The 144,179-nt window shown below is 32.1% G+C and overlaps 10 protein-coding genes and 1 pseudogene across 15 annotated transcripts; 7 read left to right on the top strand and 4 right to left on the bottom strand.

Annotated features, from left to right (window-relative positions):
• The first annotated feature begins 23,118 nt into the window (after positions 1 to 23,118).
• LOC114415897 lies at positions 23,119 to 25,005 on the top strand (annotated as a pseudogene).
• Positions 25,006 to 32,977: 7,972 nt separating this feature from the next.
• Positions 32,978 to 41,705, top strand: LOC114416571 (putative phospholipid-transporting ATPase 9). Of its 3 annotated transcripts, none has more exons than XM_028381481.1 (11): positions 32,978 to 34,016; positions 34,818 to 36,181; positions 37,259 to 37,372; positions 37,467 to 37,743; positions 37,835 to 37,923; positions 38,011 to 38,119; positions 39,235 to 39,444; positions 39,566 to 39,691; positions 39,791 to 39,889; positions 40,113 to 40,188; positions 40,994 to 41,130. In XM_028381481.1, the coding sequence occupies exons 1-10, from the start codon at positions 33,618 to 33,620 to the stop codon at positions 40,155 to 40,157; spliced, it is 2,832 nt and encodes a 943-aa protein (XP_028237282.1). In that variant the 5' UTR covers positions 32,978 to 33,617; the 3' UTR covers positions 40,158 to 40,188; positions 40,994 to 41,130. The 3 variants fall into 3 exon arrangements, with proteins under 3 accessions (XP_028237282.1, XP_028237280.1, XP_028237281.1); XM_028381479.1 differs by having other exon boundaries at positions 32,983 to 34,016; positions 39,997 to 40,188; positions 40,994 to 41,705; XM_028381480.1 differs by having other exon boundaries at positions 32,984 to 34,016; positions 37,262 to 37,372; positions 39,997 to 40,188; positions 40,994 to 41,705.
• A 3,406-nt stretch (positions 41,706 to 45,111) lies between these two features.
• On the top strand, positions 45,112 to 47,870 carry LOC114416570 (vesicle transport v-SNARE 13-like). 3 transcript variants are annotated; one of them, XM_028381475.1, is made up of 6 exons: positions 45,112 to 45,241; positions 45,494 to 45,606; positions 46,361 to 46,419; positions 46,494 to 46,682; positions 47,140 to 47,310; positions 47,525 to 47,870. In XM_028381475.1, the coding sequence occupies exons 2-6, from the start codon at positions 45,513 to 45,515 to the stop codon at positions 47,675 to 47,677; spliced, it is 666 nt and encodes a 221-aa protein (XP_028237276.1). In that variant the 5' UTR covers positions 45,112 to 45,241; positions 45,494 to 45,512; the 3' UTR covers positions 47,678 to 47,870. The 3 variants fall into 3 exon arrangements, with proteins under 3 accessions (XP_028237276.1, XP_028237277.1, XP_028237278.1); XM_028381476.1 differs by having other exon boundaries at positions 45,135 to 45,241; positions 45,488 to 45,606; XM_028381477.1 differs by lacking the exons at positions 45,112 to 45,241; positions 46,361 to 46,419 and having other exon boundaries at positions 45,488 to 45,606.
• A 5,400-nt stretch (positions 47,871 to 53,270) lies between these two features.
• On the bottom strand, positions 53,271 to 59,436 carry LOC114416569 (two-component response regulator-like APRR1). The gene is made up of 6 exons (XM_028381474.1): positions 58,724 to 59,436; positions 57,326 to 57,487; positions 57,087 to 57,220; positions 56,059 to 56,226; positions 55,042 to 55,138; positions 53,271 to 54,620 (listed from the first exon to the last, which is right to left on the bottom strand). Exons 1-6 carry the CDS (start codon positions 58,881 to 58,883, stop codon positions 53,665 to 53,667), a joined length of 1,677 nt encoding a protein of 558 aa, XP_028237275.1. The 5' UTR covers positions 58,884 to 59,436; the 3' UTR covers positions 53,271 to 53,664.
• Positions 59,437 to 64,358: 4,922 nt separating this feature from the next.
• On the top strand, positions 64,359 to 65,237 carry LOC114415894 (pentatricopeptide repeat-containing protein At5g61400-like). Its single transcript, XM_028380753.1, has one exon. The coding sequence runs from the start codon at positions 64,359 to 64,361 to the stop codon at positions 65,235 to 65,237; it is 879 nt and encodes a 292-aa protein (XP_028236554.1).
• Positions 65,238 to 71,181: 5,944 nt separating this feature from the next.
• LOC114415893 (putative pentatricopeptide repeat-containing protein At1g74400) lies at positions 71,182 to 72,528 on the top strand. Its single transcript, XM_028380752.1, has one exon. It carries the CDS (start codon positions 71,182 to 71,184, stop codon positions 72,526 to 72,528), a length of 1,347 nt encoding a protein of 448 aa, XP_028236553.1.
• A 1,831-nt stretch (positions 72,529 to 74,359) lies between these two features.
• Positions 74,360 to 77,421, top strand: LOC114416567 (galactoside 2-alpha-L-fucosyltransferase-like). The gene is made up of 2 exons (XM_028381473.1): positions 74,360 to 74,736; positions 75,796 to 77,421. The coding sequence occupies exons 1-2, from the start codon at positions 74,520 to 74,522 to the stop codon at positions 77,238 to 77,240; spliced, it is 1,662 nt and encodes a 553-aa protein (XP_028237274.1). The 5' UTR covers positions 74,360 to 74,519; the 3' UTR covers positions 77,241 to 77,421.
• Positions 77,422 to 79,421: 2,000 nt separating this feature from the next.
• On the bottom strand, positions 79,422 to 82,003 carry LOC114416566 (peptidyl-prolyl cis-trans isomerase NIMA-interacting 4-like). 2 transcript variants are annotated; one of them, XM_028381471.1, is made up of 5 exons: positions 81,902 to 82,003; positions 80,602 to 80,771; positions 80,384 to 80,493; positions 79,825 to 79,967; positions 79,422 to 79,716 (listed from the first exon to the last, which is right to left on the bottom strand). In XM_028381471.1, exons 2-5 carry the CDS (start codon positions 80,744 to 80,746, stop codon positions 79,674 to 79,676), a joined length of 441 nt encoding a protein of 146 aa, XP_028237272.1. In that variant the 5' UTR covers positions 80,747 to 80,771; positions 81,902 to 82,003; the 3' UTR covers positions 79,422 to 79,673. The 2 variants fall into 2 exon arrangements, with proteins under 2 accessions (XP_028237272.1, XP_028237273.1); XM_028381472.1 differs by having other exon boundaries at positions 81,906 to 82,003.
• Positions 82,004 to 84,837: 2,834 nt separating this feature from the next.
• Positions 84,838 to 110,161, bottom strand: LOC114416565. The gene is made up of 20 exons (XM_028381470.1): positions 109,725 to 110,161; positions 109,361 to 109,430; positions 108,335 to 108,377; positions 107,093 to 107,170; positions 106,880 to 106,961; positions 106,685 to 106,767; positions 104,679 to 104,736; positions 104,073 to 104,183; positions 102,409 to 102,466; positions 102,110 to 102,206; positions 100,724 to 100,759; positions 100,419 to 100,555; positions 100,178 to 100,248; positions 100,032 to 100,085; positions 98,873 to 99,015; positions 87,019 to 87,159; positions 86,232 to 86,471; positions 85,956 to 86,015; positions 85,415 to 85,702; positions 84,838 to 85,325 (listed from the first exon to the last, which is right to left on the bottom strand). Exons 1-20 carry the CDS (start codon positions 109,876 to 109,878, stop codon positions 85,197 to 85,199), a joined length of 2,133 nt encoding a protein of 710 aa, XP_028237271.1. The 5' UTR covers positions 109,879 to 110,161; the 3' UTR covers positions 84,838 to 85,196.
• A 14,948-nt stretch (positions 110,162 to 125,109) lies between these two features.
• On the top strand, positions 125,110 to 131,802 carry LOC114416564. Its single transcript, XM_028381469.1, has 3 exons — positions 125,110 to 125,772; positions 129,634 to 131,151; positions 131,230 to 131,802. Exons 2-3 carry the CDS (start codon positions 130,269 to 130,271, stop codon positions 131,694 to 131,696), a joined length of 1,350 nt encoding a protein of 449 aa, XP_028237270.1. The 5' UTR covers positions 125,110 to 125,772; positions 129,634 to 130,268; the 3' UTR covers positions 131,697 to 131,802.
• Positions 131,803 to 132,662: 860 nt separating this feature from the next.
• Positions 132,663 to 133,845, bottom strand: LOC114414048. Its single transcript, XM_028378416.1, has 2 exons — positions 133,461 to 133,845; positions 132,663 to 133,201 (listed from the first exon to the last, which is right to left on the bottom strand). Exons 1-2 carry the CDS (start codon positions 133,730 to 133,732, stop codon positions 133,069 to 133,071), a joined length of 405 nt encoding a protein of 134 aa, XP_028234217.1. The 5' UTR covers positions 133,733 to 133,845; the 3' UTR covers positions 132,663 to 133,068.
• Between the last annotated feature and the right edge of the window lie 10,334 nt (positions 133,846 to 144,179).

Here is a 144,179-nt window from a genome sequence, read left to right as displayed (position 1 = left end):
TAAGTTTGATTCCTTTCCATAGAAAAAAAATTAAGGTATACCATGGTGGTTATAATCTAATCACGTATAAAACTTTGTTAACAAAAGAAAGTTAAAAGAAGGATAAATAGTCACTTTTTTCTTCTAGATGTGTAATTCGGCTGATAAATGCATTTCTAAAAGATGAAAATATAAAATTTAATCTCCCAAAGTGTAAAAAGTGTGACAAATATATCTGGCCGTTAACTTCCGTCCATCACCGTTAATAAAATAGCCTACGTGACACTGAGAAACAAATTTGGTATTGAAATGATTGTCAACGTGATAATCTCTAATTATCTGCATATAGACATATTTGTCATATAATATTTTTTTGACTTTTCGTCTTTCCACTCCACTGACAAATATGATTGCGACAAAATTTTAGGAGAGTTGCATCACGCTAGTAAATGTATGTTTCCGTTATATATTTTTTAAGCAATCAACCCAAGAAAAAAGAAAAATAAATTTGACTGTAAAACGATAAAAAATCATTGTTTTTGTTTAATCAAATAATATTTATTTAATTGTTTTTTTTATAAATTTTTCATAATAAAATATGAATGTCTATTAGTACATGTAATGACATCAAATTACAAATTATAATAAAAGCTTGTTGATTTTTAAATTAATTTTTTTAAATCATACATAATTATTTTTTATTGACTAATCATTTAAAAAATCATAAACTTAAAAAAATCATTCCAAAGGAGGTGAGTGTTTTTTACAAATTAAAAGTGTCATTACAATTTTCCCTAAAAATTATTCATAGATCTAATTTATCTATAATGTTTTACACTAAGTATTTTTTTTTACTTAAACCTTTCATCAAACATGAGAGTATAAAAAAATTATTTACGAATTTATAAAATGAGTATTCTTTTTTCTCTTAAACTCAATTTAATTTATGAGTTTTTATCATTAATTTAAAGTTAATAAAGCAAATACAAAAATAATTATTTATTATATTTTTTCTCATTTTTTTTAATTTCACCTCTTTAAACTTAATTCTATGATATGAACGTTAACAACCAAATCAAAATTTTAAATATACATTGACTTTTGTTTATTATTTGAGATGAGTTAAGTTTAAAAAATATTAAATTACTAATTCAATCATTTTGTCACAATCATTATAAATTTTTTCAAATTATAATAATTACTCACATTCTATTATTAACATCCGGATATATTTATGGAAAGATAAAAAGTAAAAAAGAAAATTATATGACAAACATGTTCCTATGCTGACAATTAGATATGGTCATGTTGGTCATCATTTCCGTGACAAATTCGTCCTTCTGTGTCATGTAGGCTATTTGATTAACGGTGACCGAGGAAAGTTAATGGTTGGATATATTTGTCGCACTTTTTATATTTTTGGAGACTAAATTTTATATTTTTATCTTTCAAAAATGTATTTATCAACGAATTACACATTCAAAGACAAAAATGAATATTTATCCTTAAAAGAAAAATAAGTGTATAGCTTACAAAAACTTAGCACACATTTTTATATACATTTAATTTAATTTAATTTAATTTGGTGTCACACATGGGCAAATTTATGAGGTGGGACAATTTTTTTTGTTTACCAATTAGGAGTCCATTTTGAATTACTATCCATTTTGGATAAGTCATATCAAATGTTAGGACTCTCGAGTCAAAAATCATAACATCGATTACAATTTCTATTTTTATATTTTTTTAATCTAAGTTGTAAATTTTTTTACAACTTTAGTTACTTTTTAAGAAAAAATTTATGACTTCAAGGTCATAGATCTTTTTTTGTTTTTATGACTTTTCGTATAAGATTTATTTTACGACTTCAAGATCATACAAGTGTTTTTTTTACATCTCTTTTTTTTTTGTTTTTCGTATAATTACTAAATTTTTCATTTAATTATTTAATAAACATTTTTTTTAATTTTTTTGTTTTATTTAATATATTGTATATATTTTTATATGTTTTATATAATATTTTATATATTTTTATGAATATTATTTTATTTAATATATTTTTCATATTTAATATTTCATATATTTTTTAAGTAATGTTAAAGAATTTTATTTGCTTTATAAATTAAAAAAATAATACAAAAAATATAAATTTAAAAAGACTAAAATTCCTTAAGAAAGGAAGTAATGATGCACTAGATTTATATTTGTATTGTTGTCCTATTATTCTAGGACTTCTTTCTCGTCGTAGTGTGATTATGTGTAATTGTTTGTTTGTTAGAAACATGATCACGTGTAAGTTTTTTTTATAGATTTTTTTAATTATTTTTTATAATTATCATTAAATAAATTAATAATTTCGTATAAAATGTTAAATAAAATTATATAAAAAATATATACAAAATATTAAATAAAACTAAAAAAAGTATAAAAAAACATTTATTTATTAAATAATTAAATTAAAAAATTTATTTATAATTTTTAAAAAATTATATGAAAAACAGAAAAAAAAACTTTGAAGTCGTAAAAAAAAATTATACGACTTTTGAAGTAAAAAAAGTCTTATACGACTTTGAAGGCGAAAAAAAAACCTACCACTTAAAAATTGTCAATTAAAAAAAACTAAAGTCGAAAAAATTTTTATGACTTACGCTAAAAAAATTAAAAAAATCATAACCAAATGTTATAACTTTTAAAAAAATCCACCTCAAATTGATAATTTCGAAAGAAAAAAAAAATACCTCACCTGCTAAATTGGCCTCGGACATGTTCCAGCAAGGCAGGTCAGTCTTGACCCTGTATTATATTCGGCTAGAGGCTTCTCCCTGGCAGCCATTCGAACATTCCAAACACATATAATGCTATAAGATGAGGCAGATGCCACTAGCTAAGGTGCGCTTCTTCCATGCAATGTGCTACTTCTCCACTCTTTATGTCCCATGCTCTCATGTTTCTGTCCTCAGTACCTGTATAAATAAGTCCATTCTGCAACATACAATTTGTAAATGTCAAGAAAACTAAAGCGAGTGTTCATTTAGTTGTTGAATTATAAATGTTCCCGCTCTTAGCCCTAACTTTCATGAATAATTTTTTCCAGGGAAAGTTATATACTTGCAGAAAAATCATGCTCAAACCATTACCAGTCTCATTCACCAATATCATATATTTCCCAACCAGACATCACTGATCATCTCATTATTGTGACAAGAATAGAAAATATTATGTCCCATTAGTTTCTATATTATAAATATTCAGGCCATTAATTCATGACTAAACCATATGACAAAGCATTTGATTACAGTGTATCACATACCAGCCATTCTTACGTAACACACATACCTCTAAATTCAACTGAAAAACTGGTGACATAACTTTGCTCACAATAAATCACATGACATTTGAGCACCAATCCTTTCCTTTCTCCTTTTTTTGGAAATTAGTTTTTTTGGTATTCTTTTCTCAGCTATTTCGATGTTGTTCACTTAATTTGTGTTAATATTTAATTTTATTTATTTAATTTTGTGATTCAATTTAACTGTGATTTTCAAGGAGCAATACAAAGACAGAAAGGGACAACAGACAAATCATGTTCATTTTTTTTTTTATCCAAATCAATGGCTATCAATTCCTTATTCAAGATTGTGTGAAATTAATAAGACAAAACTCTTATTTTTAGTCTTCAAAAATCAAACCTAATACATACATTATTAAACAGTCTAAGACAATAAGCCCCCTTCCGAATCAAAAAATATTGTTGGGAGAGAAAATCCAACAAAGGTGATGACCAGCGGCAAAAATTAATCAACTGGTGAATACTCCACATTATGATGACAAAAAAAAAAGTTACGACAAATAAGTAGCACATACCTGAGAAACAATAATAATAATAATAATAAAGTAAAGAAAACATGATGTTCCACACAAACACAGGGACGAACCCTGGTAGGTGCGGCGCAGAGAACGCGCTCCGAGCATTCAAATTCTAATTTTTTGAAGTAAAAAAAAGTTTTAAAGATATAACAGTTATAAATATAAAATATTGACATCTTAAAAGTTATTTTTGAGAGGTACATCATAATAATTTTTTTTTTTTAAAGGAACATCTTAAAAGTTAAAACACGTTATTCAGGAACAGAATTAGAAATCACATGCAATTGTAACACTCTCATTTTCCTTGGTAAATTTTCTATTTTACTATTATTATTTAGGTTAATTTGTAACTGTGGTTATCCTATAATTCTTAATTCACAATTTTAGTCTCTATTTTTAGAAATTAAATCATTTTTTTAATTCTTTAATTTATTTTTTAATTCAATATTTTTAATCTTATAATTTTTAAAATCGATTCAATTTTATTTCAATTTAACTACACTAATTACCTATCAATTGATCACATATATATTTTTTCAATTTACAAAAAATTATAACCTACCATAATTAATTTACTTGAACATAATTATAACCTACTGAAATTAAGGATTAAATATATTTCGTCAAACTATCTACTTCAATATATATGTAAATTAGGTAATACATAATATTTTTTAAAAACTATAATTATTATATTTAATTCATTGATTTTATTTTTATTTATGATAATTATAATTACTATATTTAATTCATTGATTTTCTTTTAGTGTGCAAGAAAAAAAAAATTAATTATACTAATCATCTATCCTTCACATATATATTGTTCTAATTTATAGAAAATCATAACCTACCAAAATTATAATCTACCGAAATTAAGAGTTAAATATATCACGTCAAACTTTCTACCGTAGGATATATTCTAATACGTAATATTTTTAATATTTTTTAATTAGGTGTTTTAATTACATCTATTATTTTTTTTTTAATTTGTGATCTAAAGGTTGAATGTAATATAGTTCCCATATCTTCTTATAGAAAAGTATTCTCATTTGAAATATTTCTTAAAATTTTGTGATCGTGATTATATATATATATATATAATCTGCCAATTGGACTCACGTTGAAGAGCGTGCGTGTGTGCATATTGGGGACTCTGTTTTACAGGACTACCTTAAACACATTTTTCTAGCGGCTAAAATATAGAAATAGTTTTTTTTTTCTTCTTCTAAAATGATCCTCTATATTTATTTATATAAGTTCTAAAATCATTCTTTTATTTCATGATAAATTAGTTCTTTTAAAAATTGATTATTTTTTTAATTTTTGACACGATTTTGAATTTTTATTTATTTATTTAAGATGTAAAATTTATCTAATTAAATTTACTTGCATGAAAATTATAGAAATTAACTAATATTTGGAAAAAAAAGGTAATAAAAGTAGTGAAAATGATATGAAAAATAAGTCTCATAGATAATAAGAAAAGAATGTGATATTAAATTTTTAGATTTTCGATTGTTTATGAGATTCACATGTATTTTTCACCTTGTTTATATTTTATTTTTGCTTGAACATTAGTTGATTTTCATAGTTTTTACATAGATAAATCTAATAAAACAAATTTTATGTCTTAAATAAAAAAAAAAAAGATTCAAAATTATGTCAACAATTGAAAATAAATAACTTTTTGATAGGACTAATTTGTTATAAATTAAATGAGTAAGAAGATGATTTTAAAACTTTTAAAAGTTATGAGACTAAATTAGAATAAAAAATAAGTTTAAGGATGACTTATATATTTTAACCTTTTCTAGCCGGTCCATTTTTATTTTATTTTTTTTCCTTTGAGAATGGTCTAGCTAGCTTTAGACATTGTCCTCCTCTCAAATGTATAATTTCCCGTACATAAATTTCATCTAGAGTGTGTTTGGATGAGGAAATTTAAAATTCTAAAGAATTTTAAATTCTGAGAATTTCAAATACTTCAATTTAAATTCCTTCATTTCTAAAATTTTGTGTTTGGATAAAAAATTAGATTTCTTCATTTTTACAATTACAAAAGAAAAAGACATTACTCACTCTTTCTCTTTATCTGTTTCATCGCTGCAAATAGAGATGGCGAAATCGAGCAAAGATCCGATGACGTCGTATCTGGCGATAAAGGCAAAGCAATACTTACACAACCCCATTCACTACGCGATGGCGATTCGCGACCACACAAAGCTTTCCAAAATTATTTCTTCGCTTCCTTAGTCAGGAGCGAGTCAGGGAGAAAATCTCCGTTGTCCTGGACCGCCGCGACGTCTCGTTCCGGGAGACGCCCCTCCACCTCGCTGTCCGCCTCAACGACGTCGCCACAACGCGCGCCAAAGCCTCTGCTAGCGTCGATATCTCCCTCCACAACGCCGTTGGTTGGAACCCGCTTCAGGAGGCGCTCTGCCTGCGCGCCTCTGACATCATGCAGGTCCTCGTCCGGCTCCACCACTGTGCCGCCTGGGCCAAGTGGTGCCGCCGCCTGCCACGCCTAGTGGTGGCTCTCCGTCGCATGCGTGATTTCTACATGGAGATCTCGTTCCACTTCGAGAGCTCCGTGATTCCCTTCGTCGGAAAGATCGCTCCCTCCGTGATTCAATTTTTTAAAGGGTGTTCATTGGTTTCTTCTGTGGTTTTCGGGAGAAGCTGTTGCAAGAGAGAGAATAGTGAGAGAATGAAGGAGGTTTTCAGGAGAAGTTGTCGTGGAGGTATCCTACAGCACAAAAGAATTTCAAATTCTTTCATAAAATGAAAGAATTTGAAATTCTAATATTTAAGTTAACTAAAATCCCTGATCAAAATACTCAAATTTCAATTTCTTTTCAAATTTTTATCCAAACATCTTATTTAATTGAAAAGTAATTAAAATCCTTTAAAAAATTGAATTACCCTATTAAATTTCTCCATCCAAACATACTCCTAAGTATATTTTGCCACGGAAAAATTTCCTGATATTATATTTATTGAGCTACTACTATTTCATTATGCAAATTATATTCAAAGAAATTATTCAGTTATTTATTCTAATTATTTGTCCTAAATTTTCTTATTCTTTGTTCATTATTCACTTAGCTATATCTAAATTACTATAATAAAAAATCAAAATATAAATATAAATTAATTAAATTTCACATTAATATTTTTATTATAAAATAATTTCATAATTATCTTTATAAAAGTGTTTCACCATTGTGTTGTGTCACAAAGTAGACCACACCTCATGTTATATATAATACAAAAAAGAAAGCAGTATTGATTACAAGATCAATCAATTACTGATTAATAGAAAATGAAATATTCTAATATTAAATACAATACTAGGAATAATATCAAGACATACAGTAAACTCAATAAAAACTAAAGGCGATTGGAGTCGTGTGGTTGCATCGTATAAACATGGCTCGACGGCGGCCAAAGAAGGCGCGTAGTGACACAATGGAGATCAGTGTGACGCTCATCGAAGATGTGTCACGTGTTGTGTGTGTGAACTTCACATGCTAGAGCCCTGCATGGGGTGACATGTGACAATGTTTTGAGTTGGTTGCGCACGTGGAAGGCATCATAGTCTTTTGGGGATGAAGATGTGCATTATTCACCCATGAAAAAAGCAAAAAGGTTCAACGTTGATGCCTTAACCAACTAGCGGTGGTGGTGGCGACAACAACGATAACGACAACAACGACTTCCACTAATAGAGAATTAGGTAAAAACATTATGCACATGCAATTCACTATATTATACTATTATCTTGAACCCTACAAGAGAAAGAACAAGAGTTGAAACCCTATCAATTCACAAAACTCTTGGTAACCTTAACCAAGATCAGAAAACAAGAAAGTACTTTAGAAAAAGAATGCCTACACCTTGATGTGTAGATCACAACATCTTCAAGCTCTTCTTTTAAGAAGGATCAAATCTTGGTGAACAATGAATGAATCTTGATCAACTTGAATCTCCATAAGAAATGTAATGAAATTCCCTTAGTTGACTCTCTTGAAGTATTTTCTCAAAGTTAAAAACATATCAAGAGTCACTAATGTAAAAACATGAAAGGGTATTTATAATTTTGATAGGTATAACTAATTTAATCGATTGTCAAGAATGCTAATCGATTAATTTGTCAAAATTCTTTTTGTTCGGCATTTCTAGAAACTTGGTAATCAATTACAAAAAATGGTAATTGATTATCTCATTTCAAACAAAGAGCTTCACATGATTTTGTGCTTTCTAAAATAGTTGATTATCAATTGTGATAATCGATTCATCACAAAAAGAGCTCCTTAATTTTTAGAAGCAATCTAATCAATTATAATAAATGGTAATCAATTATCTCAAGCTACAAAGCCTTCCTTATTCTAAAACTGGCTTCTGTAATTGATTACTGAAAGTGGTAATTGATTAATTCGTCAAAACTTGTCAAATTTCAAGTAGAAGAGAGTTATGTTGCTTGTTCTAAAACTTTGTAATTGATTATAAAACCTTGCAATCGATTACACTGTGTAAACTCATTGTTCTTAAAAAGCTTAGAGATCTATCTATTTTTCTAACATCTTTGATCCATACTAAGCATGTATATAAGAAAACTTAAACTATATCAAACATCATGCCTAGTCTAAAACAATCAATACAAATGTCATATCTATTAAACTTGTTTGACATTATAAAATTATCAAACCAAAACTAAGACCTAAAGACAAATCTTCAAGGCTTCAAGCTTTGATCCAACAAGGTATACATTTAAGCTCGAATACAAATAGATATCTTTACTAAGCAAAAAATAAACTTTCTAAGTTCTAGTGTTTGAGCGTCGAGACTTTTAGCACTTATGGTTTTTTATTGTTGTATGTTTTATTTTTGTGTTGATAAACTTTTATAGGCTTCATAAATATATCTATTGTGGGATTTGGGCCTTCCTTAAATCATCCAGTTATCACCAACTTGTCTTTTCTGTTACACTGCGTTTGTAACTCTTTGCTCCTCTACTTGTGTCATTGTGATATCCTTCTAATTTGTCTTTGTCATTGTACACTTGAAAGTGAAATGTTAGAGGAATTTATCAACATACATTAAGAGAAAAAAATTCAAATTAGTTATGTCTGTTTGGATGTGTAACAACACAGAATACATAAGGACTGGTTTTCACTATATCATTGAATGTTTGTTTTATAACAACGCATTGGATGTTGAATATAGTTGTTAATAAAAATAAAAGTTCCAATAACCTTTAGACAATTACTTGTAAAAGCATAAAGATAAAAGTTTTTAACAATTGAACTTATATCAAGTATGTATTGTTTCACTTAATGTAAATCATTAGTTCATCAATAATTTATGTCTTTATTATCATCAAAACATGATTATTTTTAGATAGTCCATATTGAACACACACACATGTTAAAAATATGACAGGTTTCATTTTAATTTATATATTTTATTTATTTTTAATTGTTATATTTGATAAATAATACAATTTATGTTGCTTATTACTACCTTCGTCTCTAAATATAAAACTTTTTTTTAACTATTTTACATCCTTTAAAATGTTGGTTAATTTAGTTGATAACATTAGATTTGTTAACAATTTCTATTACTTTTTTTAAAGTTACTCTTCTTTTTTAATCCTTATAATAGAGGATAAATTTATTTTAAAATGATTAAGAGTATATTAGTAAAAAAATTAATTAATACAAAAATAATTTAAAAGTAATCTTATAAAAAATGACAAACAAAATTTAAATAGTGTTATATTTAGGACAAAGGTAGTAGAAATTAAAAGTATAAATAAAGAAATCATAAAAATATAATAAAGACAAAATAAAATTACATCATTTCATTAAATATAATATAAAAATTAAATAAATAAAATTTTTATAAAAAAATAAAAAAATATATGATACTATTCATTCTTCACTTTTCAGTATTCAAAATCATATTTAAACAAAAAACGTTTTTGATTATAACAAAATACAAATCAAATTTGTTACTCTCTCCGTGCTCACTTTGCTTCTAAGTCGACAACACAACAGGGTGGCAACACACACAACCTGGGTCTTTTTTCTTAATTTATCAGTAAAATTTAAATTAATATCCCCAAAGGAATAATTTATAAGGTAATTTATGATTTTTGAATTGAAAGTTATAAACTATTTTATGATTTATTTTAGTGAAGATGAAAAAAATTTATGACTTTAATTTTTTTTAACACAACTTTAAAGTTGTAAGAATTTTTTTTCTTTTGTATTTTTTTCGTATGACTTTAAAGTCATAATAGTTTTTTTCATACAACTTCAAAGTCATAATAGTTTTTTTTTTTTATTGAAGTTGTAAATTATTTTACGACTTCAATTTATTTTACATATTTGTTTTTTTAATCATAAATAGTTTTTTATTTTAATTATTTAATGAAATAATTTATTTTTTTGTTTTATTTAATATTTTTTATATTGTTTTATTTAATATTTTCTATATTTTTTGTACTATTTTATTTAATATTTCTATATTTTTTGTACTAATGTTAAGAATTATTATTATTTTTGTAAATTAAAATAATAATGCAAAAGGCTTAAATTAAAAAAAATATTAAAATTTACTATATATTTGTGCAAGTATGAATATCATTTATTTTTTTTATCTCCCACCTCTTACATATTCTGCGGAAGGATGCTTTCACCTTCCAATGACATTCATTATCATATTGTATATACTTAGCAACATACTTGTCATGCTTGTTTACTTTAATATTTTTATTTAAATTTAATTATTTTATATATTTTTTTACTTTACAAAACAAATAATAATCCTCAACATTAGTAAAAAAAATAAAGAATATATGTTAAATAAAAAAATAAACAAAAATATAAAAATATTTAATAAAATAACATGAAAATATAAAAAATATTAAATAAAACTAAAAAATGAAAACATACATTAATTCATTAAATAATTAAAATAAAAAGTTATTTATGATTTTAAAAAATTACATCACTACTTTAAAGTTGTGGAAAAAAGAAATCGAAATAGTAAAATAATTTACGAATTCAATGAAAAAATAAAAAAAAAAAATTTTATAACTTTGTGAAAAAATACCAAACATAATTATTTTTACAACTTTAAAGTCGTATTTAAAAAAATTGAAGTTGTAAATTTTTTTTACAATTTCAATGGAAGAAAAAAACATAATATAATTTATAGTTTTCAATTTAGTTGTTGATTACCTTGCTATTCATCCATTTTTTGAAATATTAATTTAAATTTTATTGTCAAACGATACATCTATAATACTAGCATTTGAGGATCTAGAAGTTGCTTCAATTGGTAAAAAAGGACACGTGTCAAAATGTTATGCATCATCTATCATGATACAAACAAGGCCCTGACAATGCCTACGTGGCATTGCCAGTGCCTACGTGTCGACATACCCGCGCTTCTCATTCTCGCCCAAAAATGTCTTCTCAATTGCCATTAATTGTTTTTGTCGTTTTCTAGGTAACCCTTCAGTTACCGATGCGCCTTTTCTAATTTTTCACTATTTTCGATGTCTCACGCTTTCCATTGCTACACGCCTTTCCATTTTCCATTTCCGTTGTGGCTTTTGATTTTTGGGTTTTGAATGCTCTCCCGTTTCGATTAGCTCTCCTTTGCATTTATCGTTGGACTCACCGTAGGTGCTCTTTTTTTCTCATTTTTGTTTTTGCTATTCAGCTTGGTTTGCCATGTATCACAAGGTTTGAATATCGGTGTATATCGGTGATTATCGGTGTATATTACATGTTTTTGTTATGCTATATGAGCTTTCGTGGGCCAACAAGACAAAAGGTTCGACCTTTGTTCATTTTGTCATTCTTTTATGTTTTCCTATACCAAGGTTTTCCATTTTTAGTCAGTTATTTGTGTCTGTGAACGATTTTTGGTTGTGAACCCTTTTTTATGATGCATGTGCATTCTTTATAAGGTTTTCTTCCTCATTTTTGTTTTTCCTATTCAGCTTGGGTTGGAATGTATGATGAGGTTTGAATATCGGTGATTATCGGTGTATATTACGTGTTTTTGTTATGCTATGTTAGTTTTCGCAGGCCAACAAGACAAAAGGTTCGACCTTTGTTCATTTTGTCATTTGTTTATGTTTTCCTATACCAAGGTTTTCCATTTTTAGTCGGTTATTTGTGTCTGTTAATGATTTTTGGCTGTGAACCCTTTTTTATGATGCATGTGCATTCTTCATAAGGTTTTCTTCCTCTTTTTTGTTTTTCCTATTCAGCTTGGGTTGGAATGTATGATGAGGTTTGAATATCAGTGTATATCGGTTTAGGTGTTTTTGATGATGCATGTCTTAAGTTTTTGCAGGACAACGATACAAAAGGTTAGACCTTTGGGCATTTTATCATTATGTTATCGTTTCCTAAACCTAGATTTGTTGTGTTTTGGTCTTCATTTTTGTTTGGGTTGGTTTGGTATGTTTAGTTTTTTCACTTCTTTATCGTTTCCTAAATCCAGATTTGTTGTGTTTTGGTATTCGTTTTTGTTTGGTTTGGCTTGGGTTGGACCTTTGTTGATGCTGCATGTGAATGTTTCAGTACTTTTTGTTGTTGTTTTCATTTATTTTGTCTACCCTCATTTTTGTTCAATACTCTTTAATTTGGTTGTCTGTTGGCGGAGAATAACCAAGTAGCCGAAGACAAAACCTGCAGGTTTGTTCTTTCCTCATTTATTTTTTTGAATCCTTTTTTATTTGTTCAATGCTTGACATAAATTTCTTTGTAGTCATGTCTCGCAAAGAAAACCTCCTATGTGAACTGCATACAAAGAAAGGTACTTGGAAGATAGTCGTGCGAATAACTGATATGTGGCGTCTTAACAAACATAATGGTCGACAATCCATTGAGATGGTGTTGATGAACCATACGGTAATTTAAATGTTGTTCAGTTCAACAAGTTTTTCATCTTTAGTTAACTGACAAGTGTCATTTGTATTTGTTGCAGGGTACAAAGATTGTGGCAACTCTATGGCAAGAATTGTTCCCTGAATTTGAGCCTAAGTTGCGTTGTGGTGGTGCATATGTTATTCAGAACGTGAAGGTTGTTGATACTCATTCTGACTACAAAGTGAGTGCAATTAAATATTTGGTTTATTTTGTGAAGACAAAGTCTGTCAAAGAGGTGGACAGACCTGAGATTCCTCCTAATGTTCATGCCATTACTTCATTTGCTGATATAATTTCAGGCGTTGCAAAACCTGATACTTTAGTTGGTATGCAATTTATTTTTTTGGTAGGCATCATTGTTGTACGCATCATTAGTTGGTATGAATATATTTAACATAATTAGCATTACTGTGTCTGCAATGTAAATAGATATTGTGGGTGTTATTGCTGAAGTGATTGAACGCAAAATAGTTAATCCAGCATACAGAGTGACTGTCAAGTTGAGAGACAACAAGTCTTTTTAATTTTAATCCACCTCTGTAGTATTCTGTGATCTATAATCAAATTTAACTTTGTCATTCTACCCCAATTGAGACACAACATGTATGTATATGTTTTGTTATGTTATAGTCATGCTGAGATCATCACGACTGTGTGGGAGGAATATGCTCTTTAGCTGGATGATGCTATTGAGAAAAACCATTTTGTGCAAAAGCCATTGGTTGTTATGCTAACCCTTGCTAAGATCAAAGAACCCAAGGGTCAGTATTAATTCGTTCTCCATTTATTAAATGTTTCATTGTTGACTTCAATTTATGAATGCATTATATGCGTTATATTTTTTGCAGACAAGTATTCCCTCAGTGTACAGAATATAAAGCATGGTTCGAAGTTGTATGTGAATGGTGACATTGTAGAAATCCAACAGTTCCATGATAGGTACAATGAATGATTTGAATTTGTTTGTTGGGTTATTAAGCAGTTTGGTACAGGTATACATTTAAATTGTTCATTGATGCAGTTTACGTGTGCCATTTTATATTGGCGGTCTAGATGATGAGGGTGGTGTTTCTCAGTCACAGTCTACCTAGTATTGCTAAGATAAGTTTTTGCATAATGCTCAAATAGTGAGCTTTGGTGAAATAAAGACTCTACGACAGGTAAGTCTATTAACTGTTGTTAATTTAAAATGATGAGAGTCATTATCATTTTCAAGTATTCTTATTTATTATTAAAGGCACTGTTTTTAGATTATTATTATATTCATTTTATGAACTTAATCTGTTATGATATTATCAATTTGTGATGAACTTAATGTATAGTTAGACGAGGACTTTGTTATGATATTTCTAATTTCTTATAAATTTTCAAAATGAATTAAACTTATTTATGACTGTTACTGTTTGACTGTGGGCACTGTCGATGAGGTAATGATTGATACACCATGGAGTTATGATAGTTGTCCATACTGTACTACCACTTTTGATCCATTAAAAATAGGTGCAGCCTGCCGTTCGTGTCAGAATCATGTTACTCACACTATTCCAAGGTAACATTTATTTTTCGCCGAATACGAATTGAATAGTTATTCGAATTTCTGTTCTTTAAGTCATCCAGATTCACTGTTTTATGTAACAATGCTTTGTTGGTCTAGGTATAAGTTAGTTGTCAAGATGGAACAGAATGGGGAGAAGGCGAACTTCCATTTTTGGGATGCAGTATGTATCAAAATATTTGGTAAAACTGTAGATGAATGTCGTCAAGAGTTGATTGCGGTAAGTTATTTATATTACAATTATATTACAAAATGATCAATAAACACAAATGTGTATTTAAAATGGTTTTTTTATTTGTAGAGTGGTGATGAGATCAAGGTGTTCCCTGCGTGTGTTGATCAATTGTTGGGTAAAACTTGGGTTGTCAGATTCAAACACCGTATACAGATGCACCAATCATCCGTGTTGGATTTTAGTGAACAAGAACATCATATACAGTCACTGATATCCACGCTAGGTCTACAGGTAATAATAACTTGTCCATGTCAATGTAATTCGTAGATGTTAAAAAAAAATTCTTATGAATCTATTCTTACTTGCAGGATGAACAATGTATAAGCAACAAGTCAGCCGCTGTTGGTGCTGCATCTTCATCACAACAAGATTACCATCCTACAGTAGACATTTTATTTATTTGTTTACATTATTTGTTTTTACCGGGAATCACTTTAATTATTATTGTATTGTTATTTACTAATAATTTTTATTTACTAATAATATATGTATTGTTACACAACCTTCATTGTCACAGTCATCTGAATATGATCCTGGAAATGTTGCCTTTGTAACTCCTGCAAAAAGAACGTCCGATCAACAAGGAAGTAGTCAGTTTGATAGTGACGACTTCACAACATATGAACTATCGACCAACAAGCATATAAAAGCTGAGTAATTAGTTGTTATTTTGATTTAAAAAATTGTAACTTTTTAAGTGATGTATGTATGTTATGTTTGACATGTCATACCTTTTGGTTTGAACAATGTATGTATGTTATGTTTGAGATGTCATACCTTTTGGTTTGAACAATTAGGTCTTCATTATAATGTATTTTGTGATGTGAAACAAGTTTAATTACCGATGTATGAAGAATGAATTGTATGCATGTTACAACTTATGCCAGCATCAACCTTGAGTTAATTTATAAAATAGTTAATGTAGAATATGATAATAACAAAATAATAACTTTAAAATTGTTCATAATGAAATGCGGATATAAGATTCATATTAAAATACCAAACATTAATGTATTTTAATTGTTCTTGAAATTTTACTGAAATCATTTAACGTTTTGTGTTGTGTTTGAATAGTTTTATGCATTGTATTAAAATGAAATTAACATTGTTGTCAAATTCAAATTTGTGTTATCAATTTGTTCAGTAAATTTTATGTCTTTCATTTTCGTAAGCAAAACTTGAGTTTTATTATTTTAGTATATAATTTTAATATGGAATGTCATACTTTTATTTACATGCAGGTGTTTGAAGGGTTTTATGCATTGTAATACAATTTTAAGTTAAAATTGTCCTATGATTTGAATTCATTTATTCAGAACATTTTATGTTATGTCTTTTATTTTCGTAACCAAAAGTTGAGTATTATTATTTTAATATATAATTTTAATATGGAATACAGAATGTGATACTTTTATTTACTTGTAGGTTTTCAAGTACAAACGTAGGATTTAAAGCTTCACATATCATGCTGACGTACTTATGAAGGTAATGTATACTCATTTACAAAATCCGGCCAAAGGATCTTCTTGGAAATAATACATATACACAGGTATGCTTGATGCCATCAAAAGGATCATGGACTTATAGCTATAATAAGTCTTATGGGTACAATTTAGATATAGATCAATACATAGTAATTAATTGACCAGTTATAAAGTACAAATGTGAGTAGGTGCAAATTCCCAATGCACAATATATGTGTCGAAAGTTGTAGTGGTCTAATCATTATTGGGGGGTGAGAAAGGTAATCATTATTATTACGGGGAAGTGTAAAAGCCTCCCAACTAATACACATCACCAGTATTAAATATATTAATTTAGTTTATATAATTAAGAAAACATTTATTATTATGAACTGTTAATTAATTGTTGATAGTCGCGCTATTAAATAGTATTAAAATAGTAGTATATTTGAAGAGACGTCACTTAAAAACCGGTGAGAATAAGCAATAACTGCTACGCCAAGTAGGTTATGTATTTATTAAACTCCGTTCATTTTCATTCAATAATAATAATTACAAAACGTGAAGTATATCAAACCACTACCAACAATTATCCACATTTCTTATGTCATTTCTTAAAGAACGTCATACAACCCTTAATAGTATGAGTACACAATCATCAACCACCTCCAATGTCGTAAGTTCTTTAATTTTTCCATCCTTCGTCTTTACTTTGTATATGTTTTTCCATCGTTCCTCTTTTCCTTCTCATTTGTATATGTTCAACATTCGTTCATCACTAATCCTTGCAATGTTGTTAGTGTATTTTACTTTTCCCTCCTTTTTGTATAGTTATTATATGTTATATGTATGTTATATGCCCTTTATAGACTACATGATGTTGATGTTTGTAACACTGTTGACTACGATATTCATCATGTTCAGTCTGCAGATTTGCAAAATATGACTGTAAGATTTATGTCTTTTCCTATTATTTGTGTGATACTTCTTATATGTTTTTGGTCCATCTTTGGTTACATGTTTTTAAAAAATGTCTTCCAAACACAAACCCAAGTACATATATTTTGTTGTGCCTTCGTATAGCGTATTTTTCTATTCTGATTTGCAGGTTTGTTGTAATGAACCATTATTTTTGTTTGTATTGCCTTATAATCCCGCCTGTGCATGATTCACTACATTTTTTTGCAACCGCTATTGAATATTAAGGATTGTATTCGGAACATTAACGGTATTTATTGATCATTTTCGTCAGTACCTTCGTATACCTGTTGTTATGTTTCATTATTTGTTTATATTAAATTATTTTATTTGCTTGCATTTTGGTTATGTCATTCAGGACCCACCTATGTCATTCCTATCTGGTATGACATACCAATTTAAGGCCGTATTTCATGTTGACAGGGTTAGTATTTGCAATCCTTTATGATATTTATCCATTTCTTTTAATCCCACAAAAAAATAATATATGTTTAAATATTTACATGATCCCATATAAATCTGTAACACGTTTAGGTCTTTACTTCCAGAATATCATTGAGGTACCCTCTGTTTATCATAAACAATGGGCTCCAGATTACCCGAATTATGTGGTGTTCGACTACAATGGAAAGAAGCACCATATAAGAGTTAGAAAATTTAGTAATCGAGTCTACATTGTTGATGGTCTCAAACACTTCAGGAGGGATATGAGAATATATGAAGGTGTGATGATCACATTTGTTGCGCCGGACAAGAATTGGAAGTTTGATATCCACTTCTCACTACCACTGCATGCACAGACATGTGGCAGGCCTGTCCATTCTGCCAGAGAATATGTGTTTATTGTGGATGTCGACAATCGCATGATTGCTAGACTTTATCCATTGGTAACAGTTTGGTCATATGAAGTTTGTTTTTGTTTTTCTAATATCATACCTTTTAAATATTTACTGACTAGCTTCGTTCCAATGTAGGTACTGCCACTCGATGCTGTGGGTTATGTTAATGTAGGAGACGAGTATGTTACAGTCCTTGGTGTTCGTAGGCGTCGTCACTTTTGGAAGTTGAGTATGTATAATGGGCTTCAATGTTTTGTTGAGCCATGATTCCAATTCTTAACAGAAAATGATTAGATGGTCGGTGACGAAGTTGTCTTTTATTTCAGGCCGAATCAATTTCTTTGGGAGGTCATTGCCAGAAAGCAAACTGTGTGGGACGAGAACGAGGACGACTCCCCATGATTATTTATGTTCAGAATGCACTAGCTTTTAATATTTTGGTTTAAAATATTTGTAACTTTGTTTGATATTTTATTTAGTAATCATGTAATATTTATAACCATTTTAATATTCCCTTGGGAACCAGACAATTTATTATTTGTAATGTAAGTTTTATGAACAACACACTCGCTTAAGATTGGATGCTATTGATTATGAATTTAGTTAGTTGCTATATTTATGCCTTTACATGTTTGAATAAAGTATTTGATGTTAGTTGATTAATATGATATTTATTCCTGATTGCTTAATATTACCAATGTTTGTTAATTAAGTGAATTTTTAGTCCTGAAACAATGTAATGGGTACGATGAATTTAGTTTTTAGTTTTATTAATCATTCTATTTGAACACCAACAGATTTTTAATTTTACCTACTTACATTAAATACGATGACTAATATATACCACTTTAACTACTGTGGATATTTATAAAATATATTTTATAAAAAAAAAATCTACTCTGAATTTTTTTAAGAAATATCGATGCATATTAATAAATTAAATATTTAAAAAGATATCACAAATGCAGCAACTTTTCCCGTTTGTCAAATCAAAAGTACAAATTCCCAAGATTAATTAGACATTTGCGTGCATATCAATAAAGGCTACAACCACATTTAATGGAATAATTAATAACCAGTACTGTTGTGTACTGTGGGTCTGATTGACACAAGCGTGAGGGCCACACAATCTTTGATGACAGGCTTGGAGGAAAACAAAACTCCACAAATTAGTGCCAATGGACCGAAATCACTTCTTCTTTTTTGTTTAACAACTTTAGTGCAGAATACTAATGGAGAATAATTCATAACCTTAGTCTCCCATCTTCAACAACATTCACTCACATTCACCACCATCTAAAACGCATCTATTCATAAATGAGGAACCAAAAGTAAAGCTGCTAAACAACAACACCACATCACTTACTTCTACTGCAAACTGCCAAGTAAGTTTTTTATGTTAATGCAATAAATTATACTTTACGTTAATTATTGTCCACTAATGGATGTACATGTATGGCATGCATATTAAGTAATGGTATTTGAGTATGTTTATCTGACATTTGTATTATGAAGCTCTGACATAATATTGTAGAACTTATTCATTACGAAAAGGTTAAATGGAAAATTTTGCTCAACGGAGGAAACATAGAAAACACATTTTGCAACAAAGAAGACAAAGCTTTGCCACTCCAAATCCAGATTTACATAGTGGTAACAATACATTCAAATATTCTTTTAATTTGTACTTATTTTATAAATATTTATGCATTTATCACAATTATTGGTGCAGAAAAGCGTAGACGTACCTCATCATGTAAAACACACCCTTTTGTAGACAGTGCATTACCACATACACAGTCTACACCATTATCAGAAAGCACTTTGGCTGTGAATCAGAAACAACAAGATTTTACAGGGCAATTTGAAACTCGACCAAAATTTTTTGTGAATTCACATACCATCAATGCATCTTCGATACAGAGGAGTTTGTTGTCCAAGTTTGGGAAAGAGAATATAACTATGTCAATCCTTAATTCATCACCATGTATTGAACCACATACAACTACAGGTTGTCGACCTACTCAAATTGGCATGACTTCTCAACATATAAATTCAGGTAGATACACAATATTCAATTCGAAACTAATAGAGCACATCTCGCATGACACTGATGACGAACTCGATATAACACAGGGAGACATTGTTACAGGTAATATATTGTTATGTTAATTACAACCTTTTTAAATATTCAACTATTTGTATTTAATTGCTGCCTATGTATGTGCTATATAGATTATTCATTTGATGACATAGCAACTGAGGATTTTGCTCATACCGAATATGATGGCAATCTTGAAGCACCATATGACAATGAAAATACCGGTTTTTACATTCACTGTGCAAATTATGTTGTATTGTCCTTCATTACCTTTGACAATGTAATACCATGTCTAAATTTCTGCATTTACATGTAGGTGCAGGTTACAAAGATATTGGAAATCCTATTTGGCAATGCAAGCAATGTAAAGCAAAGATGTGGTATGATGAGAGGATTAACAAAGATAAACAGACAAAAAATCCAAAGTTTTCATTATGTTGTGGTGATGGTAAAATACAACTGCCAATACTACATGATGCTCCGCAACCCTTGTGGCAGCTACTCTTTGACAGCAGAGACTCACAAGTAAAGAAATTCCAACAAAACATACGTTTATACAACCTAATGTTTGCATTCACATCTCTCGGTGTCAAAGTAGACACATCCTATAATACTGGAAGAGGTCCTCCTACATTGCGCATACATGGTCAATCGCATCACCTTATTGGAAGCCTCCTACCTATACCGGATAACTCACCAAAGTTTGCACAACTATATATTTATGACACGGAGAACGAAGTCAACAATAGGCTTTCACAATACCCGTAAGTGTAAACATTTAATTAATCTAATGCCACCTTTATAGTTATTTAAATTTAAATTTATATATTTTTTTAAGAATGATTACCGTTAACAATATCTATGTCTAGTATAAAAAATAATGTTGATGAAGACATTATAATTGGTATCAAGAATATGCTAGATACCCACAATCCATATGCACAAAAATTCAGAATGGCAAGGGATAAACTAGACTCTTCTGCAGTGTGTGACCTGAAACTAAAACTCATTAGTGACAGACAAACTGATGGCAGATTATATAATTTGCCAAATGCTTCTGAAGTGGCTGCTTTAATTGTTGGTGATGAGCATACAACAAATAACAAAGATATCATCATTGAGAAGCAAACAGGCATGCTACAAAGAATAAATGAACTTCATCCTACATATTTACCTTTGCAATATCCTCTTTTGTACCCACACGGTGAAGATGGCTACAGACCAAACATTCTTCATAACATCATCCGCATAGCCATGCTGCAAAGAGGAACAAAGTTACCATGCGTGAGTATTTTTGTTACAGGATGCAATCAAGGGATAATGAAGCACAAACAATACTTCATTCAAGAAGATTGTTTCACCAATGGGTTGTTGATGGGTATTGTATGATTGAGTCTCAAAAACTAAACTATGTTAGACAACATCAACAAGAACTCCGAGTTGCCAAGTACATCAATTTAAATTACTGTAATAATCAGCCCTTAACCCAAGGTAATGAAAAAGGTAAGAGAATTATACTACCAAGTTCGTTCGTTGTTAGTCAGAGATATATGGAACAATTGTATTTTGATAGGATGGCAATTTGTGCCCATGTTGGATTTCCTGATCTATTTTTGACATTAACGTGTAATCCAGTATGGCCAGAAATACAACGACAAGTTGAAAAGTCAAATCTTACAGCTCATGATTGCCCTGATGTTATGTCACGGGTATTCAAAATAAAACTAAACCAGTTGATGCATGATCTTAAGAGTGGACATGTATTTGGTCCCATTCTTGCATGTAATTAACTACCCCTTACATCAATTTTTGCTTACATTCCAATTTTACAATTATACTTAGAATTATACATTATTAATCATGCTACTGATATTTTATTTGTAATACAGTTGTTTACACCATTGAGTGGCAAAAAAGAGGATTGTCTCATGCTCATATCTTAATCTTTTTGCATCCTTCAAATAAGTATCCAAATCCATAAGACATTGACAACATAATTTTTGCTGAAATACCAAACAAGGACACATATCCAGAATTGTATCAAATTGTCTCCAACCACATGATGCATGGTCCATGTGGACTAGCTAATAAAAGGGCACCATATATGGCCAATGGCAAGTGTTTCAGGTTTTTCCCAAAAAAGTTTCAGCCAGCCACAATTGTTGACCAAGATGGTTTTCCTGTTTATAGAAGAAGAGACACCAGACGGATTGTGCAAAAGCAGGGTGTTCATCTCGATAATCAATTTGTTGTCCCATATAGTCCACATTTGCTACTCAAATATAGAACACACCTAAATTTGGAATGGTGCAATCAAAGTACCTCAATAAAATATTTGTTTAAGTACATCAACAAAGGATCTGATCGGATTACAGCTGCTATTGTCAATGACCAAAACCAGGATGGCACACACAATCAGGTTCATGATGAAATTAAACATTATCTTGACTGTCGGTATGTGTCCATCATCTTCTCATTAAATGCATTTCTTCTATAGACAAAAAACCCTTTGTTATGAACTAATTAATAAAATTAATAATTACTACAAATAATGTGTTCATATTTTATTTTTCATTCTCCAGGTATGTGTCGACTCCTGAAGCATGTTGGAAGATTTTTCCATTCCCAATGCATGGGCATGCATCGGCAGTTGAACGTCTTTATTTCCACCTAGAAAATCAACAGCCTGTTTACTGGAAAGATAGTCAAGAAATTGGCACAGTACTGGCTAAGAGTACAATCAAAGAATCAATGTTCACAGCTTGGATGGATTCTAATAAAATATACCATCATGGACGATATCTTACTTATGCTGAATATGTGTCCAAATTTGTTTATGATGCACGAAAAAGATGCTGGAAACCAAGGAAACAAGGAAATACTATTGGCAGGCTGATTTGGGTGCCCCCTTCCAGTGGAGAGTTATTCTACATGAGGATGATGCTTTGCTCTGCTAAAGGATCACAATGTTACGAAGATATTAGAACAGTAGAAAATGTTGTCTATCATACATTCAGAGAAGCATGCTTTGCAAAAGGTTTTCTAGGAAGTGATCAAGAATTTGTTGGTGCCTTATGAGAAGCAAACACTTGGGGAACTCCACACTATCTTAAGAAGTTATTTGTGAAGCTGCTATTTATGAATACCATGGATAGGCCAGAATATGTGTGGAAACAAACTTGGCAATGGATGACAGATGATATTGTATTTAATCATAGAAGACAAGGTAATTTCATAAATCCTAAATAAATACGTATCAATCATACTATTCATAACTGACAATGTCATTTTTTACTATTCATAGGCATCCAACTAACAGACAAAGAAAAAATGCATCTTTGTTTGACGGAAATTGAAAACCTCTTGCAAGCCAACAGGAAAAGCCTATGAGATTTTCCTTCAATGCCATACCCACTAGGATATGCCGCCAACACGCACCAAAATAATCTCATCTACAATGAATTGACTTACGACAGAGACATATTGGTCGCCGAATTTGACAAATGCTACCAGTCGCTAACAGGTATTTACAATTTTTTTTACGTTTTACTAACACAATATGAATTCCTAACAATCCACACTAATAATAAATCATTCATACATTACTAAGTGCAGATGAGCAGGCTTCTATTTTTAATAAGATTATGCATGTGGTTGCAACTCAATCAGGTGGAGTTTATTTTCTATATGGATATGGTGGCACATGCAAGACATTTGTGTGAAAAACTTTATCATCTGCTATACGCTCAACTGGAGGAATTGTTTTAACAGTAGCTTCAAGTGGGATTGCCTGGCGGTAGAACAACACATTCTAAGTTTGCTATTTCTGTCCCTGCAACAAAAAATTCTACATGCAATATTCATCAAGGGAGTGATTTGGCTTAATTGTTGCATATCACAAAACTCATCATATGGGATGAAGCTCCAATGTGTCACAGATACAGTATTGAGGCCCTTGACAAAAGTTTACAAGACATCATGCACAACAGCAATCCTTTTGGAGGAAAGGTCATTGTTTTTGGTGGTGATTTCCGTCAAATTCTACCTGTTGTGCCAAGAGGTAATCGTTCTGACATTGTCTATGCAACTTTAAATTCATCTTACATTTGGAACCATTGTCAAATTCTAAAGCTGACTAAAAAAATGCGATTTCAATCAAATCCTACTGACCATTCCAACTTGGATAAACTAAAACAATTTTTTGAGTGGTTGCTAGACATAGGTGATGGTAAACTTGCATAACCAAATGATGGTTATGGTGAAATCACCATCCCAGATGAGTTTCTTATCAAGGACTTTCAAGATCCTATCTAGGCAATTGTTGAAGCAACATATCCAGACTTATTACACAACTACAGCAATGGCGATTTCTTGCAAAAAAGAGTTGTCCTTGCCTCTACAAAAGATGTTGTTGATAAAATAAATGACTATGTCCTGTCTTTGATTCCTGGTGAGGAGAAAGAGTATTGTAGTGCTGATTCTATTGACAAATCAGATGAACTACTCAATCCTGCATTTGGAGTACTAACAGCTGAATTTCTAAACTCATTGAAGACATCAGGCATACCAAATCACAAGCTCATAATCAAGGTTGGTATGCCTACCATCCTACTACGAAATCTGGACCAAGCTGATGGGTTATGCAACAGAACTAGGCTTATTGTTACAAGACTTGGTTCAAGTGTTGTTGAAGTGGAGATTATTACTGGACCCAACATAGGCCATAGAACATACATTCCAAGAATGAATCTTTCTCCCTCTGATTCACCATGGCCATTCAAGCTAATTAGAAGACAATTTCCATTCATGGTTTCATTTGCAATGACAATTAACAAATCTCAGGGACAATCGTTGGCACATGTTGGATTGTATTTGCCAACCCCAGTTTTTTCTCACGGCCAGTTATATGTTGCACTTTCACGAGTTCAAAGCAAAAAAGGGCTCCACATTCTTATTCATGATAATCAAGGCACTCCCAAAAATACTACCATTAATGTAGTATACAAAGAAGTTTTTTCAAACTTATAATCATGGTATGCTTCCCAAATCCTTTTTTTCATGTACATTTTCATTATTAAAATTCATTTTCTATCAAACACTAATTGTTCGTTTCATTTTCACTTTGTCAATTTCTGATTATATGATTACAATATACTATGCTTATTAGTATACCATTTCTTATATTGCAGTATACATCAACACTATGTTGTATAGTCTCCCACTCCGTAGAAGATGTTACCATCATAATCTTTCCAGCACCATCAAAAACATTCTATCATACAATCAGGTTAGTTTCAAATATATTCCTAAATTAATGTTTTCCTTTCCCTACATATATTTTGACATACTTCACATTTATCAATATTCAAATAGAAGTATGAGCCCGTGCATCGGCACGGGCGTCTTTCTAGTTTGGAGAAAAAAGAATGCAACTATTTTGCTTCTTCAAACATTAACTCCATGATTACAAACTAACCACCTCATCTATTGGGCTTTCTCACAACAGAACTACAACACAATGCATTCTTTGTCCATTTGAACAACACAACAAACGAGATGCAATAAAATAAAAAAAGCAATACCCATAGATAAACTCCAACACGGAAGCATTGTTTTTTTGCCAAAAGCATGAAACTTGTCTATTGGTGTGTGTAACAATTTGAAATTTGAAATTCAAATTACAAGAGATGCACTTAGGTTCCTCCCTCTTTTTCAAATATCCCCCTTCTTTTTCCCAAAAAGCTCTCAATGTAGAAACTTTTCAGTTATCGGCTTCAATTTTGTTTCCGACCTCCTTGGCCAGAGGTTTGAGAAAATAAACCAATCAACATGCTTCTCATCCTCTCCTCTTCATTTCCCTTATTTTTTAATTTTTTTTAGAGAAATCCCTAGCTTGGTTAAACCTTAAACCACTGTGTTCTTCTCTATAGGTCTCAACGAAGACCGCACCAGTCAAAAAGCTATTAACCTAGCAAGAACATGGACGCGCATGAAAAAAGCTTCATGGGTCATTTTTCATCTAAAACTATAAAGCCTTTTTCAAGATGAGTGGGCTTTTCTTTGTTTCTCTTATTTTCAATATGCATTTTTATTTTGTGAAATTGATGTTAATGTTTTGTTTTGATTTTGCAAGATATGCGCTTGATATATGATTTAGCTTTGTTTTGTTGAGTCTACCTGAGAAGAAAGTAAGGTAAAAAAACTAATTTATAAATATTTTTTTCTTTTCCATTTTAGAGTTCTAAAACTGTCAACCAGTGGAACAGTTTACGGGTATGTTGTTCTTCACTCATAGCCCTCCTCCTATACCATTCTTCTCTGCTGCAGAACCTCCTCTCTCTAATATGATAGTCTACCTTTTATCTGTTAATAAATACTTGACAATTGAATTTTCTATTCATTTGTCATTTTTTTTGCAATGATGATAATTTAGTGAAAGACATGTTTTTAAGGTCTAAAATTGTCTAATTTAGTGACAGCAGACTTTCCTCGAGTAAGTTATTTGTGCTTGGTCAAGCAATACTTCCTGCATATTTTATGTAGAGCCTTTTAATGTTATACTTATTGGTTCTATGTTTTAGTAAATCTTTGACTTGCAGTAGTAATTATCTAGCATTTTTTTGTTGCTTTTTTAAGATTGTTTTTGTTGAAGATTTTTCGTTACACAACTTATTTGACATCTATGATTTGGTACACTTTTGCATGCTAATGACTACTTTGCTATGTCTCTTATGTCTAGATTAGCTAAATAGATTTTTCCTTTGAATTTTTGTTTCATAAAGATAATAGCTTGTTTTTTTAAAAAAACTTATTTATAAATTTCTTTTTTAAAAAAATACATTCGAGAACCCATAAATTGCATTTTATGGCAAAAAAAAATACATGTGTCAATACATGGTGCATCAACCTAAAAATTGCTTTTAAAAAAATTGGTTATTTGAGAAAAATAAATGCTACATACGAACCACCCCATCATTCCAAGCCTTCTGATTGTGTAATACATAGACAACAATGGCATTCTCATTCATTTTCAATAGCCACGAGCAAACAAAATTGCATTCCAATTTTGTATTCCTTTGCAGACACACAACACACAACAAATATAAATTTTTGGGAGAAGGACCCAAAAGTATTATCTTCATACACCTAAAAGGACTATTTGCATACACCTACAGTTTTGCACCTACAAGATATTTTTGGAGGTCAACATAGATTAATCTTATTTTTTATTAGATTATATGTGTGATTGAAGAAGAAAATTTTGAATAATGTAAATCTGCTCCATTTTAAATTTAAATTTAAATTTGAATTTCGTTTGTCTTCCCTCCAAAGGCTTAGACTTTCCTTCTCTGTTATGTTCATTTATAAATGAATTATGTTGCATTTGCTGAAAAACAATTTCATTAGAAATACACTATGTTGTTGTTTTTTATTTTGAAAAAAATGGCTAGCAAATACAACTTTGTTGCTGAAATTATTGCTGAAAAGGATTACTGAAATTACTGTCAAAGTTCAGAGTTTTCAAGGTATTACAAAGAGGTACTATATTTGTTTGGTGTTGCTTGAACATGTATATGTTTTTTTATTCTAAAAACTATTTGTAAGATTAGTAGACTCTAAGATTGGAATATTAAAATGCATTTTTTTATTGATTGTGATGTGATTTGTATTAACTAACCTTATGTTGTAGGATGCTTCAAAATATGGATTCACCATGTGTAAGTTTGAGTCAACTTAGTGATGGTGCAATTAGTGCGGAGGTTGATTTTCTTGAAGTTACACCAAAGAAAAAGATAGAACGGACTAAAGATTACAAGGAGGTAATAATATGATATAATGTGCAGTATATGCATAATATAAGATGCATAAACATTTGAAAGTTATTATTACATTAGATCAAATTTTCTTAATAGTTTGTTTTTGTATTGTTGTTGTAGAGTTGTTCTATTGCGATTTTATGTATTGTCAAACATATTATGAATGATGAAGAATGGTGGTACACAACCTATGCCTGTAGTAAGGCTATGTAGTGGCTGATGGATATTGATACCAGTTTTCCATATTTCATATTTCTTTTTTATTTCTTTATTTTATTTGTTTTAAAGTTTTGGGACTGATAAATGACTTTCGAATTAGTGCTCAAATTGAGTGTACTCTTTTAGGTTCATTTGTGGATGAATTAAATGTTTTTTTGTTGGCATATGGAGAAGTTGACAATGTTGTGGTCATTGTTCAATTTGCCAAAGTCCAGAGTTTTCAAGGTATTACAAATATTTATAATTGTAGTTATTTATTCTATTATTGCGGTGTGATTTAATGTATAAAGATATTAAACTGAAGTGATGATGTATTTGTGTAGACAAAATACATCTTTAGAATTGTATCTATGGTACAAAAATGGTGTACAATGCAGATTTTGAGGTTGCCAAGATTCTAGGAAGAGGTACTATATTTGTTTGGTGTTGCTTGAACATGTATATGTTTTTTTTATATTCTAAAAACTATTTGTAAGATTAGTAGATTCTAAGATTGGAATATTAAAATACAGTTTTGTATTGACAATGATGTGATTTGTATTAACCAGCCTAATGTTGCAACATGCTTCAGAATATGGATTCACCATGTGTAAGTTTGAGTCAACTTAGTGATGGTGTAGTCAATGCGGATGTTGATTTTCTTGAAATTACACCAAAGAAAAAGACTGAACGGATTAAAGATTGCAAGAAGGTAATAATATGATATAATGTGGAGTATATGCATAATATAATATGCATAAACATTTGAAAGTTATTATTATATTAGATAAACTTTTCTTAATAGTTTGTTTTTGTATTGTTGGTGTTGTAGGACTGTTCTGCTGTGATTTTATGTACTATCAAACATATTATGGGTGATGAAGAATGGTGGTATACAACCTATACCTAAGGTCGTGTATCTAGATTCCAACATGTTCTTTTGTCCTAAATGTAATAAACATGTTGTCAATGTGGTCTTAAGGTGAACTGTTATGGATTGTGTAACATATACTTGTATTTTGAGCTAACTTTTAGAACTTATCCTCTGAGTATTGTGTTTTTTTTTTGTTGGAACACTAAAAAGTTGAGCATTCTAATTGTTTTCCATACAAGAATTGCTAGAGTACATAATTACTAAACTTGAACTCCTTATTTGTTTTTATGATCATTGGGTCTGCTTATATAGTAAATACCAATCTTATATAATGTAGAGAGACTAAGGCTTCCCCCATCAGAGGAGCCTAATCAAGAAATATCCAACAACAAAATTTTGTAGAAGACAATTGAATCAAACCACGAGAAGACTAATTTTCATGCAGAAGTTAGGAAAGGAGTTGCCACAGGACCTAGAGTCATGTTCAGATGTCATGAAGGCCAAATTTTGGCTACAACTACTCATTTCCTTCCACATTCTTACAATATCCATGTTAAGGCCCTAGCATTGAGATGAAGTATTGAGATGATTGCTACTTTGGAAAGAAATTGCTTATATTTATGTATCTCATATCCATGTATCTCTTATTTATATTAGTCACTTATAAATAAGCAAGTTGAATGTCACATCCATTCAATTTTCTCTTGTAGCAATATCCATGTATCTCATATTTGTATTAGTCACATGATAGTATCCCCATAAACAAGTTAAGGAAGTAAATAGAAATTACTGTTCAGATTATTTGTGACCACTAATAGTCATGCATGGCATGTTGGGAAAGAAATTTGAGTGTGCTATTGTTAAAATATGATTCTTTATAATGACAATCAAGGATCATAAAAAGGGTAACATTTGGTGACTATTGAATGAGTTGGAATTTGGCATATTTTCATTATATAAAATCCTTAGAATCAAGGTTACAAATCATGAATTAATGAAATTATGATAATATAAATGTTTTTTCTTGATTATATATAGAAAAATACAAAAGACAAAAATTATTTTTTAAAGAAAATAAAAAACTATTTAATCTGTGAGGAGAAAATTTTTTCTTAATTAATATATATATTTAATTACAAAACTAAGAAATTTGAATTAATGAAATTATGATAATATAAATGTTTTTTTTTTAGCTTAACTAATTTTTCAAATACTTTGTGTTATTTGTTATAGAGAACATGAATAAAATTTAATGAATGAGGACTGTGTAAATATTTTTTTTCTTTCTTGCTTATTATCTTATCACTTAACCAATTTATCTTATTTTATTTAACATAGAAAGTATAAATAAAATTAATATATAAAATCAAATTATAGGAAAATAATGTATTTCTTATTTATTATCTTTTACTCATATAGGTAAATTCTTCAAAAAATACTTAGACAAATTTTAAATTTTTTTTATATTATGTATATGTAAATTTATTAAATATAAAATATATGTAAAATATAAAACACAAAGGATGAACAATTTGTGTAATAAGAGTAAGTAGAAAAAACTTATACTTAATTTACGGGCATGAATAATTTAATTGAAATCAAATGAACAAATAAATTGTTATGATAAAAGAATATATTTTAATTCATTTTTATAATGTTTGTAATGTATTTTTTTTCTCTTTTTTTTACTTAATTTATTTTTTGAATACTTTGTTTTACTTAATATGGAGAATACGAATAACCTATTTCTTTTACGGAAGAATATGAATAAAATATAACTAATGAGATTAATGAAAATTTTTTTTGGTTTATTTCTGACTTATTATCTTTTCACTTAAATAATTCATGAAATATTTTATTTTGTTTAAAATACCAAGTATAAGTAAAATTAATGTCTAAAATTTATATTTAAAATGATGAGATGAGGTTTTTCTTTTCTCTTCTTCTCCCAGCAAATTATGTAAAAAATATGAAAATAATATTTTTAAGAAGACAAGTAACAAAATCTATACTTAATTTGTAGGGATGAACATTTTTCTTAAAGATAGAAATAACATAAAATAAAAAATATGAAATTTATTTTTAAAACAAGTAAGAAAATCTATACTTAATTTACGGGGAGAGATATTTCAACTAAAAATAGAAATTATATATTCAAGTATAAAATATTAAGGTAATTTTTTTTCTAGTCTTAATCCTCCAATTCATCATAGGAAAGAGACCTTGACTAATACGGAGTTCATCTCGGATAAATAAAGTCTGATAAAAATTATTTGCATCGAACTTAAATACTATCTTGAAGATGTTTGTTTTTTAAGCAAGTAACAAAATTTATACTTAATTTAAGAGGAGTAACTTTTTTTACTAAAGATAAAAAAATAAATATAAAATATAAAGACGATTTTTAAAAGCAGGTAAGAATATCATTACTTAATATACGAGAATAAACTTTTTTTTGTCAAAGATAGAAATTATATATAAAATACAAAAGATGAAAATGATTTTTTAAAGAAAATAAAAAAAAACTATATCTAATTTGTGATGAGTAAATTTTTTCCTAATTAATATATATTTAATTACAAAACTAAGAGAAATTTGAATCCATGAAATTATGATTATTGACTTCTCTATGAAAAATTAGAGTAAAAAAGTTTAGGGAAATAATAAATTTAAATCACTTTAAACAAATATTATTAACTTCTCTATTATGTAATTTTTTTATGTCGTCTTAAAATTTAATTTTCTAGAAAGAAAATATATTATCTTATAATTTATATATGATATTAAATTGTTGGGATCTTTGATCATTTTTTAAATTATTATAATATAAATTTGTTTTTCTCTTTTTGGCTAAACTAATTTTTCGAATACGTTGTGCTATTTAATATAAAGAATATGAATAAAATATAATGAATGAGAATTGTGTAAATAACTTGTTTCTTTCTTGTTTATTATCTTATCACTTAACTAATTGAATATATTATTTTATTTAACATAGAAAGTATAAATAAAATTAATATCTAAAACTAAATTATAGACAAATGATGTATTTCTTATTTATTATCTTCTTACTCATATAAGTTCTTTTTTTTTAATTATGTATTTTTTTGATACTTTGTTTTACTTAATATTGAGAATAAGGATAAACTATTTTTTTTACGGAAGAATATGAATAAAATACAACTAATGAGATTAATGTAAATGTTTTTTTTTATTTCTTGCTTATTTTCTTTTCACTTAACTAATACATTGAATATTTTATTTTATTTAAAATACCAAGTATAAGTAAAATTAATGTCTAAAATTTATATGTAAAATTATGAGGTGAAGTTTTTCTTTCCTTTTCTTCTTCCCGTGACTTATGTAAAAAATATGAAAATGATATTTTTAAGAAAAATAACAAAATATGTACTTAATTTGTGGAGATAAACATTTTTCTTTAAGATAGAAATAACATATACAATATAAAATATAAAATTTATTTTTAAAGCAAATAAGAAAATCTATACTTAATTTATAGGGAAAAATATTTTAACTATAGATACAATTTTGATAGTGTAGAATATGAATACACTTTACTTTGGTCTTCACTTGTAAATTATATGACTCATGTATTAGTACTTTAATTATTCAAAATAGTTTTACTAAAATTGAATTATTATTTTGTATTTTTGGAGTATAAGCACAAATTTTGTTAAACAAGTTAATACGAATTTGTAGGTAATTTGTACAATGAAACTTAAATTCAAGGTAATACATCAAATATTAGATGAAATAACAACAAGATTATGGTTCCTATAGTCCATGTAAGATATTTCGCATTGGAAGTTCAAGAAATATGCAAAATCAACATACACAACCTCTCGAGTCCTCTTAGCAATCCCCTTTGTAAACAATTAAAGTTTAGAAGAAGAAATGTTGTTCTATATAGCAGTAACAGGATAATATCGAAGAAGCATATTTATGAAACACTATTAGTAGTACCAACTGCAACATAACAATAAAATATAAAATTATTTTTTCTTAAAATTAAATCATATAATAATTATAATCGGTGATAATTTATAGATTATGCTAGTTTGAAAAAAAAGTGCCACTCCTGTGCCCCACAACATCCTTACATCAAAATTTGTTTGTTCTTGAGAGAGCGAGTAATTTACTCTTGGCTGTCTGACAAGTGAGAAAGGTACCAACAAAAAAGTAGCATGATCTGGAAAGAAATCGTGCACCTTCTCAACACCCAATCATGTTCCTTTCACTTTCACCCTCATTCCCAAAAACTGCCAAATTTCGAGCCTTTTTCTTCTGCTCGTGACTCCTTCTTTACACACACATGATGTTTTCATCTTCTGGGTAGTTCCACTTCTCCAAGGACTCTTCACATTGCTTGTCCCCAACAGTGTACTATAGTTTGATTCTCTTCCGTTTTCCACTTTTTTATTCCTTCAACATGAAGATTGCGTAATTTTGTGACAAAGGCCAAAAGTGGTTCTGAATTTTTGTGTGGTTTTGGTGGTTTTGGTTGTTGACTAGTTAAAGTCAGTTCCTTTATAATCATAGTGGTAAGTGAAGTTGCTTTTTTTTTTTAGACTACTTGGGAAGGTTACCAATTTGTCTGCTAGTGTTGGACTTTGCTTCAGGGTTTGGGAAGACTAATTAGTAATTAGTCCACCTTATTGGCTCTTTGTGCCTTTATTATTTATTGCTATTATTTTGGAATTTGGATCAGTCACTTATACTTATTTGAATAGAAGAAGATGAGGGGTGGGAGGAGGGGTATGATAAAGCTTCAGTTTAGCAAGATCTACTCTTTTGCTTGTGGTAAAACAATCTTCAAGAGGGAACATTCAAGGATTGGGGGACATGGTCATTCCAGGGTGGTTTTCTGCAATGAACCAGATAGATTTGAGGGAGGGTTTTTTAATTATGCTGATAATTCTGTTAGGTCCACAAAGTATACTGTTGCCACTTTCTTGCCTAAGTCACTGTTTGAGCAGTTTAGGAGGGTGGCTAATTTCTATTTCTTGGTGGCTGGAATCTTGGCCTTCACAAAGCTTACTCCTTATACTGCTGTCAGTGCTATCCTTCCTCTGTCTATCATCATTGGGGCAACTATGGTGAAAGAGGGTATCGAAGATTGGCGCAGGAAAAAGCAGGTACTATTGTGAATTTCGTTTTATAAAATCGATTTCTTCAACCCTGCAGCACAAGTGTGTGGATTCAAAGTGAATTAGACTGGTCTTCTCGTCTTAACATTGATTTGTGGCTTCCTGTTTTGTTTGTATTTACTTACATAGTTACATTTGCTGTTCAACTCAGTGTCTATGAGATCTTTGGGACATATAGTATCCAATAGCTTGAAGAATGCCAATAATTTTTACCAAGTGTTTTATGAAGATTCTATTTGACAGTAGCTTTATTGAAATTGTGGAAAGAAATTGAATGTCATTTTTCAAGACTCATGACAGATAGTTCATTAAAGATTCTAGTTTTTGTGTTTAGATCATTAGTATGAGTTGTTTGAAAAAGGATGAAGTGCCATTAATAAGCTGTTTGCTCACGAATTCCAGAATTTGCTGAAAGAATCTCTCGGATTCCTTGATAGATTACTTTCTTGCTGGAGTTGAAGAGTATTAATAGTTTGCTATATTGACAGTATGGTCAGACGTAAAATTCCAAAATAGTGTCTATTTATCTTAATTCTACTACAAGATTTCCTATATTTTAAGTTCTGTGTGCTTTTGGTTAGATTTTCATTTTTTCCCGTGTAATGAAATGCCTTTATGGAATTGGAATAATGAATCAACAGTTCTATCATCTATGTTTATTGAGAAAGAAATAAAAGCTAATGAAAAGGAGGGGGGGGGGGGGGGGGGAGGGGGAGCAAGAAAAGGATAAGTGTCTATGGAAAGCTGTCATTTCAGGGTATATTTTTAGCTAACAAAATACTTCTACAGGATACTGAGGTGAACAATAGAAGAGTTATATTGCTTAAAGGTGATGGCAATTTCGAATATACTGAATGGAAGAATCTGAGAGTAGGGAATATAGTGAAGATAATGAAGGATGAATTCTTCCCTGCTGACCTCCTACTGCTTTCCTCCAGTTATGAGGATGCAGTCTGCTATGTTGAGACCATGAACTTGGATGGTGAGACAAATTTGAAGTTAAAACAAGGGCTGGATGTAACTTCTTCCTTACAGGAGGACTTTAAATTCCGTGATTTTAGAGCTGTCATCAAATGTGAAGACCCAAATGCAAATTTGTATTCATTTGTTGGGAGCATGGATTTTGGAGAGCAAAAATATCCTCTTTCTGCTCAGCAACTTCTTCTGAGAGACTCTAAACTTCGTAATACAGACTATGTGTTTGGAGCAGTCATCTTTACTGGTCATGACACAAAGGTTATCCAAAACTCCACTGATCCCCCTTCAAAAAGAAGCAAAATTGAGAAGAAGATGGATAAGGTTATATACTTCTTGTTTTGTGTTTTATTTCTAATTGCATTTCTTGGATCTATTCTCTTTGGCTTTGCAACCAAAGGTGACCTTGACAATGGGTTAATGAAAAGATGGTATCTCAGACCAGATAGTTCCACAATTTTCTTTGATCCAAAAAGAGCAGCTGCAGCTGCTATATTTCATTTTTTAACAGCCTTAATGTTGTACAACTTCTTCATTCCTATCTCCTTGTATTTCTCAATAGAGATGGTCAAAGTTCTTCAGAGCATCTTCATCAATCAAGATATCCACATGTATTATGAAGAAACTGACAAACCAGCTCTAGCCCGTACTTCAAACTTGAATGAGGAACTTGGCCAAGTTGACACAATACTTTCTGATAAAACTGGAACTCTGACCTGCAACTCAATGGAGTTCATCAAATGTTCTGTTGCTGGGGTAGCATATGGCCGCGGTGTGACAGAAGTTGAGCAAGCCATGGGTAAAAGTAATGGTTTACCTATTTTTCATGAGCATATTAATGGATTAGAATCAAAATTAAATGAAATCAGGGACTCTCCTGATAGAAAAGAACCTATCAAAGGTTTTAACTTTACAGATGAAAGGATAATGAATGGAAACTGGGTTAATGAGCCTTATGCAGATGTTATACAGAATTTTTTTCGCTTATTGGCAATTTGTCATACTGCCATACCTGAAGTGGATGAAGAAACAGGAAAAGTCTCATATGAAGCTGAATCTCCAGATGAAGCAGCATTTGTAATTGCTGCAAGAGAAGTTGGTTTTAAATTCTACAAAAGGACTCAGACTTGTTTGTCAATATATGAGTTGGATCCAGCTTCTGGCAATGAAGTTGAAAGGTCAGCTATTTTTAATTGCTTTGTCTGTTTATTATCTTGAATCTTGATATTTTGACTGCTGCATTTTTCCTTGGTAATAAAAAAACTTCGTACCCCATTGCCCAGAGGCTCTTCGCTATGCGAAGGTATGGGGGAGGGATATTCTCATTGAGAAAGGGACATGCAATTACCCAGTAACTTGTCATGTGATGCTAGTAGTTAATTTTCAATACAAAAAATTTGGAAGTAGCAATGCTACATTCTGTTTCTGGTCTAATCAATAGCTTTACAGGGATGTGGAGTCTGATGTTGATTTGATACTTTTCAGTTCCTGGATTGGCCAATCTACTATGAGAAATGCTAGTAACACAGTCTCTAATATTCTTTTTCTGACACAATCTTTCTTATTAGCTGAAATTCCTGTGGATCTCACTAAATGTGGGTGTTGTCTCCCACTGCGATGCCATCTGTCATGACAAAAATCGTGGTGGGAGATGACAGTGGGCTTCATTCCCCATTTTGTGGGTCCCATTCCCAAACTAGCCGGTTCTGTGGGGTTGAGTTAGACCCTAAGCCCAAATCCTAACATTGTTAATAAATTTTCTTAAATGATTCTTACCTTTAAATTAACAAAAAAGGGCACTAGTTAATCAATAATATAAAGTTTTTATTAGAAATCATGTTGGGGATACATTGAAGCCATGGTGGGAGTGCATCTATAACAATTCTTAGTAAAAACTTTCCACTTTTCTTAAGAGCAAGATGAGAAGCTAAACTAAGGATAAACCAAATTCAAACCAAAACATGGGATACTTCAAATCATAATTAGTAAAATTTGTAACTTACCTGTTACTCAGCTACAACTAGAAAATACGTATCTAATTACCTTAGGATTTTTTAATAGTTTTTAATTACTTTCACAATTACTAAAAATTAGTCTTTATAGGCTACAGCAGGGAGGATGTGACAACTAACACTTACATGATTACTTAAAAATACATTATTCCTAATTCAATTATTTTTTATAGCTATTTGTGTTTTTGAAATTACTTTCTTCATGTGAAGTAATGTTGACCGCATCAGATTAATTTTATTTAGCAGGACGTACAAGCTTCTTAATGTTTTAGAATTCAATAGCTCGAGGAAGCGAATGTCGGTGATAGTGAAAGATGAAGAGGGGAGAATTTTTCTACTCTGTAAAGGTGCTGACAGGTCTGTGATTAAATAATTTATAGCCTTCAATATCTTGGACTTCTTACCTGTGCATTTAACATATTGACTTACCTTAAGTTATATTTTCATGCAGTGTCATGTTTGAAAGGCTTGCCAAGAATGGGAGGAAGTTTGAAGAGAAAACTCTGGAACATGTGCGTGAATATGCTGATGCAGGTCTAAGGACCCTAGTACTTGCCTTTTGCGAACTTGATGAAGAAGAATACAAGGAGTTTGATGATAAATTTTCTGAAGTAAAAAATTCAGTTGCCGCAGATCAGGAAACCCTGATTGAAGAAGTATCGGATAAGATAGAGAGGAATCTAATCCTTCTGGGTGCCACTGCTGTCGAGGACAAGCTCCAAAATGGGGTAGTTTAGAAAGAAAAAAAATGTTCACATATGAAGATATATCCATTAGAACAGGACTTCGTTATTAAGCCTAACAATATTATTTTGCTAGGTTCCTGATTGTATCGACAAGCTTGCCCAAGCTAAGATTAAGATTTGGGTTTTGACTGGGGATAAAATGGAGACTGCCATCAATATTGGGTACAATAATGCGATTATACCTTTTTTATATTGGCTTCTGTGTAATAATTACTTATCAAGTTGTTTGACATGAATATACGAATGCAGTTTCTCTTGTCACTTGCTAAGACAAGGAATGAAACAGATTATAATTCATTTGGAGATTCCAGAAATTCAAGCATTAGAAAAGGCTGGAGACAAGATGGCTATTGCCAAGGTAAACTAAATTTCAGCCTTAACAAATTGGTTCTCTTAAAATATTTCAAAATCCTCATAAGATCTTACATTGAGTGGATATTGGGTTGAATGTGCTTTAATATTTCCTGGATTACTCCATTCAGGTTTTGTGAATAAAGCAGCTTTGTAGTGTGATATTGAAATTTCAATAACTGCATTTATCCAGCATTTTTTCGTTTTCGTTTCAAAAGGTGGAAAAAAGACAATGTATGCTTCTATGCTGTTGCTTAGTTTGTTTAATCTCTAAGCCAAAATATAACTTTTGTTACTCTGTTTCTTTCTTTCCTTTTTTCCCCTGTTTCCCTCTAAAACTTATCTGTTTCTCTGTTGGAAGGAGTTGCTTGGTGTCTAAGTTTCAGTTAGGTGCCAGTTACAGATTAGAGAAGAATGAACACAGGTGTTTTCTTATAGGATATTGAGTGCCTGTCTGATTCTTTCACTAAACTAAATATTCCTAGTATTCTATCCCCATCTCTGTATAGCCAGACTATACTCGGTTTGAAACTGCTCTAGCACTCCCCTTTAGAAAATTTCCCATGCTTCCTAAGGATTACTACCTTCCTTTAGAAAATTGCTCTTTTCCATTTGCTTTGTGTTTAAGTGCTGCTCATGGTGAATCAGTCACTCATACATGTTATCTTCATCAAATATTGGAATACCTATATGTTCCTCCTTGAATTTTTTCCTTAACCTTGCAATTCACAAGCTCTCTCTTTAATTTTTCAGTGACTTGCTTCTACATTCTTGACTAGAGCATGAACAGCTTGTAGGATCTCAGAGCTCTGTTATTAGTTGTTAAGTACTGGTTTAGAGATTATAGAAAGAATGAATATAACTGTACTTCTCAGGATTTATAGAGCATGAGATCTGGTCCTCAAAATCAATTTTTCAAACTTGCACTAAACAGAATACTTAGTCTTGTCTCTATATCTCTATGGTCTGTCTCTGCCAGATTCTGTTAGAATTTTAACAGTCATTAGCTCTAACTCCCTCAACTAGTAGAAATCAACCCATTGGGCTTACCTTAAAAGTATCTTAGTGAGAACTTGTATAGTTGAGAGAGTGCTGATATTTTTAGACTGATTCATGTTTTAGGCATCAAGGGAAAGTGTGCATCATCAGATATCTGAAGCTGCTCAACTGCTTTCTGCATCCAGAGGGACCTGCCAGACATTTGCTCTGATCATTGATGGAAAATCACTTACTTATGCTTTAGAGGATAATATGAAGAACATGTTTCTAGAGCTTACGAGTCATTGTGCGTCTGTTATCTGCTGTCGCTCATCGCCAAAGCAGAAGGCTCTGGTATTTTTAAGCCTATTCTGCATCCCTCTATTTGACATGTCATAATTTTTTTTGGTTAATTCTGGTGATGATTCTACTTAACTCTTAAAAATATTTTATTTTTATTGGTTCCTCTCTCAAGGTTACTAGACTGGTCAAATCTGGAACTGGTAAAACAACATTAGCTATTGGTGATGGAGCTAATGATGTTGGAATGCTTCAAGAAGCAGATGTAGGGATTGGAATCAGTGGTGTCGAAGGAATGCAGGTACACAAAATTGACAAAATATTCAATTTTTTAAAATTGATTTTTCACTTCCCTATCCTGTTTTATTACAAGTTTTATTTCGTATCCTTTCTCCCTTAGGCTGTTATGTCTAGTGATATTGCAATTGCACAGTTCCGGTATTTGGAAAGATTACTTCTTGTACATGGACATTGGTGTTACCGGAGGATGTCATCGATGGTATTGCCACTCAAACTAGATCCCAACATTCTATAGATTTAGGTTCCGAAGGATGACTTGATCTGAAAACTTTAGTAGTTATATTAACTTGTTTATTCTTCTGGCAGATATGCTATTTTTTCTACAAGAATATCACATTTGGCTTTACTCTATTCTTGTATGAGGTGTATGCATCATTCTCTGGACAGCCTGCATATAATGACTGGTTTTTGTCTCTCTATAGTGTCTTCTTTTCATCACTTCCTGTGATTGCCCTTGGGGTCCTTGACCAGGATGTATCTGCCAGGTACTGCCTGAAGGTAAGTTACTGTTTATCGGCTAAGAATATGTTTATTCAATTTTCAAATTCTCAAGCCCTTCAAATGGCCATTTTCAAGCAGGAAAAAATTTCTCCTTCCTTTTTTCTTGTCTTAAACAATGTGATTGGCACTGTTATGGTTTCAAAAATATAATCCAAACAGGCACTAATATGTTGTCATGTTTGTGTTAATAATTGAGAAATGGAAATTTTCATTGTTGTCCTGGTATAAGAAGCAAGAGAATCCACCAAAAAAGGAAAGAAAAGATATAAAAAATCTTGCACTAATCTATACAATTATATCATACCTTGCTTTCCCCTAGACCTAATTGGTTTTTCACCTTCATGGTGCCATTTTGTCTTGACATTAACTGTTAGATTTTAGCTTAAAACCAATTGGCACTAAGTGAAGTTGACCAACAGATATATAAGCTATACCCTGAGAATTGAGGCAAATAATGTGGAACTTCCTAACACCCGCCTACTAGAATTGGCAAGAAACAAGAAAGGCTATAGGCTTTGATATCATGTTAGATTTCAACTTAAAACCAATTGACACTAAGTGAAGTTGTCCAACAGATATATAAGTTGCACCTTGAGAATTGAGGTAGGTTATGTGGGACTTCCTTCCTAACATTAACGTCACCTAGGAAGCCCATTTTAAAGGGTGGGTACTAATACTTTTTAAACACAATAGTCACTTGTATGTTGCATAATAGATAAATCCCCCTTGGTTATATCTGAAGTAAAATACAATAAACATCAACTTGTTTTCTCTGGTGAGTTATTTCTGTTTAATGTGGCAGTTTCCAATCTTATACCAAGAAGGTGTGCAAAATATCCTCTTCAGCTGGCGTCTAATACTTAGCTGGATGCTTAATGGATTTATTAGTGCCACAATGATATTCTTCTTCTGCACAAAAGCAATTTTGCCACAGGCCTTTGATGAGGAGGGAAGAACTGCTGGAAGGGATATGTTGGCAGTGACGATGTATACTTGCGTGGTTTGGGTTGTGAACTTGCAGATGGCGCTTGCTATACGTTACTTCACCTTGATACAACATATTTTCATCTGGGGTTCCATTGCTTACTGGTATCTTTTCCTCATGGTATATGGAGCAATGCCTCCAAACATTTCCACAAATGTTTACAAAGTCTTCATCGAAACACTCGCCCCATCTCCTTCCTTTTGGGTTGTGACATTCTTTGTGGCGATCTCAACACTCATACCATACATTTCGTGCTCGGTAATTCAGATGTGGTTCTTCCCCATGTATCACCAAATGGTGCAGTGGATAAGGTATGAGAGGAAGACAAATGTTCCTGAGTAAAATACTGTGATGTGATAAGGCAAACAAATATCATTGTGGCCAAGAACTGAATTCAACAGCACATTTTGCAGCTGAGGCTAACCATAGTAGAGATAGAATTACCAACCATTGATAATATATGTATATTGACATAAAAAAGTGTAATATACCGAGATTTTAGTTGAAAAATGTGATATGTGCTATATCATCCGGTGTGTGTTTCAATTAATTTATTTTAGGAAAATGCTCTCTTAACTTTTTAAGAATTTTATTTTTGAAAAGAGAAACAGTTACTTTCATCAGAGAATCTTTTTCCAAACATGGTCATGTAGCATTACCCATTTGAATTTTGATTTACAACTAACTATACTATTATTGGAATGTCATGAATTCTAGAAATGTAGAATCACCCATTAGAATTTTGATTTACAACCAACTAAACTATTATTGGAATATCATGATTTCTAGAAAGCTATTGGGCAGGTTGCAAATTAGGACGGAATGATCTATTTTAATAGCGAGGGAGAGTGTTACTAGTGACAATGTGCAAATGAGGAAGGCATAAAATGAAGGGAAGAATGGATTTCGAGCATTCAACCAGAAACCGTTTGTTTTAAATATTTTGATTTCCAGTTTGCTTGGCTATGATGCAATTCATAGTTTGGTTATGAGCAGCTTGTATTTGTATTGAACCACTGAATTAGTTGTTTCAAGCAAATTCCTTGCCAAAATGGTATCCACAAAAATAATTGGGTTAGAGCATTTTCAACCAAATTCTCCACCAAAGTTATCTTTTACTTTTTTTTTTAATAATAGTTCACCCTTTCGTATGATATAGATTACATTTCTTACTTTAAATAATTGAATCAAATTTTTAATTAAACCAAAAAATTCACTAAAATTTCTCAAGTGACCCCATAATGTTACTTTAAACAACTCAATAAAATATTATAATGTTACTTTTGTACTTTGGACCCCACAAAAACTGAAGAGCAACAAGTGCTCTATGGCCTGCGCAACAACCCAAGCCAAGACGTGGCTCCCGCACAGTTTCTTTCCAACAGTCATAATTTCTTTGTTGTGTTGCTTTTAATGTACAAGCCAGATAGATTGACTGCTCACGGTGCCTCTAACTTTTCTTTTTGTTGGTGGGAATTTATCCCTCACTTCATAGCTTCCTTTTCTTTTTTTTGTACATGATAGAAAAGTTTCACCCAACTACAAGTTTAAGTAGTTGTTATCTCTTGCTTGGATTTGGTCTATGTTCCCCCAAGATGCTTGTTAGTTTTTGTTTTCTTTTATTAATGATGTTTTAGAGGTGGTTGTGTTTCTTTTATACCTAGTTAAAATTATTTCAACCTTATTACAATAGTCATCCATCCTTCTTTAAAAAAAAAATGTACACGTCAGAAGAGAAACCCACCAGGTGGCACCATTGGATTTGGAGGTGCTCTTATTCATTCCATGGTTAGGTCTCCAACCACCAAAGTGCTAACGTCACAATACAGTACAAGCAATAGCAAACTTGTCATTAATGTCAGTCTGGAAATAACAAAATCCAAGTGTGCACTGTGCATACCTACATGTAAAAGTTCACAAGAACAACTGCAGATAAAAAATGACCAATTCCACAAACATCTTTCAACATAAAAAAACAATAATAATGATAATAATAATAATAATAAGCCCAGCAAAACTAGAATAAAATTGATGTAAAAAAAATAATATCACATTTTTTTAAAAAGCCCAGCAAAACTAGAATTGACAAATGAGAGATCACAAAAGGAAAAAGTGTAAGAAAGATTAACAACAAGAACAATAAAATTGCATCAACATAGCTTGCAATAACCCATGTTTTAAATAGTTGTATGCTTATAAGAAGAGTGTATAACCATAAAATTAAATGACCTATCACTTAAAAGTCCTTTTGTGAGCAGATACTAGCGTGAGATTTATTCTACTATCAGACTACTGTAGTTGTCTGCCTTGTCAAATCATTCTCTAATGATGTTCAGCCACACTAGTGCAAGCTTAAACAAAAACAACCACTTCTCATCATCTTCAACCATAGTCTTGATGTAAATCTTTATCACAGTTTCTGAAGAATCAATCAGACTAAAAGGTTACACAGATAAAATGAACTGCCTTATCATGATCATATACAAAATCAAAATTACACTAGATGTTCTTCTCACCAAGAATTTCTTTTGCCTTAGCAGACCCTTCCTGAAAAAAGGAGGGCAATGTCAACTGTGGTGTTAGTGAAACAAAGGCTTCAAACTAAAGAACAAACATTTAAAATCTGAGAGAAGACACATTTCATCATCTGCTATCATTTAGCAACAAATTCCGTACAACTGAAAAAGGAAACCACCCTTTTGTGGTCTTTAAAACTGAACGCCTTCTCAACTTAGGCCCTGAAATTAACAAAACTAAAAAAAATGGACTCTAATTTATTAATTTAATTTTCTCAATTCAATGTAACTTTTAAAATGAATTCCATTTGGTCCTTCCGTCTAAATTTAATTAAAAATATTAAAAAATATATATTTTGTATTAATTTAAAATTATTTAGGGGGGTAATTTTAAACTATTACAAAATATTTTTTTTTAATAAAGTTGACTCAATTTAGATGTAAATTGAATTGATTTAACAAATTAGAGAACTAAATTGAATATAAAAAAAATTAAAAAATTAAAAAATTAAATTGAATCTACAACATAAATTAGAATATAAAAACTAATTACACCAAAAAAATCTCTAAAATTGGCTTCCACTAGTTAGCTTAGTGCCAGCAAATTTAACATTCCGTAGGTTCGGCTCGAATTCTAATCTTAGAAGTCATTCACCATGGAACAAACAAGTGTTTACAAAACATAAATAAGAAAATGACAGTTGGAATTGTACAACAAAACGATAGCTGTGGACAAGTATAAACATATCACATGTCAAATTGTGAGCTCGACGAGTGCTTACAACAAAAATTAGAATGGTTTGTTAGTACAAGTCAAAAAGGTGTTGCTAAATTGTTTCATGGAATTAGCATTCCATGTTAGAAAAATATTAGGAAAAAAATCACTTCTTAAAAGTTTATTGAGATCTTGAATTAGTTTTGTTAATGAAAAAAATTTAAAATTCTTATCTTCATCTTACAGTTCTAGATTGAACTGTATTAATTTATTTTAAAAAATTAACATTTTATGCTAGAAAACACTAGAAATGTTAACATACATCTTCTAATTTTTTAGTATTTGAATATATTTCTATTTTATGTACTTATAGAATTATAGAATTTTGTCTCATTTTAAAAGTTGAGAAAGTCACATCATAATTAATAATAAATATTTTTTTAAAAAACAAGCTAAATAGTTAATACACTAACAATATATCTAAAAAATATTAAGAATAAAAAGCACTTCTCACTGCTTACCTATTTTTAATTTTACTGTAAGAAAAAAAAAATTAAGTATCGTGAATTAAAAAAAAAAGAGACTTAAATATGTTTTTTTTAATTGTAAATTCGCACCTTTTTTAACTCTGTGAAGGTACTTCTGTGATTAACTCTTCATGTCCAGGTTAGAAATGTCAACCCAATAATTCCATGGCACATTCGTAAATAGTCTCAAGTTCGGTGTAAACTAACGCAACGAATTCTCGTTGTTCTTTCTTCTTCCATTGATTCGTTGCAATATTTGTGCAAGCTCCGTTGCTTTCTCCGCCACCACTCCTCCGATCATTCTCCGGTACGCTTTTTCTTCAATCCCTCTCGCCACTTCATCTCCATCCACAAATTTTATTCGCCAAATTGCTCGTTGTTTTCTGAGATTCAGTTTATCTGCAAAATTTAAAATTCGTAACTAATATTTATAGGAATTGTGGACGTAAATATGTGCGTGTGTGTGTGAAATTAGCGTGTAAGTAATTGTGGTTGTTGTTGTTGTTGTTGTTTAGAATTGTTGTATTGGATTTGATTGATTGGAATTGGGAAGGTGTAGGGTAGAGAAATTGGGAACAATGAGTGAGGTGTTTGAAGGGTACGAGCGTCAATACTGTGAGCAATCGGCGAATCTTTCGCGGCAATGCACTGCGGCTTCTGCTCTTGATGGAGGTAATGCAATCAAATCACTTTCTTCACACACACTCTTCAATTCAACACTTGTTCTGTTATTGTTGAGGTTGATGATTTTTAGGCCCTTGTGGAAATGGAAAACTATGGGAACGGGAAGAATGTTGTGAAATGTAATGATCAGGTTCGGTTGACAGGAAGACGATAGAGTTTTTTGCCTTTTGTGATCACTACTTTAAGATTGTTAAATGCTTCTCTTTTGGTGTTGATTTCATGGATGTTGGAACTGGTGGATGTAATGTTTTATATGATTTTAAAATTGGACAATACTTATATCCAGTTCTTTTGATGCTTAATGTTGTTTTTCAATTAAAATTAGATAACTTTTCACAATAAAGCTTAACATTTTGGCATTGAATAGCGAGAGGTGAACTCCAATTTTAGTTGGAGAATAGCACTGAAAATACCTAAAGAATTGTGCCCAAGTTTTGACTTATAAAAATTCCATTTTGCAAGTTTAAGCCGAAGCAATTAAAAGCATATTGTATGAAACTTAAACATGTGTCAAAGGCTGGCTACTAGGAAATGTGTGTTGAAGAGCCCTTCCTTGTGATAATTTATTTATATTGAACCATTGATGTAATTTTCATCAAAGAGGCTTAAGCTCATTTGTTAAGGATGCAATTTTTTATCAACTCCCCCCTCTCCCAACGCACATACACACAAAATCAGGAAAAGAAGGGAAAAAACTGTAGCTTTTCTGTCTAATGTTTGCTGGTTACCATTTGTGCTGCAGAACAAAAGAAGCAAAAACTTTCTGATATAAAAGCTGGATTAGATGATGCTGACACATTGGTATAATGGAACTTTTCCTCTGTTCATCCTCCAGATGTTTGACTCTATTATAATTCCTGCTTGAATATTTTCAGATTCAAAAAATGGACCTTGAGGCTAGGAGTTTGCAGCCAAGCGTGAAGGCAGCTCTTCTTGCCAAGTTAAGGGAATATAAAACTGATTTGAGCAATTTGAAAAGTGAAGTTAAAAGAGTCACGTCAGCTAGCGTCAATCTCACTGCTCGAGATGACTTGTTGGAGTCAGGAAGGGCTGATACACTGGCGGTATCTCTCTTATATATCCTTCCTCAGATATTAATAGGTGTCAATGTTATTATTTTTGAACTGTGGCTTAGATTACTAATACATATTTAAGAAGATTCAGATACACTAGTTGGGAGACCTGAGACTGGGATTGCCTGGTAAATTTTATTGTCCTAAAGGCTTTTTGGAAGTAAAAGTTGTTAATTGTCTTCAAGCCAAAGTTAGCCAGTATGTGGGCTTCCAAAATTGTAATGCATGGTACATTTATAAAACATATTAAATGACTGAAGTCTTATATGTATGTTAGGGTTGGAGAGAGTGGGAACAATTGCATGATGTAGATTCTTTGACATTTGCAATTTCCCTTGCATCTCAGTACTATGCTTCGTATGTACTACAGTATGTTACAATAATTTCATTTGCATCTCATCCCCACTTTATTGTGCATTATAATAACTGCTTATGGATGCTGGGACAGGCATCAAATGATCAAAAAGGAAGACTTCTGATGTCTACTGAAAGACTTAATCAGTCCTCTGACAGAATAAAGGAGAGCAGAAAAACAATGCTGGAGACAGAGGATCTTGGTGAATTTATCCTCAGAGATTTGCATCAACAACGTGAATCCCTACTCCACGCCCATAAGACGGTCAGTTTAACCACTTAAAATTTCTTAATTTCACTTGCTAATTTGTTGGCCCCTTTCATCAAGATGATATAGCATTTGATGCTCATGTTCAACCAGCGGATGCACTTCACTATTTAAAATGGTTTTCTCTGTGTGGATTCAATTTGACTTCATGTCAGATCTGGTTTTCCCAATACCTTTTGTCAAGGCTAAATTTTTTTCGTTCCCCATTCAGATCCATGGAGTGGATGATAACATTAGCAAGAGCAAGAAGATTTTGTCGGCTATGTCAAGAAGGATGAGCAGGAACAAATGGATTGTTAGCTCCTTAATGACAGCTCTGGTCCTTGCAATATTAATCATTTTATATTTCAAGCTGACTCATTAGTTGGCTATCTTTGCTTCTTATATGGCTAGCTATGTCTCATATTGGAGTGTATGTTGCCCAACAATGTGACGATGTTTGAAGAGTTGTGTGAACAATAGTTCTCACTAATTTCTATTATTACATGTAAAATTCTTTCGTTTGAGCAAATGAGAATATTTTACCATTACAATGCATCATTGTTCAATTCATTCTATTATACTTTGTACTGGCGTGTACAAAGAAAATCAGAAATATCGTCGTGCCTAAAGAAGAACGGAGAAAGTGGACAGTGGAACAGTTAATTATTGTTGTTAATCAATATTTACACGCATTACAAGAAGATTCATTGTAATTGTTTTTAAGTTCCTAACATGTACTAATTTTTCTTTTATCACATCGTATGTATTACATTTCAATTTCATCATACTAACCTCCCGTTCATCGCATCATAGTAATTTAAACATATAAATTATATTACAGTTACAATTTATAATAAATTAAATTTTTAATATAAATTATATTTCAGATTTATAATAATCAATTCTAATTAATTGTGATATAAGAACATTTTTAACAATTGATATTAAAAAAAATGAAATTCAATTTGAGGAGAAATCAAATTTTTCCAAAAGTAACAGGAGTTACACATTAAATCTAATGATGTATATTAGTTACACGTTAAAACTATTGAAAGTAAATTTAACCCTCCTCATTCCGTTTAGATATAAATATAAATAAGAAAGAGATAAACAATTAAAGAGTTTGAGTATAAAGGTAAATGTAAAATAAATATAGTTTAAAATGGTTTAGAGAGGAATTTTTTATTAATAATGGGACAATGTGTGAAATACATATTCAAAAGACACTAAACTAATTATAGTGTCAACTTGAGAGAGTAGAAAGAGTGAGACTAAAAATAAATTTGTAGGGAGAAAATTCATATTATGAATTAATTTTTACCATAATTTTTATTAGAAAAGTAATTGTATTATATATATATATATATATATATATATATATATATAAATCAAATTTCACCAAGAGTAATTTTTAAAAAAATATTATTTTTTATTTTTGTCATTTATTTTCTAAAAATTTAATAGTTAAGATTCATTGTTAATTATAACCATTAGATTTTAATAAGTAACTTAAAATCTAATTGGTTCAATTAAATGATCAGGAGTAATTTTCTTAGATTAATTACTCATTACGGGATTGGCTTCAATCAGTTTTAACATGTAGGGATTGACTTCGATTGAACCAATTAGAAGAGCAATTGAACAATTACGGATTTACGGTTAGCTTCAATCAACTACAAACTGTGAATTAATCAATTGAAATTGTGATAAGTTACAAACCTGAGAGGCAAAACGTGATTAGCTTAGAAAATAATCGAATTACCTAACTGTTGAAGACGATAGGGTTCTACTGGCCGGAAAATTTCGTTAGTGTGGAGAAATTAGCCTCAAGATCTTTAACAAGTCACTTGACATGTTTCTAATTTTTCTAGTGACTTTTTAGCTGATATATTTAGCACCATTAGATTTAATGATATTAACGAATGAGACTGGGGCGGAACTATGCATTAGGCAAGGGGGCCATGGCTCCCTCATTTTTTTTTAAAAAAAAAATTCATAATTAATATAAATATTTTAATTATAAACTTTTTTATTTTGTTAATTTTTAGTTATTAGATAAAATTTTACTCTACTTTAAAAGGCTTTGTTACGTGGTCTGTTTGGCTTTTCTTTGCAGTTCCAGTCCATGAATGTTAAATAAACATCCTAAAAAAAATATAGGATAAATTTTGAAAATCAATTTAATTTTAATGTATTTGAAATTTTAAAATTCTTTTATTAGTAAAAGTGGAGAACATATCCAATGATATAAGTAATCTCACTTCAATCTTAATCAACTCAATTAATTTTCTTTTCAATGAGTATTTTTATTAATATATTACTTAACTTATAAATATTTTATTTCTCTTTCTTAAAAAAAATTTATTCATAAGAATCAAAATTATAACACTCATACTTTGTGCACAAGTAAATTAGACTCTAGCAATAATTAAACAACTCATTAGTAATAGTACTTATATAAGTAAGTTTAATGGCTAAGCATTGATAATATAAAACAATTTTACATTATCATTTAATCATAAATTATCATTTATATGATTTTTAAGTTAGTTATTATGAAGAGTTTAATACCTATTCACAAATTATCATCCAATCATATATCATCGTTTGAATTATTTTAAAAGTTAACAAACTTAGATACATGATGAGTTATGATTTGATGATTATGTACTTATACATTGCTAGTGTCCAACTCTTTTTCTCTATTATAAAAAATAAACTTATTACAAATTGATTTGTTAATTAGATAATTGTGTAAAACTATTTTACATTATTAATGCATATTCATTTTTCTTACATTGTAATATCAACAAGCATGTTTTTGATAGTTTAATTTGTTTGTTATTTCATAAAATAAAGTTTTTATTTATTTATTTATTTTCATGTATGTTAATTTGTAATGTGTGCATAAAAAAGGAATTAATTTAATTATTTTTTACATAATTTAATTATTTTAATTTCTATTATATATATATATATATATATATATATATATATATATATATATATATATACACATGTCCGCGCCTAAGGCAATTGCCCCCCCCCCTCGAAAGATGATAATAAAAAATTTAATCCTCCTAAGTGTAAAAAGTGCAACAAATTTGTCGGTGAAATGATTGTTGGTTATCTCTAATTGTTAACATAGGGGCATATTTGTCCTATAATATTTTCTTGACTTGTTGTCTTCCCACTCCGTTGACCAATGCGTCTTTGAGAGATGAAAATATAAAATTTAGTCCCCGAAAATGTAAAAAATACAACAAATATATCCAGACGTTAATAGTAAATTGTGACTAATTATTATAATTTGGAAAAAATTATAATGATTGATACACTATTACAATGTTTATTTTGATAAATTGATACAATGTTTATTTTGAATAATTTTTATTGTGACAGACAAATTATAGTTGATAATCAATATTATCGTTATTATTATGTTTTTTTAAAATTATGTTTGTCAATATATTTTTTTAAGTGATTATTGTAATATTATGTTCGTAACGATAAAAAATGGTGAAAATTTACCCTAAAATTATATTTTACCCTTAAATAAAATGAAATTTCGGGTCTAATAAATTAGTCCAATAGAAACATATTAATATTTAGGTCTAATAAAAAATTACTGACATTTTCTTCCAATAAAAATATTGACATTTACGTTCAACAAAAAATTAGTGACATTTATGTCTAAAAATGATATCTGATTGATGTTTTCATCCAATTTGGTCAGCATAGTATGGTCCTGACAATCATCTCAGTGACAAATTTATCTCTTTGTGTTACGTCGACTATTTTATTAACAGTGACGAACGAAAGTTAATGATCGGATATATTTATCGTACTTTTTTATATTTTCGAGGACTATTTATCCTATTTTTTTCTTCATCCTTATCTTTTAAAAAGTTAATTTAAATTATAATATTTTTTAGTATTTATTATTTATAATAGAAATTAACTTAAATACTACAAAATATAAAAATTAACATTAAGTTATAATTAGAGTTTAGTATCTTTTTATTCCCTACACTTTACACTTTTCATAATTATGGTTTTAGTCTCTATTTTAAATTTTTATCGGTCTAAGTATTTGAAGTTTTTTTTTTCCAATAACACTTTTGGTTCTTGCTGTAAATTTATGTCGTTAAATGTTGCCACGTGTTTATTATTATTATTATTATTTATTATTATTATTATTATTATCATTATTATTATTATTATTTCACGTAGCATCAATATGAAGTAAAAAAAAGAAAATATGGTCAAACATTTCTTTTTTATTTTTGTCCATGATAAAAGTATATTCATAACAAATAAATAATAGTTTAAAATTTATAATCACAAAATATTTACCTACTTTAAAAGTAAAGTTATGCTACATTGATTATACAACATAGATAAATTCAGTTCTTTTTATATACAATTGAGAAGAAACAATATTGAACAATTTTTTTCATAAATACTTTATTAAACTTATAAGTTATTAAAAGTAAAAATATGTATTATAAAATATCTCTCTTGAACATAACATTTAGTTCCAAATAGTTATGTACTAAAAATTCAATGTCAAAGATCTCTACCGTGGAGACCATTTATTATTTATTGTTATTTCTAACTCTAATAAAAGAATGGAATGAAGTAAATAATTTATAATGATTTAAATTTAAATTTACATGGGCATGATAAATAAAATATTATTATATCACTAATATAAAATGTATTATTATATAATTTTCAAGAGTTTATTTTCATGCATTGTTAATGTAAGAGTTTAAACAAAAATTGTTGGTATTAAACTAAAAAATAAAAATAGAATTAAACTAAAAAATAGGTAGAGTAATAATAATTAAATAAATTTAAATAGATAATAAAAATAACATAATGCATATATATAAAATTGGAAGTGAATTACCTTATAATAAGTGTCATATAACATCCTCTTCTAAATGAATAACAAAATATATCCATAATTAAATTACATTAAATTAATACAAATAACAAAAAGAATTATTGCACAAAAGATATTGCTATTTACAATAGCACGAAGATTAATTCCTACTAGAATTAAAGATCAACATATTAAATATAAATGTTTTACATAATAATAATTAAAATTACATTTAATTAAATACATTAAATTAACACTAATAACATAAAAAAGGTTTTACATAATAATAAATATAAATTTTTGCAATAGCGTATTGATTTGTTTAAAAAAATTATACATTATTACAATTTATTAAATAATCAATCAAATTACAATGAAATTGTACAAAAGATTAATATAAAAACTTCATAAATTATATATTACACCTATCTTGCACCAAAATTAATAAATATTGTGTCTTTTTTTACTTCATAAAATTAATAAATATCGTGTGCCCAATAATCAAACAATAAATATAATTTTTTAATATTTCTTTAAAACAACTTCAATATATAAATAAGCGACCCATAATTAAATAAAAAATAATATATTCTATGAATAGTAAAAGTGTCTCATCAATACATCTTGCTTTTACATAGTAATAGATTACCAAATTTCAAAGCTTTCCTCTCCTAAGTCCTAAGTAATTAAAATTTTCCAAAAGCAATCATGATATGCATAATATTACTTTATTATTATTTGTGTCTAAGATACTTATAATTTTTACTTAAAAATGGCGTAAACTATTTTTCTTATTTAGGCCAAATTTTATTCACTTGACATAAAACTTTAAATATAATTATTTTAGTAATTTTGTAAGATCATTCAGTTTTAGATGCTTCGTTCATTATCGATTTCTTACATAATATATAAATTAATAGGTTTTACTCTGGAAACATTTACGTTAGGTTTTGGGTAGTTCTGAAATTTCACTGTGCCGAAAAATTGAACTAACATCAACCGGGTAAACAAAAAGAAAAAAAAAGTACAAAGAAAATTGGGGAGGCGAAATGCCTTGGATGGTGGTCAAATTTTGAAAGAAATATTTTAGACAAATAACTCATTTCTCAGTTCAATTTTTTAAAGATGTCTTGACATTTCTCCAGAAAATAAGCAGGAACAACCTGCTTGTAACGGATTCAATATAAAACGCAGGGGTGATACTTTCAACTGAATTGGACATAACCACCATACCTTACGCAATAGCTCAATAGTACGGATCATTTGATGAACTGCTATTAAAAAATGTCCAGAATGAGCTCGTTTCAACCATAAATGTGCATATTGGATCAACACCCCAAATACATGAGCACAAGCTCATAAATTGATGCTTTGGTGAGAACTTTCCAAAGCAAGGAGTTCTTTTGACAGCCAATATTAGTTGCAAGAAGGAATTGATTGGCCCTTCATCCTTAAGTCAAAATAGCAATTTGACATGCTCAAGCATCCTCAGGAGAAGAATCTCTTGCTCCCTGGTCATCTTCATCCTCTTCGTCATCTTCGTCATAGTCAATTGATGCAGGCTCCCCGTTAAGATCCACATTAGCACCGTTCAACTTTCTGACAAACTGTCCCCTTACACGAGGCCGCCTTTCAGCAAGTCGTTTCCTGTTAATGTACCTAATTTTCTTATCAAAGCAGCGCTCTTTCCTTTTCTGTCTGAATTTCATCAATGCTGCTTCTCTCCTATCAACTTTACTTAATTTGGCTTCTGATGGACTTGAGTTTCCAAATGATTGCCATGAATGAGGATTAGGAATCTGACCAGGTTGTAAGCATATGCTCATTGGGTAGTATGGGAAGGATGTCATCCCCGTTCCATGAGGACCGCCTTGGGGAAGATGATTGTATTGTGAAATCATAGCTGTGCTAGTATGATTCTGTAGGTCCTGGATATTCTTTTGATGATACATTTGTGCTGATGAAGGCATCATAACATGATTAACAACCCCTGAAATATAATATGGATAAGCATGTTGGGAAGCCATGCCAGATACTTCATGCTCGGAACAATGGGTCCCATTTCTGGGATGCATCACACCCTGTTGTGAATTTTCTTCCCTGTAGTGCTTTTGCTGTGAAACTTCCATTGATGCAGGTGGAGTACAAGACCTCTCAATAGACAAAGAATCAGGAATACTAGTGCTGCTGGGTAAGTCATCTTGCGATTGACTTTCACATGCCTCTCCATTTTCCAGTATTTGAAGGCTATTCACCCCTTGTTGAGCACATGCTTGATGCATAACTTCCATCCCAACATGCGTAGCACCATTGTTGTCTACATTAACAACCCCTTCGAAGTTGCTCTTAAGTATTGATGCTTTAACATACGTGAAGAAGGCTGATGACTCCCCTATCCTTAGTTCACTCTTCTTCGGACCAGATGAAAAATGTGCTACAAAATTACAGCTAATCAGAGAGAAAACAATAGAACTGAAATGGGTATTTGCATAAGTCGAATTTTGTTCAAACTCAGGAACTCAAATTCCCATTCAGATTGAAGCCATTTTCAGAAATTAAAAATTATGGAGCTATAAAAAGCAAGTCATAAACAAGTGATTCTGTTACATAAACAGATATACTTCTACAGACCAAGACGGGCTAAAAGGTGAGAATGACGGCAAAACCAAAAATTTGTAACCATTTTTTTTTTTTGGTCAGCAAATTTGTAACCATTTAAGTCATTATATGGTATTCAAAACAAGTTCTTACTACAGAACTAGTTGGTGCTACATTGTATAACTTCATTTTTATTGCAAAAATCAACATCAATTTGTGGGTTTTAAGAAAAGGTCAAATGAAGAAAAGAAGCATACCTGTTTGGTGATCATTAACTCCATCCACATCAGGCCCACATTCTGATGCATGAGCATCTGGAGGTCCCTCAACAGCAGCAGCATTTGCAATAGTAGACTGAAAAGATAAATTATATGCATAAATGACCACATACTACAACACTTCTAATTTGAAGTTATTAGTAGCTATATAATAATGTCTGCCCATAGCTTAAACACCCATATAACGATGTCTGCTCATTGCTAGCTGATAAAAGGTATTAGAGAAATGCTACATCTAAACCCATTTACACTTACACCCCTTTGGATCTGTGAGGAGGAGACACACCACCACTTTTCTTCATACTCCACATGTAACCCAATGACACTATACATAATTGTGCATGGGGCACATCAGCATTTTTCAGCATGCTGTATCATGCATAACTACCCAAGAAGCTTAAGCTGTTAGGTAAAGACTGGTTTTTACACTACATCTATAATCTCTAACATGCCCCCTCATGCAAGATGGCAACAGTCCTTTATAAACTAACTAACCCAAAAGGTTAAAGTTAAATGATAAGAAACTTGGGAGAACCCCACCACAAAAGCTAGCTCTAGTTGGAGAGCACAAGGCCTTATAAAACCCGCACTAGAATCCCATATTCCAATGTGGGACTCAAAGTCCCATACCTTGCAATTGGGTCCTAAATAATATTTTTCAAAGTATCACTTAGGTTTTGTTTACAATTTCCACGCCCATGCCCACACCCATGCTACTTAAAATTGGTTTTAGGGAATTGATTTATTTATTAGCCAGACTTGATGTCACCTTAACATTGAAAGGCAATATGGAACTTACATGTCGATGTCAAAGTTTATACTCTGAAAGGTAGAATTATTTGCAAAGTACGCCCCAAGTTGAATAAAAAAACCCACCTTTCATAGATTAATTTAAAAGTTTAGCATGATGCACACATTTATTGATCTGTGATCGTGAGTTGATCCCATTGCTTATTAAATTCTTGCATTATTTAAATACTTTATTTTAACATTCACCTCTTGTTCTTGTTGGACTGATATTCCTGCCTCTGGATTAGTGCTTCTCTTGGACTTGTCATCTGTGTCATCAGAGAACAAGGTGGTACTGTTTGTGTTGGCATCACTAGGGTCAGATACTACCAGATCAAAATCGTAATTCAAGATGTTCTTCTCTACAAGTCCAAGCTGCCAGAATAGATATGAAACAATTTCAAATTGGGAAGGCCTAAGAATGAATTGGTAAATCCAGAGAAAAGTTTCATGAATGTTTATATGCAAAGAGCAGAATGAGCTGGGGCAAAGGGGAGAGGCCACCCTAACATTTTATATCCTATGTACATTGTATGGTAGATTCATCATCCATGTAAAGTGTTTCCATATGAAACCTCCAGTTAACTCAAGGTCCCCTAGTTCTTTCCAAAATCCATATTCTTAACATCTGAAAAAACTTAATGAACATAATTTCATGCAATGCAAAAATGAAACCACTAACTATAAATAATGTCTCTGTGACAGTAGCAGACATAAACTGTGGGTAACTAACAGTGTTCGGCATTGCCACTAAACTGTTGCACAGATGAGGTAGCCTGATAAATGGTATGCAATGTGGTTCTTGCAAAATCTTAAGCATCTCCTATAGTAGCTCCATACAAAATTAGACAAATGGTTTTGTTATATAAAAAAGATAAAAATAAAAAATAAAAAAATGACTGGCCAAATCATAAACCTAGAAACTTTTAGTAGAAAGTAGATTGGCCAGATCAACCTCAAAACTTAACATAAAAAACTTTCAAAATGATATATATTTTACTCATCTAGTATATCAAAAAATTATGTATAGTATCTTATACATATAACTAAGGAGCATTCATGTGTCATTCTTGAATCTTGACAACATAATTTTCCAAGAATAAATGGCTGTGATGGTAACTCGGCATCAATTTCATATTGCCCAAAGTTTACAAACAATGGGTTAAAAACTAATAATAGGATGAAAGAACACAAAATGGGGAACATCCATAAATATGAAGTTGACCAATACAAACCATGCGCCTCCGTCTCCACATGTGCGTCCACAAATTTAATAGTTCATTAGTGCGTAAAGGCTTTACTAGATAGTCTGCTGCTCCAAGTCTCAAGCACTTAACAACAATGGATACCTCATCTTGTGCGGACATCACTTATCAAAACAAGATATTCAAAACATTGATGAGGAGCAGAACATAATTTGCTTAAATTCAAGAGTCTCACTGGTTTCTTAGCAAAATAAAGAACACAAGCTTACTTATAACAGGGATTCTGCGAAACTCTTTATCACGTGCTATGTACTTCAACATCTTCATACCCTTCTTCATCGGAAGGTCAAGTTCAGCCAGTATGATATCTATATGTTGCCCTTCTGCATTCAGTGCATCAATTACCTGTCTTGCCGACTTTACCGAGGTAACTGTGAAGCAGAGAAAATCAAGAGGTTTATAAATATATAAAATCTCAGGAAGCATGTCATAAATTAATTGCAAGGCCTTTAAACCAAACAAGCTAAACTACATCATCACACAGTAGGTTATCATAAAGCATTCAACAAAATCACCACTTGAAGGCATTTTCAGTGACAGATAAAACTTCTCCACAAGTTCATACTACCAACTTTTAAAGGGGAAATCAAAACAAAAAATGAACCTGAAACTAAACCACAATAGAAGAATCAAGAATCTAGAATTTATAATGATTATACATGTAAAAGTTGCAACAAGCAACTACCCTGCAAGGTCTTAAACAAACCCATCTTATCTTATTCGCAACCAAACATCCCTCTTGCCGTTATGTTCATCAACCAATCATTGAAACTCAACAGTCAACATTAGCACAAAGAACACAAACTGAGTTTCAAAAGGTACGATGATAGTCAAACTTGGCTTAATGAAATTCAAGCATGACTAAATCATTCTTCCTTTCTGATAGGCAAAAGGAGGTGATACCTCAGCAAGAGCATGGTGACAGACCCAAAAGGAAAACCAAACCACCTCAGCACTTAAAGGATTATGTTTAGGGGATTTTGGCACAATTTCTTATTTGGTAGTACTCCATTATGTTAGTAGTAGTAGTGCTCAATTCTGTTATGAGCACTAGTGCATCCTATGCGTGCCCAGAGGATTCTGTTAGTAGCTTTTGTCCTGTAGTGATCACATATAACTATATATATGTAGTGTATTGACAGAATGGGATATGAAAAATATAAGCAATTTCCTCCTTCTCTGTCTTAAGCTTCTCTGTTCTCTGCCCCCTCTCTGTGCTTCTGCATTCTGCATTTCTGTTTCCTTCCTTTTCACAGTGTTGCCAACTCACATACAAAATCCGAATCCACAGTACCCGTTTTAGCAACAAATTCAAATTAAATAATTAAATCATTTTTCACAACATAATGCCCCGAAAAACAAAACTCTTTTTTTTCTTTCGGAGTTTGAAAGATGACATAACATAACCATAGCAAGTAAAGATTATTACGCACAAACAAAGTCAACGACGTCTAGCTCAATTAGTGTGTCAGTTATTGTAAATCTCCTGAAACTGTCTTCGATTCCAATGGATAAAAAATTACCCACAAACAAAAATCAATAGGTAGTCAAAGAAAATAATAATAATAATAATCCGTGCATACATACATACATACATACATACATACCCTGATAAGAACACCTCAAAAGAAGCGTGAAAACCTCTTGAGAACTCTTGGAATCGTTATCGCACAACAAAATCCGCACCTTACTCCTATCAATGAACCCATCACCACCACTCTTCCCACCACTCTCTATGTTCAAATTAATCTCCTCACCAGACTCCATACCCAACCCCCAAAAAAAAATTAAAAAAAAAAGAACAAAATCACTCACTCACTCACTCACTCACTCACTCACTCACTCATCACCCACTACCCCTATTATCAAAGTTAAAGGACTTTCATAAAAACTCTCATCAAATTCTTCTCACAACGAACCCTGGACTTGCTCAATCCGATAAAACTGCAACATCGTTGAGGGAGATCAAAGGGCACCGTTAGGCGGCGCACGTTAGCAGATATTAAAGGAAAGGGGGAAGAAAACGGTGGTGGCTGATTATTATTGAGTCAATAGGAGTCGGCGAAGGGAAGAGTGCGAAAAACAGTGTCTAAATTGGAATTATTAAGTAAGGAAGGGGGGTGAGCTAACGTGCGCGGGGATTTAGGGGGGTGCGCAGTGCGCACGGGGCGTGGCGTAGGGGAGAGGGAGACGTGGAAAGGGAAGGGAGAAAAGTGCAATAGAAAAGGGGAGAGGGAATGGGTGGTCTGGATAGTTGGGTAGAGAAAGGGAGCCGGCCACGTCACCTGCAGATCTTTCTCACTCCGCCCAAATGAAGAGCAGAACCAATGTGTTTAATGTATGTCCAAAATATCCTATCACTTTCCTTTTTATCAATAAAATCTAAATCTATTCCACAATAAATTTCTGTAATAATAATAATAATAAAAGTCAACACATATTTGTATAATAATAATAATTTTGGGTTTATTATCTTTTTTCCCTAAACATTTTTTTACTTTTTGTTTTAGCCTTATCTTAAATTTTGATCTATCATTGTCTTTAAATTTTATCTATATTATCACTTTTAGTTCCATTATCGAGTAATAATGTTAATAAGGTAATATTGATGTTAAGGAATATGACAAAATAGTGACATATTCTTCCACTTCTCAAATATAAGAAAAAAATACATGATACATTAATTAAGATTAATGTATTATATTTAATTATATCAATTTTAATTAAAAAGTAATTTTTTCTAACTTATCTTTTTAAGTGGAACTTGACATCAGAGATAAAAAAAATAGTCATTGAAATTAATATCTAAATTAAATGAATGATATTTTAGATATAATAACATTAAATAAGATGAAATTAGTTGAAATTTTCTTATATTTTACATCAAGAAAAAGATATTTTTTTTCTTATACTAGTATTTGGTAACAAAGGAAATATATTTTTTATAGACTCTTTTTTTAATTTCTGATTAACTAGTTTGACATTGTCAACTATTTTTAAGTATATGAAAAAATAAAAACACACTTTACCTAAAACAAATATTATATGTGGTCATCTCATTAGACTTTTTAATGATGTAAGTTATTAGTATTGTTGTCTGATCATTAGTGAACATTGTTGCTTGACTGCAATGACCAAAAGTAATAACCAAGATAAAGTTAAGAGACTTTGGTTGATCAAAATAGGGACTAAAAGTAGAAAATGCAAAAGTTTATAATAAAAAGATAATAAACCTTAATAAATTACATTTTTTTACAAAAATAATGTACCTTATTTATTGAAATGTATTTTTTTATGTTTTTCAATATAATATTATAAATTTGAGAATATATAATTTATATTTGGTAAAGATAATTGATAAGTTGACTAAAAGTTAAAAATTTAGTTGACAGTAAAAAAATATTGGATAAGGTAGTGTTGAAACCTTTCATCAAATAATAATGTGAGATGAAGTTGTTTAAAATGATGCTTTATAAACACTGTGTACAGACATTTTGGGGTCTAAGGCGAAAATGTTAAAAGGGTCTTTTTTTTACAAGAATTTTAAAGAGACTTAGTATATTATATAAAATATTAATTTTTATATTAATCTTCTAGCTTTTTTAGCTGCAAAATCATTTATCAGAGTTTTATAGTCAAACAATTCTAACATTTCACTTTCAATAGATAAAATAACTAACTTATTCAATCTATCTTGTAATATTGTTGATTTTAGATATGATTTAAGCAATTTTAATTTTGAAAAACTTCTTTCAGCAATAGCAACTGTTACAAGGATTGTCAATAAAATTTTATATGCAATGTAAACATTTGGAAAAAGAATCTAAAGTTTTAATATAACTCAAGGGTGCTACGCGATACGTGTTGCATTGCTGCGTACTGAGAGTCATGCCCGTGAAATGAATCGTTCCACCAATCCACCGAGATGGAGATGAAAGGTTCCGTACGCGGGACGCCGGGATGTATGCGGTTTATAGGCGTTCAGAATCTAGACGATGTCAAATCTAGAGAGGTTGAGCCGTGGATACAAAGTTTGATCAAAAGACAATAGGTTTCATTCAAGGGAAGGAGAATAATAGATTTTTTTTATGAACAGAAGATGAGGAGATGAAAAAAACGTGAAGAATGAAGTCTAGAGAGTGAGATACGTTACTTAGGGAATTGGGATGGGTTAAAGGAAAGTTAATAGGAATTTACTTTTTTGGGATAAATAAAATATTTTAAATGACATTATTTGTGATATTGGTTAATTTTTAAAAAGATAATATTGATTGACTAATTTTTAGGAAAGAGAGAGATTCTAAATTATTTTATTTTGATCAGAAAATTTGTTAATAATTAATAAAAAAAATTAGGGGCCTAAATTTTATTTTTTTTTTGCCTTAGGTTGATACCTAATTTGCTTTGCATCTTGTACGGTCCGGTAAATATCATACCTGAGCCTAGGTTGTTCTCGGCAACTACGGTCTCATTAAGGGTGTTCGTTGTATGGTCTACTATAAATGAAAATGGAGGTTAGGTGTTTAAGGTTTGTGAGAGCTTAGGTTTCTTTTTATAAAAGGAAAAGAGAGATGAGAGCTCAAAAGTTGATAGTGTTTAGCTTGTGAGGATGAAAATAATTGAAGTGAAGGGAAATGAATCAATTCTGAAAGGCGAAGGGTTTTTAGGAGAGAGAAATTTTTTTTGTTCCACTAACAAAACATGTTATTGCTATGCGAAACTTGCAAATCGTGCAACATTAATTGTAACGTGAACTTAGCAAACCATTAACTAAACACTAAATATAAATCATTGAAAGGTTACATTTTGCACTAAATATGCTCCACATAAAAGCACAAACATTGGACGCATGCAATGGATACAAATCTAGATCCTACATGCCTTGGATCGAAGACTTATGCATTGGACGTTGACACTTGCTTCGATGTTTTTAAATAAAGCTTGAAACATTCAATCCTTTATAAACTTCATACCAAGATTTTCTCGAATATGCGTAAGTTTATCTTAAGGAATGGATTTTGTAAAGATATTTGCAAGTTGTTTTTCAATACTAATAAACTAAACATAAATTTAAACGTGATATCTTATAAAGTGATGTTTAATCTCTATACATTCAACTCTAGAATGAAGCACATGATTCTTAAATAAATTAATGGCAATAGTATTATCACATAGTACACGTATTTTACTTTCATATTTATTGTAATTTTCTAGTTGATGCTTGATTCACAATAGTTGAGAATAACAAGTTGTTGCTGGATGCATGTTAGTGTTATCTATGTTGGATGCATGTTAGTGCTAGCTCTTTGTTTTGCAATTGTTCAGCTTGAATTTGTTGAACAATTACTTTGTATACTTTCTAATGTAAGTAACCTTGGGTAACTAATCTTGTCTTGTTTCTCACAATTTTACATGATTTGTCTAGCTTGTATATGTAGACCCATCCTTTTCCTATAACAAGCTTGTCTATGGACAAAGAAACTGGTTTCTAGACATCATTCCTTTGAAATCATTCTAGTTATTATTGCATAGCCTTGATATAGACTTCATCCCTCAAAGCTTCATCTATCATCTTTGGTTCCATTTATGAATGCAAAGCAATGTGAGCTTGTTTTTTGAATGTTGATTTGATTCTAACTTTATCACAAGGACTTCGTATAATTTGGTAATATAGATAATAGCTTTCAATTGCCAATTACTTTTGGTATCTAACTTCCATATCATATTTTAAGTGAAGAGGTTCATGAAGCATGTAAAATTATATACCAATTAAAAATAGATTAAATTACATGGATTCCTCCCTAAGATCTATTCTTATTACACTTTCTCAGGAGGTCAACTCAACTTACTCATAAAAATAATATGACGCTTGCCATATTTGTTTTCTTTGGTGATATACATTGCTATGAATTGAATTTATTAACTCCCACTGCATGTTATGTGTTATTAAAAAAATTGTTTAGTCTCTAAAAGTGTAATTTACTATTACTTTAGTTTCTAGAATTAACAAAAGAAAAAAACCCTAAAAAATTATAATTTATTTTTCATTTTAGTGTAAGCTTATACACAATGGAGATGATGTGAATTAATTAGTGTGAGATTGTTATAAATTAATTAATAACCTCAAGATCGAGCTTGGATTTATAGTTACGTTAAATACTTATTTTTTTTTTATCATTTATTATTTTTATCCGACTCGAGATTGTTTTTTGCAAAGAATACTTGGAATCCAGAAGAAGAAAAAAGGTGCAAACTTATACATGTTCAAATACCAAAATCACATTAAGTAGTTAAATCTAAGAGCTTAGATAGAACAAATTATAATTTCAGTTACACTAAAACACAACTTCAGAAATTATCATTTACTCCACGTTTTTATCATACAGATCCTCGGACCTCTTCTTCTGAAGCAACAAGAAAGTTGTCACATAACGAGTTGATGTGTGCCAAGATACTTGATGAGTATTATGCATTTGTGTTTGAGTTCTTCACTTCAGCTCCAGCGATTCATGCGTGCAATGTTGAAACTTGTTCGTCGAAAAGGCATCCCCATAATCAACATCGCTCTCAAGCAACCTTCCTCACCATTCTCCACATCAACTTCTGATGCAAACGCCATAATCCACATCCTCACGTCTTCCGACACCTTCGCCGAAGCCACGTTCCTCACCAAACAGCACCTCCAAAACTCGCGCAAACACCGCACACTCTGTTCTTCCATTTTCCAATCTCTCAACCGCGCCAAGCTCACGCCCCAAGCGTTCGACGTTCTCGTACTCGCTTTCTGCCAACTGGGTCTCGTCGAAGAAGCCCTCTGGGTTTTCAAAAACCATTCTTTTTTGCCCACGTTACAACCTAGCAACGCGCTTCTTCATGGCATCGTCAAGACCCAGATTTCGATTCCCTGTGGGAGGTGTATGGAGACATGATGTCGCGCGGGTTTTGTCCCACTGTCATCACCTACGGCATTTTGATGAACTGTTGCTGCGCCCAGGGTGATTTTAGCAATGCACGCAGGGTGTCCAATGAAATTCTTGAGAGAGGGATTGAACCCAATGTTGTGATTTACACTATTTTGATTCGTGTGTTTTGCAACGAGGGTCAAATGGGAGAAGCAGAGGACGTGTTTGGACGGATGAGGGAATCTGGGGTGGTGACACCTAATTTGTACACTTATAAGACCCTCATTATGGGTATAGCACGATGGGTGATGTGAAACGAGTTTTTTATTTGTATTGTGATATGCTAAAGCGTGGCTTGCACCCTGATGTTGTCACTTTTGCTACTTTGATAGATGTTCTACGCAAAATGGGGGATTTGAAGGCTGCGCGAAACTGTTTTGGTTATATGGCAGAGTTTGATGTTGTTCCTAATGCCCATGCTTATAATTCTTTGATTGATGGGTATTGTAAGGCAGGGAACTTGCCCGAAGCAATGCAATTGCGGGTGGAAATGGAAAGGTGTGGAATCTTCCCTGATGTTGTCACATACAATATACTCATCAAGGGTCTGTGTGGCTCGGGTAGATTGGAAGAAGCTACGAGTTTGATAGAGAAAATGGATGAAGTTGCGGTTCTTGCCAATTCTGCGACGTACAATGTGGTGATTGATGGATTCTATAAAACAGGTGACATGGAGAAGGCTATTGAGGCATGCTCCCAAACGACTGAAAGGAAAATTGAACCTAATGTTATCACGTTTTCGACATTGATTGATGGGTTTTGCCAGAAAGGTAACGTAAAAGCTGCAATGGGCTTGTACACAGAAATGGTAATCAAGGGTATTGTGCCTGATGTGGTAACTTACACGGCTTTGATTGATGGACACTGCAAGGTTGGGAAAACCAAAGAGGCTTTCAGGTTGCACAAGGAGATGCTGGATGCAGGACTAACGCCCAATGTGTTCACAGTTAGTTGTGTAATTGATGGCCTTTTGAAAGATGGAAAGACGAATGATGCAATCAAACTGTTCTTGGAGAAAACTGGAGCTGGTTGCCCTGGTGGTAAAATCGATAGCAGGTTTTGTTCTCTAAACAGTGTGATGTATGCCATTTTAATTCAAGGATTATGTAAAGATGGATGGATCTTTAAGGCCACTAAGTTTTTTGCGGAAATGAGATAGAATGGTTTCAAACCGGACATGGTTGTTTATGTTACCATGTTGTAGGCACATTTTCAGTCCAAGCATATGATTGATGTAATGATGCTGCATGCGGACATGGTGAAGATGGGTGTTATGCAAAATACTTGTATATATCATGTATTGTCTAGAGGTTATCGAGAGAATGGATATTTGAAATCAGCTCTTATGTGCTCTGAGCATTTAGAGGAATAAGGCATTCATTTTCCTGAATCTGGAGGGTGATGCAGGTTTCAGACTCCTTGACTGCAAGATATATTCCCAAAGGATTTTAGCAACTGATCTTCAGTTACTGAAATCATGAATGCCACTGGTCTGTAGTACATTACAGACGATGGCTTAAGTGATGTTCACTAAGTTATTCATTTCCACAAGTTGTGCTTATTTGGTATTTGAGCATTTGGTGGGGCATGAATGGATCTGTTTTGATCATGGCCTTAGCATTACTCCAAAACCATTGAGAAAGGCATTGTGACAAGAAGGAGACTTGCTTTCCACCTTTGATGGCTTGTGAAACGAGAAAGGCGAGTTAACATTGGATTTTATGGTTTTCTTCTCGTCAAAAGAGTAGCCATGGCAGAGGAGAACTGACATCTTTTTCACTAGAGTTATTGACACTGATTTTACTGCAAATTCTTTCTGATTTATTTTATAAAAATTACCTAGTGACTTTATTTTATAGTGAGCAGTTTATGAATAACAGAGTTCCAATTCAAGGACAACACTAGTTTTCTGCATGCATTCTTACAGCTACAAAAGTAATGATTTATTTTATGGATTTTTCTCTCTCAAATTAATGATACTCACGGTTACAGTTACAAAATATGCCACATTGTACAATGAATGCTAAAATATCTCAGAAAGTAAATTCATGAATCCTCCCAGAGACTTTGTTTTGCCAAGTTAAAGTGCTAAATAGTTACTAAATATTTGTTTTATAAGTAAAAATTTATAAAAATATGTTACTCATATTAATTCTGTTTTTATAAAATAAACTATTTATTTTAGAATCTATTATGTAAAATTAGATTTTCTATTTTTTTAAGATTTTGCTTCAATGGGTCAATGTAATTTGTTATGTTTGTCTTGATACCTGTAAGTTGGTTTCCAACTGTCAAATTTTTTAAACAATTTACTTTCTTTCTCTCTAAATTTTGTCTTTTCCTTCCTTATAAAAAAAATTATTTGAGAGCATAGGTGTTCAGAAGGTTCAAGGATCCTTTCGCTGCACACGATCGGAACCAATACGTTGTCGTATCTTTGGGAGAAGAGTGCAATCAGATTTTCCTACCAATACAATGTGGACATTTTTTCTCTAAGATAGCGTTTGCGCGCTTCAACCCAAGTTAATTAAAAATTTCTCCCTTAAATTATTCTCCTTTGTGCTTATTGTATGTTATATTACATTATTGATTCATGTTCTGTCATTTTGAAGTTACTTTGCTACTGTTGTTTTGTTATTTAGTTTAAGACTTTGCATTTTCTTCTCATTTATTTCTTTTATTTTATTTTAATTTTCTAACCGCCTTAGAGAGAAAAACTATTTTCTTCTTGTATAATCTTTTGTGCAGTAACATTCTATTTTATCAAAATGTCTGTAATGGATATGATTGAGTCCATTTATAGTAAGCATGGAAAATTAATGGATGAAAACACAATGTATTATGCTCCATTAAAAATATTTTTACTATATTATTTCATTTCCTTAAAATTTAAATTAGTGGGAGATTGTTGGAAAATATTTTCTTATAATTTAAAATTTAATAATATTTTCTTTATCAATTATGTTTTGTAAAGATAAAATGTTTTTAGAATTAGACTATCTGAAAAACTAAAAGCATCTCATTACTTCTATTTATATATTAATTTTAGGAAGTTATCTTTTACTTGGTCAAATTCCTTAGTGAGCTTACAAGTCTTTAAAATTAGAAAGTTTGTTGTTTGGTTTTTATTTTCTGTTGTTTAACGTTATTGCTGCAAGTATTTTGTTGTTACACGTTGGTGACTGATTACCTCTATATATCTAGCTCCTTGCTTAAAAAAAATAAACATGTGAAAATACAACACACAAAGCAATAAAATGAACAATTGAATGAAGCTTTATATTCTACATGTCATATTTTTTATTATGGTACCTTATAAAATTTTTGAAAAAACCCCTTATGAGTTATGGAGAAAAAGAGAACCAAATCTGAAATATCTTAAAGTGTAGGAGTGTCTAGCAAAGGTTAACATCCCTATTAATAAGAAAAGGAAAATTGGACCAAAAACTGTTGATTATGTTTTTGTTGGATATTCTTTGCATAGTACTGCTTATAGATTTTTGGTTGTTAATTCAAAAGTGTTCGAAATTTCTAATAATACTAATATAGAATCTAAAGATGCCATTTTTTTGAAAATGCTTTTCCTTTAGAAAAGTAAATTGTCTAAATCTGTTTGTGATACTTTTTGTTCTAATTTATCATCTTGTAGTAATGCTAATAAGGACATTGTGTTTGAACCTAGGAGGAGTAAAAGATCTAAAAAAGTTAAGGATTTTGGTTCTGAATTTTGCTTTTTTCTACTTGAAGATGATCCTAAAACTTATTGTGAGGCCATGAGGTCTATTGATGCACCTTTTTGGAAAGAAGCTATTAATGATGAATGAGTTCTCTAAAAATTAATAAAACTTGGTTTCTTACTGATCTTCCCCCTGATTGTAAAAGTATAGGTTGTAAGTGCGTTTTCCAAAAGAAATTAAGAACTGATGAACCTATAGAAAAATTTAAGGCAAGACTTGTTGTGATTGGTTGTAAACAAATAGAAGGTGTAGATTTCTTTGATACATATTCTCCTGTTTCTAAAGTTACTACCATCAGGGTTTTAATTGCACTTGCTTGTGTTTTTAATTTAGAAATTCATCAAATGGATGTAAAAACTGCCTTTTTAAATGGTGAATTAGAAGAATAAATTTATATGAACCAACCTGAAGGCTTTGTAGAACTGGGGAAGGAAAAGAAAGTTTGCAAACTTGTTAAATCTTTACATGGTTTGAAACAAGCTCTAAAGCAATGACACAAAATGTTTGATCAAGTTGTTCTTTTGTATGGCATTCACATCAATAATAGTGATAAATGTGTATATGTGAAACAATTTGATGATAGTGGATGTGTCATTTTATGTTTGTATGTGGATGACATATTGATATTTGATAGTAATATGCATTTTATAAATGATGTGAAATCTTTCTTGTCAAGCAATTTTGATATGAAGGACCTTGGTCCTCTAGATGTGATTTTGGGTATTACGCTTATAAAGAAAAATGATGACATGGTTTTAACCCAATCACACTATGTTGAAAAGCTATTGAAGAAGTTTAATTATTTTGATGTGAAACATCTACTCCTTATGTCTCATCCATTAAGTTAAAGAAAAATTTGAGTAAAGGAATTTCTTCACATAAATATTCTCAAATTATTGATTCTTTGTTGCATTTAACAAACTTCTCTAGGCCTGACATTGCATATGCAGTTGGTAGATTAGGAAGGTATACTAATAATATTGATCATTCTCATTGAATTGCATTAGAAAGAGTTTTTAGATACTTAAAAGGAACCATTAATTATGACATTTATTATACATGTTTTCCTATCGGAATTGAGGGGTTTAGTGATGCAAATTGGATTTCTGATTCTGATGAAACAAGATCGACAGGTGGTTATGTTTTTACTTTAGCTGATGGTGCAGTATCATGGAAATCTGCTAAACAAACTATTATTTCACGTTCTACCATAGAAGCAGAAATTATTGCTTTAGATAATACTACTAGTGAGGCTGAGTTTCTTAAAAATTTGTTATGTGATTTGCCATTGTTGAATAAGCCTATACATCCAATTCCAATGCATTGTGATAGTCAAGTTGTTATATCTAAAGTTACTAGCAAAAATTTTAATGAAAAAAAGACACTTAAGAGCGAGAGATGAGTCTATCAGAAATTTGATTTCTCATGGTGTCATTTCTCTTGACTTTGTCAGGTCAGAAAATAATATTGCGGATCCGCTTACAAAAGGGTTGACGCGCCAACAAGTACTTGAGTCGTCGCGGAGAATGAGACTAGAGCCCATTATTTAGTTACAATAATGGACACCCGTCTTTGTGTGTTTGGTGATCCCATGAACGAAGTTTAACGGGTAATATCGAAATTATTTGTTGACTAAAGTAAACCAAAATAAAATTTTATGGAGTTGTTCTGTTTCTCATTCCTATGACAAGGTGTATTATAAATTGTGTTAATATTAAGGTTGAGATATTTATATATGTGTATTTTTTGGTAAAAAAAACTCTTAATGAATCCGATGACAATTATTGTAGGGGTGGGGTCACAAACCACTCTTTGAGGATTCACCCAGTGAGTGTGGTGATGGGGCCGCCACTTTGAGATATGGACTGATTTCTAAGTGACACTCACGACACAAGATACATGCGCAAGGCCGTGTAACGTGCTACCACTGATTAGAACCTAAATGAACGCTAATATTATAAGGGTTATGTACTAAAGTCTGGTTAAAGAAGGTGTAGTTCAAGACAATTAAGTCACTACATTTTTCTTGGGTGAAAGTTCATAAACACTAGGTATAAGACTCAAACTTGGAAAATTCTTTATACTGAAATACAATAGCACTTGCTCTTTTTTTTTTTTTTACATTTCTATACAAATTATATTTTTAAAAAAATATTTTAAAATTTTAAATTATGTGGCGGAATGTTAGTAAATATTTGTTTTATAATTTAAAATTTATAAAAATATGTTACTCATATTAATTTTGTTTTTAAAAATAAACTATTTGTTTTAGAATATGTTACGTAAAATTAGATTTCCTATATTTTCTATGATTTTGCTTTAATGGGTCAATGCAATTTGTTACGTTGTTTTGATATATGTAAGTTGGTTTTCAACCGTGTGATTTTTTGTTGTTGCATAAGGGGTCTATGTCTATTTATATCTCTTTCCTCCTTTCTAGAAAACACACACAATAGAATAAACAATTTACTTTCTTTCTCTCTAGATTTTGTCTTTTCCTTTCTTATAAAAAAGATATTTTTGAGAGCAGAACATAGGTGTTCAAAAGGTTTGGGTATTCTTTCACTACACACGATCAGAACCAACACATTGTCGTATCTTGAGAGAGAAACACAATCAAATTTTTCTACCCGTGCAGTGGGAATGTTTTCTCTCTAAAAATACGTTTGCGCGCGCTTCAGTCCAGTCTAATTAAAAATTTCTCCCTTAAATTATTCTCCTTTGTAGTTTGTAGTTATTATATGTTACATTGCATTATTGATTCTGTCATTCTGAAGTTACTTTGCTATGTTATTTTGTTATTTAGTTTAAGACTTTACATTTTATTCTCTTTTATTTATTTTATTTTATTTTATTTTTCTAACAAATATTACTTTCTACAAAACTTTGAATCCCTTTCTATTTTTAGTAAAACATGGTGAGTCTTGTTGAAAGTGGTACTTGAGTGCTTAAAAAAAAAGTCATAAATGAGTCCTTAATTAATGTACAGTCTTTCTTATAATAGTTTTATTTGAAAGTTAAAAATCATTATTTGTGCATACGAAACGTAAAAAAGTAAATTCAATTATTTTTATGAGTTGATTTAATTTTAATAATTTGTTTTTCTTACTTTTAAGTCTTCAACAACATTCAAATAAGAAAGACGTGAATAAAGATGATTTGATTCGGTTGATTGAACAAAATATATGAATATTATAAATCTCTTGATATTATGTTAAATTCTTATAAATAAATAAATAAGAAACACATAAAAATAAGAGATTGCGGTTTGATTTTTCAATAACCTTACCCGAAGAGAAGTTCTAAAGGTTGTTGTGTTAATTATACACATAACATGGCAGAACAAAACTGTGACATTCATGAGTCATGACGCACTTGAAATTGAAATGGTTCAGCATTTTGCTTCGAAGGAGTGTGAACAAGTTGGTTCATCGCCCCATGTCCACGTGGCATCACAAAGCTGAGACCCCCATTAGCCTGAAACCACCAAAACCCAACCAAACCCTTAAGAACCACCTTGAATGTAACAGGCACGCCAAGGTGCTTCTACTCTTCAGATCCTTCTTAAGAAAAAAACCCACTCTCAACCTCATTGACAGTTTTTCTCTGCTGTATGCCCTCAAAGCCTGCAACCACAAACACCCCTCCACCCAAGGAAAACAACTTCATACCCTCATTATAAAACTTGGGTACCAGCCCATAGTTCAACTCCAGACAACCCTTTTGAAAACGTACGCGCAACGCAGCAACCTGCGTGATGCACACCAAGTGTTCGACGAAATACCTGCTAAGAATATTATATGCTGGACATCCTTGATTTCTGCCTATGTAGACAACCACAAGCCTGGGAGAGCTTTGCAACTTTTCAGAGAGATGCAGATGAACAATGTGGAACCTGATCAGGTCACTGTGACTGTTGCTCTCTCTGCCTGTGCTGAGACCGGGGCACTCAAAATGGGTGAATGGATCCATGGTTTTGTGCGGCGGAAACAAGTGATGAACAGAGATTTGTGTTTGGATAATGCTCTTATAAACATGTATGCTAAATGTGGGGATGTTGTGAGAGCCAGGAAGGTGTTTGATGGCATGAGAAACAAGGATGTCACAACTTGGACTTCCATGATTGTGGGGCATGCGGTACATGGGCAAGCACGCGAGGCTCTTCAACTTTTCTTGGAAATGAGCGCAAGGAGGGACAAGGATGATTGTGTCATGACCCCAAATGATGTAACGTTCATCGGAGTTTTAATGGCTTGCAGCCATGCAGGGTTGGTTGAGGAAGGGAAGTTGCATTTTAGAAGTATGAGTGAAGTTTATGGTATTCAGCCCAGAGAGGCTCACTTTGGCTGCATGGTGGATCTCTTATGCAGAGGAGGGCATCTGAGAGATGCCTATGACTTCATTATCGAGATGCTGGTGCCACCAAATGCGGTTGTCTGGCGAACCTTGTTGGGGGCTTGCAGTGTTCATGGTGAATTAGAACTAGCTGCAGAAGTGAGGCAAAAGCTACTCAAGCTGGACCCTGGCTATGTGGGTGACAGTGTTGCTATGTCTAATATTTATGCAAATAAAGGCATGTGGAATAACAAGATAGTTGTTAGGAATCAGATAAAACATTCAAGGGCTCCTGGCTGTAGCTCAATTGAAGTGGGAAGTGGGGCTGGTGAATTTGTTACCTCAGATGATGATCATCCTTTAATGACAGATGTGTGATGTTCTAGAGCATTTGAGCTGAAGCAACAAAACTTATGGTTACTTATTAAGCACCCATGAAAGGTAGCTTAAATATGCAAGCAAATTCAGCAAAGCTGTTTGTTTAGTTTGTTTTCTTTTCGGCTCCCAGCTCAATCCATCCTTAGTTGTAGGTGAAAACTGAAAAAAAAGCAACTCAGAGACATTCCAACAACAAAATGTTACTAACTTGTATCTCACAAACGTATCCAATTCAACTGTGAAGTTAGGTTTAGTATATGGGTAAAAATGAGAGTTAAGAATTCAAGGATGAGTTTTGTCGGTGAAATTTTAATTGACCACCGATCCATGAGTGTTTTGACCATTTTATGTTTGTGGCAATATAGCGTTGTTGTTAGAGGTTAGACCAAAGTGTGTGGGTGCACTATAGAAAATTCTTGATGTTGAAGCAAGGAAATTTTCTTATTTTGTACTGTTGAATGTGTATACTTCAATTATAATATTAAAAATAAGACAATACTGTATGCATAGTTATAAAGAGTAAACACATAAAAAAAAGTTATAAAGAGTAAGATTTCTCTTACTTTGAAAGCATTTCATAATGTTTAGTAGGCGTGACCAACTTTCACAAAAAAAAAAGGCTTGAACAAAACAAGTTCTTGTATGAAGTATTTATTTGCACATGGTTATCTTTATTTCTTTGTGGATTATTAAATAGGTAACTTCTATGATGAAATTAGCAAGACAACGTGGGTGTTTGATTAGCTTATTTTGCATTATCATAACCAAAGTTTTACTATTAATGTGTGTCCATTCAAGTAGAGTTGTCCGATAAAATGTATTAGTTTAAGTGTTCAAACCAATAAAAAAATATTTTTTAACAGATAAAAGTGTTGGATATGAGTTGAAGAGTATTGATGTTAGAAATGTGTTCGATACTACTACACTTCAAATAAAAGAGATATTCATACTTTATATTTAACTTAATCAAAAGATCTTTATTAATTTATACGCTTAGCCAACACGTTAAATTATTAATTTGTACAATATTTGTGAATTACTGCTAATAATAATAATATTAATATTAATTTATCAATAATATTATTAATAGAAAAAAAGTTATGTACTGACAATAAAATTTTTTATATAATCATTCATTCAATTATAATTTATCATATATAATAAATTTGTTAATTTTTAAAATTATTATTTTAAAGTAATTTAAATGGTAATTTGTGATTGAATGAGTGTGTAAAATTGTTTTATTTAATAATGGTAAACATATTGTTATTTTGATTTCCAGTAAAGGTATATAATACTTTCATTTATATATTGAAGAAACTCATTAGCCTAGGGTTGGTGATGGAGTTTAGAGGTTTGTATTTCCAATCTTATCTTATATTTAACATTTTCACAATTTTTTCTCCTATTTTGACACATGGTAGGACCAAAATATATTTAATCCAAAAATCAATTCATATAGTTAAGTTAACTGAAAAAATTAAATAAATAAATTGAAACTTAAAAACTAAATTTAGAGAATTAAAAGTATAATTTTAATTTATGTAAAAACAAGAAGATTTTTTTAGATATTGTTAATATCATTTTTTTACAATATTAACTGATAAAAAATCATATTAAAAATATTTTTTAAACTTATTCAGCCATTAATAAGTGAAATATATTGTAACAACTTATTACACTCCCACTATGGTTATAAAAAAAATTACACTCTAACTGTGTTCTGATTAAATTATAAAATGAACTTAGAATATAAATTTTCGGTAAATAAATTAATCTACAAGTTAGCAAACAAAAATATTTAAACTACCAATCATGGCAGAATAATTTTTCAGAGAATAACAACAGTGAAGGGTTGAGTCAAAATTTGTGACATGATGAGTGGTGTTATAGTTATAGAAGGGATCTCCAACTCCAGAGTGGTGTAATTGTAACACACCACACGACAGCACCGTGTTTGGAAGAAGAAGAAGCACACCGACACAGTGCACATGAAGAGGCACTGGCGTAACAGGAGCCACGACGACGATGGCCTCCCAGATTCGGATTCCGACACGCGCTCCAGCCGGAGATTCCCTCTCACGCGCCTCATGGCACTCTTTTTCTTCTCCATCTTCCTCTTCTCCCTCACCTTCCTTCTCCCACACCCTCCCATCCAATCAGCTTCCACAGCAAAGACTCTGCTCCAACTCAAACAAACTCAACAAGGTTCTTTTTCTTCTTTAATTGTTTATGATTTGGTCTTGATGTCTTTTTTTAAACTTGGTAGACACTTTATGAAGCTTAGATCTTCCAATTTATGTCTCATTTGTTTGCATTTTTGTGTAATGTAGTGTAGTGTAACGTAAGGTAATGTAACGTCTGTGAATGTGTGACTGCTATGTTGGATTTGTTGCTGATGATTCACAAGATGAAGATCGATGTTGACTTTTTTTTTGTTTGTTGCAAGTGGTTTTATACTTGTCTTGCTGATATCAAGCGGGTTTAGTTTAGTTAATTGAATAGGATGTGTAAGTGTTGTATATCCCTCGGTATCGTGTTCGATACCTACAAATCAAAATACTTGTCTTGTTGCTGTGCTCTCTTATTTATATGCATTTTTCGTTTTTTTAGTTTTGTTTCATAGAATGTATGCATTGCATAAGTCAATGAATGTTTGGAGATCTCATGTTCACTAATGATGAATTGATGATATGAACAAAATAGTATATATAAGTGAATGACAAGAATCATCTCATCAATTATCTTTTGGGTTTGAGTTAGGTCTAGATCTAAAATTTGACAGTACAGTACATCCTAGTGGTTGTTGTTATTGGATCTATCTGGTCATCGGACTACCTGTACAGTTGCAAACTCATGCTCAAGATATTCCATTGTTAGTGTGAAGGGGTGTTATAGATCTCATATTGACTAATGATATGACCGAGATAATATATATAAGTGGGAGCAACTCTCACTGCATGAACTAGCTTTTGAGTTTGTTAGGCCCAAACTCCAAATTCTAAGAATGAACATGATGAAGGAGATTAAGTGCATATATTTTTTTTGTTGAAAATTAATAAAATGATTTTTCCTGATAGTTTGGTTTTTAGCTGAGTTCAATAGCGCTGTGTAATTCATGTACCTGACTTCACCTATTGGGATGACTTTTGTTGTTGTTGTGAACTGATTTCCCATTCCCAGTTTTTTTAGATGTTTGATTTTCTGCTTCTGTACATGAATGAATATTGTGGTTTGATAATGGAATTCATCTTTTGTGATTTGCAGGTGACGTTTCTGATTCTGTTGAGTTGCAAAAAGATAAACTACTTGGTGGCCTTTTAGCAGATGGATTTGATGAACAATCTTGTCTCAGCAGGTATCATTCGGCCACATATAGCAAAGGACTATCGGGAAATCCTTCATCTTACCTCATTTCTAGATTGAGAAAATATGAAGCTCTCCACAAAAAATGTGGACCTTACACTGAATCCTATAACAAAACGGTGAAAGATCTCAGGTCAGGACATGTAAGTGAGTCCCCAGAATGTAAATATGTGGTATGGATTTCATATAGTGGGTTAGGGAATAGGATATTGACCTTAGCTTCTGTGTTTCTATACGCTCTCCTCACGGATCGTGTTCTATTGGTTGATCCTGGAGTTGACATGGGGGATCTTTTTTGCGAACCGTTTCCACATGTTTCCTGGCTTCTCCCTCCTAATTTCCCTCTCAACAGTCAATTTCCCAATTTTGGTCAGAAATCTGATCAGTGTTATGGGCAAATGCTAAAAAATAAATCAACCACAAACTCCATGGTACCCTCTTTTGTCTACCTTCATCTAGCACATGACTATGATGATCAGGACAAACTTTTCTTCTGTGATGAAGACCAAGCTTTTCTTCAGAAAGTTCCATGGTTAGTGGTAAGGACAGATAACTATTTTGTCCCATCTCTATTCTTGATGCCATCTTTTGAGAAGCAACTAAGTGATCTCTTCCCAAACAAGGAAACAGTTTTTCATTTCTTGGGTAGATATCTGTTCCACCCCACCAACAAAGTATGGGGACTTGTTAGCAGATATTATCAAGCTTATTTAGCTAAGGTTGATGAAAGAGTAGGCATCCAGATAAGAGTTTTTGACACTGGAACTGGTCCATTTCAACATGTGTTGGATCAGATCTTAGCTTGCACTTTGAAGGAGAATCTTTTGCCTGATGTTAACCGAAAGGGGGATATTGTCAATTCATTGGCAAAGCCGAAGTCAAAAGCTGTGCTGATGACTTCCTTGAGCTCTGGTTATTTTGACATGGTGAGAGACATGTTTTTGGAACATCCTACTGTGACAGGAGAAGTTGTTGGCATTTACCAGCCAAGCCATGAAGGGCATCAACAAACAGAGAAGAAGATGCACAACCAAAAAGCTTGGGCCGAAATGTACCTCTTGAGCTTGACCGACATGTTGGTCACGAGCTCATGGTCTACTTTCGGCTACGTAGCTCAGGGGCTTGGAGGGTTGAAACCGTGGATACTGTACAAGCCCGAGAATGGAACAGCTCCTGATCCTCCTTGTCAACGTGCCATGTCGATGGAGCCGTGCTTCCATGCTCCTCCCTTCTATGATTGCAAAGCTAAGAGAGGAACTGATACTGGTGCACTTGTTCCACATGTAAGGCACTGTGAGGATATGAGCTGGGGTCTTAAGCTTGTAGACAGTAATAGTTGGCAATAAGTAGCTATGGTCATGAATGCTGTCATGACTGTCAAAACTAGCTTACAAGTTTTGCAAATTTTGTTGTACGATAGAATTGTTATTGATTTTAAATTTATATGATTTCATACAGAAACCACAAAACAAAAAACTCTCTCTGTCATCACTATTTTACGGTTATTGAGTGCATGATATATTAGCATCTATGGGAATGACTACAATAACAGGTAGCATGTGAGCGACTTCTGTATTTAAACGCACTTGCATAAGATATTAGTTAAAATCAATGTTGTCGGACCGGTCATCGAACTAGTTAATAGTCAATGGTTCAACTGGAGTCGAACCGATTTTAAAAAAATATATTTTTTAATATTTTAATATAATATCTTATTAATGTTGAACAAAAAATAACATAATATCCATAAATTGATAATACTAAAAATAAAATTTACTTAAAAGTGTTATAAGTTATAATTTTTTTAAACAAAAATGAAGTGGTTTTGAAAGTTTTTTTTTTAAAAAAAAAGAGTTTTAAGCCAAATCGGTTAATTTACTGGGTTTACCCAGTTTTTGGTTGATTCAATGGTTTTAAACTGATTTAAGAATTTACCAAGTTTTAAAAAGCATTCGATCATACACATGATTTGTTCCTGGTCAAATTGGCTGATTCGGTTTGGCTTTCAAAACTCTTAAGTTAGAATACCAGAGAGGTACAAAGGACACAAACATCATACTTACCGTTGATGTTATACTCTGACTTCAGCAATGAGAATTTCATGTTCCAACACACACCGATCGTTTTCACTTTTACAGGAGGCTCCAGAGTAAATTAAAGTTGAGAAATGTTTCAGGAGTTTTTCCAAACAATCTCCATTTAGATTTGACAAATGTTATTTGTACAATTCATACAGTAGTTTGTACAATTTTGTATGCGTCTATACCTCTCTTACATTTATTACATGTCATAATGATGAAGAGTAACAAAGACACAAAAATTAATATTATATAATTTGTTATAAATATATTGCATCTCTTTAGATTTTGTAAAAAGAGTTACTGCATTTAATGAGTCTTAACGACTTCTGTTGCTTAGTAAGTTGTCCAAAATTTGAATCTTACCCGTATAAAATAAATTATATTAGAAAAAAATATTTATTTTTAATGGCATCTAATTCCACTTATTCAAATGACATGTTGGTTTACAAATAATGTTGATAAGACGAAAAAGTACAAAATTAATGTATTTGGATAAAACAATTGAATTGCAAGGTTAACAATAAGCAATCATATAAAACTAACTAATAAATTTGACGGTGGATACGTTAACACGCACAAAAGTTATCATGAGCACAATTTTTCAAAAAAAAAAAAAAAAAACAGAACCCATTTATTTATTGTTTTTATAAAAGCATTTAAAATTAATTTGGTTCGTATATGCAGAGAGAGAATTGAATCTACTTACTCTATTTAACAATGTTTTTAGAATGAATTTGAAATAAAATTAATTTGACAAAGTATAAACTTTTTAATTTTTTTGTTACTATAAACTTTTTAAATTATATTAATCAAGTTTGTACACTTCATATATTTAGCAAAAACTTTTAGTTTAAATCAAATATTTTTGGTTTAATTAATAATTGGTCTCTATACATAAGTCCAACTTTTCGTTTTGATCCTTATACCTAAAAACTCTATTTTAATCCCCACACGAACCTTTTTTTTTTATTATTCTATTTATATTCTAGTCCCTATTAGTTTCCTGGCAGAGCAAATTCGCCACAAAATAGAGACATAAGGACTAAAACATACTTTAGGTTAAAAAAAAATGGCATAATTTTACATAAATCTTTCTCAAAGGTAAGATTATCTTAGGCATAATTATTGACCATGTTTTTACACCAACAAATTCATCTTTGAGAAATATTACAAGAAAGATAAGGACTACGATTATTGTATTTTTAATCTTTATATTTTCGGTAAAACGTGATCAAGGTCCGTGTACTTTTTTCATGTGGACTTTGATTCCCAAAGGTTCAACATGATGAATTCTTAAAAAAGAATTAGATCCACATGACTTTTTTTTTCCTTTTTAAGTATGATGACGAAATTCATTGGCATGAAAGAATAAGAACCTTGATCACGTTTGACCAAAAGTATAAAAACTAAAAACACATTTTTGTCAAAAAAAATTACTCATAAACCTTTCGTAAAAGATAAATTTGGGGTTCCACTTGGATAGGACCAAAGCAGTAATACACCTCACATATGTAGTCAAACCATCCACATTCACATTTGAATTGTCTTAAGTATTAGAAAGCAAGATCAGTACACATACTAGAAACTGCAGGTTTACATTCCCAACCACAATCACAAAAGGAAAGGGAGCAGATAATTTTAATCAGACAGTTAAGCACTCTGATGCCATTGAAATTCGGTTTTGTTCTTATTCGGGGATCAGTTCTTTCTTCCTTCACTTAAGATAATATGGTAGCCATGCCTGCATCATCATCATCCAAACAAACATTAGCAGGTCTGCCTAAATGAAGAAGAGAAGGGGCACAGGTGCTAATCAGGAAAATAAAAGTTAAGAGTACAAGAGAAATACGTCGATTTGAAAGGAGCACTAGTAGCTCCAACAGGTGTGTTGAAGGCAACTTCCTGAAATGGCCCAGCCATCTTTCCTCGGGGAAACCATCCAAGGTCTCCACCCTTCTTTCCTGATGGACATTCTGAATACTCTTGTGCTACCTGTGAAGTCAGTGAAATACTATTGATAATAACCAATTGGACAAAATATTTTGTCTCTAGGTTAATTTCAAGTGAACAGATTCTTATTTATCCTTTTCAATGAATTGCCATTCATGATTCATCAAACTTAACTGACATCTCTAACAACAGGTGGTCAGGGACAGAAAACAATTCTGATATTTAACTCAAAATTAGATTCTCAGCCCTACTCGCATAGAAACCAAATAAGGATTTTAAAAAAGAAACAAGAATAAAAATCATTGTATGACCACCAAAAGAAAAGGGTCTTGCTAACCAGTGCCCTAAAAAAGAGAAAGTTTTTAGTATAAATCATAGGGGAAAGCATTGTTACACATCCCAATAAAAAAACTTTCTACCTGTACTTCCTTACCCAGGCATTTGCCAAAGAAAAATACCTTTGCAAACTCAGCTGGTGGGACCTTGTCTCCATTGCCAAGCCAACCATCCTGCAGCTTCTTGTAGGCTTCATTGATCTTACCTTGTTTCTCACATAGGATATGCCTAGCTGAAAGGAATAAAAAGCCATAAAAGATGTCAATGTCATTCTAAGACAAACTATGAAAAGAACTAATCATGGTTACAATGGTATCCGTGGATGGGGAAATTTTTTTACCTTTGACATAGGTGCAAGTACCAAGCCCATCTCCACCTTTCCCACCTTTTCCTTTTCCCTTAGAAGCATTCTCATCACTTCCACTTGCAGCCTGTTTCCCCTTTCCCTTGCCTCCGGACTCCTTTGGCTTTGAGTCTTTTCCCATGTTTATCACAACTTAATGAAATCCACTGAATAAGCAAATCAAACATTTATACCAGTAAGACTCAAATAACAATGGATACTAATTATCATAAACAGATTAACACAAGGATAATACAAGTAAATAGGGTGCAGTATTGTGTATAACACTAGAAATTCGAACAGAATTATAGACTGTATCATATGCGCATTGGATTTTTCTTTTAAAATCAAAATAAATAAAATATTACGAGAAAGTGGAGAAGTTTAAAAGGGGATAAGAAGTTCCAACTATAGCATCCACAAAAGAACAAATGAAACAAAGAACAGTAAAGAAGCACATGAAAACAAGCTACCGCTACTCTCAGCCTCCCAATATCAAAAAGAAAGAAGAAAAATCATCTTCTCCACCAACATTGAAAGCCTAGGAAAAACTCTAATCTATCTCACAAAGATGAAGGGGGGTAGAAGCTTCTGAGTATAGACACTAGCATTGACCGGCATCCATAATCCATAAAGGCCATAACAAAACCAAACAAAATGAGCACATAGCCACACAAATTTCCTATCTCTTCTCATATACAGAAATCAATTCGAGAGCTCGAGATAAATCCATTGCTCCTTACGGGCTTAACATAAATAAATCTTACTATGTGTTTATATCTATCAAACTAACATACAAATACACAGGTAACACACTAAGACTATGCTTGGCAGAAGCAGACACAGCAATCAAAACTTCACACCCTTCCCAATTTCAGTTAAAATCGTTTAATCAAGGTTGGCCAAATGTTACAGCTGAAACAAACAAAAATAAATATAAAAACATACCAGAACATTATCATAACATAACGGCTAATTCAACTAAGACAAAATCCCCGAGAATAAAGAGTTCTTGTGAATGAAACTATTAATACATAAAAAAAAGGAAAAAGAAAAGTAATCCCAACCAAATCATGAGATAAGCCATGCGATTAAATCAAGGGCAATACGGAAATGGGAATTGAAAATTGATGTTGGGTTTCTTAGAAAGTGTTACGGCACAGAGGGAGAAGCACACAGCATAATCGATTGAAAATAAACTCAAATTAAGAGAAAGTGATGAATTGGAACAAGCAAGTATATAAATAATAATAAAAAAACGGAGGCTTTTGAACTCTAAGCAGAAATGAATACATACACACCCAAGTCGTAGACTGAGAATTTGTGAAGCGCAATGCCGATGAAGGATGAAGACGAATCACCCCAGTGGCAGCAAGTGGAGAAATAAGAAGAATCTCATTCCATTTCACCATTTTGGGTCTTAACGTATTGTCGGGCTTTGCTAGGCGCACCCGACTCGTGCACCCAGCTTTAAAACAAAATTTCCAAAATGCCCTTAAGTATTTTTTATTTTTACGAATTATATAATATGTATACCACACACGGATTATGCGATCCGTATGAGTCATGCAGATTAACTCATACGGATTACGTAATTCGTATGAGTTAATTTGCATGACTCATACGAATTACATAATTTGTATGAGTTAACTCTAATCCGTAAGTATTTTTTAAAAAAAATTCAAAAATATTTTTTTTCATTTTATTAATAAATTAATTTTTTTAATAGTAAATATTTTTTTATTTATAAAAAATATATGGATTAAATAATTCGTATGATTTATATCAAAATTAATTGTCATAAAATTTATTATTTAAATTTACATGTGCATTAAATATACATTAGAAATTTTAGTGTTATATATAATAACATTATTTATTTTATAATATAATTGATCTATTAGCTCAATTGGTTAGATTGTCATGCTAATAACCTGTATGATTTTTTTTTTTAAAAAAAAAACACTTACGGATCAACTGATTCGTATCTCTTTTATGAAAGGGCAAAATGAAAAAATCACAAAATTGTTGGGTTTACTAGCAATTTTGCTGGATGTACATAGCAATGCCCCGTATTGCCTTGGGCAAAAGAAGCATTGGGCCAATTAACAAAACTTTCAACCTTGGCCCAAGTTGAAAACACATGCATTTGTTTATAATTAGTTTAATTTGATTTTGGATACACTACATTCAACCAATTAAAATTTGAGTCTATTTTTTCATGGGGTTTTATATCCTGCACCTCCTTAATCGCATCCTGCATCTCCCATTTTTTTAAAAGTCCCAACCTACCCCTTCAATATCTTCTTCCCCTTCTTCATCTTCTTTCTCCCGCAGCAGTTGTGCACCCTTCCACTTGTTCTTCTTTTCTTCCCGTAGTGCACATTGCTTCCTAGTTCTTCTCTTCTTCTCCATCTCTCCGCACAATGCTTCCTAGTTCTTCTCTTCTTCTCCATCTCTCCACACCAGAGGTTCCAGCGCAGAAGTCCCTCTCCTCCTCCAACTCTTCACACCATGTACGTTTCAACGCTTCCCATTCACGTTGTGGACATGTTTTCGAAACAAGCTTTCTAGAAAATGATTTCTTTTTCTTTTTTCTTTTTTGCTTTTTGGAATGACCATTATGGAATAGTTGTTCTGGAATAATTATTCTAAAATTGGTGTTTTGGAATAGTTATTCTGGAACACTTGTTTCAGAACATCTATTATGGAACACCAATTCCGAAAATAGTTATTCCAAAATTGGTGTTCCAAAACACCTATTCCAGAATAGGAGTTCCAAAACATGTATTATGGAATAGCTATAGACCTTCTGTACCAGAACCCAACCCCACCCCATGCCAAAAGAGACGGAAGGAACTTACTTACCTTCAATGGCGAGAAGGAGGCTACAGGTAGATAGAGGTGTTTTCGTTGTGGGATGGTTCAAATCGTTGCGAGAATCGTTAGAGGGAGACATGCCGTCACAGGTGGGAGGTGCTGTCGTCACAAGGAAGGAGGTGTTAGGGTGGGTTTCTGAAGGAGGAAGGTGTTAGGGTTGAGGGTGTTATTCATTAAGGGTAATTTAGTAATTTCAAAGGTGGTTGAAAGGTGTAGGATACAAGTATGGAGATATAGGATCCAACTTCCCTTTTCATGTATTGATAGCCTAAAATTTTTTTAAGGTCAATTAATAAGAAGTAATTGTTAATAGGATATTTAAAATAGTTATTATAATAATTAACAAACTTATTTAACGTGATAATTTATATTTCATTAATAATATAGTTTTTTTTAAAACTGGAAATGAATATAGTCAATAATCTAAATGTCTTTCAAACAAATTATTAAAAAATTATTTGATGTAAAATTTGTGGATAATCTTATTATACATAATTCATGATGGAATAACAATATAATTTATTTTTACAGTACATTCTGATTTTAATCAAATTTTTTATAAAATGTGGACAAACAAGTAAAAAAACATTGAGTCAAATTTACTTCAATGACCAAAAAATAATAATTGAATTATATAAAACCATTTAATAAAAAATATGAACGTGAAATCAACAAAATCAATAATTTCATAGGTTGTTAATAATATTAATATTTTGGAGGAAACAAGGAGATGGTTTTTTTAATTTTTAAATTATAAGAGCAATCAAGGAGAGAAAATTAGAAAAATATTTAAATATTAATTTTATACCAACTTATAGTTTTATTTCATTTGAATACTTATATATGAATTTTGTTTTTGTTCTTGTAAGTTCACATTTTTTTCAATTTTAGTCTTTGTAAATATTTTTTTTTCATTTTAATTCTTGTAACAGTTACTATAAGTTTGTCCTTTTCAATTTAAAACCATTTAAGGTTTTTATTTTTTATTTTTTAATCCCTGTAAATTAGTTTTCACTTTAGAGACCAAATTTTTTTAAAAAAAATACAAACTTACAAGAATTAATAATGAACAAAGAATTATATGAACCAGAAATAAAAAAGTACAAACTTATAGGGTTAAAAATGAGATAAAAAAAACTCATAGGAACCCAAGTTGAAAAATCATGAACTTACCGTAACTAAATTCATATTTAAACATTTAAAAATTAGAGAATATTTAGAAATGAGAATGATTTTTCCTCCCAATCTCAATTCCTATGCATGAAATTTTTTTCTAAATACCCGCATTTATTACGAATGATAAAATTTTCATGCGGCAAGACGTGTTCTAAAAATGAATTACGAATGATAAAATTTTCACAGGTCACGTAATTTTATCTTCATTGGGTAAGCCTCTCAAATTTGGTTAAAGTATCCGGCTTAATGAATTGACTGGCATGAATAAATAAATATCCTACAATCGAAATATTAAACAAATTTACGTTTAGAACAGTCAAATTCCCATATATAATATAAACATGTTTCATTCTTTTATTCATGAAATCTCTGGCATAAGGGGTATGTGCCTCCTAATCTCATGTTGACATGATGGCAATCTTGTATATCTGGCTCCAAACCAATAACACAATTGAATAGTTTCACCTTCAGAGTTCAGACCGTGTAACATTATCTCTTGAAAAGCTCATTTCCTTCATGGAGAAACCAAACTGAAACTACTCAGATTCAGAATCTGATAGTGGCATCTGGTAAGCATCTGACGGTTCCAAATCTGTCATAGATGGGGGTGGTTTTTTATTTGGCCGTCTCCGAACCCGGTCGCTCGGTTTCTGTTTTCTTTCATCCTGGGAAGACATTTGTCAGAGCAAAATTAGACAAGTAATACCTCCATTAGAAAAAAAATGCAAGATATGCGTATTAAGGCAAAAGTTACCATGGAACTAGGTTGACTTGGTTGGTTTGAATCAGATGGTTGATTGAAACTAGGTTGGTTTAATTCAGGTGACTGAACTTGTTGGCTCCTTCGCAGCCAGATAGTTCCCAAAGAAATTAATGCACCTAGAAGCAAAAACGGACCAACTCTTGGATCCTCACGGTATGCAGAGAGTCCACTAAGACCACCGAGAACACTCTGCTTCAGATTTTGCAAAGGAATATTTTGTGCAGACATGGACCAAATAGGTTCTGTGTCATCCGGAACAAGCTTAGGAGTTCGTAGTGTCTGCAATGACGAAATGGTATTTGCATTATCAGCAAACTATGCAGAATTAATCCCATAAAAAACTATCTCTCATTTTAAAGCATTAACCTGGGCAATCATGAAATTATAATCACAAATAAATGTAACATTTGGAAAACACCAGTAAACAGAATCAAATACTAGTGAGCCCAGGTTATTAATTCAACATTGAATGTGTGGACCCTGCATTAAGGCGTGTACCTACAAAACCTATTCAAAAGTTAATATAACTTACAAAGAATGGCAAGTCCCTGGAGTCACCATCAGAAATAATATTTGCAAGCCAGTGGGTTATCTGTAAATGAAAATAGAAAATATCTTAAAAGAGCTGTGCATTAGATCTTAGTCATTCTACATTATTAGTTCTTATAACACAACATATTTCACAAGTAATATGATGACAATACATTTAAGTTACAAAAGAAATGTAAAAACTACTAATGGCAGGCAAAGCAAGCAACAAGCAAAGCACCACTTGTCAATGAAATTTTTTTATTGCAAAATGGCAAACCTGTGAAACATCATCTTCTCCCTTGTACCCAGCTACAAACTGGCCTGTCTGATCAGAATCATTGATTAGATCTTGGACCAGTAATGATTTCCACTTTGTCTTTTCTTCTGTTCTCAAATCAACAGCACTACTATTCCTCAGGTATCGAATAACAAATAACCGAGGAATATCAGTCACACCCCGTCGTTGGCCACAAGTGTGTTCGCTAGTCGCTTGACCAAGGTAAAATTGGCAGTAATCCTAAACAATCAGTTCAGTCAATAGCTCAGGCCAAAAATAGTAGCAAAGATGATGCAAAAGTATTTTCCATTCAAAAATACATCAAAAGAATTTAAAGCAACACTTTACTTAAATATGAGAGGAGATTATAGGAATTAGGAGCATGTTTAGTTTGAAAAAACATTTTGTATTCATTTCCTGTTTTTTGAGATAATTACACAAAAAAATCTCATTCTCAAATATCTGCATGAATAAGCTCACTAAAGCATTCTAATGATTTAGTAGTAATATTAGGTCATGTAACAAGTTCAAATTGATGTATTATATACAGCTATCGTCTGGAAGATTAGACACTGTAAGGGCAGCAATTTAGAATAATATTTGCTTTGAAGCCCATTAGTAATCATCAAATGAAATTGGCATCCCTAAATCAATTTTCTTATATATATCTATTAAATTCATTCACTAAGTATCAGCCTTGTGAAATTTATTCTGACCAAAAAGAAGAGTAATTTATTTAGAATGACAAACTACAAGATAAATCAAACAAAAGAAAGGAAAAGATTACCTTTTGCTTTTCACCATCAAGCCAAGCAAATGTCAACCGCCTTCTCTTAAATGCATCCACAGCTGGAGCTAAGGATTGATTTTCAGATGATGCATCCACCTGGCTATGCTTAGACAATGTTTCTTGGACCCTGCACATAGTCTATGGAACTGAATTACAAATCTTCCAAATTTGATGAAGATGTGAAAAATAAAAATGAAAATGAGTAAAAATAAGCCAATTTCTTAAGATTATGCATATGTCTAGAAAACTAGACTGGAGCCCCAAATATACCTAACTAGGAACCTATCAAAACCCAAATATGCCAGCAATGATAACAGTGATTTGACTTTTGTAAGTCATAGAATTTCTAGACTTAGAGAATTCAGAGAGAGAGAGAGAAAATGAAGAAGTAAAATATCATTTATTAACTCAAGAACTTCAGGTTTACAAACAGTATATATAGACAATTCTGTTAGTCTCTAACAGAATTGGCTAATAACTAACTAACTAACAGAATTGGCTAACAACTGACTAGCTTCTACCAGAAGTAACTAACCAGCTTCCACTAGAAGCTAGAGGAGACTGCAGTTGAAAAACTGTAGCTCCTTATAATACTCTAATACCCCCCCCTCAAACTCAATGAGGTTGAGACTTTGGAGGAGGCTCAAGGACATTGAGTTTGGATCTCAAGAAATGAAATCTGGTTGGAGATAGAGCTTTGGTCAAGGCATCTGCCCACTGATCAATGGCAGGAATGTGGTAGACTTGCAGCTTCTTAGCTAGAACTTTCTCCCGAACAAAGAAAATATCGATTTCCATGTGCTTTGTCCTGGAGTGAAGAACAGGGTTATGATTGATTGTCACAGAAGACTGCTGGAGTAGTGAAAGGAACAGATAGTTCAGTCAGCAGAGTTTGAATCCACACTACTTCAGCTGTGGCTTGTGCTAGGCTTCGATACTCAGCCTCAGTACTTGATCTTGCAACAATCTGTTGTTTCTTAGACCACCAAGATATAAGATTAAGGCCAAAATAAATAGCAGCTCCTGAAGTAGATCTGTGATCATCAGGGTCAGAAGCCCAGTCTGCATCACAAAGGGCCTTACTGGGAATGGGAATTCCAGGAGTAGCAGCTTTGAGAAGTAGGCCATGGTGTAAAGAGCCTTTGAGATACCTGAGAATTCTTTTCACTGCTGTCCAGTGAGATTCAAGAGGATTGGCCATGAATTGACAGACTTTGTTTACAGCAAAACTTAGTTTAGGTCTGGTTATAGTGGAGAGTATTGAAGAGCTCCAACTACTGATCTATAAAGAGTAGGATCTGAGAAGAGGTCTGCTCTTGTTTTAGTAAGCTTGCATCCAGAAACCATTGGGGAAGCAATAGATTGAGCCTCGGCCATTTTAGTTTTCTGTAGGAGATCTCTTATATATTTGCCTTGAGTTAGAAGAATAATGCCATCAGTTAGGGTCTTGACTTCAATTCCCAAAAAATAATCCAGTTTCCCAAGTTGTTTAAGGGAAAAATTAGAGTGAAGTTTGACAGTGAATTGCTGGACTAAATTGACAGAACTGCCAGTGATTATAATATCATCAACATACACCAAAAGATAGATGATATGAGAGGTATCTTTAAAGACAAAAAGAGATGGATCACACTTGCTTGCAGAAAAGCCAAGATGCAAGAGTGTAGATTTTAGTCTATCAAACCACTGTCTTGGTGCTTGTTTAAGCTCATATAGAGCCTTATTCAATTTACAAACAAGAGAAAGATCGGGATTTTCAAATCCAAGGGGCTACTGCATATAGATAGTTTCCTCTAGAAAGCTATTTAAGAAGGCATTGTTAACATCAAGTTGAAAAAGTTCCCACTTATTGGTTAGGGCCAAGGTGAGAATCAACATTACTGTAACAGGTTTGATAACAGGGGAAAAGGTTTCATTGAAATCAGAACCAGCCACTTGATGAAATCCTTTTGCTACCAGTCTAGCTTTGTATTTATTAACAGTCCCATCTGCATTTTCTTTGACCCTGAACACCCATTTGCAACCCAGTGCTTTCCTATTGGGTGGAAGAGAAACCAAATCCCAGGTCTAGTTATTCATCAGTGCCTCATATTCTTGTTTGAATCAGCCGAAGCCTCCTTCACAGATTTGGGTTCACAGTGAGCAAGTAACAAGGTTGGATTAAGTCTTGGTAAATGAATTCCAGACTTTGATCTGGTCTGCATAGGATGAGAATTAACTGTAGAAACAATCTCCAATGCTGCACTGTGAGATACTTCAGAGAAAGACAAATCTGATGACTGAGGAGAATTGTCTTACACAGAAGTGGATCCAGTATCAATAGTAGGACTAGGAACCTCAGATGCAACAGTAGGACTAGACTCAGCATGGACAGAAGGACTAGGGCTGGAATTTGAATCAGCAGTAGGATTAACAGAAGTAGGACTAGCAACAGAATTGCTAGAGGGGGAAAGAGAAGAAATAGGTTGAGGAACAATAGGGATGGAGGGAATGAAAGAGATGGGGTTATTAGGATCTGAATCAGACATAGAGGAAGACAAAAACAGATCTGAATAAGGAAATTTTACTTCATTGAAAACAACATCCTTAGAGATAAAGAGTTTGCCAGTAGGAGAAAGACATTTGTAACCCTAATGAGATGTGGAATACCCAAGAAAAACACACTCATGAGACCTAAATTCAAGCTTTTGATGATTGTAAGGTCTAAGGAAAGGGAAGCAGGAGCAACAAAAGGCTTTAAGAAAGTTATAATCTGGATTTTTGTTGAACAAGACAGTATAGGGGACATTAAAATGCAAAGAGGCAGTAGGCAATCTATTTATCAAGTATACTGCTGTAGTGAAGGCAAAATCCCAGAACTTGAGAGGCAGGGAAGCTTATTTAAGAAGAGTGAATCCTAATTCCACAATATGTCTGTGTTTCCTTTCCACTACACCATTTTGGTGATGAGTGTGAGAACAGATCAATCATCTATGAGTGATACCTTGGCTTGCTAAAAAATTAGTGAGAGGTCTGAACTCCCTTCCCCAGTCTGTTTGAACAGTCTTAATTTTGGAGTCAAACTGAAGTTCAGCCATTAGCTTGAACAGTTGAAAAATGGTGAAAGTTTCTTTTGATTTATGTTTAAGCAAGTAGATCTAGGTGAACCTAGAATAGGCATCAACAAAGGTTATGTAATAGTAAAAACCATTTTTGGAAGGAATGTGGGCAGGACCCCATAGATTACAGTATATTAGTTCCAAAGGTTTTTTATAAACTGTTTCAGATAATGAGGCAGGTAATCTGTGAGATTTACCAACACAGCAAGCAGTACAAAATTCAAAGACATTTTTATTAGAGATTGGTATCTTACAATGATTAAGAACAAGTCTCAAAACATTAGAACTAGGATGGCCCAGTCTAAGGTGCCAAAGAGTTTGAGAGCCTGTGCTAGTACATGCACTATCAACAAAAGTGGTTTTTACAGCAGAATTGAGAGTATTTACATCAGAACAGACATAGGTTACAGAATTTGAAACAAAGCAAGAGGCTGAACTGGCAGGAATTGAGCCTTGGAGATGAAGATTTGGGAAGACATATAAACCATCAGGTCCAAGTGAGCCATTAAGCAAGATCTCATTGGCTCCCTGTGATTTGACAAGACAATAATTAGGATCAAATTCAAAATATACACCATTGTCTAGAGCAAATTTACTGACACTGATAAGATTTTTTGTTATAGTAGGCACAAGCAGCTGATTCAAGAACAGAGACACTTTAGAATTAATAGGACAAATAAAAATCGAAGAACCAGTGGAATGAATGGGCAAACCTTGTCCATTACCAATATAAATTTGGTCTGAACCTTCAAAGGGACTGAGTTGCTGTATGTTCTGTGATTCCCGTCACATGAAATGAGGCACCTGAATCTGGTATCCAAGTTGTAGGAGTACTGGTCTGAAAATTATAATTAGAGTTTGCAATCATTGCACTTGGAGACTGTTAATTCTGATTGTATTGCATTGATCTGTTCTGATTGGTACCTTGACCCTACGAATTTGATGATCTGAACCCATTGTTCTGTCCATAGTTATTTTGACCAGAACCATTTCCTTGACCAGAATACTGATTTTGACTAAAATTGATAGTCTGAGTATTTCCTTGACTTGAAGGATCATGGAGAGTGAGTGAAGGATTAGGTTGATAGCCCTGATCAAACCTATAGTGACAAACAAATGCAGTATGACCATACTTGTAACATACTTGACACTGGAAATTTGCAAAGTGTCCTCCCCAATGGCCACGACCGCCACCGCCACCACCACGACGGCTGCCGCGATTAAAATTTCCAAGACCAAATGAATCATACTGTTGTCAGGACTTGTTTGGCAATGCATAAGAGTCAACCAAATGATGAAGAGGAGTTAGGGCTCACCTGAGTAAGGTTAATCGAAGGCGATTCAGAAGTGTGTCTTCGAAACTTCAGCAATCGAGCTTCGTGAGCTAGCAATAATGCTTCAACTTCTTCAATAGGTAGCGGTTGAAATTTACTCTCTATAACTGAGATTACTAAATGATAGTCTTGCAGAAGTCCCTCAAGAATAGCACCAACGTGTTCTTGAAGAGAAACTAGACTCCCGACAGAAGCAAGTGCATCAGAAATGGCTTTGATCCAAAGCAGAAACTCGCACATGGACTTATCTTCAAGAATCATTGCGCGCAACTCAGTTCAAAGTTACCTTGCTCTGGCTCGCGTCTGTTTGTGTAAATAATCATGGATATGCTCCCAAACCTCGTAAGAATGAACGCATCCAATGATCCGAGATAAGATCGATGTGGACAGAGTCGATTGCAACCAGGCAAGAAGAACCTGGTCTTGCTGTTCCCACGCCTTGTATGCAGGATTCTCAATTCCTGCACCGTGATCTGCTTCAATAAGGAATCGTAAGGGAATTTGCAGATTTGTGGCAAACCTTTAAAGTTTGTGCGACTTGATGACAGGTTCAATTTGCTGTCGCCAAAGAAGAAAATTTGAATCATCAAGCTTCAGTGAGATCGAATTCGGAAATGCGAAAGTGGAAGAAGAAGAGATAGAGTTTGTTGCCATTGATGATCGACTAAGCTCTAGATACCATCATAGAATTTCTAGACTTAGAGAATTGAGAGAGAGAGAAAATGAAGTAAAATATCATTTATTGACTCAAGAACTTTAGGTTTACAAACAGTATCTGTATCTCTCTCCACCAACACATATACCATTCAAGTAGCTGCTGGAGGGAGATGGTTAGAGAGAGAAACAGAGTGAGAGAGAGAGAACGAGAGGGAGAGAGATACAGAGATAGCGAGAGACAGAGATTCAGAGAGGGAGAGAGATACAGAGATAGCGAGAGACAGAGATTCAGAGAGTGAGAGACTTTACGACAGGTACAGTACGAGAGTGAGGGGTAGAGACAGGGTGAGAGAGAGAGAGGGTAGACCGAGGGAGAGAGTATACACACAGAGAGCTGTAGATGACAGGAACATTCTCCATCGACGGGAGCTTAGGAGCAACACAGAGCGTTCTTGTTGGGCTGATGAAGACTACATACGACTAAAAAGACGATCATCCTCACGCATTGCATACGGTGACCAGGAGGATCAGAGTCTCGATGATGACAATCATGGTACCTGGGTTGAAGTAACGCGTAAGAAGAAAACGAAAGAGATGACCAATAGAAGTGGACCGGGTCGTAGCAGCCATCAACAGGTAGGACAGAAGGCGACATGGAGAGATAAGGCTGGTATCACGACTTTCTACTTCTCTAGATTCCCCGATGGGATGATGGAGAAGGACATGTGGCGCATCTTCCAGAAGTGGGGAAAGGTGTGGGAAGTCTTCATTCCCAGAACCAAGAATAAGTTGGGTCACAGGTTTGGTTTTGTGAGGTTTAAAGAAGTGATGGATGAGCAAAGACTGGAGAGGCAGCTTGATAACAACATCTTCATTGGTGGGGTGAAAGTCTTCGTTAATAGACCGAAGTTTGAAAGGGGGAAGGTGGTAAACTCTCGTGAAAAAGGGACTTCTAGTCATGGTGAGGGGGATATTCCCCAGGTATACAAAGTTGGTAATGGGGTTAAAGTTGCTCAGGTGGAAAACAATATCGGTATTAAACATCGATCATATGCTAAGGTTGTGAAGGAACCTGCACATGGTGTAACGGAACCTATGTATTCGTTGGTAGGTATGCCGGGGTCAGACAAGACGAACTACAGCCCAGTCATCCTGCAATCAACCAAGGCGACCTCTGACTGGATTTCTAAGGCCTGGACAGCAAGACTAAAGAACAGGGGAATGTTTGAGAGGCTGGAGGAGGAGTTGAAATGGGTGGTTGAAGACGATATTAATCCTTGCTATTGGGCGGATGACTGGGTCATCTTCCCTGACATGGATGAGTCCAAGGCTGCTCGCCTTATAGACCAGGAGAAGGAGCACGGGTCTACCCCTATATCGGAGCTCCAGAAATGGTCTCCGGAGATAAGACCCACACATAGACTCACCTGGGTTCTTCTCTGGGGTCTTCCACTGACAGTGTGGGATGAGGAGCTTATGGCGAAGGTGTTGGCGGAAGTGGGGGAGGTGGTTGAAGTAGATGAATACGTGGAGGCTAGGCGGCGTTTGGATGTGGCGCGTATTCTCGTACGGACGCAGAAGGAACCTTCGTTCCAGGCGAATATTCCGGCCATCATTGATGGGGTCGAGTATGTTCTCCAAGTTGTGGAGGACATGACGAGCCTGAGTAGGTCAAAGAAGCACCCTTGCCATGTATCCTGGTTTCCCCCTTCCCCATACTCGACCCAGCCAAACACCCCGGCAACAGGGGAGGTGCCCCACCCAAGAGTTTTCTCCGGCGTCGATTTCCCCAATGGTGTTTCCGACGACAACCTAGGTGAAGATTCCGACGATCGAGATGCTATCCTTCCGCCTAATACGCGCAGAGACCACTGGGTAAAGACCCTGGCTCGTAGCTGCAGGGACCGGTCCTTCATCCTTGATGACGTGGAACCATTTCAGATGGACAAAGTTCAAACTATGAAGGGTATAGGGGCAGAGGTGGCGTTGACATCTTCCAACGGCCAACTTCCCCGAAATGGGGCAGCCTTAAATGAAGAAGTTGAAAGGGATATGCAGGGTATCATGTTAAAGGCAAAGCATACGGTCAAAGACAGCCTTTTAGACCAGGCCCATTTGACTTACACTCTTGTGGATACCCAACATAGGCCAGAAAAAGGTTCTGCAGAGGACAAAGAGGAAGATTTGCCCCTTGCGGCAAACATACCTTACGAAGCTCAAGTCACGGATAACGATAAGGGTACAGCTAGGCATCTTCCCTCTGAGTTGGTAGCTGAGGAATTGGGCCAGCTTATAGGCCCAACCTCTTCAGTTAATAAAGTGTATGTGAGAAGAAAAGAGATGATGAAAAGTAAATCCAAAGCCCATCAGGTGGAGGACCCTTTTGGGGTTTGCAATTCAGAGCCTCACGCTGAGTTTATGCCTCCTTTACAACACAAGTCAGATTTAATTACAGACCCTATGGCTGATGTTCTGACCCATATACCGAAGGACTCTTTTCATATGCAATGTGCCCTTCTAAAGGAAATGGGTTTATCCTGTGGGGATCAAGACAACAAGGTAGAGGAGATGTTATTATCCATGGAGAACAGAGATGCTTTGATGGCAGGAGAGAGGGGAATTAAAAAAACACAATCATGATTATTCTCTCCTATAATTCAAGAGGTTTGGGGAGGGGGGTTAAGTGGACTGCTATAAGAAGAATTATTTCAAAACACAAGGTGGACCTCGTGTGCATCCAAGAGACTAAAAGGGAGATTTTTAATAAGTATATTTGTCAGGCCGTTTGGGGGGATCCTACTGCTCAATGGGATTATGTTCCATCTGTGCAAGCTGCTGGGGGGTTGTTATGTATGTGGAATAATTCCACTTTGGAGATTGTAAGGAGGGTGAAAAGTAGGAGCTTCTTAATGCTTGAAGGGAGATGCATTCCCAATGATCAGAGGCTGGTGATTGTAAATGTTTATGCTCCATGTGACCTTGAAGGGAAGAAAGCTTTATGGGATGATCTAAGGCAGTTGAAAGCCTCTAACCCAGGGGGACTGTGGTGTGTTCTTGGGGACTTTAACAGCATTAGAAGTGCAGAGGAAAGAGTCAGCTTATCCCAAAGAAGGATAGACCCCCATGATATCTCAGCCTTTAATTAGTGGATTTCTGATTTGGATCTTCAGGAAATTAAATCTGTTGGGCCTAAATATACTTGGATTAGGCCTAATGGTTATGTGAAAAGTAGGCTTGATAGGTTCTTGGTCTCGGATCAATGGTTGTCCGTGTGGCCTGATTGCTGTCAACATGTTTTGCAAAGGGACTTATTGGATCATTGTCCAATCATTCTGCAAACTAACATGGTGGACTGGGGCCCTAAACCCTTTAGGGTCTTTGATTGGTGGCTGCAACAGAAGCAATATCAGAAATTGGTGAGAGACACCTGGAATAATAACCTGCAGGGAGGCTGGGGGAGTATTGCCTTAAAAAATAAGTTGAAAAACTTGAAAGCTGTCTTAAAGCAGTGGAGTAAGGGTGAGGGGAATGTTGATGCTAACAAAATATCCAGCATCCAGAAGAAACTTAATGAGATGGAGGACTTAACTTCTAATCGTATTCTGTCTGACCAAGAGATCCAAATTAGAAATTCCCTTCAGCAGGACCTTTGGAATGCTTCAACTGCATTGGAATCTTTGTTGAGACAAAAGTCTAGGATATCTTGGCTGAAAGAGGGGGATTGCAATTCTGGGTATTTCCACAGAATGATAAATTATAGGAGAGCCTACAATGCTATTCCAGGAATTTATATTGACGGAGTGTGGGTTCAGCAACCTATTTCAGTGAAGAAGGCAGCTATTAATTATTTTCAGTCCAGATTTACAGAACAGAATTATTCAAGACCGCAATTGGATGGGGTCCCTTTTAGATCTATATCTCAAGAGCAACGACAGCACCTGACTTTTCCCTTCTCTGACCAAGAAATCAAAGAAGCAGTGTGGAGTTGTGGAGGTGATAAATGCCCTGGGCCAGATGGCCTTAATTTCAACTTTATCAAAAAAATTTGGGATATCTTGAGACTAGATTTTAGAAGATTTGTGGATGAGTTCTATGCTCATGCCAGCTTTCCTAGAGGCACCAATGCTTCCTTTGTGGCTCTAATTCCTAAGATGAATCATCCTCAATCCTTCAATGATTATAGGCCTATTTCCTTGATAGGCTGTATGTATAAGGTTATAGCTAAGTTGCTGTCTAACAGACTGAGATCTGTCATGGATGGGCTAATTGATGAAAGGCAGTCAGCCTTTATTAAAGGAAGACACATCCTTCATGGTATTCTGATCCTTAATGAAGTGGTTGAGGAAGCAAGGAGAAATAAGAAACCTGTGATGATTTTTAAGGTGGACTTTGAAAAGGCCTACGATTCAGTTTCTTGGTCTTTTTTGGATTACATGCTGTTCAGATTGGGTTTTTGTCCAAAATGGAGATCTTGGATATCAGCTTGCCTCCACTCAGCATCTATATCAATTTTGATAAATGGTAGCCCTTCTAAGGAATTTAACCCTTCTAGGGGTTTGAGGCAAGGGGATCCCCTTGCTCCCTTGCTTTTCAATATCGTGGGTGAAGGTATTACTGGTATGATGAGACAAGCAGTCCAAAAGAACCTTTATAGAAGCTTCTTGGTTGGGAAGAAGAAGGAACCTGTAAATATATTGCAGTATGCTGATGATACTGTTTTTGTAGGGGAGGCTGTGAGGGAGAACATTCATGTTTTAAAGGCCTTATTAAGAGGTTATGAGCTAGTCTCTGGGTTAAGGATTAATTTTGCCAAAAGTCAGTTTGGGATTACAGGTGGTGGAGTTAATTGGGCTTTGGAAGCAGCTAATATCCTGCATTGCAGACAGCTGGAGTATCCTTTCCTCTATTTAGGCATACCTATTGGAGCTAATCCTTCAAGTCAGCTGGTGTGGGAACCTCTCATCAATAAATTCAAGTCTAAATTAGCCAAATGGGCTCAAAGAGATATATCCATGGCTGGAAAGATCACTCTTATAAATTCTGTCCTTAATGCCCTTCCAACTTATCTTCTTTCCTTTTTTAAAATTCCTCAGAAGGTAGCCACAAAGTTGATCTCCCTCCAAAGGAATTTTCTGTGGGGTGGAGATAATGACCTCAAAAAAATTCCTTGGGTAAAATGGGATGATATTTGTTTGCCTAAGAATGATGGAGGCTTGGGGATAAAGGATATCTCTAAATTCAACATAGCTCTGATGGGTAGATGGATATGGGGTTTTGCATCTGACCAGCAGCAGCCCTGGGTCAGAATTTTAACTTCAAAATATGGTGGGTGGTCTGAATTCCAGAATGGCTCTGACAAAAGGGGCTTTTCCCACTGGTGGAAAGATATTAGAAAGCTGTATCACCAGGAAGACTGCAGTATTTTTAAAGACAATTTGTCTTGGAAGGTTGGAGGTGGGGAAAGTATCAAATTCTGGACTGATACTTGGTTAGGGGATCAATACAATCTACAGCAGAAGTATCATCAGTTATTCCTCATAAGCAGACAGCAAAAGGATCATATTTCCCATATGGGCCATTTCAATCATAATACCTGGACATGGGACCTGAGGTGGAGGAGGAATCTCTTTGATCATGAAAGTCTCTTGGCTGTTCAGTTTATGGAGGATATCAGCTCTGTTCCTATTCAAAGACAGGTGAAAGATAACATGTTGTGGCTGGCTGAATCTAATGGTCAGTATTCTACTAGGTCTGCTTATAACTTATGCATGAACACCACTTCAGCAAACCCTGATGGCAACATTTTTAAGACAATATGGCAGCTGAAAATTCCCCCCCGGGTGGCGATCTTCTGTTGGAGACTTCTTAGAAATAGGCTTCCTACCAAGGTCAACCTCCTAAGAAGAAGGGTCAGTATTCAGGAAGACACTTGTTCTTTATGTGGCTGTGTGCAAGAGGATGTGGGGCATTTGTTCTTCAACTGTAAAATGACAAATGTTCTGTGGTGGGAATCTATGAGATGGGTTCGGGTAGTTGGTCCCCTTTCCATTAACCCAATTCACCATTTATACCAATTCTGCGAGGGATTTGGATCAAATGTGAACTACAGTTCAAGATGTGGGTGGTGGACAGCCTTAACCATTTCTATATGGCAGCATAGGAATCAATTGATTTTCCAAGGAAAACCTTTTGATCCCTATAAAGTAATGGACCATGCTATTTTCTTAGCTTGGTCATGGTTAAAGGCTTTATGATAAAGATTTCAGCATTAATTTCCATCACTGGTCTTCTAATATATCTACTTTTGTTGCTTAGATGGGTTTGGGTCTGATTGTTTTCTGTTGAGTTTGTGTGTTGTTTTGGAGGGTAGCACTCTGGTGCCTTGTAATTCTTCTCTTTGGTACCTCTGGTACTGGTTTACCTATTAATGATATATATATATTTGCAGCCTTCCAAAAAAAAAAAACAAACAGTATATACAGACAATTCTGTTAGTCTCTAACAGAATTGGCTAACAACTAACTAACTAACAGAATTGGCTAACAACTAACTAAGTACTTACAACTGACTAGCTTCTACTAGAAGTAACTAACCAGCTTCCACTAGAAGCTAGAGGAGACTGCAGTTGAATAACTGCAGCTCCTTATAATACTCTAATTGTAAGGAACTCAAATAAGCATAATTTTCGACGTAAATGATGAATTAGCACCTACTTTGTGGAATGTATCATAGAAATTATGCCCAAAAGACTAATATACATACTTCACGCATTTTGTTCAACTCCAGACTCGGCCTTCCTACTGCAATAGCACAATACCATGTTACTGTATCATAACCAGCACGAGAATAGCCATGAGGATCACAGCCTAGCTCCATTGATGTCACACTCCTTAGTTGAGGAAGCTCTGGAAGCAAAAAGGGTGGATAAAAAAAAAGTGCAAGAGATTAATTAGGGCTTAGAAAATTTACCATTCTATAGTAATAATAATATTGTTAATAATAATAATAATAATAATAATAATAATAATAATAATAATTCCTTAAATAGAATAACACATGCATGAGACAGAGAAAGTAATTTATATATACCATGAAAAGGGTTAACTAAGTTTTTAGTTCCTAAACTTTCTTAAAATTCGGTTTTTAATCCCTAAACAAAAGTTTGAATCCCATTATTTTTATTTATTTAATTTAATGGGGTTTCAGGGGCTAAAAACCAAACTTTAAAGAGTTTAGGGACCTTAACCGGTCAAACTTTTGTTCAAGGACTAAACCAAATTTCAAAAAAGTTTTGGAACTAAAAACTTAGTTAACCCTACCATGAAATACCACAAACTCAAATGATGATAGTATAGTATCATGCACCTATTATAAGATAAAAAGAATTTGCCAACACATTCAAGGGGCTGTGTTTGTTGATATATAAGTGGATATAAATAGTCAGTAATCACTTTGTGGTTCCTAGTCACAAATGGATAACATGCCCCAATGGCACATAGTATCTAAACAGACAAACAGGTTTGGGTTAATGTTGTGGTCCAAGCTACATATGTTAAGGACATAAATCCAAAAATTAGTCAAAAGTCATTTGCCTACATAATCATGGTCCTCCATGATCCCAGTTTTTCTTTCATTTCTCTTTATGATAAACTAGATACCAAAGTTTTCTTTTAACCTAAAGTTTTAGAATGTATTTTTCATACAGGAGTGAAGTATAATATTTATTCTCCAAAATTCTTTGGTTTATTCCAATTAAATTAGAAGCTAATTCCATCTATTTTAAAGATTAGATCTATCAACTGAAAAATCAGTTGAAACTAACCCACCTTTAAAAGTTATAGGCACGGAATTTTTCATTTAGAAAAAATTACAGACATCAAACACGAGAATGCAAACAATATTACAATAATTTTGCATATACCTTGCTGTTTATTATTTTCCATCAAATTCAAAAAAAATGAATTGTTGACTGAACCTGCAGCACACAATGCACAGATAGTCAGTTCAATGGAAAAGCAAAAGTATATTCATAAGGTTCTGAGTTAGTATGACAAAGATGTTACAGACCATGGTGAACAACAGGTTTGACACCTGGGTCTTTAAGAAATACAATAGCAGGTGCAGATTCCACCCCAAATCTGACATTTAAAAACAGATGAAACAAAAGAAATTTAACACTTAATACCAGATGAAGCAATGAATCAATAAGCTGGTGAATATAACAACACTCATAGCACCATCTTCTGTATAGAAAAAGTGAAACAGAATAAGGTTTCCTGATTCAGATTTTCTGAAAATTATCACTTACGCTCCCCACCAATAGGAAGATTCCTCTTCTCGCCAGAGAATGAAAGCAAATGAAGCAGAAGCCCAATAGTCTTTAGCTGCTTGTCGTATAAATGGAGCAGCACGCTCACCAGAATTTGAGAAAAAGATTACTTTTACCTATAAGCCATGATCCACAAAAACCAAAACTTAATTAAAACAGATAAATTCAAATATGGATCTACTCAATCAAAGGGCATCTAAAAACAATATTTATGCTCAGAAAATCATGGAAGAAAACATCAGAAAGCAATATATGGAAATAATATAAGAGCAAGGTAATAGTACCTTATGAAGGCTAGTTTTACCAAGAAAATTTGGCACCTGAAATTTCGGTAGTGTTTCAAATACCCTTAGTAACCATAGAAACTCACAATAAACAATTTATATTCTAAAAGCAAATCAAGTAAATTACATTGGACAAAGGTTATCAAATCGTGATTCAAATTGTGAACTGATGAGCTAATTTTTAAATCATGAACCATAATTTGTATTGAATCGTGAGATTCAGAAGCAATGAAAAATTACTTCAAATATAGCATAGCTAGGAGCCTTCTAGCACCAGGGTACATTAGTTAGTTCGTTAGTTAGTTATATCAAATAGATGATAAATAGTGTTCAATATAAAGATTTTCAACTAGAAATAGATAAAACAACTAAACCAAAAGTTGAATAAAACAATATTATTAGTTACATCTAAGTTTGTGAAGTCTTTATTTTAGAAGAATGGAAACAAAACAGTTAAATGGTAAATAGGGTACATTTATTGAATGAGCAGTGACAAATAAAGTGATTACTGTTGTGTTAGGCAGTCAACTTCTAACACAAAACATTGTTGAATCTTTATGACACGGACAAATGTGATTGTTTAATGCTGAATAATTTGGTAATAAGGTTTAAGTAAGGCTAGATTAAAGGAGAAACACTTTGATCTCTATTTATAGGATCATAGGAGACATACAGAACTATACCAACTACTACAAAAGGGTAAACCGTAAACCTCACAGCCATACTAGGAATATATGGGAGAGAATAATTGATCAAAGATGAAGACAAGATTCATACATCAGAGAAGCAATTTGGTTTTATTATTCGGAGGTCAACCATGGAAATAAATCAACAATACATCTTTTTGCGAGGTTGACGGTGAAATGTAAAAGGAAATTAAAAGATCTACACAAGGTTTTCATTGAGCAGCAAAAGGCCTATGCTAGACTGCCTAGAGAAGCTTTGAAGAAGGCAATAAAAAAGAAAGGTGTTCATATTTTCCCGAATTTGGGCTGTCAAGGAGGGTGAAGACTGAAGAGTCAGGGAGCATCCAAACTAGAGACTTGTATAGTATAGTTGTATTCCATCCATAACCAACTCAATTGAAAGACCTATCCTTTCTATCACAGGCCACAAACTGAATGGCCAAAACTGCATCCAATGGGCAAGGTGTATGTATGAAACAAAATATTCTGTTAGTTTTGCAGAAACTCAAGACGGGGGGAAACCTAGACAAGGAGATAAAATCAAGCTTGCTCATACCCAACATTATACTATATCAATCCCTTACCCATGATCATTATTCAAGGAATTTCCTTATATTAAATATATGCTATAGAAAAATAAAAGAACCCTACCACACATTTACAGAAAAGAAAATGATCCTTCATAGTTTAGACAAATTACCAGTGATTCCCTAGAGTAGTAGTTAATTTGAGGTAAAGCCAATACAGTTGTTGCAAACCAATTTGTAACCGTGTCAACAGTAAGCTCACCATCAAACCTAACACAGGAAAATAATGTATAGTAATACCATGTAGTAGAATATGACTTATGCAAGTAGACTAAACCCATGATAATAATGTGTAATGACCTAATAATCCAAGTTAAATGCAAATTACCCTCAGTTAATAAAGTTAAAGAGGATTTACAAAATTTTAATCGTCTGTCCTCAAACCAACCATTGGTTTTATGATAAAACTCACCTAATAATACATTTAGAAGATCGACATCCTGCGGGAATGGCAACAAGAGATGGAATTCCTGGATAAATTTTTTCAATAGGTCAAGACAAGGCACATGTGATCTTTATCACCTAAAATTTAAAACAGCCATCTACCATTTAAGGCACAAAACAAGCATTTGTAAGTCAAATAGAATTACTGGCAATTTATAGAACTTCACCCTTCTTCTGATAATACATTTCTAGTAACAACACTCAATGACATACAATACTTGTTTACCTATGTTGGTAGGTGTTAAGGGAACATGCTCAACTCATAAAAAAATTTCTACTACTATTATAACTACAATGATATAACATCTCATTGCCCCTACATTCTCAACAAATTTTTGCCCAATTGATCAGGTAATTCAAATCTTAAAGAAATCCAACATTTGACTTTCACCTCCCAAATTCCCAATTCCTCTTTTAAAAATCTTCTCAAAGCCTTGTTGATTGATTCTGTATTATATATTATTTATATTAGATAGGTATAATTTAGGGAAGTTAGATGTATCACGGGATATAGGATATCTACATCATATATCTGCTAGATTTAGAGCATTGCCCAAGTCAATCTAATCAACAGAAAATTATTCACTATTCAGTATACTCCTGTATTAGTTTCAACTTTCAAGTACCCTCAATGACAGCTCCAGGGTGATGGATGGCACCACCAAAGTAGGAGGTAATTGCTCTTGAATCTTGAGTAGTGGCAGTGAGGATCCAATTGCAAGGTATGGGACTTGAGTACCACAGCAGAAGTGTGGGATTCTAATGTGTGGTTTAGTAGGTGTTGGGCAGTACACATTGAGTACCACTGCTTGGTAAGCATCACCATTCCAAACTTAGTGTATATGGGTTGTTTTACAATGGATAAACTAATGGCTTTGTGGACTTGCAGCAGTGTGACACTGACAGCATCTTCCGTCGTGTTGCTCGAAGTAATTATGAATTATTTCAAATTTGCAAATTGCTTTTATGGGTGCCAAGGTAGCCAGTAGCCACTCAGTTTTAATTCTTCTGATTTACTTTTACCTCTTGTCTTCACATTCTAAATTAACTCTCTTCACATGACAATATATCTATGTATCATTTACTAAATTTAATGGGCTTAGTTTCCTTAAATTTGATTTAATAGAGAAGCAATGTACTGAAATTTCCTGTATTTTATGGAATATCAATTATGTAATTGTGTGTTTTTCTCCCATTACAAAAAAAATTGGGCCAGTCACTGCTTTTTGTCTAAAAATTAAACTATTCTTTTAAGTTGATTATAAGGCCAACACATCATCTTGTATTTATCTTTAATCAACATATACCAAAAAAATCAACATAGAAGGAAACCATCAATAACAATCACAAGTATACATAGATAAGTGTGTATAGAAAAAAAAAACACTAAGAATTAACAGACAACCTGCAACTAGTCTGATTTGGGTAAAACAGGACAATCTTTACAATGAATTTACAAATTATAATTGCAAGTTTTGTAAAGAATGCTCCCTATATTGGACTGTTCTAGAATTATATAACAGAAGGGTCAAACAAAACAACTACTTAAACCTGGGAATAGTCATATTTTTATAGAGATCCTGCAAAAAGAAAAAAGAGAGAAACAAAAATTCGATTATATTCAGCACATACCATTTCTAAAAAATGGTTTTCCTGTTGATCTTCTATCAGCAAGGTATATGGCGAGCTCCTTCTCACCAAGTTCCACCATACCAATGTTGGCAAAAACATCCAATAAAGAAGCTAAAAGAAGAGGAAATAATCAGAATAACCTTATCCTTAAACTGGTGAGCAATATAACAAAGTGCTTGTTTATTAATTAGATAGAGTCCATGTAATATATAAAGAATAGCGACATAAATTTAATTCTGTTTATGAAAGGAAACACTGCCAACAACAAAAAAAAGAGACTAGCACAGAGCCTTTTATTTTGTCCATAAAAAACTTCCAAGAAAGAGAGAGACAGAAACATAGAGAAGGGGGAGATACCCCCAAATCTACAAACTTTTACCTCCTTGTTATGAAACAAGCTTGCATATTTCTCATATAAATTTTCATCTTTGTTAGAGGGGAATTTCTCTCCCTTTTTCTAGCAATACCATTTAAAAACCTAAAGAAGTAAAGACTAACTCAAGAAAATTAAAAGATATTAAGCAGAAGAGGATAACATTTCCACACCAATATATCACGTGCATAAAGAAAAAAATTTATGCCAGGAGTTCAGTTTAAGTAACATACCAATCTTATTCCATGACTTGGAAAATTGAGCACAACGTTCACTCCCTGATGAATACAACTGATACAAATACATTCAGCATCTACTTCAAGTTCATTTTCTTAAAGAATCAAATAGATAAAGATTATGATCAAATCTATCTTTCAAGAGACAGCATGTTACTAAAAAATGAAGAAAACTAATGCATATTTTTCAGATTTAAAAATGTGATCAAATATGACTCAGTCTCCAAGTCCTCAATTCAAATGACATGATGGAAAGGAAATCATTTACCAACATGTATTGTCTCAAATATACTGCCACAATTCTTTTGGTGAAATAATGTTCCAATATTATAAAAAAAATAAAATGCATTACATTGAAATTTCATCTGGCTTTCCCAATTTCTATGTTTGAAGAAGAATAGCAAAAGGTTCGAAAAGGCATGGTTAAGGTGCTGAAGTGAGGAAGCAGAAGAAGTCAGCACCTCTTGATGGGTGCCACTTGACTTCATTGAGGTACATGCCTCTAGCACCTCAGACATGCCTTTGTGATTAAGCCATTTAGGCAATACACAACTTAATGTATTATTAATAAAGAAGAGAATGAAGAGGGAATAAAGAGACTAAGAGATTTTGTATTATTGAATTATGAAGAGATTACAAAGAGGCACCTATATATAGAATGCTGAAGTTGGTTAGTGAAAGTGACAAACAGCTTACATAATAACTAAATAACTAACTGCCATACAATACAGACTAACTGTACACTAACAATACACCATTTAGCTCGATTAAAGACCAAATTTTCAGAGATATAATTTACCATGGAATCCCTCTAAAAAACTTTGGATTTCCTTGTTGGTCTCCCTCTCCCCCCTCTCCCCCTTTTCAGAGGACTAAAAGACATGCGGTTTACTCTCCTCACTGGTGCACCCCTAAGTTGAGCTAAAATCAGATGGACTATTGACAAATACATGCAGTGAATACATTGCTAGTATATTCCTGATGGGAAGTTAAATTATCCACAATGACTAGACCGGACATTGTCTTTCCTGTTAGTGTTGTCAATCAATTTCTCAATTCACCATGTGATAGTCATTGGAATGCAGTTGTTTGGATCTTGAGATACATCAATAGATAGGAGTCATGCTAACATCATTAGATATACAGATGCAGAATGGGCAGTAAATGCTAGTGCTAGATAATCCATGATAGGCTACTGCGTTCTCATTGGGGGGAGGGAACTTGTTCTCATGGAAGAGGAAACATAAGAAGAAAACTGTGGTTGGAAGATCAAGTACAAAAGTAGAGTATCGGGCTATGGCCAATATGACTTGTGAACTCTTATGGATAAAGCACTTGCTTCAAGAGTTGAGTTTGGGAGATAGGTTCCGCGGAACTTGCTTCAATCAGCTTTTCTCCAAATCATATCTTACACAAGAGTACTAAACATATAAAGATTAATTGTCAATTCATTAGAGAGAAGATCTTCCTGGGTATCATCAAGACTACTTTTGTGAGCTCTAAGGAACAACTTGAAGACAGACGAACTAAATCCTTACAGGATCCTAGGATAGCTTACATATGTAACATTCTCAATACATCTTAAAATATATGCTGTAGCTTGAGAGGGAGTGTTACTATAATCAGATTTGATTCTTTCCTTTATTAGCTTGCCAGGAAACCGTAAGATTTGAATCAAAATTTTAGGATCAATTAGTATCCCTCACTAGTATATATCTGTACATATTCCTATAAATATTAGTGAAGTACTCAGATTCAAGTATAGAAACCAACAGTTGAGGCATCAAGAATTAACAGTCAACACAATTTTACAAACTTTTAGATTTTCATTCAATTAAATATAATTTAAATGAAAAGAATTTTAATTTCATGCAGTAGTTACGGAGGGTATTAGTGGTAAACACAGTTAGTTTAGTTCTATGACAAAATGAATTAAAAATAACAACAATAATTTAGAAAGTTAGACTATGATCACATTTATTACAATATATCTGCATGTGTACCTGAATTAGCCATGGCTTTGCATCTGGAAATATATACTGGAAGTCACTAGCTGTAATGACTTTAGAAGAATGATCTATAGATCCTGAGAGGTAAAAAAACGATGCATGCATCAATAAAAGGATTTCCACATCAGAAATTCATTGAAAAAACTTCAAATAAGATTTCTATTACATATGATGAATGTTTTGACTAACCAGAGGGGGCCTGTAGTAAAGGGAAATCCAATTCCGAAATATGTTTCCCTGCATAACGCTTGCTGGCACTCTCAACAATATGCTACCATCGTAAAATTATATCATTTAATTAAAGCATTTGGAGATGATAGTAATCAGGGATGAGACAAACATTTACGGAACAGGTCTTACAAATAGACACAAGTTTTAAAGGATGCAAATGAAAGTACTCACAAGTTGTTCATCAATACCAAATATGTCATAGTCTCTTTTCCATAAAGGATTTGTCAGCAACTCATAAGCATATCGAATCTGTAAATCATGCTCTCAAAGCAAATTGCATAGCGTCATAATCGACAACCATTAAATAAAGAACAATTGTAATACATGAAACCATATTATAGTACCCAGGGCATATGGTAGGAAAAAGAAATAAAATTTTATAAATAGAATACCACAATCTCATTCCATGAATGCAATCTAACATGTTTACGAGTTACAATATCCAAAACAGTTTATACATATCAAATTATCAATTTCATAATAGTTGCATTGCATGCCAGGGTTCAACCTGCTAGGTCTTTTTAAAGAATAACCACAAGAAGTTCATGTATCACATGTTAAATACATTTCAACATTTTTTAATAGAAACCAATTTCAGGCTTTCAGCATATCTATTCAGGGGAGTTACATTGCATGCCAAGGTTCAACCCCTGCATGAAAGGGAATAACTGAATGGTGTTTTAACTTCAACTACAAGTTACATTAAGATATCTAATTTCGGCACTTAATCAACCCGAATATCATTTTCTTTCAGAGTAACTCCCTCCATAAACCAATATAAACAAGGACCATCAACTTTAGTATGCAGAAAGAATTTAATCGCAATGGTTTCATCTTACTGAAAAAACCCTGGCTTCTCCAACCCTACTTCAAACATACATTTGTAAAACTCATGTATAAACAAAGCTCTCCTTTCTTCACATCATTCCAATATAGTGTTTGCAAAAACATATTAAGGCAATTGCACTTCACAATGTCAAGGAAGTAGTTGTTTATCTGATTAAGCGGATTTGAGGCTTCAAAACCATGATGATGGGATTCATTCAGATGAATTCAACAGTCTCTAGTTTGTAAGTATCAAAGTCTAATTTATTGAATGCGAATCAAACTGGTCCTAAGAAAATAGATTGAATCATGAAACCAACACAATAAACTTAAAAGTTAAAACTACATTTGAACAAAGTATAAACCAAGTAGAACGGTCCTGATCAGGGTGTTTAAGCCATATTTAATAGATCCCCGCTTCAAGTAACCACATAGTTGTTCCTCTTTGAAGATTTTAGTAACATCCAGAAATAATCGAAACATAAAGTATGGATTGATGACCTTTGTTCTTAGGAGGATTAAGAGCACCATACAATAATTTGACTGATAGACAAGATAGTTTGGTAAATAAATGGCCTCATAACTAACCTTTAAAAACTCATGAATATCAAAAACTTCCACAGCAGAATTCCTGAAAGACAATGTAACTAATTTCATAAGACTATAAATGGCATGCTGATAAAATGTCACAGAAAATGCTCCACAAAAAAATTAGCGCATTCAGATCCAATTAGTACAGGCCAACATGTTCAACAAACTACATGATAAACAAAAATCCAAATTCTTTCTTTGAATTATTTTGATAAAAGAATCTTAACTACCCTATTATAGCCCATTAAACTCCATTACACGGTATAGAGACTCCAATTAAAAAGATAAATAAAAAAATCCTAACACATAAAAAGATATAATCCCACCCATGGCCCATGTAAAATGACCTGATTAAAAAATAATAAACAAAAAACAAAAGAAAAATGTAAAATATAAAATAGCCAACTACAGTACCCAAGCTAAGTATAGTGAGCACTGAGCACTAACCTAGCCACTACTCGTCTCCAACAGCACAAACATAAACCAAACATGTACCTAATATCAACCCCTTAGGATAAGAAAATAAGAAGAAAAAATGAAATGAACTTTTCCTTAAGCTAACATAATTTAAAAATCAAATTCTGGAGAAGCTAATGTGAGAGAGTTTCTACAAATTAGCCTATGAATAAGCTAATTTTAGCTTATAACGAAACTTATTTTATTTTTCCATCTTATTTTCTTCTCCTAGAAGCTTATCCAAGCAGGTCCATTGTCTTGCACCATACACACTTTTTAAGACTAGATGTTCCAAATCATTCAGGCAGTGAATAAGAATCTCATTTATGCTCATAAATCAGTGTTTCAAATCGTGGTTGGGAATGGCGAATTCTTTAATGGCAATGCAACTTCAAACCATTTGCATAATGAAAGATTATGTGTGTGCTTAGATTATCTTTTGAAAAAAAGAAAAGAAAAAGGAGTATGTGCATAAATTTAGAGTATATTTCACAGATAACACTGTCAAATGCCAAACTACGATGAAATCACTCCATAACCTAATCGAAAGAGGCATGACTGAATTACCATTTAGATTCAAGTTTGTCGTAGGCCTCCTTCACTTTCTCGACTGAACTATAGCTCTCAATTTGCAGAACTGCAATCACCAAAACAAAGAGAAGAAATAAAAATCAATTTCACTAGAGAGAAAAAAAGGGGCTTAATTACACTTTTAGTCCCTCAAGTATGCAATTCTAGTCACCCAGTATCGCAAATGTGGGATTTAGTTCCCAGATTTCAATTACGCTAACTTGCATACTTGCAATACCTTATGGACCCAATTGGCACAATTAAAACTTAAGGGACTAAAATCGTACATTTGCGATACCCCAGAGACAAAAGTGCAATTAAGCAAAAAAATGAAAAAGAAGAAAAAAAAGGAGTTAGTTACCATCGTAATGAGAAGGAGGAAAGGCATTGGGAATAAGGAAGAGCTGGTAGAACATGGCTCCGGCGAAGAGAAGAATAGGGAGCGTGTAGGCTCTGACGATGGAAGCCATGGAGACTAAGCGTGAAGGAGAAGAATTCGCAGAAACCCTAGACATGGTGATAGAATCAGAAGTGGTGGCGGTGATTGTGATTGCAGTGAGTGGGGAAGGATTCTCTATGTTGGTGGCAGGGTAATCATGGGCAATAATAGGGGACACTGGTGTGTAGTGTAGTACTGCCAACGTTACAAACTTGTTCGGAGTGTTTAAGGCTACCTTCTAGAGTGATACTCTTCTTGTCCCTTGGCTACGTCTTCTCCTTCTTCCCTTTTCATCAATCTCTCTCTCTCTTGTTGCATGACATGGACTTTTTCAAAACAGAACATACAAAATGTAATGAAACACAAATCTGAAAATATAAATGAGGATGCTCTAAGCCTCTAACAGTGATAATAACTGATAAGGGTTAACATTTTTTTTTTCTTCTGAATGATAAGGGTCATCATAATCCACGTTGGATAGATTAAGTTGTTATATTTCCTCTTAACTTTTTTTAAATGCTTTAGTATGGTATATCCTCATAATTTATTGTTTAGTGTACTGATAAGAAATTATAGGATAATTATATCAAGCAATTTTATTAATTAAATTTTTGCAAATTTATATATCTACTTTTATATATAAGAAAACTTTGCTTGAACAAATGTTAGTTATTCATCAAAGATTCAATTTTATAATAACCGTTAGATATTTTTTAATAATCGTATTTATTGATAAGATATTCTAATGTTCTAAGCAATGCAAACATGTGTAGCTGTAAAACTCAATTAACAATGGATATTAATTATTATTATAAACAGATATTATTCATTTACTTATTTGTATGGAGAGTTAATATAATTTTATCTTTCACTTTTATATAATGAGTATTTTTTAGGTCTATTTAAAATTGATTCGTCCATCTCATTATGTAGACCTAAATATTGAGGTCATTTGTCTTCACTTCCAAGATAATGAAAGTAATGTTGATAAACTTTGAAAATGTTTTCCAACTTATATATAGGATTAACAAAGTTATCATAATTTAAATTGCAAAAACACACGCTGCAATCACAGTTGAGCAAGGAATTTGAAGTGATTGAAATTGTCCACAATCACATGACCATTCATTCAATTTAATAATGCATGTCATTACTCATCGACCAAGCCGCGTATTTGTAATTTCTTGAACCTCAAATTCTCCTGTTTCTCGAACATACATGCAAACATAATGCGAGCTAACAATGTGTTGATTTGCTTGCATCATGACATATATGTCTTCAAAGTACCTATGTCATGCCTTTATTATATTCATGGTTTTCATGTCATTAGTAATAAATGAATCATTTATTTTGTTAAATGTTGTATTGACTAAGGCGGTAATAGATAATGCTCGAGCTCCTTTCCAAACATAATTCATACATTCGGCAAAGTTGGTAGTTTTATGGCCAAATCGTTTTCCTTCATCGTAGGCTTGAGTCCATTAACTCTAGAGAATTTAATCCAACCAATATGTTGTTTATGGAAACTGTGCTCGTATTGCGAGCAACTTTGTCTCAAATCGTAGTTTCCTCATCTCATATCTTATGCCAAAAGATAAAACAATGAATAATAAATATAGTGAAGATGCAATAAAACAAGAATTTGATGCATGAAATTGTTGGAAGCATGCCTATATTGATGACTTGTTTTTTAAGTCAACATTTTTAAATTGTTCGTTGAAATTTGTTGTAATGTGGCAAATGCAATACACAGACAAAAGAAATATCCAGTCCATTTCACCCAACTTGTTCTGATTGTAAAGTTGCTAGCAAACAGGTTCCTCTGCCTGATATAATACACAAATTTGGTTGAGGTGTAACATACCTCCTCAAATAATGCAAGAACCACATTCAAGCTTCTTTGGTCTCGCTCTCAACAATTGCAAAAGTAAGTGGAAAATTGTTCATACTACCATCTTATCTGATGGCAATCAACAAAGTATCATGATATTTTTGAGTTAAAAATATCCCATCTACTTGTACAATTGACTTGCAATATTTAAAGCCTTCAATGCATGGGTTAAAAACCCAAAATACACGTTTAAGAATCACCCTATAAGATTCATCCTCACCATCCTCTATTAAAGATGAAGTTTTGTATTTTACTATTGTACTTGGTACAAAGTGTTGAGCAGTTGTCAACCATATAGGCAAATAATTGTATGATTGTTTCCAACTTCCAAATGTCATGTCAAGGGCTTTTTGTTTAGTTATCCATGCTTTTTTGAATGAAACAATATAATCAAACCGTTGTAGTATATCTGCAATCAAGGTTTTGATTTCGATACTAGGATTTGTTTTCACCAAATGAATAATATTATGAGCAATTACATATGAGTCTAACCTAACATGATCTTGTGATATGACAAAATTTGTGCAAGTGTGAATACTATTTAATTTCTTCAACTCCCACCTCTTGCGTATTTTGTTGAACGATACTTTCGCCTTCCAATAGCATCCATTACCATATTGACTACACATGACAACATACTTGTCACTCTTGTTCTCGACCACATCAAAATTAAATGAATGCATAAAATGAAATTGTTTAATGGCATTCATAGCTGCTTGTTTTGATTCAAATGTCAAGCCTTTGTAAAGGTCATTTGTGCTAGCACTCCCTCTATTCTGATAAGGATTTAAGTACTCTTGATTTTCTGAAAGTTTGGCTACTAATAGTTTCAAAATTAGAAGATGACTCGCTTTGATTGCTTGGTTCTCCATGTTCATGAAAATCGTGTTGCTGTCCATCGTCACTGAAGTCGCTAACATTATCTCTTATTATGGGTTCTTCACTAGTCATCTGTCAAAAAATACAAAAGTAACTTATTAGTGAAAATGTAAATAATCTAGTGTATCTATCGTTAAATAAAAAAACACCAAACAAGGAAAAATTGAAAAAAAAAATACACTCTTAGGGTAAAAGTCCCTAAATTTATGTATCTAACGCTAAATAAAAAATATACCTAAATTTGTGTATCAACCATTAGGGTTCTCATCATATATATCTCAATACTCATTTCAAGTTTCTTCTATCTCAAATGTTTTTTATGGACCCTCACAAAAGTATGGCACCACTTTTAACACTCCACCATCTGCATATAATTTACCACCATCGAACTTTGTGGTCATTCATCATTACCTACTCAAATGCATGACATGGATCATGAAGATGAGGAGGAAGATAATGATAACAACAATACCAACAACGATGATGATGTTAATGATAACGGTGGTGATCATGTTCCTCAACAACACACAATTATAAGAGGAGGAGGCAGAGGTCGTAGAACAAGAGGACAACAAACACATACAAATCCAGTCCAACAAGATGAGAGACCTCAACACATATCTAGAAGTACTCGTTGGGGGACATTATCTCATTATTAATTTTTTTTAAAACATGTAATTTTCATATAAATGTCTTCAATTTTTAAATTAAAGTATTTTCAAATTTTAGTATCTCCTTTTAATTTTAGTATATATTTTTATTAAAAATTTATCTAAATTTGAATATACAAAAATATATTAAATAAAATACTATTAAAAAATATAATACATGTTAAATAATAAAACATTAAAAAAATATATAACATATTAAAAAACCATAAAAATATACAATATATTAAATAAAACTAATAACGAGTAAAATTAAAATTATTTATTTAATAATTAAATAAATATATTTTTTACAATTTAAAAAAAATTAAAAACAAAACAAAGTAAAATAAAAAAATTGTGAAAAAAATAATAATTACAACTTCAAAGTCGTAATAATTAAAAAAAAATGAGTGCTTAAAAAAAAACTTTTACAACTTTAAAGTTGTAACAGTAAAAAAAATACAACTTTGAAGTTTAAAAAACATATTACACTTACGATTTCTGTTAAAAAAATTTAAATCGTCACATTTGTTACGATTTATTCTTTATTCTCTTTTGATAAATAATTTAAAAAATACCCCCGTATAGAAAATACCCAAAAAAAATACCCCATTTTCAAAGTCGCATACTTAGAAGTTGTGAAGTGCGATGGATGATGATGACTGTGAATCTTACCGCAGTGGCAGTGTAGAAATAAGAAGAATCTTATTCCATTCACTCTTTTGGTGTTTACGGTATTGCCTGGGCAAAAGATGCTTTGGGCCAATTAACAGAACTTTCAACCTAAGCCCAAGTCGAAAACATGTTTTCGGCTACATGTATTATTTATTATAATTTTAAAAAAATCGCTAATAAGTAATGATAGAGTTTAGTTTTGAATTTGAGAAAAAGAATTATGCACCTTAAAATTTTTTATATAGTCATTCAATTATAATATATAGTCATTCAATTATAATTATTATATATGATAAGTTTATTAATTTTTATAATAATTATCTTAAAATAATTCAAACATAAATTTATGATTGAATGACTTTAAAATTATTGTATATGCATTAAATTCTTAGAATTTTGATAGATTAGTTGATCATTTAAAAAAATTGAATTTAATTTTTATCTATTAGTATCGTAAAAATTTACACCTTCAAGTCAATCAATCAAAAACCATTGTTAGTATCATATTTTAAAATAGTTATGGTAATGATCAATAAAATTATCATTTGTGCTAATTTATAATTGAATGATAATGAAAAAAATTAATAAACTATTAGTGCATATACTCTAGTTACTCTTAAAAATTACTCTGTATATGTCTTTTGAATTAATTATAACACAAAAATTTATTAGACTATAAGTTCACTTTAATTAGTAATCTTATATAAATTTTTTTATAAACCATACGTATGCACAGTAATAACATTCATGTTCAACACAACTGCATAATTCCATTATAATAGTTCAAAACCACACTAGTAATAGAAACTACATGGTAAGAAAACGTTCTACTTTAGAACATATGAGAATGGATTTTGGAGGAAACAAGGAGAGGACAATTTTTTAATTAAATTAAATATATTTATAGAACAATGAAAACATTGAATATTATTTATACAACTTATAATTTTAAAAGATAATATTTATTAGAAATGAAAATAATTTTCCTCCAATCTCAATCTCAATCCCTATACACATCCTTAGATTTTTTTTCATATTTTAAAAATATTATAACTATTTCATTAAAGCTTAAATTTGGAAATATGACATTATTCATTCTATGTTAAATCCGTTACAAAGTTGTCTACGTGCCAAACAATTAAAATTTTGATTTTAATTTAAATCAATAAAACAATTTCTAGCGGCTAAAAAATCGCTAGAATATGTGACAAAAGAAACAAATGATTGATGCAGCTTAACATAGCATCTCCACCGAAAGAAGTAGATCTTAGATTCAACGGAAGCATAGATCCCCCAAATTCAATCCCACATTCCCAAATCCTCACACTCCTCAACACAAACCCAAAACAAAATAACACACTTCCACTCTCACGGTCCCTCATTCCAACCCCATTATCAAAACTTGGTTCATTCCAAACCCTTAACCCGTAACAAGTCCCCGCCCTACCCCACACTCTAAACCTCTTTGAAACCCTTGCCAAGACCTACCGAAAATTTGGTTCTACTCCCTTCATCTTCAATTTGTTGATCAAGGCGTGTTTGGAGCATTCTGCAACGTTGATGGCAATGTTGGTGTTGTCGTAGTTGAGGTTGGCAAGGTTCAGGTAGAGCTTCGATGCACTAGCGGTGTGTAACCCTTTCGCAGCAATGATGGGTTCCTTGAAAAAGAGAGCGAACAGAGGAAGGGTGAGTAGAAATGTTGTAGAGGCTTCATCCCCCACCCCACTCACTTCCTCATTCCCCCGCGTGGAACTTTGAATACTCTGTTTACTTTTTTGTTTCCATGGTGTTTATGTTCATTTTCTTCTTGTTTGATTGTGTGACTAAGAAAATTGATTTTGTTAGGAGGGAGAGGATTTGGGGTTGTGGGATTGAATATGGGAGGTGTATGCTTTCGTTGGATATGAGATATGTTTCATTCGACGAAGATGGTGTGTGACGCCGCACGATTTATCTCTTTTTTTACATATTCTAGGAGTTTTTAGCCGCCAGAAATTGTATTATTTGATTTAAACAAAAACAAAATTTTCCCCGTCTGTCACGCTTTTGTAGCGAGTTAACACAGAAAGTCTAAAACCATTTTTTCGAGAAAATTTGATGGACTAAAATCTACAGATTTTGTTAGGGACTAAAAAAATAATTATTCTAAATTAAGAAACTAAAATTATATTTAAGTCATAAAACAATAGATAACATTAACAGAGTCAATATGCTAGTTGCACCGAAAGAAATTGGTGTTACAAAGAAAAAGCATAGTATGTTGTATCCCATCGCAGCTAAAAATATGTTTCATAAGGTTGTTTAATCAGACGTTCTATGAATTTAATTACAATAAACTTTTCAAAGGTCACGTAATTTTATGCTCATAAGGTAAGCCTCTCAATTCTCAAATTTGGTTAAAGAATCAAGCTTAATGAATTAACTGACATGAATAAATATCCTAATCGTAATATTAAAAAAATTCATAGAACAACCAAATTCCCATATATAATATATTTATAATATAATATAAACACGTTTCATTCTCGAAATCTCTAATATACGGGGTATGTGCCTCCTAATCTCTTGTTGACATGGTGACAATCTTGTATATCTGGCTCTAAACCCATTACACAATTGAAGAGTTTCACCTTGAGGTCAGGCCATGCAACATTATGTCTTGAAAATTTCCTTTCCTTCATGGAGAAACCAAATTGAAACTACTCAGATTCAGAATATGATAGTGACATCTGGTAAGCATTCAACAGTTCTAAATCTGTCATAGATGGGGACTCGTTCTCATATATATATATAAAGAGATACAAAATTTTATATTAATATAAAATTAGGATAATTAATCAAAATGGGTGATTTTTACGAACTTAATATCATATTTTGTCCAAGAAGTATTTATAAGAGTGGGTGAATCAAACCACGTTAGAGTGTGACTCCAATTAACAAGTTATCACTTGGATGATGTACTAGTTTAGATGATTTATTGACTTGGTGACATCATCTAGGTGATTTCACCAAGTGACACTAGACTAGGTGACTTTATTAAGTTTCTTATGGCCATATCATCATTTTTTTACAACTATATAATGACAACAATAATTTTTTAATACATTGTTTTCTTCAACTATAATTTTTATACAAATTGAGTTCTACAGTTATAATTTTTCTACAAATTGATTTCTACAACTATAAAATGACTACAATAATTTTATATTATATTTTTTTCTACAATTATAATTTTTTTACAAATTGATTTCTACAACTATAAAATCAAAACAATAATTTTCTATTAGATTTTTTTTTTCTACAACTATAATATTTCTACAAATTGATTTCTACAACCAAAATTTATTCCTACAAAGTAACAAATACCAAGCACTTTTTTCCTATAATTTTTCCTAAATAAATTAATCACCTATGGACTAAATAATAATAATAATAAAAATAGTGTCACATATTTTGTTCTATAAAGACTGAAAAATTAAACAACGGAAAAAAATAAATAACTAAGCATTAAAAAATATATAAACAAAATATAATATAACAGAACTTACAAGATCAAAAAAGCTTCAAGAACACACTCAAACACAACACTAGCAACACTCAAACAACACCATCACTAGCAACACTCAAACAACACCATCACTAGCAACAATCTCCGCAACATCAAAATAACACTTACACAACAACAAATTAGGTTCAAGAACACTAAACAACACACTGAAACTTACAAAAACAAAAGTCTCTGCACTTCAACAAAATCTACAATGCAAAAATGTTAAGCTTGTGTTTCATTTTACAACCAAAGCAAAGAGCTAGATGGCACTTTACCTGGTAACAAGGACCAGGTTGGCACCTCCAAGAAGAACCAACCAAGATGAGTCACCTACACCCCCTATCCTCTCTCACGTTTCCAAAAAGTGTCAATTTCTCAACAATAAAGCATGGAAGATTGCACCGACCAGATGAAGCCATCCATGGTGCCATTACCAAGTCAATAAGTCCCCGGAACGGGTGACAGGCGCCACCCAGGTGTCAACTTGTTGACTGATACCACCAATATCCAATGTAACTTGAATCACCTACTCTAATAAATACTTTGTGAACCAACCCAATATGGTATTAAGTTTCAAAAAATCACCCATTTTGGTCAATTACTCCATTAATTGTTATCACATTTATATAGATTAAAATTGACAATAATATAGATTTTTTAAAATATACTAAAATATGAATCATTTAATTACCTTCTTATTTGTTAAATCTTAATTTGGACAAATTTTTTAGAAAAAAAAGACAAAAAAATTTAAAAGAAAAGAAAATAAAAACAAAAAATAAAAAAAGTAAAAAAATGGAAAATATATAAAAAAAAGAAAAGGAAGGAAAAAAAGAAAATAAAAAATAGAAAAGAAAAGAAAGAAAAAAAATAAAACGGAAAAAGAAGAAAAAAGGGAAAGAAAGAAAATAAGAAAATAAAATAAACAAAAAAGGAGAAGAAAGAACAAAAAAAGAAAATAAAAAGAAAAAAAGAAAAAAGAGGAAAGAAAAAGAAAACGGAAAAAGAAAGAAAATAAGGAAAAAAGGAAAGAAAGAATAGGAAAAAGAAAAAAAAATTAAGGAATAAAAAAAGAAAAAGGGAAAAGGTGAACAAAAATAAAACAGGAAAAAATAATAATAAAAAGGGAAAGAATGAGAAGGAACACAAGGAGAAAAAATACTATAAAAGGATGGGGTATAAACATAGTTACACACACAATTAGAGAGAAGAAAAAAATTACACAGACATACATAGAGAACATGCGGAAAATAAGAATAAGAGACACAAATTTTGAAGAAGTGAAAGAAGCTCATTGCATTGTGTGGTTTGACACCTTCATGTATCTCTTTATTCCTTTCATCTCATATTTTTCTTTCTTTCTTTTTTCTTTCCTTCACTCTTCCTTCCCTCCCTTCATAAAAGAAAAAATAAAAAATGAAAAACAAAAATTGCTATTAACACCTCCTTTTTTAAATATACAATTTTTTCTTTCATTTTGGGTCTGACCCCTTTTATTCAAAAAAATAATTGTACATAAAATAAATATCATTAGTCACACCTTCATTTACATGCACAATCCCTCTCCTTTCGGGCATAGCCCAAATGAAGTAAAAATTGTTATTTACGCCACCCTTTTTCTTGTTTGGCTCTATTATTCTTTTTTATTTAGCATTGATGGGTTAGTTCGTAGTGTATTATAAATATTTCGTCACTTATTTATTTCTCCCATGTTTTAACCTTGCACCTTTAATTACTAAGTGCATTCCTCGCTTCTATTCTATTCCTTTGTGTTCCCATTTGAGTTATTTGTGCTTGTCTTGTTACTTAACGTCACGTTAATCATTTTGAAATTCTATGTTAGTACTCTTTAGTACACGCTTATATTTCCTACACTCTATGTTGGGTCTCCGACTTGCTTGGCGGTGTTTTAATAAACGTGTGGGAAATTTAACGAATATCATGTTGGTTCTTTGACTTGTTTGACTCCGCAAAGTTTACCGCAAACCCGAAATCTTTTTTCTCATTTTGTGCACTCCATGCTAAGTCGCCGACTTGCTTGGTAGTGTTCCAATAACGTGTGAGTAAAATTTCATGAAAGTTATGCTGGGTCTCCAACTTGCTTGACTTTACAAAGTATACTTGAGGTTTTCCCTTTTCTCCACAAAAAAATAATCACTCAATTCTCTTTTTTTCCACAAAAATTACACATTACTCGAGATCGCTTCAAGGTCTAACACCTTAAGCGATTCTCTCCACCATTTTCTTAAAATTCAATGTTGTTTCAAGGTCCAATGCCTTAACGACTTTTTGTCTCACAATTAAAACAAATCTTTTTAAAAATAAAATAAAATCAACCCAACACACAAGTTGTTTTCTACTCAAAGAACTACGTAAGTTTGATTTTCTCAGTGCACTGCAGGATATGTAGGAGCGATGACAAACCCCTTGTCGACCTAAAAAACTAAAAAAACATAAAATTCCCCTTTTTTCGCTAAAAAATAAAAATTTGCTTTTTTTTCTAAATAAACAAAAAATATAATAAACATAACTCATGTTCTCAAGGAAAAATAAATAATTAAAAAGTCACTTTATTTTTAGTACACTCGATTAAAAGTTGTCGCCTTCATGACGGGTGCATAGGGTGCTAGCACCTTCCCCTCCATAAATGAATCTCAAATCCTTTTTCTCAAACCGTAGACCATTCTTTATATTTTTTGGTTTTTCCGACGTTTTCCTTGAATAAAGCGTTGGTGGCGACTTCCCTAGTTTTCCTTTTTGGAAGACCTCTTTTTATCTTTTTTATTGCCATCCTGCCGTGGCACATGTTGCGACATTATTATTGTTCAATTTTGACAAAATTTCACACAAATAATCTTGGTAATATGTAGATATAATTCAATGGTTGGATCGATAAAAATCTCATTCTATATCAAGTTATAAAATGGTGTAATAGTTGCTTAAGTTACATCGGTATTTCCTCCTCATATATATATATATATATATATATATATATATATATATATATATATATATATAAGTCAAAATCCCAACTATTTTCATAATATTGTTAAAAATGTTTTTTTTTTTCATTCCAAGTGTTTTTAAAAATTACCAAAAAGAGTTTTTTATCATTTACTTTGCTTAATCTTTGTTTAAATTATAATCCTATCACTTATATTTCAGTTTTCCAAATCAAATATATTTTTTGATAGCTTAGATAGTAATATTTGTGATTTTAGCTAAGTATCTGCAAGTACCTTGGTAGACATTCTATAACTACTTGCACGATTTGGTAGCTTGCCATACATGTAAAACATGCATCTTTTTGCATGTCTTTTGATGATGTTGGTAGATCGAAAGTCCACAAATCAATATGTATTCCCTCCTATCTCCTTTGCGCCTCCTTATTTTAGCGATGCATCGCCTGTTATGCCGTTTGTGCTTCTTTTGCTCTCTGCCTTTGTCCCCCATGACATAACTCATTCATGGTGGCCATGATTTGCTACAATGTCGGAGGATCAATTTCATGATTCTCTAGATGTATTTTGCGACAGTTTCATGGTCACTCGTATTGTCGTACAAGACTAAATAAAGGGCACATGGAAAAGTTTCATTGTGACCCCACGATGTGTGCCAATATGTTCTAGTATAAGTTTCCTTTGCTAAGGTTAGAAGTTGCCTACTCATAGCACTCTAGCATTTGTCTAACTTATCCTTCCTGGATCAAGCCTAGTTAGGTTTTATGCTTGTTGTCATGATCAAGTCATTTTTCAAGGTAGTTTCTCCTTATCGTGGATTAGTTGCCTTTCATTATCTTCAAGACAACCATCAAGGTAGTTAGATCAATGTATACTTGGTGAATGTTGGGGCAATTGCCCCCACTAACTTTTTCATTTTTCTTAATAAAATGTATTCATATAATTATAAATTGTTGTTATAGTTTGAAATACAATATAAAAAATCAATTCATAATATGAGTCTTGCTCCCACAAATTCATGTATATAAGTATTGCTTTCACATCATAATATTTTTGGATTCGCCATTGAAAATAATAGTACAGATTTTGAATCATATATGATTGCCTGTTAATGCTCCACCAATGCGGCCTTGGTGGGGGTGAACCCTTCCTTTGCCAACCGACTAGGAGTCTTCAAGATGCACTTTGTTGGCACTACTGCAAAAGTACTATTTAACGACGGTTAAATAGGGCTTTTAACGACGGTTCTAGACTGTCATTGTTTCCTGTGTCGTTAAAAGTAAAATATTTTTAACGACGGTTTTGAAAATACTATCATAAAAAACACAAGCTTTCTAAGATGGTTGATCCATAAAAAACCGTCGCTAAAAATATATTTTTTAAGTCAATTCTTACGATAACTATCTTAAAAATAACACTTTCTACGACGGTTACTATAAGAACCGTCTTAAAAAATCTTAGAAAATGTATATTCTTAAGACGGTTCTCATAAGAACTGACTTAGAAAGTCTATTTTCTAAGGCAGTTCATACATAAAAATCGTCGTAGAAAATAGTTTTTTTAAGTCGGTTCTTATGAGAACCGTCTTAGAAAGTCACTTTCAATATAACGATATTATGCGGGATTTTTCAGCAGCGCAGTTTTTGTAACTTTAGTCCCTTTTCATATGGCAAAGTAAAAAATTACTTATTGCAATAGTCCCTAACCACCTACTAGAAATTCAAAGTCTTGCATAAAAAAGGGACATCACATTCAATTTTTTAAGGCATAAACAAATACAAAATGATGCACACTGTCTTTAAACTGTGTTTCTTTCCTCAGCCTCTACGAGCTTCCTCAGTCGCTTAATCCTTTCATCTGAATCCATACATTCTCTCTGCATCATATGAGACATTAATAAGTTAGCTGATTTTCTCTTCTATTCCTTGTTATGCATGTGTACAAAATTGAATTTAACAAAAATATTAAGAGAGAATGCTACATAAATTTGTTTGATAAACTTTGTTAAGCCTTAAGGGTGGGTGTCAGATATGTTCAGATATGTTCAAGTGGTGAATAATAAAAAATATATTACTATCAAGTAACATCATCATATACATATCAAAGGATATTTTTCAACATAAGAAACTCTATACTAAAAGAATAATTACATAACTAAGTTTCTCAAAAGTAATAAGCCAAAGACATTAATTTTTAATTTACAAAACATAACATCTACATTAATTTTGCTCTTCTTGGATTTTTTTTTAGGTTATAATTTTACAAGCCTTGGTGAATAAAAAAAATAAAAGTTTACGAACTCCCTCCATTAAAAAAATTAGTTAACATCATATAACTTTATTAATTAAATTGAAATAGAATATCAAATAAATAAAGAATATTTTGGAAATATTTTTATTAAATAGAGTGAAATCAATTGAAATTTATTTATATTTAAAACTAATAAACACAATTTTTCTTATATTGAAGATTAAAAGAGAGTTGTTAAATAGTTTTTTTCATGTGCACTGGTGCATGGATGTTTATTATGTACTATTAATTAAATATTTAAACTAACACTAGAATACGTTTATAAAAAAAATTAATTATCTTATATAATTATTAATTTAAATTATATTTTAATTTTATACTAGTTATAATTGCTCGTACTTAAAAGTATATTTATTAATTAAAAAAGAGTAGGAAATATTTTAGAAGAATGAAAATCTTGATAAGACAAGTTATGTTACTGCAAAAATAATTCAGAAGAATAAATAATGAATACATAAGAGATGTGATTAAAAAAACGGCAAAAATGAAATAGGAGATTGAAGAAAGTGTAAATATATATTTATAATAACAAAAAAATGTATTATTTAATATAATAAGAAATAAAAATTAAAACATGTGTAACATACTTATAAAGAAATCATGGTTATTTTATAGATTAAATATGTTTTTGTATCTTAAAAAAATGACATTGGCTACACTACATAGTTATAATATAAATTTTTTCATAGTTATAATATAAAGTATAAAGTTAAAAAAAATGGGGCTGAAATGACACTGGCACTGGCACACTACACCGTTATAATATAAAGTATAAAGTTAAAAAAAAAGTATAAAATTAATTTAAAATTAACATAAAACAAAACTTCTAATCATAATTATGTTATGAAATGCTAAATATAGTGTGGATTTCAAGTATACAGCCAAGAAGGAACTGGATTTCGAGTATACAGCCACATATAATCTTCCCTGATGTGACAAGAAAAGACCCAAAGCCTGAAATTTTCTTTTTATGTGCTTACCTAACTTCTAGTGGTAGAATTCAAAAGAAAAGAAAACTATCAATGTACCTTTCCAATTTTTGTATCCACAACATTTCAAATATGCAGGCCAGGGAGAGCTATAGCCCTGAGATAATCGCATTCCTGTGAAGATAAAATAATTTTAATACACTTGTATGCCCATCATCAGGGAGAGCTATAGCCCTGGGATATAACCCCATGACTTTTCAGGTAGTGCTGCAAGAAATTATAAGTAAAAAGAAACATGTAAAATACCAGACACTACCAACAGATAACAGAGCCCTCGTTTTCATGAGAAATAAATGTCCAATGCGTAAAAGAAAATGAAATTCAATATTCAATTTGAACTCACAAGGTGGTTTTGGACGCTCAGTACAAGACTTCCATCCTTGGAAAGCCAGGGAGACCAGAGATTAGTTTGGAGTTCAACTGACTGAAAGAATAAATAAACAATTGGTAATCTTAAAACAACTAGAGACACAAAAAGCATGCCAACTCAACCTAATTTTTTTAACATTTAAATAAAATTATCATTATAATTATGAATTGATTAACGTGCATTCTTCACTCATTGTTTGGCATTGCAAGGCACCCTCTAGCAAATCCACGTGCATAGGCCCCGAAGCATTCCACTCCTGCAATGGTAATTCATTGATTTCAAAGTAAAATCAATCTTCTTTTTTTAATTTCTCACAGAGAAGTCACATTTAATTTGACAAATTTAAGGAACGAAAAAATAAAAATAAAAAAGAAAATTTATATTGCTTGTGCAGACACGTAATATTGCTTGGAGATTTATATTACAGGATTTCTCTACCGGAAGAAACAACACGTTTAGTTGTTGAAAAAATGATAATTGTGTTTATTGTATGAATAAAATATTGCTTCTTTGGCTTTCTCATGACTATGAAGTAAATATAAATTCGAGTAGTCAATTTCATCTATCCCATAAATATGTCCATAAGATTCAACAAGTTTATTTGAATTCTATATATGTACCTTTTCCAAGTGTGAGCCTAATAATTTATAATGGGAATTCGTTGCAGGCTCAAGATCACTTGCTGAAGGGTTTGGGCCATGAGAATGTGATCCTAAGTATACAATATAAGACTGCAACAAAGAAAAGACAACTTAAAAAACCATTGAAATTTATAAGCATAACTGGCACAAGCAAGAAATACCAAAGAAGCAACAATGAGATAAGGTGTAAAACAGAGAAACCCATTATGGGCCCGTTTGGATGTGGCCCAGAAGATCTTTTATCATCTTATCTATTGAAAAAAGATCTTTTTTATTTTTTAAGAGTGTTTGGTTATTATTATTTTTTTTAGCTTTTACAAAAGCAAAAGCTCTCACTAGATCTTTCTCTTAAGCTCTGATTTCCAGCTTCTCAAATCTCCTTTTCGGGAAGTTGATCCCAAAATAAGGCTTGGACAATAATGTTCTCAAGAAAATTTCAAAATGACAAGCATACCCTCCTCATTTTTCTGAACCCTAAAATTTTCTCTCGTTCCTGAGAACGGCCGTGCTGTGCCTTCCTCGAAATTTTTCTCCCATGCTTCCGATCTCCTTCGTCATCTCTTCCGATCATCCTTGGTCATCTCTTCCGATCATCCTTCGTCATTTTTTCTTCTTCCTTTGTTAGCATCACATGTTTTTTTCTTCGTCATTCTTTTTCTTCTTCCTTCGTCACTTTTTCTTCTTCCTTTGTATGTTTTTGTTTGTTTCGTTAAGCTTGTGAAATGTCTCTCAATCAAGTTCCTGTGAAAAGAAAGAAAGCAGAATGGTGTGATAAAAATACTGAGATTATGTTGAAAGTGTGCATAGAAGAGGTGAATGCTGGAAATAAACCTCACAACCACTTCACTAAGCTTGGTTGGGCAAATATTGCAGAAAAGTTCAATAAGGCAACAAATTTGAGATATGAATATAAGCAATTCAGAAATAGGTGAGATTCTTTGAAAAAGGAATGGCAATTATGGGCTAAGCTTATTGGGAAGGACACAGGTCTTGGCTGGGATGGGGAGAAGAAAACCATTGCAACTAGTGATGAATGGTGGGAAGCCAAAATTCAGGTATGTGTTATTCAACGAAAACCATTGCAGCCTTCTTTTGTTCTTTTGTTTTTTATGTGTGATTCTTGATTTTGATTTTGATTTTTATGTGTGATTCTTGATTTTGATTTTTATGTGTTATTCAACGAAAACCATTGCAACCAGTGTAGTGACAAGAAAACTGAGGTAGAACCAACCTCGCCTATTATTTATTTTGATTTTTGTTAAATAGATATACATATCATTGAAGAATAGTTGCTCAATATACTAGTGCTGGAACTTACACTTTTGTCAGTTTGGGAATAAATAGAAGGGTATATTCAATTTTCTAGCTGTGATTTCTTTGCCTGAATGTGTATGCAAGGACAAAACAGAAGAAGCAAGTAAAATCAAATATATTTGACTGATGAATTGTCTATATGACTTATGAACTAATCAGCAAAATGATTGGAAAAGTAAACTATTTTCTCCTCTTGAAATCCTCATCCGAATCCACACTCTTGAGTCTTCTGTGTTCCACAATCCAGAAGAATGAAGTGAAATTTATTGTATTAAACTTCAATTGTTTTCTGATTGAGAGTTGTGTATCTCCATCTCTCCTTCTCCACAAAATCAGCATCAAGGAACCTGGCAACAAAAGTCCATAGTTTATATACATCTTCAAAATTAGCCAAGAAGCTTAATGCAGCAGTAACCATAGTTACTCCTAGCTCATCTGTATCTTTCTTCTTGTTGGTGGTAACTCCTTGGACTCTTCCTTCTTTTGTTTGTAGAACTTTCCCCTTGTCTTCTGCATACTTATCTGCAAACCAAACATGATGGAGAAATCCATAGCTGAGAGACATATTGTTCCTATCAGCAAGCTTCTGTACAAGGACAGGCTCAACCTTTTCACCTTTCCAATCAAACACATTGAAAGCCAAAGCAGGTCCCCTATCAAATTTCACCTTAGGACCATAAATCTTGACTAGGGGAACCCCTTCTGCATTAGGGTGCTTCAGCTTCATCATGGAGTTCACCAGCCAATTTATAAGGTACCTCGTTCTATTGGTGATCATTATCAATCCCAAAGAGTCCACTTGATCCAAACACCTGCACTCAATGTTAAACCCCCCATTCTCACCACTATCTTGTGCTTTCTTACTTTAAAGGTTCTCAACTGGTCATTTTGCTTCCACACTTCCAGAACCTTCTTTTGGTTTTGCAGGTGCTGCTATGTGCCTTGGCTCCTCTCTTATCTGAGCAACTAATCATTGCTTCCACTGCCTCATTCTCATAGTCATAAACTGTCAGAAGCTTCTTGCTAGATTGGAATGGATATGAGTCTGCCACAAGCTTGAAAGCTGAGGTTCTGTTTGCTGTGAAAACCATGTAGTCATTGTCATAAATGTTGAGGAACTTCATTATTCTTCTCCTCATTGCAGACTCAAATGCATCGCACAAGACTAAGGATATTCCCAGCACATCCTCTGCTCAACAAAGAAAGTGGTCCATCCTCTGCCTTTAGTCTCACAACTAATGCACTTTTACTGTGAGATTGGTACCACAAATTTTTCTTCTGAAATTCCATGCATTTAATTTTAATCAGCAAACATGTCTCTGCATAAACAGAACAAGCAATGAAATGTGAGTCTGTGACAGAAAATTCCATCCATGTGAAAGGCATAATTCTTCTCTATTCCTTTTCTAAGTTAAGAATATGCTGGCAGTGAATACCTATTCCAGAACTATGTCCATTCTCAATGTCATGGTTGAAAAATCAACCCCCCTTCTTCTTTTTTTCACAAGTGACGCATTACCAAATTCTGAAATGACAAGTCTAATGATATTGTGATCTGCTTTCAAAAATCAATGTGATCTTTCCATTCAAATGACTAAATGTATTAGTGGTTGCTGAGATCATATGGCTTGTGTAGTATACTGAGTAACCAGTGCAGTTGACACTTTGAAATTCCATTTAGAAATTGAAATTTAGATGCAAGTTGTTTAAGTGCTTTTCGTGCTATTGTCTAATTAGAATTGGAATTTAGATTATTGAAATTAAATTCTAATTTTGATTTGAAAATAATAGTAAAGATATTCAAGAAACTGCGTCTAAATTTTGTGGACAGTGTCACAGTGATATGGTGCTTTATGTGGGTGTTTAATTTTTCGTATAAGAGAGGTCAGGCGTGCCTTATGTTATGTTTGTGTATATCTTAGGTCTAAGAGCATTGTTAGTTTAGGTGAAAAAATGAGATGAAGACCGTTCTGTTTGATGTTATTGAATTTAGCAATACCATCAAGCACCAACTCAGGAGATTAGAACGTAGTTCTATGCTACTATATTTGAAAAATGTGAACTCCTGTACCTTTTTTGTGTTCATTGTTCATATAAGTCAAAGATTGCATCTTGCTGCTTGTAGCAAGAACCAGCACAGGGTTCACACTGAGTCCATGTAAGATCACTACCTGTGTCAAAAATGAGTGACAAGTCCCTCTTGGGTGTACCAAGACCAACAACAACAAAATAGTTTCCAGACCCAAAATGGCTATCAGACTTGGTGGGTAGGGTAGTTGAATCCAATTCCTTCACACTATTTTCTCAACCCAAATTCTTAGAGAGCCTGGAGTGAATATACTTTACCTTTTCATTGTCTAGGTTCATAATATCATTGTGTGATATTGTAGCCTCTGCATTGCCATTATGATGAAGTCTGAAAGGTTGAGTCGTTCAGGTGCTTAACACATTTTAAGGAAATGCAGACTTGCTTATGCTCATAAAAAGGACAGGTCTAAGGGTGCAGGTTTCCCTGTAAAGTTCTCATCATCGTCATAAAGTTTTTTTTTTAAATTTAAAAATAACAAATAATAATAATTTAAATCCTTTCTCCTTCGCCATCTCTCATTTCTACCTTCTACAGCTCTGCAACATGATGTCTAATCTAAATGGTGTAGGTATAGCTAATTAGTTATAGGTATATATGAGTTGGCTTACCACCTCTCCTTTCTCTGTTTTGCCTTTGTAAGCTATTACATTGTTATTTGTATCTTTCCAATAGTTAAATGTTAATACAACGATTTGATTGATAATTGATTTATCATGTCTAGTGTGATAGTGTCGATAGTGGGATTGAATTATTCATAACTAACAAAGTTCAAGTCCTTTTTTTATATTTTATAAATAGGAAATCTAAAATTAACATATTAGCAATTAAGCATACGTTTAACTATTTCTTACCATATTATGAAATCAAACAAAATATGAATGCCTTGTTGTTACTTGTGGTACGTAGGCCAATAAGACCTTCCAAGCTGTAAAAGTTGTTTCCTTTTTTTCTTCAGTAGCACTCTTTGGTTCCAATCCTGTTATCCTCCTAAGCAGATTTCAGAAAAGTATTATAAATGTTAAACACGTTATAGAAAACTTTAAATATTATATTATAAACTTTAAATGTTAAACACGTTATAGAAAACTTTATTAATAGAAATGAAAGAAATTTATTATAAATGTTAAACACGTTATAGAAAACACGTTATAGAAAACTTTAAATTAATAAAAAGTTTATTACATTTATTGTTGCACCTAATTAAATTATTTTGCTTACTTGTACTGACTAGTGACTCCTCTCCATTTCTTATTCTTTTATTCTTTTGGTCAATTCAACTTGTCCTTTTTTTTAATAGTGATTATTCGTGATAACACTTGAAGGTCACCAAATTGATTATCTAAATAGGCACAAATACTGCAGAACACAAGTTCTGTCAGCTAGAAAGTTGGTTTTGCTTAATTTAAATTATATAGGAATGTCAACCTTACCAAATATATTATAATGAGATTGATTTTTATCTCTTAATTCTCATGCTAAATATATATTATAATTCTTATTTTTTATTTTATAGGAGGATCCTGAAGTAGCAAAGTTTAGAGAGCAAGGCCTCAAATTTTTACCTGAGATGGAATTCCTTTTTAAAGGTACTATTGCTACTGGTTTTGCAGCATATGCACCATCTGAACATTCAAGACAATATGAAGGATTCAACACAAGAACAGAAGAGACAAATGATAACATTGATGATAACACTGGCATGGAAGTGAATGAGCCTGAGATAGACACGACAACTCAGAACACGTCTTCGGCAAAGGAAAATGGACAGAGGAAGAGAGGGTGATAAAAGAATTGGGGTTGCTGCCAAGCTTTCCTCACAATTAGATCGTATTATTCAAACATTTGAATCTAGTGTATCTGCTCAAGACCCAACTAGCATTACTACATGTGTAGCAAAGTTGAAAGATCTACCAGGACTTGAGCGTGGGAGTGAACTATTTTACAAAGCCACTAAACTTATGAAAAAAAGGGCAAACAGGATCACCTTTGTTGCTTTAGAAGAGCCTGAGCTACAACTTGGATGGATCAAGTCTGAAACTTAAGCACAAATTCCTTAGTTTCTCCTCTATTTGATATCATTGACACTTGCTAGTTTTGCTTGGTTATGAACCTTGGTTGTGTTATGGATCTTAGTTTTTAATTTCAGTTATGTCATGGATCTTTGATTTTAATTTTGGTTATGTTATGGATATTAGTTATGGTTTGGCTCTTGATTTTTTTATTTTCAGTTGTGTTATGATTTTTTTTTCCTTCTACAGGATGTCTTCATCATTATCATCAAATGACTCATCACTATCATCAAATGACTCTTCATCTGACGATGACGATCACATTACGAAGAACAAAGTGTTGATGTTTGCTGTAGCTAATGTTACCAATTACTTCATGAAGTATGTTGTGAAAAATCCATGTAGAGATTCAAGCATGACAGGCCATCGTTGGGTATCTGAAATTCTAAATGGTCATCCAATACGTTGTTATCAGATGTTTAGAATGAAGAAACTTGTCTTTCTTGAATTATGTGATATCTTGGAAACCAAGTACAACTTAAAGAAAACTCGAAATGTCAGCATTTATGAGCAAGTTGGCTTGTTTTTATACATGTTGAGTCAACCAGGTTCTGTTCGTAATTGTGAGGAAAGATTTCAACATTCAGGTGAAACAATATCTAGACATTTCCATAATGTCTTAGAAGCTGTGTGTATGTTTGCAAAGGATATAATTAAGCCTGTTGATCCATCATTTAGGGATACTCCTGATGAGATTCTAAAAGATGCCAGATATCGCCCTTACTTTAGGGATTGTATTGGTGCAATAGATGATACTCACATACGAGTTTGTATTCCCTCTCATCTACAAGGAGTCTATATTGGTCGGAAAGGCTACACTACCACTAATGTCATGGTTGTTTGTGACTTTAGCATGTGTTTTACTTTTGTTTGGGCAGGTTGGGAAGGTTCTGCACATGATACTAAGATATTTATGGAGGCTTTACGTAAGCCTGCATTGCATTTTCCACATCCTCCTCAAGGTACTTAAAATTTATATATTATAAATATGTATCTTTATAATTTTGTGTCCTAACATGCTCTATTGTTTTATTCTTTAGGTAAATATTATCTTGTTGATTCTGGTTACCCTACTTTTATGGGTTTTCTAGGACCATACAAGAAAACTAGGTATCATCTCCCGCAATTTAGAATTGGGCCTAGAATCAGGGGAAGAGTTGAAGTTTTTAATTATTATCATTCGAGTCTTCGAAGTACAATTGAATGTGCATTTGGTTTATGTAAAGCAAGATGGAAGATATTGGGTAATATGCCACCTTTTGCTTTGAAGACACAAAACCAAATCATTGTTGCTTGCATGGCTATACATAACTTCATTCAAAGAAATGACAAGAGTGATGGAGAATTTGATTCGCTAGATGAAGATAATGAAGATATAGATAGTGATGAGGATGAAAGTGAAGTTGGTCATAGTACTATAACATGGGAAGAACTGGATGCTCAAAGTACTCTACAAATGGAACGATTTAGAGAATCTCTGAAGAATATGTTTCCAACACGTATTTAATTTCTTTATTTTTTAATACTACAAGGTTGCATGTTTATGGTATGGGTACATTTGAACAATTTTATATTGAAAGACATTATTGATCGTATTATTACCAGGTTAATGATATTTTATATTTTGTTATAAATTATAATTACATAGATAATAATTAAATTATAAACTAGAATGTATGTGACAACATTACTAAAACAATAAATTAATTAGATTTTAAATACGAAAAGTAATTATGTAGAAAGGCGTATAATTATATTTTTATGAGATACATTTATTTTATTTTTATAAAAATAATTATTTTTTAATCAAAATTTCTAGAAAATATATAACAATATTTTAAATATAATGATAAAGTTAAAATATTTTTATAAATGAAATAGAAGAAAAAAATAATTTTTATTATTTTTAATAATATTTAATTATTTAAGGCATTTAATAATTATATAATAATGTTTAAGTATTTAATTATTAGTTTTAATAATGTCAAAGCATATAATATCGTTTTTGGTAATTTTAATTATGCAAAAGATCTTCTACAATTTCATCCAAACACCATATTAATTTAAATAAGCACTTAAGAGTTTATCATCCAAACATCAAATTAACTTATGTAAAAGTAACTTTTCAGATAAGAGCCTTTTGAATAAGTTCTTTCTCTATAAGGTCTTTTACAATAATGTATCCAAACAAGCCCTATATGTTCCTCAGTTCCTCTATGTGATGTGTCAACTTGAAGCTATGCTTTCACCTGCATATAGTTTCACTTGTTCTTGAAGTGATAAGTCAACAATGTGATAGAATTGGACTTCATTATGAAAGCAACATCGAACACAATCAATCAATCATGTAGGGAAACAAACTTTCAAAATCACTCTTCATGAATGACTAAATCTTCAAAGTAAATAATTAGAAAATAATAAATTTAATTTTCAGATATTAAAGTAATAACCTTATCATGGGAGTACGCATGTATGATGCAAATTATTGTTGTAAATATAGCTCAAACAGTTTTGGGAAATAGATTGCTCACTTGGTATTTGTAACGGGCACATTTGTAAGCCCAAACAATTAATAAACTTGTTCTAAGCCCAAATAAATTAAAATCATAATTAAGTAGGGACCAAACAGAAAGAAAAGAAAAGCTATATATCTTGCTAATTTAAAAGTAAGTTTAATCATCAACAATTTCCTCACTGTCTACAGAAGCGAAAATAAGTTGGGGTTCTTTCGTTCCAACTCCACACGTTCCATCAATTGCATTGTTCCTCCCCAACGGCTTTAATGCCAAATGAGCCACCTTCTGCTTTGATATCATCATCGCCCAAAACATCAGACCCTGCATATATAGTGAATAAGGGATTGAGAGAATGCAAAGAACCTACGTAGAGTTTGGAAGGAGCAGAAGGCATGGTATAGTGTGTGTTGTGTCTTCTGCTTTCACTTCCAACTCATTTTGTGGTAGCACAACGATGCAATGACACTTCTCAAGCTTTGAGGCCCAAGTTATTTTCCTGAAAAGTAAAAAAAAAAAAAACACTAAAACTAAGGAACAATTTCTTAATTACCAACTTTTTATTAGTTCATGCATTTTGTCGAACAACTAGTTAGCGAGAGCAAAACAACCCGCATAGCAGCAAACAAATTGTATTTCAAAGCCAGTAACAACTCAAGGCTAAAACAAGAAGGATACTTCAGGGAAACATCAGAAGAATACCCAATAGAAGACGTGTTCTTTATACAATAATTACAGAGAAAATTAAGATGGATTACCAATTGAAGTTTGCCTTTGTTAACAGTTCAGTGCCCAACGGCTTGCAAACCACCATGGCAGAGAAGAGTTGTCCGTCGTCACACAACGGTTGCCCTCGCACCAGACCAAGGAGACGCCGACCTGCAGCTTGGCCATGTCTCTCCTCGGAGAGACCAATGTCGTAGACCAATGCCTGCGTCACCTGGATCTTCCAACTGACCCGAGAGATCGACCACAAGTCCGACGGCAAGACCATTCGGTGGCTCTTGGAGCACGCCGAGTCGGCTATCATCAAGGCCACCGGCACGTTCAAAATATCAACCAGCTCATCCAACGAGAAAGAAGCCGCCTCAAACAAGAAGTGGAAATGCCCCTCAAGAGTTCGAGAGATCGCGGTTTAGCTGCTGCGCGTGGATGACCACTCATATTTAGGGCTAGCTACTACGCTTTTAATTTAATTAAATTCAATTGAGATAACGACGTTTTTTTAAAAAAACCCGTCGTTATTTTCTATGACCAACACACATTCTAAGACGGTTATTGATAACCGTCTTAGAATGTACATCATAAAACAAGATAATTACAAAAATGTCATTAACTCGTTTTCTAAGGCGGTTCCAAAGGAACCGTCGTAAAATTGCTGTCGTAAAAACATCTTTTTCTAGTAGTGTGGCCAACAGACATGGAGGGTACAAAATATATTGCTTAGAATGTTATCATGTTTAAATCAATATTTTAGATTCACAAATAATTAGTTATAATAGAAATTTTCACAATAGTTTCTAATCAATTTCTGTATAGATCGGTATTTATTCAAACATAATGTAATATAATATAAACCTTACAACTTTTGGTGTTTCGTCCTTGAATATTAACATACAGAATCTCGATTAAGATAAAAAAGATAAAAATATATTTGAGGTTTGTGTAAAATTTAAAAATATTAATTTTATTCACATACTATTTGTCATGTAGATCTGGTCATAGCGAAATAAAACATATTTTTGCTAATTCTTAGTGGTAACTCCCTTAGATAGTTCTTTAACACCACTAACAGGTTTAATTACTTTCTCTCTATCTTTTCAAGCACACTAAAAAATATTATAACCCATTGTTGCTTCATCTCCTCCTTAATTTCATTAGAAAGTGTGAGGAAATCACCTAGAAAGTGACAGAAAAATACTATTTTTAGAGAGTGCTAATCATCCTAAATTATTTAACTCATTTATAATCAAATTACACATAAATTTACTAACCACGTCAGATTATTGTGTGTGATAGAATTACCATTAAAAACCAACAAAAATATTTTTTACTTTTAGAAAGACCAAATTAATACGATAAAATTTATAAGAATAAAATTAATATTTTTTGAAATTTTACTATCTCCCAAACATATTTTACACCAAAAATAATTTCTCGTTCCATTTGTTTCATATCACTCACTATAACATCTAACATTTGGGTATCATAAACATGCGTTGAATTCAAGTACATCTTAGGTCAAAGGGCAATCTTATCAACTTTAGCATTGGCAGCACAACATGAGTGAAAATTTAAATAAAATGTCTTGCTGGGGCAAATAGACCTAAATGGGTCACTTTTACAAACTATTTACTATACAAGGTCCCTTCTTAAACTATTTACGTACAGGGTCTGTTTTTACACGCATTCTGCCACTGGCATTGGCGATACAAGTAAGCCGCCAGTGGCATTGGCGACATACCGGCTGACGTGGAGGGTGTTTTGCCATTGGCATTGGCGAAACACGTGAAAACCAGGTTTAGCCAGTAGCATTGGCGAAATAGTTGTTGGTTTCAGAAGCTAGGTGTAGGTGTGCAGGTGAGGGTAGCTAGGGTGCACTGTGCTAGCGCGTAGAAGGAGGCAGCTTTTCAGAGTGTGTAGCCATTGGAAGTGGCGAAACAACTTTGTCGCCATAACCAGTGGCGAGATAAGCTCTACATGTCCCATTTTCCTCTATAAAAATGCTCTCCCGAATGAGCGTATAATATTATCACCTCTCCTTTCCATCTATAAAATTATCATTAGCTCTTCCCTGTGTTGTTTCGCTTGTGTCGGTGGCGAAAAGTCTTCCCCTTAGTCGTTTCTTCACCTGGTACCTTTTAATATGTGCTATGTTTAGGTACTGTAAGTTAGTTTGTATCCTATTATTTGTGTTACATGGTTAGTTAGTTTGTACGTTAATATTCTAAGTTATTATATTAATTTTAGGTATTGTAAGTTATTATTGGTTACGTTAGTTACTTTGTAGGTTAATATTAATTAGTTTTAGGTATTGTAAGTTATTATTGGTTATGTTAGTTACTTTATAGGTTAAATATTATTTGTTTTAGGTATTTTAAGTTATTATATTTATTTTAGGTATTCTAAGTTATTATTTAAATATATGGTACGTTAGTTAGTTTGTATGTTAATATTATTTGTTTTATGTATTTTAAGTTATTATTCAAATATATGGTACCTTAGTTTGTATATATATTGTTTAAAATTTTCTTTGCATATTAATTTTTATTTGAATTTATTTGTATAATATATTTTATTTTATTTAATTTTTGTTAGTTGAATAATATATGTTGTTATTCAAATATATTTATTCTATTATTTATTTAAATTTGTCTTTGGATGTATTTTAAATTATGTATAATATATTTAAATTTTGTTATTTATATAATATCTTTTTTATTCAAATATATATATATATATATATATATATATATATATATATATATAAATATATATATTTAAATTTGTGTTTGCTTGTATTTTAATTTATTTGTAGACTATATTTAAATTTTATTATTTGTATAATATATTTTGTGATTCAAATATATATATATATATATATATATATATATATATATATATATATATATATATTGTGTTATTTGTATAATATATTCTTTTGTATATATATTTAATTAAGATTTTATAAATATAGTTAATTTTTTTTTATTTTATGTACAAATAATGTATAATTTTTTTGTCAATTTATTGTATTATATTTTATTTTGCAGTATCAATGACATCTTCCTCGTCATGTTCATCAAATATACAAATTAAGTTTAGTCCAATTGATGGTGACGTTTTATGGATGCAAGATAAACATGTTTCAGAACATATCTGGAATGAGGAAGAAGATAGAAGATTACACATTAGACATCCAGAGGAAATTATTCATCTACTTCGGCAATCTGATTTTTATTAGATTATGAAGAAGAGATACTTAAAAAAAATGCGACATTAATTAGTGTCTTGATTTAAAGATGGAGGCCCGAAACACATACTTTTCACATGAGATGTGGAGAGTGTACTATTACTCTTCAAGATGTCTCTGTTTTATTAGGTCTCCGTGTGGATGAGTCACCATTAATTGGTCCAACAAATTAAGTTGATTGGCTCACCATTTTCCTCAGTTAAATAGCCATGACGGTAACCTACAACAAGTAGAAAGGTTTACCGTGCATGGATCCTTAGATTCATTGGAGGTATCTTATTTGTTGACAAAGGCAGTAGCAAAGTTTCCCTAAGGTACCTCCAATTTTTACGTGACTTTAGAGAGTGTAACACGTATGCATGAGAACCTGCCGTACTTGTTTATTTATATAAAGAGATATGCAGTGCTACCGATTATAAAACTAAATCAATCGGAGGTATGTGCATCTTAATACAAATGTGGGCATGGGAATGATACACAACTTTGGCTCCAAAGAGGACTCTTCCCCTAATAGAAAATAAATCACTCAGGCACAGGTTAGTCGTTTACAAAATTAGATTTCATTTAAAAATAATTAATAATGTAACGTATCGGCAATGATGATTTGGTAATTTTTTTTAGGTGACTGCGACGTGAAAATCAACATATCGGTAATGATAATTTGATATTTTTTCATCGCAAATTAGATATTATGAAACGACATGAGGTAAGAACATGTTAATGTATTGGTTAAATAATAAATAATATATCATATTTTACTGAAAATAAACCACTGTGTTGTTATATGCAGTTTCTATGGGAGCCTTACACAGCAAATGTTATGTCAGTGTTGCCTCCAATTTCTTTAGTTGGAAGCGTAGCCTGGTGCGTGGTGGTGCCACTAATTTGTTTCCAAGTTATTGAGTGGCACCAACCGGATAGAGTATTGAGACAATTTGAAATGCAACAACCAATTCTAGGGTGTCATTCGCAACCCTTGGATATTCATGACATAAGACTGAAAGACAAACATGATGAAAATTGGGGGCAACTGTTCGCCCCAATGATCAGTCAATGGAACAATCAAGCTGATCTTAGGGTCGACGGTTATCCTCGACAAGAGGGCTTATTGAGATTTAACTCCAACTACATGGTCTAGTATAGGAAAAAAACGAAGATGTTTGTTGACCCTATCGCCATATTCAATTGCAATCGCTTTTTGTTTGGCCATCCATGCTTTTCTGTACGAAACCTTATAGACAAATTCACTATTTATCCTTTCTTGAATCAAAGAAACTTTTATTGATGGATCTTTTCTGATCGTGCCTGTTAATAAAATAAATAAATTTAAATAACAAATAATACAAAAGTAGGATAATATGAACATAAAAAACGTACCTACCACACAAGTGTCAATTAAATCTGAATCAAGCTTCTCGTGATCTTGTGTCATACTCATATTGAGATATGTGTGTGGTCCACCTCATTGTGTCACTTTTCATGAATCAGTTTTTTTAGATAAAATTGCCCTCATATAAAAAAGGCAAGGAGACTCTGCGCTTTTATTCGGGCAACAAACGATATATTTGTGCGATTTGGTTTCAACAACTTTAAAACTTTGATGCACCTTCATAACATATTGTTTTAGGGCATTTTTGACCGCAACTTTACTATCAAAATCAATGCCAACATATAATTTTTGCCCAACATTAAAACTCGATGGCATCTCCAAACCACAAATGTCCTCCTCATCAGGATGACTCCAATTGATATTGTTATAATGCAAAGCATCATTCCAAAATGGATTTTGAATTCCTTCTACATCTAATAGTTAAAAAAATTAAATTCAGGTCAATATCACAATCGTATTTATTTAACATTAAATACAATTGTCATAAAATGATAAATGTGTTCACCCATTTATTTATTTAATAAAATATACCTTCGGTTGGGTAAACAATTGTAACTGGTTGAATCATGTCGGTCACTTCATCGTCAGTATCAGATATACCATCAACACTATCATCTTCATCTAAAGACTCTTCAACGTATGAGTTAGACACAACATAATCATCATCATCATCATCTTCATCATCATGTAAAATGTTTATATTTCTTGGCGGTTCCGACTCATTATTAGATAAATTATTTCCACATGATAGAAAAGAATTTGCAGAATGAAACATAGAACCACCAGCAACATCCTTTTCTATGTACAATTCTAGAACTGACATTTGTTCTTGTTGTTGGAAACTTTCGATCATAGTTTCAACATATTCCTCATCACAAATTTGTAACGCAACATATTTTCCTGAAACTAAAAATCTACAACTTATAGCAGAAATAATTGAGTGAATAGGCAATTTAGTCCCTGACATTGTACCCATTTTGCATATTAGTCTATAACTTAATGTTAAATTCAAAATAGTCCTTATCTTTATATAAGTGTTGCAAAATAGTCATTCCGTTAAATTCTAAAGTAACGCTGTTAGTGAGGTCAATTTTAGTGCCACGTGGACCATCCAACGTGGCACTAAAGGATTACGTGGCATGGCACGTGGACGTACCTCTTAAAAGATGTCACGTCATTCGATGATAACAAAACGAATAAATTAACAATTTAGTCCCTGACTTTGTATCCCTGTTATATATTAGTCCTTAACTTAATGCAAAATTTAAAATAATCTCTATCTTTGTATAAGTGTTGCAAATAGAACAGATAGAACACAATAACGATTCAAAATTTGATAAATAATTTATAAAACTAACCCATTTAAGTCAACTTGTCTCCTGCTAATGCTTAACCCACATGATTAGAGGAGAACAAATAGAACACAGTAACGATTCAAAATTTGAAAGAATAGTTTCATTTAACTGCTAGGTTTCGATCGCAGTTGGCTCTAATCGATATGCAATTTGTCTCATTGGTCTTGTGTCCTGTCTCGTGGTTCAATTCAACTCATCGATAAAGTCAATGGTAATGAAGATTTCAATACATCAGCGGATTCTTGTTCAATGATCACAACAATATTTGGACTATCGATGGTTCCAATATTCGTATCCATCTTTACAATAATGACCAGTGTCCATTGGTGGCTTCTGGTGACTTCTAATCATATGACTTTTTTTTTACTGATCTAATCATGACATTGTGGGCCACTTTTATATATATATATATATATATATATATAAAGGACAAATATAAATATATAATAACCAGAAATACCTATTATAATTTATCAATTTTTTATGATCATTGATGATCACAATATTTAAAACTAGTGGAGTGCCCGTGCGATGCACGGGTCGGTATTTTACTGTAAGCGAAATAAATACTATTTGTCAGGGTGCTGTTTGTATGATTGTATCATTAGACTGTAAGTGACATAAATAATATTTGCCAGGGTGCTGTTTGTATAATTTTACTGTAAGTGACATAAATACTATTAGTCAGGGTGCTGTTTGTATGTAACATAAAGATAATTTGTATCAAGAGTTGATTGTGTTGAAAACATTTTTAAATTGATTTAAATTATATAAAAGAAACATAGGAAATAAATTAAAAAATATTGTGGTTTTGCAAGAAAATTTTTATTTTAGATGTATTTTATTGTGAAGAGGGACTAAATTTTCATAATTAAAAGATATATGAAAGTAATATTTTCATTGTAAAAGATAATTGACACTTTTAAAAAAATAAGTTTTTTTGTAAAATAATTTTGTAGTGTTTGTTTTAAAAAAAATTTAGTGGGCATATGAAAGTAATATTTTCATTATAAAAGATAATTTACACTTATAAAAAAATAATGTTTTTGTCTTTGTTTTAAAAAATGTTTCAGTCTATAAAAATAATTTGTTGTTATGTTAAATAATTTTGTAATCTCTATAAATAATATTATTTAAAAATAACCTTTTCTTATCCTAAATAAATTTTAATCTAATTCAGCAAAAAAAAAAATTATAATCATGTATAAAAAATAATGTTTTAGAAAAATTTTAGTTAAGTATATGATTACGGGACACAAAATTAATGCTCTTTGTAATTTAAAGTTAAAAAACTATTCTAGCAATTTGAATGTAAAAAAATATGCAGCTTAAATTAATTTAAACATATAGCATTTTAATAGTTAAAAATTGCTAAACTTAAATGCAATTTTGTTTTTTTAATTTTATTTAATCTAAAATTTGGTCTCTTTATTTTATAATTAAAACATTTGATTATTCTATTTTTACAAATTCACAACTATGATCTCTTTATTGCAAAATATAAATATTTGGTTTTTATATCTTTAAAAATCCACAATTTTTGTTTAATCTTTAATTTTTTGTATATTTTTTTTCTTTTTTTTTTACTCTGTGTTGTTGTTTTCCAAATGCAAGACGGGAATGAGAGAATCCATTGCATATGTTACTATTGGCTTTCTTATTTAGTGAAGAAGAGTAATTTTGTAGGAAACGAAAATGCAAAACACAAAGGTTAGGAAAAAACAAAAAACTTCTCCTCGTAACTTTAAAAAACTAAAATGTTCAATAATTAGAAGCAAAAATATTGAAAGGTCACAGCATGGTGGGATAAGTTTTTTTTTTTCAGTAAATCTGAAAACAGAACATGGATATTACATGGTCTGTAAAACATAAGCACTGAGATAAACAACAAATAAATATGAGATGAGCATAGCAGGGAATGTGTAAGATGAGCAGAGTAGACAACAATATCCCTCCATCAACAATGTTCAGTTTACTAACAAGAACGGGGAAAAATAGATGAAAATGGAACCTTTAATAATTAAATGTTAATGTTAATAAATTGACAATGATTACGACAAAAATAAATAGAAAATTAAAGCTGATTTGAATAATATCGTAAAATTGATAGTGTAATATTTGAAAAAAAAAACCTTTTCATTAATAGGTACTTGCCAATTAATTTTCGCCAATTAATTTTGTACAATAAAAAATAATAAACTTTCCGATCTTTCTTTTCTCACTTTAATCCACGTGTAATTTTATTTATTATTTTTTTATTTTGCTCCTCACATGCTGATGTTTATTTCCAATACCACCAAGCCACATGTATCGCTTTCTAATTGTCGGATATAAAAATAGAGTGATGATGACCCCATTTTGATTGATGGAGAAATTTGTATGTTACTTTGTTTTGACAATTTAAAATTGTAATTTAATCATTATGATTTCCAAATAATGCATTTTATTGTTTACAATTTGCTGAAAAACGTAAATTGAAAACATATTTTTTATATTAGTTACACTGAGTTATTTAATATTAGTAATTTTATTAATTTCACTTTTGTATGAAAAAAATTTTTCCATTAAAAGTATGATATGATATTTTTGTTTTGATAATAACGAATTCTCTCTCCTCCATCTCTTTTGCCTCCGTCAAGATTTTCTTATCAATCAGCTTTAAATATTATATTGTCCATTTGGTAAAATTGATAGTGTAATATCTGAAATGAAGTTGCATATAAAAATAGAGTGATGATGACCCCATTTTGATTGATGAAGAAATTTTTATGTTACTTTGTTTTAACAGTTTAAAGTTGTAATTTAATCATTATGATTTCTAGGTAATGCATTTTATTGTTTACAATTTGTTGAAAAACGTAAATTGAAAACACATTTTTTATATTATTTACACTGAGTTATTTAATATTAGTAATTTTATTCATTTCACTTTCGTATGAAATTTTTTTTCATTAAAACTATGATATGATCTTTTTGTTTTGATAATAATGAAGTTACGAAAATTGATTCCACTATTATAAACCTGATTTATGAAGGAAAGACACATAGTTAAGAGTATTTTGTTTATCACATTTTGTTTTTTCTCTATTTTAATTTATAGCAAATTCGTGATTTTGGAAGTAAAAGGAGCTTGCAATCAACTTTAAATATCATACTGCCAATTTAAAAATAAATAAAAAATTAAAGCTGATTTGCATAATATGGTAAAATTGATAGTGTAATATTTGGAAAAAACCTTTCCCTTGATAGGTACTTGCCAATTAATTTTTGCCAATTAATTTTGTCCAATAAAAAATAATAAACTCTCCAATCTTTCTTTTCTCACTTCAATCCACGTATAATTTTATTTATTATTTTTTTATTTTGCCCAGTGCTTACACCTTCCTCACATGCTGATGTTTTTTTTCAGTACCACCAAGCCACACGTATCGCTTTCTAATTGTCGGATATAAAAATAGAGTGATGATGACCCCATTTTGATTGATGAAGAAATTTTTATGTTATTTTGTTTTGACCTTTTAAAGTTGTAATTTAATCATTATGATTTTCAGGTAATGCATTTTATTGTTTACAATTTGCTGAAAAACGTAAATTGAAAACACATTTTTTATATCAGTTACATTGAGTTATTTAATATTAGTAATTTTATTCATTTCACTTTCGTATGAATTTTTTTTTCATTAAAAGTATGATATGATCTTTTTGTTTTGATGATAACGAAGTTACAAAAATTGATTCCACTATTATAAACCCGATTTATGAAGGAAAGACACATATAGTGAAGAGTATTTTGTTTATCACATTTTGTTCTTTCTCTATTTTAATTTATAGCAAATTCGTGATTTTAGAAGTAAAAGGAGCTTGCAATCAGCTTTAAATATTATACTGCCAATTTAAAAATAAATAGAAAATTAAAGTTGATTTGAATAATATGGTAAAATTGATAGTGTAATATTTGGAAAAAAACCTTTCCATTAATAGGTACTTGCCAATTAATTTTTGCCAATTAATTTTGTCCAATAAAAAATAATAAACTCTCAAATCTTTCTTTTCTCACTTCAATCCACGTGTAATTTTTTTTTATTTTTTTATTTTGCTCAGTGCTTACACCTTCCTCACATGCTGATGTTTTTTCCAATACCACCAAACCACATGTATCGCTTTCTAATTGTCGGATATAAAAATATAGTGATGATGACCCCATTTTGATTGATGAAGAAATTTTTATGTTACTTTGTTTTGACAGTTTAAAGTTGTAATTTAATCATTATGATTTCCAGATAATGCATTTTATTTTTTACAATTTGCTGAAAAACGTAATTGAAAACATATTTTTTATATTAGTTACATTGTGTTATTTAATATTAGTAATTTTATTAATTTCACTTTCGTATGAAAATTTTTTTTCCATTAAAAATATGATATGATCTTTTTGTTTTAATAATAACAAATTCTCTCTCCTCCATCTCTTTCGCCTCCGTCAAGATTTTCTTATCAATCAACTTTAAATATTATATTGTCCATTTGGTAAAATTGATAGTGTAATATCTGAAAAGAAGTTGCATATAAAAATAGAGTGATGATGACCCCATTTTGATTGATGGAGAAATTTTTATGTTACTTTGTTTTGACAGTTTAAAGTTGTAATTTAATCATTATGATTTTCAGGTAATGCATTTTATTATTTACAATTTGTTGAAAAAAGTAAATTGAAAACACATTTTTTATATTAGTTACACTGAGTTATTTAATATTAGTA

Source organism: Glycine soja, chromosome 6 (assembly GCF_004193775.1).
Source record: "Glycine soja cultivar W05 chromosome 6, ASM419377v2, whole genome shotgun sequence".
In the NCBI taxonomy this organism is placed as follows: domain Eukaryota; kingdom Viridiplantae; phylum Streptophyta; class Magnoliopsida; order Fabales; family Fabaceae; genus Glycine; species Glycine soja.
The sequence above is the reverse complement of the archived record's forward strand: the minus strand, read 5'-3'. Positions and strand labels throughout refer to the sequence as shown.

Excerpts from the sequence above, each read along its gene's own strand:
- LOC114416571 (XM_028381479.1), top strand. The coding sequence starts at position 33,618 with ATGAGGGGTGGGAGGAGGGGTATGATAAAGCTTCAGTTTAGCAAGATC. Across the intron at positions 37,373-37,466 it reads CTCTGTAAAGGTGCTGACAG|TGTCATGTTTGAAAGGCTTG; the intron begins GTCTGTGATTAA and ends ATTTTCATGCAG. Across the intron at positions 40,189-40,993 it reads CTGCCAGGTACTGCCTGAAG|TTTCCAATCTTATACCAAGA; the intron begins GTAAGTTACTGT and ends TTAATGTGGCAG.
- LOC114415894 (XM_028380753.1), top strand. The coding sequence starts at position 64,359 with ATGCTAAAGCGTGGCTTGCACCCTGATGTTGTCACTTTTGCTACTTTG.
- LOC114415893 (XM_028380752.1), top strand. The coding sequence starts at position 71,182 with ATGACGCACTTGAAATTGAAATGGTTCAGCATTTTGCTTCGAAGGAGT.
- LOC114416569 (XM_028381474.1), bottom strand. The coding sequence starts at position 58,883 with ATGGAGTCTGGTGAGGAGATTAATTTGAACATAGAGAGTGGTGGGAAG. Across the intron at positions 56,227-57,086 it reads TGTGGAGACGGAGGCGCATG|CTTGGACTTGTAGAGAAGAA; the intron begins GTTTGTATTGGT and ends CTATTCTGGCAG. Across the intron at positions 55,139-56,058 it reads CAGTCCAACAAGAACAAGAG|TCTACTATTGCAAATGCTGC; the intron begins GTGAATGTTAAA and ends TTATCTTTTCAG.
- LOC114416567 (XM_028381473.1), top strand. The coding sequence starts at position 74,520 with ATGAAGAGGCACTGGCGTAACAGGAGCCACGACGACGATGGCCTCCCA. Across the intron at positions 74,737-75,795 it reads ACTCAAACAAACTCAACAAG|GTGACGTTTCTGATTCTGTT; the intron begins GTTCTTTTTCTT and ends TGTGATTTGCAG.
- LOC114416564 (XM_028381469.1), top strand. The coding sequence starts at position 130,269 with ATGTCATGGATCTTTGATTTTAATTTTGGTTATGTTATGGATATTAGT. Across the intron at positions 131,152-131,229 it reads TTTTCCACATCCTCCTCAAG|GTAAATATTATCTTGTTGAT; the intron begins GTACTTAAAATT and ends TTTATTCTTTAG.
- LOC114414048 (XM_028378416.1), bottom strand. The coding sequence starts at position 133,732 with ATGATAGCCGACTCGGCGTGCTCCAAGAGCCACCGAATGGTCTTGCCG. Across the intron at positions 133,202-133,460 it reads ACAAAGGCAAACTTCAATTG|GAAAATAACTTGGGCCTCAA; the intron begins GTAATCCATCTT and ends TTTACTTTTCAG.
- LOC114416565 (XM_028381470.1), bottom strand. The coding sequence starts at position 109,878 with ATGTCTAGGGTTTCTGCGAATTCTTCTCCTTCACGCTTAGTCTCCATG. Across the intron at positions 104,184-104,678 it reads CAAGTCATGGAATAAGATTG|CTTCTTTATTGGATGTTTTT; the intron begins GTATGTTACTTA and ends CTCTTCTTTTAG. Across the intron at positions 86,016-86,231 it reads GAGAAGATGATGTTTCACAG|ATAACCCACTGGCTTGCAAA; the intron begins GTTTGCCATTTT and ends TTTCATTTACAG.
- LOC114416570 (XM_028381475.1), top strand. The coding sequence starts at position 45,513 with ATGAGTGAGGTGTTTGAAGGGTACGAGCGTCAATACTGTGAGCAATCG. Across the intron at positions 45,607-46,360 it reads GGCTTCTGCTCTTGATGGAG|AACAAAAGAAGCAAAAACTT; the intron begins GTAATGCAATCA and ends TTTGTGCTGCAG. Across the intron at positions 46,683-47,139 it reads GAAGGGCTGATACACTGGCG|GCATCAAATGATCAAAAAGG; the intron begins GTATCTCTCTTA and ends ATGCTGGGACAG.
- LOC114416566 (XM_028381471.1), bottom strand. The coding sequence starts at position 80,746 with ATGGGAAAAGACTCAAAGCCAAAGGAGTCCGGAGGCAAGGGAAAGGGG. Across the intron at positions 79,968-80,383 it reads CACCAGCTGAGTTTGCAAAG|GTAGCACAAGAGTATTCAGA; the intron begins GTATTTTTCTTT and ends CTGACTTCACAG. Across the intron at positions 79,717-79,824 it reads AGTGCTCCTTTCAAATCGAC|GCATGGCTACCATATTATCT; the intron begins GTATTTCTCTTG and ends ATGATGATGCAG.